The sequence below is a fragment of the Ptychodera flava genome, chromosome 17, assembly GCF_041260155.1.
Source record: "Ptychodera flava strain L36383 chromosome 17, AS_Pfla_20210202, whole genome shotgun sequence".
Taxonomy (NCBI): Eukaryota; Metazoa; Hemichordata; class Enteropneusta; family Ptychoderidae; genus Ptychodera; species Ptychodera flava.
The window spans coordinates 27,135,381-27,279,559 of NC_091944.1; the positions used below are offsets into that span (position 1 = coordinate 27,135,381).

The 144,179-nt window shown below is 38.4% G+C and overlaps 7 protein-coding genes across 7 annotated transcripts in view; 6 read left to right on the top strand and 1 right to left on the bottom strand.

Annotated features, from left to right (window-relative positions):
* Positions 1–18,609: 18,609 nt before the first annotated feature.
* LOC139115920 (trafficking protein particle complex subunit 9-like) lies at positions 18,610–49,808 on the bottom strand. Its single transcript, XM_070678345.1, has 23 exons — positions 49,634–49,808; positions 47,204–47,809; positions 43,818–43,963; positions 43,258–43,386; positions 41,279–41,394; positions 39,542–39,610; positions 38,592–38,792; positions 37,951–38,020; positions 36,283–36,376; positions 35,604–35,780; positions 34,960–35,120; positions 30,841–30,926; positions 30,305–30,431; positions 29,547–29,760; positions 28,927–29,012; positions 28,343–28,486; positions 27,541–27,659; positions 26,018–26,160; positions 25,372–25,482; positions 24,815–24,953; positions 23,927–24,119; positions 23,450–23,574; positions 18,610–22,871 (listed from the first exon to the last, which is right to left on the bottom strand). The coding sequence occupies exons 2-23, from the start codon at positions 47,800–47,802 to the stop codon at positions 22,656–22,658; spliced, it is 3,465 nt and encodes a 1,154-aa protein (XP_070534446.1). The 5' UTR covers positions 47,803–47,809; positions 49,634–49,808; the 3' UTR covers positions 18,610–22,655.
* Positions 49,809–50,020: 212 nt separating this feature from the next.
* LOC139115921 (chromatin accessibility complex protein 1-like) lies at positions 50,021–52,021 on the top strand. Its single transcript, XM_070678346.1, has 3 exons — positions 50,021–50,168; positions 50,527–50,650; positions 50,932–52,021. Exons 1-3 carry the CDS (start codon positions 50,043–50,045, stop codon positions 51,021–51,023), a joined length of 342 nt encoding a protein of 113 aa, XP_070534447.1. The 5' UTR covers positions 50,021–50,042; the 3' UTR covers positions 51,024–52,021.
* A 3,970-nt stretch (positions 52,022–55,991) lies between these two features.
* Positions 55,992–81,451, top strand: LOC139115922 (endoglucanase A-like). The gene is made up of 11 exons (XM_070678347.1): positions 55,992–56,107; positions 67,484–67,726; positions 68,894–69,061; positions 69,538–69,722; positions 70,588–70,750; positions 71,741–71,837; positions 72,524–72,686; positions 73,891–74,038; positions 77,477–77,645; positions 78,538–78,731; positions 79,979–81,451. Exons 1-11 carry the CDS (start codon positions 56,062–56,064, stop codon positions 80,047–80,049), a joined length of 1,647 nt encoding a protein of 548 aa, XP_070534448.1. The 5' UTR covers positions 55,992–56,061; the 3' UTR covers positions 80,050–81,451.
* Positions 81,452–90,313: 8,862 nt separating this feature from the next.
* LOC139116357 (endoglucanase F-like) lies at positions 90,314–97,782 on the top strand. The gene is made up of 7 exons (XM_070678993.1): positions 90,314–90,521; positions 92,086–92,253; positions 93,145–93,329; positions 94,047–94,209; positions 96,150–96,246; positions 96,371–96,533; positions 97,646–97,782. Exons 1-7 carry the CDS (start codon positions 90,314–90,316, stop codon positions 97,721–97,723), a joined length of 1,062 nt encoding a protein of 353 aa, XP_070535094.1. The 3' UTR covers positions 97,724–97,782.
* A 2,145-nt stretch (positions 97,783–99,927) lies between these two features.
* LOC139115923 (chromatin accessibility complex protein 1-like) lies at positions 99,928–103,633 on the top strand. Its single transcript, XM_070678349.1, has 3 exons — positions 99,928–100,049; positions 102,289–102,412; positions 102,695–103,633. The coding sequence occupies exons 1-3, from the start codon at positions 99,984–99,986 to the stop codon at positions 102,784–102,786; spliced, it is 282 nt and encodes a 93-aa protein (XP_070534450.1). The 5' UTR covers positions 99,928–99,983; the 3' UTR covers positions 102,787–103,633.
* A 5,414-nt stretch (positions 103,634–109,047) lies between these two features.
* Positions 109,048–131,254, top strand: LOC139115924 (endoglucanase F-like). The gene is made up of 11 exons (XM_070678350.1): positions 109,048–109,105; positions 118,438–118,680; positions 119,859–120,026; positions 120,494–120,678; positions 121,544–121,706; positions 122,595–122,691; positions 123,798–123,960; positions 125,152–125,299; positions 125,937–126,105; positions 128,530–128,723; positions 129,787–131,254. Exons 1-11 carry the CDS (start codon positions 109,060–109,062, stop codon positions 129,855–129,857), a joined length of 1,647 nt encoding a protein of 548 aa, XP_070534451.1. The 5' UTR covers positions 109,048–109,059; the 3' UTR covers positions 129,858–131,254.
* Positions 131,255–138,399: 7,145 nt separating this feature from the next.
* Positions 138,400–144,179, top strand: part of LOC139115925 (endoglucanase A-like) — a 10,559-nt gene continuing 4,779 nt past the window's right edge. The window contains exons 1-5 of the mRNA XM_070678351.1: positions 138,400–138,768; positions 140,362–140,529; positions 141,447–141,632; positions 141,906–142,068; positions 144,044–144,139. The gene's annotated coding sequence lies outside the window, so the exon portion shown is untranslated. The remainder of the gene's footprint in view (positions 138,769–140,361; positions 140,530–141,446; positions 141,633–141,905; positions 142,069–144,043; positions 144,140–144,179) is intronic.

The window sequence follows — 144,179 nt, forward strand, 5'->3', positions numbered from 1 at the left end:
CAGAGAACAGAGACAGACAGACAGACAGACAGACAGACAGACAGACAGACAGACAGACAGACAGACAGACAGACAGACAGACAGACAGAGACAGAGAGACAGAGGGAGGGAGAAAGGAGTGAGGGAGGGAGGGGAGGGAGGAAGGGAGGGAGAGAGAGTGAGACAGACAGACAGAGGCAGGCTTTCACCAAATATCTGTAAATTAGGTTTTACTGGGTATTCAAGACAATCCCATGATGCATCTATGCTCAGAAAAGTTTTCAATTTACCCACAACAGGGAATTCGTCATCGCTTAAGTATTTATTAAAACGTTTAGATAGGCCTACTCCTTTCCGACATTGCCAATTTGTAAACTGTGCCAAGAAAAGTCGTCGGTAAAGGTACCACAGTTCGTGAACCTGAAAGTGAGAGCGCGCTCCCGAATCTCGTGGCCTGCTCGGCACGCTCGAATTAGTCGGAATGAGAACGAAACTGACAACTTGTAAGTTCATGGATAATTGATAGAGCTTGTTTCCGTGTAATGTTTCACTTCCAATCCGATCAAACCCTGGTTCTGAATACAAATTCGGAGTTACGTGTATTCAACTTGAACGATGGCGTTTCCTCCCTTTGAACAGTTAGTCTGATTAGCCGTCATCAGCTTCGAAATTGATGTTTTGAAGCGGAAATAAATTGTGCAACCTTGGCACATGCCTTTCTTCTCGTCGTTGATAATCACAGCGATGATTCGCAATATGTTATCACCAATTCCTGTTTCACATCATGATTGAAATTCTTCGCATTAGTCTTACATTGTACTCTTTTTATCTTTTTTTAATGAATACATTCCTTCGTGATAGGTGAGGCTGATGAACGCTGCACGTAATTAAACCATTGAATTTAATTCTTAATTCGCGCAGTCGAGTAATAAACAACAGCTATTTTTGGAATGGTGGCGAAATTTATCGGGAAGGTCTTTGCGTTAATTATCGCTTATGCGCGCCTCGCTCTATGAACGCTGCTTCCAATCCGAGCCCTTTCTGCGTCCAGACTAATGAACGGTGTATTCAACGGCTGTAGATATGCAGACAACAAAATGTCACCTCTGTCGTCTAGTCCTTCGAAGACTCCAAAGTCATTGAATCGTAATGAACGTGACCGGTCAAGTGCGCTTATTTTTCTGAAATTTCCCGGAACTACACTTAATTTAGACGTGCGGCATTGTTTTCCTTTCCAGTATTTCTCAGAAATTAAGCGAAAGGACCGTCATTGATCATTGATCAGGCGAATCTGTTTTGTTCGAAGTCCAACTGACGAAACGTCCTCTGATTTCGACCTTTTCACGGCGAATTTGAAGCACCAAATGCGATGTTCCTTGCTTTGAAGGAAGTACGTGACTGGCTATAGTAGGGGGTGACGTCATTGTTTCTGCACATTCCTGCAGACCTAGGGCAGAGTCGTGTTTCATGGACGTTGGGATTGGCAATAACACGTTGAGTCCCAGGGACACGTAAAACGAATTCAAAAAAATCCCACACATATAATCCAAAAACAAGCACAAACAAAAACTCCAACTTAAAGAACTCACATGATTGACATATTGCTTTAAACTTGATGATGTTATTAATTTGATTCCACTTAAGGGGACATAATAGGACTAAAATATCAAAGGGACAATATAACTGTAACGCTGGATAATGTTTGCATTTTTTCCAAAAAGTACATTTTTATCTTCCTGTCCAAAAGACATGTTGTAAGTATAATTAGTCTAGCAAATACAATACATCTTGTAAATATACAACGTTGCTATTGATACACGAATTCGTCTCCGGACTAAAAGCCAGTTGCCAGTGAAATTAGACATTGTGCGCTGACTCAGTTATGCCTTGAGTCAACAAGTTGAACACTAAGCATTTGAACATGAATTTGAAGTAGGACAAGAGAATGTCTTGGAGGAGATTAAATACACTGGAAAAAAGTTCAGAAGTTACTGCTGATGGATGTGTAAATTATGTATGTAGAATTCATGTAATCGAATTTCAACATGCTGCTTTTGATGAGTTCAATAAAATTGCATTTCTTGCCGAAGGTTATCATAACTATAAAAGTCGTTGATATCAAATTTGTTTAAATGTTCATCATAAAATACCTAATTCTACATAACACAGACCTGCCTGGCATGTGAAATATTCGCACAGGTAACCAATTATATTATTAAGTGTTTTATATAAGTTTGAAATTGCCAGCTTGAATTACTGCTCTTGACAGATGAGAAGTCTTCGTGTGATGTGACGCATGATGACGTCACCACTCTCACTTAAATTCGATGACCTAGGTTCGGATGCGACGTGAAATCTGCACAAAAAGTTCCTTTCATATTGTGTGAGCGGTCTATGTTACCTTCCGTAACTAAGGAAACTTGTGCTGCATCCATCGACAATGTGGCAAATTGTACATGACGCTGTTCATCTCAAGGTGTAGGTCATTACGTAATCAACTCATAAATTTACTACCAATGACTTACAGGAATACAGTCACCTGTAATCTAAATATGCCCATATACAGTCAAAGGGGCGTTCCTTGGTATTCAAAATGCCCATGTGAGAGCGCTGTTTTTAAAAAGCGGCCACTCGCTTAAAATCTGTGATTGGTTAGATTTTCTCTTTCCATGGTAACTGTGGCAAAATTGGAACAAGTGACAGTATACCTTTAAGTTATCAATCAACTAATTAGATAGCTAATTGATTGAAAGCTAGGCAGTCACCTAAAACAAATAATTGATTGAAAGCTGGGCAGTCACCTAAAACAAATAAATAAATAAGTAAATAAACAAGAAAATAAACAAATGGTGACTCAATTAGTCAACAAACAAACGGACAAACAAACAAATAAATAAATAAACAAACAATCAAAACATTAACACACGAGCAAACCAGCCAGCCAGCTGAATTATAAATAGATGATAAATGAATAAATAAATAAATTAATTAATTGAATAAAGTCCGTTTCTGTTTACATAATGTTTTACAAACTATTCTTAGATCAAATGTCAACATCTTTATTTTAAAGGTCATGATTTTTTCGCCATACAGTGCTGAAACAGGACAAACCCGAAAAGTTTTGTTATTCGGAATATACAAATCGCCCTAAATGGCGAAATTCGTTTCAGCAAAGAGGAACCTGACAGCTTCAAGTTGGCTGTTTGCAGAGTATTTACTTTGCACGTACACAACACGATAGCTAGATCACTAGTACTGGACCGTTTTCACCTGTTTGATCATGTCACGCTACTCGTGAATACGTTGATTAAAACCGGTCACAGCGCATGTTTATCATTTCATTGTGTAAGGTGCATCACCTGACAACGTGACACCATCAATCTGGCCATACGAGCATGATGCCAATGTTTTCCATTTGCTATGAAACGAGCGCCAAAGGGGAAAAAAAACGAAAAAATTATCATAGTTGTTCATTTCAATATTGGAACAATATTTGTCATATCAGATTTTCGCGCGTCGGTCCATCGCGGCAACATCGTTTTGACTTGAACTTTGCCGTTGTCATAGAGATCCCTTCTCCTCGGACGTTTGAATTTTTGTGGCTGTCTTCCATCACGTTTTTTTTTCTCGGCATATGCGAGACAGTCAGCTAGATGTAACTTGACGTCTTCTTCTAGAATGGCTCATCGAAGTCGCTATCATCATGGGGCGTACATGAAATACACTCTCCTGAAATTGCAGCTGTAGAAACCGGTTTCAAGCTGTCCTGTGACGAGGACGAGCTTTCGGTTCGGCCCCCTAGGCGTTTCCTCAAATTTGTAAATTGAATGCATGAACGTGCTTGCTTGAGGACTTTTAACATTCACGACCAATATGAGGTCAACCATTAGATCTTGGGAGGCTGGTCAGGTAACCAAAGTGCACTTTTTGCGTTAAAAAGTTTGACAAACTATTTTTGCGGGATTTTTACGGCAAGCATTCATCTACCAAATTTATACACTTTTGCGGCGTCCTTTGTGCTAATATGCTTCTTTCCCGCCAAAAAATTAACATGGTTGCAAATACTGTTTTCGGCATGTTTTTTTTTTAGCCGAGCATAATTTTCTTTTCTTCACACCTTTGACGACCCAATGGTCGACCCCGAACACGAAACTTTTGCATGATTTACGGGTGATGTTACCTAATAGAAAAAACACCCCAACACATTCAAGTCTTTGCTCCCAACAACGAGATTTTTGTGAGAGTATTACTCACCTCAAAAATTAAAGAAAATGACAGAGCTTGCCTATTCGTGTAAACAAAAACTTGGTAAATTTATTCAAAATAACCATAATTCCTTTCACCCATACGCCATTTACAATGGCGAGTGTGGACCTGTTCAAATGGAATCGGGATGAACAGTTTAAGGTGGGATCAGAAGATGACTGCAACACACACCGCTGTAACAAGAAATATCACTATCAGCTCGGGTCAGTTCAAAAATGTTTTTTATTAAGTCTTAGCAAACAAGCAGTAGATTTGTTTTATGTACCTTTTTAGGGTCTTTCAATGGCCAAAACTTTTAAAGAACATCATGATGGACACAATGCAGGTTACTGGGTTTAACAGACTTGACCTAACGATTGCGACAGATGAAAGTGACCAAACCCCCAATACTATCATAGTACAGATTAAAACTCAGAGGCAAATGCGCTATAATTCGGTTGGGCAAGTAAAGTGTCTGGTTTGGCGTGATTTGAAAGTTAAAACAGAAAGTACCATTCCTTGTGATAACTTTTTGGAAAAACAAATCACATTTCCTTTTACACAAAAGCAAAAACGCGAAAGTTTTTGAGTTTCCTAAAGCTGTGAACAAGCTTACAAGATTCTGAAGATACGCCCTATTTAATAGTTATTCTGCCACTGGGCACGTAATTGTCCGATCTCAGTGATTAATCTCGCCTCTGTCTAATTTTCTTTCTTTTTGTGGCACATAGAGATTAATTGTCCTAGATTTACTTGGCTTGACATTGATGTATTAATTTGTCGGGTGGCTTCGAATGTTGTTTACGGTCAGCCTCCACGATGAAATCCATCACAATTGTAAGGGAGATGAATTGAATTCTTGGCGTATCTTCACTTGTCAACAATGACAAATGCATATTACATGTAAACAATGGCAGTGTTGACAAGCCAAAATTCTTCACGTTTCAGACATGCTGTAGGGATTAAGCGCTGCATAGGGAAGTATAACTTGTACACAAACACGTAACTACTCTTTGTGAAAAGGAAAAAAAAATATCACGCAGTTTTGACCGACTTACGCACGAGAAGATTGCAGCAAAGGGAGGGGCGTGAGGTTTTTAGAAATGTTTTGATTTTAATGGGCAGGTGATAGCGAAAAGACGGGTCGTTCTCAAATGAGGACAAAACACCGTTTATCTAGGCATAATATATGCAATAAGCCCGTTATCGTTCCTATCATTTTCCTTTCGGCGGTTTGAATTCTGTTTGACATCGTGCACTGTCTGCACCGAGAGATCAAAAGTATGTCGCAACTATGTCGTATACATACTTTTGGAATAAGGTCATGAGTTTTCTCCATCACGTGAGCTACTGTTAGTTCACCATGGGTTCAACAATTCCCACAGCTTTGGGGTTATTTTTCGACTGAATTCTGTCGAGTTCATTCAGGGGACAGTAGCTGTGATCTTTGATATTGCCTTCATTAGTCTTTGCCCTACATTGTACAGGCCTGTCCGCCAAAGTATGCTACAAAACAAATCCCGAGCTTTGCGAGCACAAGCCACTGTGTGCATGATAAGCTGCGCAATCGTTGACAATAAGGCAACACTGCATGAGTATTACCACAGAGAAACATATTAGACAGTCTATACTATTTGTCTGTGGTATAACACACGTACAGGATGCATTGACGAGTTCATCACTAGAGACTTGGGCAAGGATTTTGAAGTAAAACCCGACTCTCTATTTTTAAAACAGAACGAAAATACTGAACAATACATACATACAGAGATACCGATAAGGAGCTTTCATGTCAAAATTAACTAACCTGTTAAGTTTGCTCGTTTAAAAGCTCCCGAGTTCTTAATATACTTTATTCATATATTGAAAAGCTCCTGAAATTGTACAGTAACGAGAACAAAAAACGACACATTCTGTACAATATTCATGCAAAATTGCCCACAAGATTTGGAGACGCTTGGAAGGACAAATCTCTGATCCGTTGAGGCCTGACGCGTTTTTCCTGAAGTCGTAATTTTCTCTTTCGCGGAACAAAAGCTGCCGCGGTGGTGAATTATTAATGCAGGGTACCTGCAGATGAAACACTCATCTTTTTTTTTTTGAAGCCTGGGGGACATCTGTGATTGACTTCGGTCGCGGTGAGTCAGGACCGAGTGATAAGATCCGCGAATGTCATGCTCGTCTGCAATGAACCTGTTCTGCGCAGGCGTGTAAAGAGTCCAACTTAAAGGCTCGACCTTTCGATTTTATGAGAGGGTGGTCTAACTTTAATTTGCAAAAATAAAGGTCCGCCTACAGGCTAATTATTGTCAAAAATCTTCACCATTGCTGTAAGAAAATTATTCCGACCAGACATTGAAAACGCGTGGCATTCTGGGAAAAGTGGGCGTACACTGTCGACTTCGAAGACCAAATATCTAACTTTGGAATCTCAAACGAAAGGGAGAGATTGTCACTGTTTTTCTAACCACCCCTTCGAATGTCTAATGGTCCAGCCTTTAGGTATTAGAGGATGATATATCAGAGATATCTTGATCCTCTTCAATCCACTTTTTAATTCTCCAACCTATATGATACGATCGGGCTTTAATCATTTGAAATAAACTGTTGTCATGAGTTGTTTCACGGAGTTGGATTCAATTGATATTTAGACTACTAATATATATAGGCATCACAAGGGTTAGTAACAGTTGGATCCACGGCAAAACCCGACAAATACCCCAAACTATGATCTAGCCCACGTCACTCTGATAATGCGTAAGACAGACATGGCATGCCCGTAAACGAAAGACTCGTGCGCTACATGCGTCGGTCAAGACTCCGCCGCCGCCGTATGAATTTATGAATTGTTAATAACGCGAGAGAAAAAAATTGCGTCAGAATGACATCATTGCTGTAGTATTACCATGATTTAAGTGTGACGCGCGATCTCGATATAAATATTAATATCAATGAACTATTTCAACGAAGAGGTATTTTGTTTCAATATATATTTTGAAGACTGCTGTCTACATGCAAAGCCAATTTGTCAACCCCCATTGACGGCGAAACTGTTTGAGCATGATCGGCTCTCATACCAACCATGAAACTGGGTTTAAAATCGAGCTGAATAAATTTCAGTTAAATAAAATGTAGGGAGGTTTCAGTTCACCTCGTTTCATTTATATATATATCGCATCGAATATCTCTCATATTTCCATCATGCGAGTGATTCCACTCAAGTAATGTCGCTTCTGTCATCTTCAGATTCGGCTCTCATTCAGACTCCTCGGGTATGACGTCACGTGTGACGTCACAAGTGGTGCTGATTTACAATCGAATGAGTTCGTCGCCAGTCAACCTTTGCAAAAATCGTTGTATCTGCAGAGGCTCCTTGCATTATAAGCTCTCGTAGCTTGTAACTCTTGATACCTTTGCCGGTATTTTTGTCCTACAGTCGATAAAATGCGGTTTCAGGTCCAATTTCCAAAGTAATATCGAAACACTTTGAGTTCAAGCTGTCAGCACAGCCTTAATGTAAGCCTGTAATGTCATCATTGATAACTGAATATTACAAGAAAACTAGATGTCACATTTTCAACACTAACCACAGGCTAATAGTGTATAACACTGTGTAGTAACTTTCGCCATAGACTGAAGATGGGTAATTGTGTCGCTTGTATATTTTTGCATAGATTATGAACTAAATAAGGGTTCCCAGAGGGTTGTTAACGTAAGTATATGATTTCATTAAATAATGATAATCATAATTTATTAATAATCATAATTATAATAACAATGGGGTTTTCAAAAGATATTTACACAAAATGGACGAGATTGTTTGTAAAAAATAAGATTTTGTTATTCTTTAACATTCATGTTAATAATTTATCAATACTCATAATTAATTTTTGATCATAAATGGAAAAATCAACAAAAATAATGTCAAATTAGCCTGTGCACTAACGCTGCATATTGTACACAAGTTAATGTGTTGGCAAGGCTAATACCCCGTATTTCAACATACGTAAAGGAAACATAAACTTGTTCATTCCGAACAGAAATTATACAGTAACTGAAAACATCAAGGTTGCAGCTATTCCAGCGAGTAATTTACGACCTTCCACGAAAGCGATTTGTTTGCATTGAGTCAGAATGTGAAACTCTTTAGTCAAAATATAGACGAAATGTTAAGCTACGCAACTGAATCTTTAATTTTGAAGATGGTATTTTCTTGCGAAACGTCTCGAACGCAACTTATCATCGAGCCAGCTCTGTTCGGACTGGTGAACTCTAATTAACACGGGAACTCGTTGGATGTCGGGGGGTTGGTTACACAATTATATGGTAGGTTCCCTTTAGGGAAACGTCAATGCTTGCCAGGTTCCAGTATGCAAATCGAAGAATGACATTTTGACACGCTTGCAGCAGGCGCGGCGGAGTAAAGCTGAGCTCATAAATTTTCTCGATGTACATTAAAGACCGGGTGGTCTTTCCGTGTCAGGCGCGAGATGGGACGTTAATCACCGGCGCTTGTCACTATATCTGTCTCTCACTGTTCAAGACACAACACGGGAATTAAACTGCGATAAACGTAAAAGCTTGATCAGGCGAGCGGAACCAAGGACAACCTTCGTTTCTTTTCTCTGCCAACGTCCTGCCACTTGCTTCTTTGCTAAAATTTGAAGATGCAAATATCGCTAAACCCCGTTTCAAGACATCCTCTATCACTGAAGTTTTTACAGTCAATTAAGCGCTAACACACTGATTTCAATTGATTCTCATGTAGGTTCCTCCACCGCCCAGTGATTTAAGGACTGTGATTCTGTCAAACATTAGAAATCTACATAGATTTCACAAAATGTGCATTGTCACAGAGTTGAACTGAAGCCTTTGATCATACCGTACCAGACATGGCAGGAATTCGATGACATAAAATAGACGTGTACACTTACATGCACTTAAACATGTACATAGATACATACATGAAGAGTTTTATATATTTAAATATATATATATATATATATATATATATATATATATATATATATATATATATATATATATGTGTGTGTGTGTGTGGTGTGTGTGTATGTGTGTATGTGTGTACGAACATACATGTAGATGGATAGATAGATAGATAGATAGATAGATAGATAGATAGATAGATAGATAGATAGATAGATAGATAGATAGAAAGATACATAGATACATCCATACATACATAGATACATAGATACATACATACATACATACATACATACATACATACATACATACATACATACATACATACATACATACATACATACATACATACATACATACATAGGAGCACACTCGCGTACACAGAACGAGCGCACACAATGTCTCGTAAGGAGGGTCAGAGTTATTGCATTGCTGCCGTTCTGACGGTCGCGTAATCTGCAAAGCACCTAGATCTCCAAATCCACTTTGAAAGCAAAACGACTCGCAGCATGTCAACAAAGGCAAAATTGATGGAAATGATGATGAAATTGAAACGTCAAATAATCATAGTCGAATCAGCTGCCTGGTGAAAATTGATGGCTATGACAAAATTAGAAGCTTATATGATGTCAGCTGGACGACCACTCCACACAAGATTATTGACATTTCGATAAAAAAAAACCAACAGAGAAATCGCCCACTGACGGTTCATATTCAACGGCTGACGCTCAACACTGGCGTAGAGTTTAGTACGTTACAAAACGCTGTATGATCGGCGATTATGTTCAGACTGTGAAGTGAGCGAGCGGACAGTGCACGTCGACGGACCACGCACGGCTCAGGATATCCTGACTGTCGCTGTGACGGAAACAGACCGTCATTGCCGATCGTCAGCAGTGGATCTTGTGAATAACGCATGCGAGTCACTACCGACACGATTCGGGGCGTAAAAGTGCACTTTCTTCGTGCTCTTGTGACAATATTTACAAAATGATAATCCGACAGCTTCGGCTGTTTAAATTGACGAGTCACCGGTGCGCTTGCAACGTAAGATGATACGACGAACGCATTTGCAAAGGCAGTGCAAACAGCAACGATGAATATGTTGAAGTTTGCTCAGTCTTTTCCAGATAAGACTTTCAACTATTCCGGGCTTTCAAAGTAAAGATAAATATCAGGGGTCAACATGCAGTGTTCGCATCAAAGAGCGACATCAAATTTATCAATATTTGATATTAAAAAGCAACATTAAATCTCTCAATAATCCAGAGAGCCTTCGATCATTGATTTTTCTTATCACGGGATGGTGAACAATAATCCTCCATTTTAAAAACTCAAAACACATAACTGTTATATTATATATATATATATATATATATATATATATATATATATATATATATATATAATATTATATAATATAATATGTATATTTGTGTGTATGTAAAGATAGATGTGTGTATTTATGTATGAGTGTGTGCACGTGCATATGCATGTCTTTATGTATATATACGTATACATGTTTTAAGCAGTGTTTTATTCGTTGTTGTAGACGAAATGCAACACAGTGTATTATTAAACAAATGGGATGAGCATGTGGACCGGACAAAATCTGACAGTTCAGAATTGTGCCATGTTGAATGGCGGATGTGTTTCTTTCATATTTGAGTTTTAATCAGCTATCACGTCCTAAGCTATCGCGTTCAATTTGGAAGATTGAAAATGACCCGCACGATGCAAAGTCTTAGCTGACGTGCTCTGTTTCATCGCCTTGTTCCTTGCTTGTACGTGACATTGACGTTCACCTAGCACCTCGAGGCATGACCTTCGATCATCCATCTTCACAAGGTCAAAGCTGATCAAGTGAGATCTGCTCCAGCAAGAAGTCGAAGTGTATAGTCATTTAATCAGACAGTTTCCAAATGATAAACAATGGCGAATAGCTCAAAGACTGACAAGCTACTCGAGCGGTCGACCGGAGTCAGTGTGTCACTCTTCAAACATCTGAAGCAAAACAATGGACTGAACAACGGTACGTACAGTACAGTGCACTGCACTACACTGCACGGCACTGCACCACACTACACTACACTACACTACACTACACTACACTACACTACACTACACTACACTACACTACACTACACTACACTACACTACACTACACTACACTACACACTACACTACACTACACTACACTACAATACTCTACACTACACTACACTACACTACACTACACTGCACTACTTTAAACTACGCTACACTACACTACACTACACTACACTACACTACTCTACACTACACTACACTACACTACACTACACTACACTACACTATACTACACTACACTACAATACACTACACTACACTACACTACACTACTCTACACTACACTACACTACACTACACTACACTACACTACACTACTCTACACTACACAGCACTACTTTAAACTACGCCACACTACACTAAACTACACTACACTACACTACACTACACTACACGAAGAGTGCACAGACACATAGGTATTTCATAGGACATGAGAACTTTATGTTTACATCCCCGATTAACATAAGGAAATAATTTCCTATATTTGGTTTGCTGAGATCAGACGCAGGGTATACCTGGTATACAGTGTACACATAATTATTAGGGAGGGTACCATTTTCCTCGGGCAGAAAAAAACTCTAGTTTAAAACTACCTGCCCAAATGTTTGGTGGCTTTTCTACCAAATTTCCCACACTGCTACACAGCACCTATCCTGCTTGATCGCCTACCTGATACTCTCTACTATCTACCTAATCGCTTGGTAGCTTACTTGAATAAGCAAGACCTGCTTACACAGCTCACAACCTATTAACTGTTTTGTCGTGTACAGTTATGTACATACCTAGATATCTACAAAGCCATGGAAAGCCAGCTAGCCTCTAAATGTGGCCGACTTTCCGACCGACCCCCACATCATCACCGTTACAGATCACAAGATCACGTCGCACTGAGCCGTGCACTTTCCCATCGAAGCGATTCAAACCAGAGGGCATGGCCACGGGGCAGAAGTCATTAAGAAAATAAAGTGATTTTACAAAATGAAAAATGTGGAACCATGTGTGCCGACACTCGTCTGGGCTATACTTACCGTGGGTTGATTCCCCCACACGACGAGATGGACAACCAAATTTCACTCGCAAATAAACAAAGTAATCTTAACTGCCCCTTCTGATTCGGATTAAGCGCATTTTCCCCCAAATCTGCATAATCTCATTGTCAATTTTGTAATAACAAAGTCACACGAGAGAGCCCGGTGAAATTTCACAGAATAAGTAACCCGCGGTAAACACTAATGTCTGATCTAAGACAGAGTATTTTTCAGTCAATCGCCCTAATGCCTTTCCCCGAATTCTCTCGGCCCAAACAGCTTTGACTGGCATCTCCTTTCCCTTTATTATAAAACAAATCATGTGCTCAATCAATTACTTGCTCCAGAGAGATGCTTCAAAGGAAGGGTGTGTTAGAATTTGCCTCACAGCCTTGATTGTTCACCTGCGTTGTCGAGAAGGCTCAGTGAGAGGCGATGGCGCTTTCCGAGCACCATCAACGATTCTTGTGTTTCCATGTTTCCTGTCCCGCCGGGATGATATTTCTTCATATAATATTGGATCAGTGTGTAGCCATATGAGATTTGAAAGGTTTTGTTTTTCACATGTAATGAATTGCTAGGGCGATTAGCGGCGACTACGCTCTCTCTCTCTCTCTCTCTCTCTCTCTCTCTCTCTCTCTCTCTCTCTCTCTCTCTCTCTCTCTCTCTCTCTCTCTCTCTCTCTCTCTCTCTCTCTCTCTCTCTCTCTCTCTGGCCTTCACCAGAGTCAAAGATTTCGAAGCAGAGTACTGGACGCACTTTCCATCGACGCTACAGCAGTTACTGGTATATGAAGTTTCCTTTAACGGCAGATGTGCGGTGTTATGGTAATATATCACTCGCTTGGCAGATGTGTGCCTCAGAAGCACCTGACTTGTCGCAGCTGTTGCCATTGCTGCAACAGATCATCTAAGCTGATAAGCCAGCTATCACCTACATGTGTTTAAAGTGTCTACAAACTGTTCGTTGATAGATGGCGCTCTTGCTGTTCTGCTCCGACGTTGTTCCCCTGTGCTCCATCTGCGTCCTGGACAGGACTGCATAAACGCGGATGTAGGGTAAAATCAACGGGCAGGGTGATGGAGTTATAAATAAAAAAACGGCAATACTTACAGAAAAGAATATGTTTAATACGCAGACGCTCATCAAAATGAGAGACTTTCCCTGTTTGTGTGAAAATTGAGACAATGCCAGAGGTTTACTAATCACCCACAAAACAATCAATAGACGTTAAGGTGCGATACGCCCAAGGGACAGATATGTTGACTCTAACTTTTACAACACCTTTTGGTTCTACCACTTGTGGGGCTTGTTTAGAAGCTTATGGAGTAAACACAATCTTCACCCGGCAAATTTTTTTTGAAAATCGAAAATTTAATTTTTACTTGCGGTTGGTAGCCATTTTGAATTTCAAGTGTCGGTAAATATTGAATTACTTATTTCTCTAGCATCCAATCACAAAGGCTGCACAGTGACCCCTGATTTTGTTCTTGAAATCGACAGAGAATGGTTTGAAGTTTCCTCATATAAGGAAGTGCAAAAATCTGACTGCCTGGATTAAGTATACCATAACAACATGCGATGCATTGCTAAAGTGCTATTATAAGTACAATGCTCGCTAGTTGGCATCTTTGCCGGATGAGAAAACATCACGAGTCTTCGGTTGTAGCGTATTCAAAGTCTGAATACGCAGTGCATTTTGCAAGCAGACTTGATGAGTGTCAGGCGCTAATTGATTAATTCATGGCCATTGTCAGAAAGTGTCACGGTAAGCCAACCAACTTAAGTGATGCACTTACGCTGTAAACCGCTCGCTGATTTCATCGGCTTCGTTCGGAAACGCGGAGTTGCATTGAGAAGACCCAAGGTCAGATTAGCATTGAGAAACCTCACTGGTCGGAATAAATGCGTGAACTTCAAATTGACGGCAGTAAAAAGCTGCGCGAAGAAAAATGAGCGCGTTAACAAAAAGACCCGCGAATAATGATTTGTTAACTGTTTTTCAGCATTATCCTGAGAGGAACCATTAAAGCGGCGTGATTGAGCGTTTTCGTCTCGTTTCCCTCGAATAATAAAATTAGAGCGAAATGACAGATCTGTTAGTCAGCGCATTCTGTGCAGGAATGTCCAGCAGCGCTTTCACGGAAAGCCGACAATACCACCGGAATATTAACGCTGAACGCGACAAAGTAAAGAACGTGTGAGCTTTACGACGTACTAACTCCGAGCCTGTAAAAACCCTGCAATAGGGAAGTGTGCACGCCGCAATAAATTACTACGCCGCCCGCTAACAGCAGTAGGGTGTTGATTTGATTTCAACGCAGATACTGAGGACATTGCAACGAGTAAGCTTACTATCGAACTACAACTATGTCAAATATCTCTCGTTTTTCGCAATTTTGTGATTTGCTACTGATGAAGGCAAAGGTTAACATGAGCACAATATATTCCCGATATTTTATTGGCTGATATGTACATCAGCGTGGAATGTGTCAACCACTGTGAAAACAACACTATCATTATCGTTCTTGAAAACACGAGAGAGAAATGTTCAAGGCTGGCGTAATTGGAACAAGGACACTGTTTACCCTGAAGGTTTAGAAATCATAGCGTGCACAGTATTCTAAGAACCGTGATATGTAGGTCACAGAGTAAAGGTGTATGTATGTATGTATGTATGTATGTATGTATGTATGTATGTATGTATGTATGTATGTATGTATGTATGTATGTATGTATGTATGTATGTATGTATGTGTCGCTCACGTACGTTGTGTACATACGTATGGATATGTGTGTATGTGTTGTACGTAGACCGTTACACATGTACATTTATGCGATTCACATACAATACAGAAATCGTTTTTTTGGTGAGATTTCATCTGTAGATTACATTGAAGGAAGGAAATTATAAGTTTAGGTCTGAATGTTTATCAATCACGCATTTTGTCGGAAAATAATCATTGAAATCGTACAGTGTTTTCATTAAATAATGGAAACATCAGGGACTCCTTGAATTGTTGACACTGAATGGAAGGCCGTGACCACTTAGAAATGTGTAATCACTGTAATAGATTTCAAGACACGGTCGAGCAAAATGAGAACAGGAATTTCATTCTCGAAACATCCATTTTAATCACAGACAGCTCGATAAAGTTCACCCAATACGCAGCGCAAAGAATAACTTCTGTGAACTCAAAAAAGGTCAGTGTCCTCGAAGTCAGGAACGGCTTCGAATCGCTTGAGTGTCATGGTTGCTGTCATCGAGGGTTTCGTGGGGTGTGCAAGTATTCAGGAAGACATATACTTACGTTATTGGAATTAAACTGCTAAAATAAGAAGAAAGGAAAAACGAACTTGACAGTGTTCCTCGGTTCATTCGTTGCTAGGTGAATGCGAGACGGTACGCATGCGCTGATTATGCAACAAAAGAGCGACTCAACAGTATTCATTGCGTCTTGAGATTCGCCCCTTTTTAAACATTTAGAATTAATATCCAAGGCTATGGCACTCACGAACGTAGAAACACCGAACACCATGACATAACTGCTCAATGAAATCAATATATTCCCAATAGAGGTGCCAAGAAGGTAGGTGCATACCGGAACACAACCCGATGAAAGTTCTCATTTAAATTCGCAATCAACTGGTCAAAGTTTAGAAGATAGCTTACCTTCGAGTGATATCAAAATTTAACCATGTCCTGTCTGATAGGAGCAAGTCACGACTTTACAATACAAACACACAGGCCAAGATCTAACTAGAGTGAACATAATAAATAATACAGATATCTTATGTTGACACCGAGGGGGATGGGAAATTCTCAGAAACTCTTTATTCCTTCTCAGATAACTCTAGAGCATTCCAGCTTGAAATGGCTACTGGATCGTGCATGCACCAGAAGAAGATGTGAATTTGAGAGCTTGAGAAGTGATCAACATTTCCTGTGAATAACCGTTGCGAATCACTTAAGCAAGCACAAGTTTCAAGTACATTGTCATTTCTGTTGATTATCGGTCTTAAGGAATCGCTCTTTGATATGTTCTAAAAATTTCATTGAAGATATATATATATATATGTATATATATATATATATATATAATATATATATATATATATATATATATATATATATATTTGTTTAGACATATATATATATATATATATATATATATATATATATATATTTGTTTAGACATATATATGTGTGTATGTGAGTGTGTGTACATATGTGTGGTATCAGGTGTATCAGGTCCTATAGTTCCTGACATTTAAGGCCGTAAAGAGACAATATGTATACCTTGGACAATATTTTCGTTTATTTTTGTTCTGTAAAATAAGTAACTTTTCTTATCATTGTCCCAAAATTGCATGTAGACACGCAAAGCATCAGTGATGTCATTGTTGAAAAGTTGGAACCAGACCGGACTAAAATTCAATCGTCAACAACTTTCTGTATCGGACCTAACGAAGAGTGTACAGGGTATATTTACATGCATATGATTCGTGGAGGTGAAGAAGAATGTATTCTACAACCAGAACACATTATTTGAAATTATATCAAAAATTACAGTTCATGATACGTTGAGGGATGGATAAAAACGTTCAGTCAATATTTTTCGACACAGGGTTTTCTTAATGTTGAAAAATTAATTTTAGTCACACATACAAAAAAGCTTGCAAGCCCCTAAAATAAACAGAATTAAACATATTTTTGGAGGGAGTTATGTGCAAAGTGTCGTGAATTGATAATATTAGATCCGTTTTTTTTTCTCACAAGTCTCAGTGCAAACTTTCAGGAAGTTACATGTATGGCTGTTCTAGAGCATACAGGCATTTAAATAGACTTGGAAGACTGACCATGGGCGATGCAAATTGAATACAAATATTACTAGAATAATCCGTAAAATAATGAATCCGAGTCAGGTACACGGCCCTGGGAAATGTATAGATGCTTTATAGCAGCACATTCCAAGTATGTGCTAGGGATTCAAAATAACGATTCAGAGGGGGGGGGGGGTGTCAAAATGAGCTCCCATCCCCTCTTTTAATATCTTCAAAGATTTGCTGTTTATTCGGCTTTGGCCAGCCGGATCACAAATATCCCCCTAACAAAGTCCACATCTTTGCTGTCATGCAAATATATCTTCAAGTTGTAGAGTGTTTATTGATGACAGTTTTATCGCAATTTTTAACGATATCCCTCCCATGATGAAATGGAGCAGTCCAACCTTTTCAACCGGAGACTTCTTATCGACACGACTTCAACGGCATTTTCTGCACACAGGAGTAGGTTCTGTTCGTACTGCCGACAGGCGCCTAGACGTCTTTCATGAGGTCATCCAGGGAATTATTATATGAAGTTTTCCAGACCAGCTTAAGGTGGCTTTAAGTGAAGCTTACTGTTCTGTCCTTTTTTCGACAAAAAATACAAGTATTATCTGATATCAGACACCCAGAAGCAAATGAACTTCATGCCGTCTTGGGATTGGCGACCCGATGCACTTTGTTGAATTTAGGTTATTCGTACTAGCGCCACCTACGACCGAAACGTTTATATCGACAGCGCCTCCGCTTCACGCACTTTTGGACATTATGTCCATGGCACAAAGTTACCAGAAACTATCAACAGCTCCCATTTTTTTTAACATAGGAGATTATCTTTCTGATTATTTTTTCTGTTCCTAACTTTTAACTGAAAGTTGATGCATAAATGTTATTAGACCAAAACATCTTACAAAAATACGTTTATTGAAGTACAAGGCGCGAAAAAAGCTCTACTGATATACTATATTTTGAAGACGAATTGAGATGGCCTTCAATTTTGCACAGCTGGCTATCATGAAAACATTTGTTTCCTACGGCAAATATATCATTGGTTATGGCCGGTAACACTGTATTTGGAAAGTTTTGCAAAATTGCTATTGTATGGATTTCTAAATTATTAAAAAAGGCGGCAAGACAAAATAAACTGTGCTTTAAAGTGAGTTTTCAGAGTCCGGGAAAAACTGCATTGTGCTCAAAAGTGTGTTTTAAGAGTTCACCTAACTTCTCTAGGACTTTCTCTGACTGGTCTCACATATGCTTAAGGACAATATCTCTTGCTATAATGGGGCCAATCCCAATTTTCACCCGTAAATAGAGATTTAGTGAGCTGGAAGGGACACTGTGTGTACGCTCTGTTCACCGAACTTGACCTTTGTGATGTCATGATCATATGATGATTGAAGGCCAACAACAGAGGGGTAAGTGGAATATCAGAAAGAAAAAGTTTTGATAGAAAAACAAAACGCAGTTCTAATACTCTGTACTGAAATTTATTGATAATTTGCTTGAGAGTACTTCACCAAAAAAATTCTCTCTCAAAAAGAAATAGAACCAGCTGATAACAATATCTTACATCTACAAATTGAAAGTAAATTCAAAGGGCCTTTTACAGCAAATCTTTTAATTATTCTCAACTTCTCCATGTCCACATGCAAGGTTGAGTAATTCATCAATGTTGGGACAATCTAAAAAATCCCCGCAAAATGTAACAGGCACGTTGAAAGCAACCAGTAATATAACAGGCTTAAGTGTACAGCTGCACGTTCAGGAGCAATCTTTGGTTAGTCTATGATTAGCATAATATGATCTGATGCAATCTTTCCTATGTATAGTGTGAAAAAATTGGCTTCCCCCTAATACACGTTCATAACTTAACCTTTGAACTTAAAATTAGCATATGCAAATTGGGTAAACAACGACGTGAACTGGCATTGTTGACCTTCCTGCTAGTCAGCCTGTAGCTATTGTAGGGCAGCTATATACGATGAAAACAGCTGTTGTATTTGATAATATTTTCATTATTTTTGTTTTTGAACATTTTCTTTTTCTCCGTAGAGTATGTTGAAATGCAAAGTATAACCCTTGCCGACACAGAGTACTGTACAAATTACAATATGCCATGATATTATTAAGGTAGAATGTGCCTCGGGGACAGACATTCTGACTCACAAACTTTTACAATTCTTTTCTGATCTACCACTTGTGGGGGCTCATTTTAAAGCTCTTGGAATAAGAAAAATTGTCATTTTCTTAGTTTTTCAAAAATCTTATTTTCCTCCATAGAGTTAACACGGGGATGGCGGCCATTTTCAATTTCAAATATCGGTAAATCTTGGGTAATTTGTTTCTGTAGTACCAAAATTTGCACGGTGACCCCAACTTTTATTCATGATGTTGAAAGAGGATGGTTGAAAGAATCCTTGAGGAAAGTTTGAGCAAAAGTTTAAATCTCTCTCGTTCGAGGCGCATACTACCTTAACACATAAATTCAAGTCCAGACTCTGAAGTTCAGTCACCAACAATAACAATGGACAATGACATTGTTCACACACAATGGCTGTGCTAAACAAGTTGAACACTGGGCATTTTGACATGACTTTGGGAAAATGAAAAGAACTGTATTTTTAGAGTCAGGTCTAAAATATTTGAAAATAAATCCAAAGTTACAGCTAGTCTGCCTTTAGTCCAGTCTACCTTTGACCCCTTCACCACCATGGTTTGGTCCAGACATATTGTAATCAATGGTAAGTGTGGACCTGTTTACAGGGAATTGGGGGTTGCACAGGCTAACTCCTCTTAAAGACACCGTTGTAAATCAAACATAATGCATAAATTGAAATCTATGACAATCTGTTTCTCCTTGCAGAGGCCTGTGCCTTTGGTCGTCGACTATGAGAAAACGTCAAATCCTTATACAAACATCATGAGTCTAACAAATAGATGATCCTGCATCCGGGTAATGGAAGATGGACTTCAGGATAATGACATTTTATCGGTTCAGACGGTTTCTAATACATGTTGAAGTACTAGTATAAGTTCCTTGAAAGTGTTACATGAGGATGATTTGATAGTTCACACAAATTCATTGAGTTTCAGCCTGGATCTGCTGTGCACACAATCAAAAATTCACAGTTTTTAACCCTTTCACTACAATGGTTTAGCCCAACACTATTATTATCAATGGTGATTTCGGACCCGTTTACAGGGAAATCGGGGTGAACAGGTTCAACGTTTGCAATGACTGAATCTTGATATCAAGGGAAATGAACGGTTCATGTTAAGGTCTTCTTTAAATTCCTTGCTGTGATTTTGTTGGCATTTGTGGTTTTTTTTTAATTCTCTGTCACATATACAGAGTTGTCTACCACCGATTAATTTCTCGACAAATGACAAGAATGTTGCATGTGTAAAACAGCGGTCTTGAAAAACACCTTTTCAATGTTTCAGAAAACCCCTGAAATATCCATCATCACAAAGCAATGTTCAGATCAGCAGCAGCAAGACTGAATACTGGCCGTACCGATTCAAAGAGCAATATTCATTTTTCTGTGATGTTGTGATGAAAATTAAGCTTGTCAAGAGTACATCACTTCTATATGACTATTGCAATTGACCTAATTTTGTAAATTTTCATTTCTACTTCTTCCACGGCGGTGACAGAATTCACATTACTAATTACTCTATCTTCACATAAGATCTGTCTGTTTAGTCAGCCTCCTCTATAGCGATGTCCTGAATTGCCTTGTATGGAACAAACACAATGGAAGCCTATGACGTGAGACAAATAGTCTGTTTTAACCCTTTGAGTGCTAAAATTTTTTCCCATCAAAATTTTAGTGCAACATTTTACCAATTTTTATGAATTTTTCTATAATTTTTTGATAATTTTGGACCAAATGGACATCACATTTCATTGGCTATAGCTTTTTATCAAAATTTTGGCAAAAATCTGAAAAAATTGACTGGGTTATAAAGGAGACAAAAATTGACTTTGGCGCTCAAAGGGTTAAAGTATGAACCTGACTGTATTAATTTCAATACACTACTGTTCAGCCAATAAAAAAGTCCTGCCTTTTCATGTGACAATTAACCAAAATCTTAAAGTTGGCAAATTTCTACATTCAGAATGCTAAACAGATGGATGGAGTTGTACTTGACATTATATACTTCGCAAAGTTTGTTGACTCTACATGATGATAATATCAATCAGCTGGGAGGATCCTTGAAATCAGAAACAACCAATGTTTGTGTGCAAGTTTTACAACATGGTAGGCAAGCAGTGGCCAAAATGTTATGATAAAATGGTCATATGCAACATCATAACAGCTTTATTAGAGCGCCTCTAAATTTCCAAGAGCCGAACCAAACAGAACCTGACTTCACACATGGCGACCCCTTTTTTTATTCAAAGTTGATTGTAAACTTCATAGCACTTCTACTGTCATTCCGGTCAAAATCTTTAAAACTAATCTGAAAGTTCATAGATGCAGTACGATTTGGGACAACACGCGTTGTATTATACACAGTCTAATGAGGACATAATCTTCCAGGAGGTAGACACTATGGGATGCTTTTGAAAGCAAGATATTCAGATGGCCAAGTCTGCAGCAGCCATATTGAATGATGCATTATGGGAAATGCAAAAAAAATTTGACGTCAAAGATTTTACAGTCTATGTTTCTTGATCTTTCTTCGAATACCACAAAGCATATTTAGCTGTACTTAAATATTTGAAAACAAATTGCACGTATCTGAGTCTTTATTCTTGGACTTTTCTCATTGTAATGGGTAGATCATAAAATTTGTGTGTCTGTTGCAGGCAGGGTGGATTGTACCAAAAAACTCTACAACAAAAATATTTATATCTGGACAAAAAGGGGGGTTGAAAGGATTATATCATGTCTGCTGGGAGTATGCGACCTACAATATTTCCTACAAAACACGGTTATGTCAATGATTTTGCTGGCTGAATCTGCACCTAAATTTCATTGTGGGGTGTGCCCAAATTCAGCAACCCTTTGGCGACAGTCAAGAATCACCTGCAGGGACATGTACAGCGGATTTGCAGCTGGTGTGAGAATTGACCAATCAGAATTGACTTGCATGGTTTGCAAAGTTTAGCTATACCACATTATTTTTGTGATGATAAGGTTAAGCATATTTGATCAGTGCGCGGGAAGTCAAGTATGATTTTGACAGTTGATAAAATGATCAACTACCGGACACGAACACTCCTCCTTGGTGCCAATATTTGCTGAGCTGTGTCTGTGACTAAGCCTGCTGCAAAATGCTTTTGTAGTAACTGTAACAGCCCATACGTATGTATAATTTCGTTCAGAGTTCATTGTTCTATCAACATTTGTAATCACGATGCTGCAACTCTTCCCCTCATCCATCGAATGCAGGGTTCCCCTCTCCACTGTGAGATCCTCCCCATTTATCAAGTGCAATGGTTTCTTCCTATGCAAGGTAATCAGGCAAGACAGAATGCACCACTGCGAGGATAGGGGTGAGCACATACTAATCATCACATTGTTTATCAGTTATGTTAAGGTCCACTGTGGGCCTGTATCTCCATATCTGTCCAGAGTTCGGAGTTTCTATTGATGGGGCAGACTCAAGGTCAACTTTCAGGGTCTCCTCCACAATTTCCATACATGTTACGCCAAGTTTAAAGTTTCCGCAGCAGAGGAAGAGAAAACTACAGCTGTGTTGGGCCGATCCATCAACAGGGATCTGTGAAAATAGAAATAAAATGATGGTAAAATGCCCCTCCACTTACCCTGTGTTGGTAGAGTCAATGGTTGAACCCAAGTAAAAGCTACGGCCCCTATAGGTTGGTACCATACCATGTGAAATACGCAGGGTAAAGACATGGAAGATCTATAAGGCGGTATGATGTAAAGCCTGTCTAAGCTTATACAAACTCCTGACTTACATCAAGCCGTAACATGGTTTGTGGTGTGAAACATACTTAGTTATTAGTTGTCAAGACTCCACTCTCATCCTTTTGAGAGATGCCATGGATAAATTCCATGATGTAAATTCTTGGTCTATATGAGACGTAGCTTTACTGCACTGTGTGCATCCTATGAATATAGAACTGACGGTCTTGAAAAAGATATTTGATGGACAACCACATGTCATATGCAGCAATGATACATACTATCACTTAGTCTTAATGACAAACAGAAATAGTCCCAGCAATGAAGCAAAGTTGGCACAGCTCTTTACCTTTCGAAATTACCATCAGTTAGTGCACACAGAGGTACATTGTATGTCAACAACGATCTCACTGAAAGCCTTGAACTCACCTCAGCTACTTTGATAGATGTTTGTCCGATGCACAGCACACTGCTGTCAAGTTGTGTCTCATGTGTGCTGTTCTGTTGATCCAGGTACGGTTGGATTGTGAGGACACTGGGACCAACGGTCACACCTAGCAATGTGAACAGTAATTAAATTAACAATGTTGGGATTGAGGGCTATTGATTGTATTCAAATGAGAAAATTCTGATTATGTGATGAATGTTACATGAATATAATTTCAAAGAAATCTGTTTTTTCCGACTCACAGTACACTTTCTGTAGGTGGCTTTACTGTTAGCATATTCATCACCAATGGGTGTTTGGCTGTATGTCTCAAATCAGATATATGTTGAAATTTAAGATATACTACGATGACACGGTCCCATTCTTGAAATGAACATAATGGAAACAACGGAAATGTACCAAAGTTCGGTGGTGCGGGATCAAATGAGAAATAAACACAACAAAAAAACAAAACTCACCAGTGTCATTGGTGACTTTGACATTGACATTGATTGGTTCAGCGATGTTGAAATTGACAGGTTCATCCAATGCATGAAATGTACCGTTGAGGGTGACCTCCCATTGTACAGGGCATTGTCTCATGTGATGGACCATGTACTGAGATAGGTAAAGACCATCTATGGGGAGACAGCCAGACTTTTTATTTGATAGGTATGATAAGTTAAGGCAAGAAAACCAGCTGGTCATACCTAGAAGGCATGGAGGTGCTTTTCACTGGGTGGCCAGCTTGATCAATCGATTGCATACATGGTGCTCTGTGGTCTAACACACTCATCAAATCTATGAAATGGAATTAGGCTACCTACACGTGATCGGATTTTGGCTGTGTGCTCAAACATAATAATCTGCATCGCACTTTCTGCTAACTCTTGGATTGGAAATTTAACTATCTTTTCAAAAATCATGGGGATGAACAGATTGGTCGCACTGTTTTGAGGAAAGCAGTCATGTTTTGAGGTTCAATGTGGCGAAACAGTAGCTGATTGGCGATCGTACCACGGATAATGCAGTTTATCCAGATTGGTTAATCACGTTATATGAACAGTGCCTCTATCGACCATATTGATAGCAACTGATAGAAACATTCGATATTATGTTGTCATGGACATTTCTTCATCCAACTCACTGATCACATGTTAGGTGCATCTCACCCATGGTCAACACTAAACACCTTTTGTTCACACATTGGTGTTTCACCTCTGCAGAAGGATAAAGTAAATGCATTTACCAGAATAAAGATTCTATGAGCAACCACTATACAATACCCAAATTTAGCAGGGTTAGTCTTGGCTCGTTTCTACTTTGTATCTGTGGTATGAAATCACAATTTGCACATGAAAGGATATAATTTTCCATCTGATGTCGACCAGACTGGCTAGTTGTTGTGCATACAGTTTGATCAGATTGTCTTTTCCTCCGTCCCTTGCCAGCAAACCATCCTTCTTCTTTTCTACCAGGGAAAATCTCTCCACTAAGACACCAATTCTGAAAGATGAAATAACAATAGAATCATTAGTGATAAACTGAGCAAATATCTTACTTTCTCCTTACTTGTAAGCCAGTTTAGGAAAATGTTTTCATGTGTGCTCTTACTAAAGGCTGGGACAACACTCCAAGCTGCCATGATTCACTGACTTCTGTGAACAGCGCCCTCTACTGGTCAGATTCAGTTGTCTCAGCAGGTGAATATTGCCACTTTATGCAAGATTTATTACTGTTTACTGGTATTATCAAAGCATCTGTGTTTGTTTAGTGTATTCCAAGCCATAAAAGAAAAACATTATTCTGCAAGGCTTTCACTACGAAATAACAAGTCTAATGCACAAAATGTTGAACTTTTTGAAGATGTGTACTTCTGATCTCTAACACCAGAAATATTGACAATTTCTTTCCACACACTTACCTCCTTTTCTGTTTACTTTCCAAGGTGGTTTCTGTGTCATCTCCATATTGCACTATCATCTCATGGCCGCTTTGATTCACCATGTCAACAATGAGATGAAACTGACTTGGACTGTGGAAACGAATCACACACAGGAAATGGAAATTGTTTCACGGCTGATTAAAAGTTGCCGCAGACCAACAGCGTTCATAGCAATTTGAGCAGTACATACTCTGAACTTCTAATTTTGCAAATGCAATAATAGACATTGTTGAATACATGGGCAATTTTCATTTTCCTTTTTTTACATGAGATACTTTTGCCTCAACGGTTTATGAAACACAAAAATTACAAATGATCTCTCCTTTGACAATACTGTATATAGTCCTAAATGAACAGATAAAATGTAAAATTGCTCCTGCTGGGCACCAAAGTTGTGCAATGACAAATAAAAATGTGTGCCAAAAGTTCTCAAATGTGTCAATGTCTTTCAAAACACTGCATCGGGCAAAGAGCCCTGTGACAAATAAGATTCATAGATATGTACGTCAACGCTTTCACTACTATGTCTAATGCAAAGGTTAAATTTACCATGGAAAATAATAGGTTTATACCAAGATTTGGTAATGCGAGGGTTCAAACAAACTGACAGCAGAATCAATGTTACCTTTTGGCAGGTATCGTTGTCCATCTTGTCAGCATTACTGAGGGCTGTACTGTGAGTTTTATACCAACGGTGGCCACTCTCTGATAACTTGCCTTAAGACCGGGACCTCCACTATACTGAATACGTAACGTGGCATCTATGATCTATGGGAAAAAGCAGCCGATAAGTTTGTCAAAAATTTTGTGGAAGCGATTTTTAATTATACATATCAGTGAGAAGTACTGTTTTATTAGAGTGAGAGTATATCTCACTTGCGGGAAAAAAAAAATATATTTTACATTTCAATATCTTTTCTGCATATCATAGCATGGAATGTAAAGGCTGCTAATCTCCGTAATAAATCAGTATTACTCGTAGACATCAAATTTACAAATTTCCTTTCTGATGGTGATGTGAAATAAATAGCTGGTAAATATTTACTTCTTAAGAATTGTTGTTTTTCTTTTTTTCCTGTCATTTAATAATGTTATCTGAGTTCTGTTTGTATGTTGGGCCGATGACCTGGAATACAGAATAAAGACCACCACAAGTATATCTCACTTATTTTAGAGTTGATGGCAAACTAGGATACAGGTGAATTTTGGTCTGGCAAAGTATCTGCTTTATTGACACACTTTACCCTAAGGAAAGGGTAAACATCGTCATACATAGAGACTTCAAAGAAGCAATACAATAAGTAGCCAGAAAAGGTCAAAATCAGAAATAAATAAATAAATAAATAAAGGAACATACATAAATGGAACACAAACTGGAAAGAATATTTGTTTTTCATCGTACTTGTTTGTTATTGATCTCTCAGAAGTAGACACTTGTTAATGTACATTGCTATGGGAATGTATAATTCTTGTTATTCATCATGAATTCTAATTGACTGTTATGTGATAATGATTGGAATGTTGGGTGTACTGATTGAATAGTATTGTATAATGTATCTCGTTCTGATTTATAGTATTCACAAATAAATAGGAAATGAGTCTCATCTTCAATATTATTATGTGTACATCTTTTGCAGATAGTATAGTATAAAGAAAACACTATGTCACACTGTTGAACTTAAAAATGGAAATGACAGTAAAACTTTGATTACTTGTTTGAATATTTCTATAATGTGAACAAATAGTTTTTTAATCGGCAGCTGTGACCTTTAACCTAGGAATCTGCTTTTGTGCGTTTTGTTCATGAAAGCCGGTGGCCTATATTTGTGAAATAAAATTGAAATGTTACCTTTTCTCTTCCATAATGGGGAATTAAAACTACATCGGTAACAGAAAAGTTGTACAACAAATAATTGAACATGACACATGTATTACTTGTGATACAAATTTTTCTTGATGTACGCACAACTGGGACAGGACAAAACAGGGTTTTAATAAAATATACAGTTTGATTGCTGTACAGTGTACTAGAAAACCCTGTCAGATAGATTTAATTCTTTAGAGGGTATCTAGGTATAGGAAGTATAGGAATCAACTATTTACCAGAATCACAACACAAAGTCACACCAGCAATCTCTATCGCCATACCTTTTTATTGACATCCATTTCAGAGTTGCCTGCATCATGTGTTCCTTTGCTGTCAGGGTTGCCAGGTTTGCTGACCTTGGACTTGGCTTCTGGGTATGGCAAGGGTGAAGTTGGTGTCTCTGGTACAAGGAAACAGATATCAATGTCATAAACACTGTCATGTATTACATGTACCTTTTTCACATTCCTCATTCAATACAAAACCAAATACATTTACATCCTTGAAAGCTTGATACCGTGTACTGACTATTGATATCATGGTATCCTATTTTATAAAGATTTTCGACGCCTTAATATTTGTTAATCATGTGATAAAAGTCAAAATGAAAAATCTTAAAGATTGTACCAACAGATATTCAAAATGTGTCTTCTGAGATTTGTTGGAAAAAAAGTGTATATCCCTCATTGATGTGCCTCTGCTGACTCTGCAATTACAAGCTGACTGAAATGAGCCAGCGGAAGTATGGCGCCCTCTTACAGTGACAAGCAGAAACAGTGAAACTCTCATCTCGATCCTGATACAAACACAAATAAGTAAGTTCTTTGTGAGCTGAACATGAATCTGTCTATGGGTTAACCCTCTGAGTGCTGTAATTTTTCCCACCAAAAATTTAGTGCAACATTTTATGAATTCTCATGAATTCTTCTGTAGTTTTTTGGCAATTTTGGACCAAATGGACAACACATTTCACTTGCTACAGTTTTTTTATCAAAATTTTGATAAAATTCTGAAAAAAATCGACTTTTACACATCCTACGAAGGTGACAAAATTGACTTTGACGCTAAAACAGTTTTGCTCACCTTCTGGTAATATAGCATCTGCTGCTATGAAGTCACCAATAGCTTTGATGTAAACTGTAAATGTTAGACTACTTCCTGGCTGGACAGGAAGTTGTGTTTTAATGTTCTCCTCACTCCAACTGAACATACTGTCAATAGGTACATCTGTCAAGTAAACGAAAATACACAAATGTAAATGGGCCTACTACGGAATAAAATGTCACACTCAGACAACAATAGTGTCCAGAATCTGACGATGCTTATGAATACAGTGATGAAAACAAATACACCAAGATAATCATTCGCACAGGTTTACACATAATTCTAGTTACGTTTCAGCATGCGGTTTAGTTTGTACAATGGTCATTTCCATGTCTGGGTTTAACCAATTCCTTCCACTGGATAAGCAAAGCATTGTAAGACAGAACCCGTGATGTTTGACTGTCACTCACATGAATTAAAATTTTATTTTGTGTTGAAAACTATACAACATTTCACTTGACCAGAACAAATTTACACAAAATTTGCCTTCCTGTTATTTGATCAAACTCTATTTAACTGATTTTTTCAAGCATTTAAGAGAAAGTGCGCATGTCAAAGCTAACCTTTAGACTTGACCTTGTCCATGGCAATAGCGATGCTTTCCAAGGGTACTTTCCCACAGTTTTGCAGCGTAATTGCACACTCTTGACTGCAAGTAAGAGAAACAGGTTCATCATCATATTACCACAATATTCTCAAACTGTAATGATTCACACTATACCAGTAATTTTATCCCTCGGAATTTTTCCAGTTACAGCAAAATCTGCCAATAAAAACTTTCACATGGGAATATCTTTTCCTTCTTTTATTATCACATCAAGGCCCAAGTGTCTAAATCACTCTCCTTCTTGTGACTGGTTGAATTCACCCTCCAGTATTTTTAACCTGTTCATCCTAAACAGGTCCACAACCACTATCAATAACAATGGGTTTGGATCAAACCATGATGTTGCAGGCCTCAAACCAAACCCCTTCACCACAATGGAATCCTGGGATGGATACTGTAGTATATAACGCGTCACAACTTCTCTCTACTGGGCCCACTTTTCCTCATGCTTGCTGATGATTTTTCTAATTCTCATTCTACCCTCAAATTCTTTCTCATCCAATTCTCCTAATCTCCCTTTCTCCATCGCATCCCACTTCCTCTAATCTCCATAGCAACACTGATGTGTCCACTCACCTCTCTCCGGCCAGCAAGGTCAAGGCTACGCTAGACAGCATGGCGTCATTGATTGTGGACGATGCCTTCACGCTGGCATTCTGGGGCAGGGACGTGTTGATCTTCAACTGGGGCAGTGCCGGAACCACCTCCACTTCGTAGAATGACTCGGACACGGCCTGAATGTCCCTCAGCCGGCAGTGACTTTTGACCCCAAGGACGTGTGAGATGTAACCTGAAGTGGAAACAAAATTTGGAAGAAATTGATTACAGACTGTAACTGACATCAAAGTTCAATTTCAAGCACAGTCACTCAAAAGACACGGTCACTCCAGTAACCGTGTTTCAAGTAATATTCTGCCTTCAAGATAAAGTTCCTGAACCACAAAACTGCATACTTAAGCCCTTGAGCGCCAAAGTCAATTTTTGTCATGCTTATAAAATATACTTTAGTCAATTTTTGTCAGATTTTAGCAAAAATTTTGATAAAAAACTGTGGCCAATGAAATGTTTTGTTCATTTGGTCCAAAATTATCAGAAAAATTACAGAAAAGTTCACAGAAGGTAAAATGTTACACTGAAATTTTGATGGGGAAAAAATACAGCACTCAAAGGGTTAAGTGCAGTACAAATCTATTTGATGATATGGATTTGTGATTTTCATGTGTCTATCATCTGAAGTAGGGTAACTGTGCATAGGACCTTATGCCTAAAATGCATGTCTTCCTTCCTGCTTTACATGTCCTGCATAAACTTAGACGCGAGTTGACGACACTTACCAACTATCTTGAGGGTGCCTGACCCCTTAGGTGAGCCATGAATGGCAACTGGATAGGGCCCCGACTCAGCCGGCAGGGAAAATGACGCCGGTATTGGGTCAAACTCCAGACCCTCGGCCAGCAAACCCTAGATATGATAAACGGAAAAAAATGCAAACACACTTGTAAAGGAAAGAGAGAACAAGGCTAGCAAACACCAATGAAAGAGGAATCTGCAGCAAAACTGCATGTAGCATACAGACATGTCTATTGAGTAATTATGATTTATTATATTTGATTACTTTAATCCACTGTTGCCGCTTGTCTTCATATCAGGTCACTAACAGAGGTCAGATAATGATGGCCTCATTGTGACACATGTTGTATTATCGCCCTCTAGGTCAAAGGGCGCTGAGATACTGACTTCTGGTGAGCTAGCTGCACACACAAATCTGCTTAGAACCATCTGTATTCATTTCCATTATCTATACTCATTAGTGATTGTTAGGAGCTGAATGAAAAAAGCCAGTGTAGGACCATCCAAGCCGATAACTCACCATATTGTCCACCTTGAGTTCAAATGGCAGTGGGTTATTGACTTGTAACGCTATCTCACAGGTATCCCCTTCAACCCATTGGAACGCTAAAAAGAAACAAAATTGTGTGATCTAAATGTGAAGTCAAAGATTCACAATCTCCGATAAAACTTTATCCGAAAGGTGCAATATCTTTTACATCTTTTGACTGTTTGTCGAACTAACACAATATATAATTTGTTATGGTTTGTTTTGGTTTATGTGGTGTGTGTGTGTGTGTGTGTGTGTTGTGTGTGTGTGTGTGTGTGACATTATTATAATGTCAGACAAAGGTCTATCCAAATATTTTACAGCCTGTATTAGCTGACTTTGTACGATGAATAATCAAGGCAGTAGTTTGGCTTCAAGGGCAATACGGGTATCTATTGTTCATTGGCACTATACGGGGAATATGGCAGTGACATATTTGAATTCTCACAGAGACTGAAGTACATTTCAACGATGCATTCATTTCTGTTGTTTGTTTTTCATTATAAGTACACTCACAGTGCTTTTATATGAATTCCAAATGATGTCTAAATATGGTTGTTGAACAATGGAGCCAATGACATTGATTTATTTTCAGCTTTTGAGCTTTTAATAGACTAGGATTTGAATATTGATATTCTTGTTTTGATCTGACCCAATATGATTGAAAAAAAAATGAGCTAGAATGATTAGATTTCACACTGGCTAAATGTAGCCAAAGTACATGAACATGTAGTTTGGTTGAAGCTAGGGTTTCACTGCAACTACAGTACTACGGTCTATCTATTGTTACTTCAGTATGCTTCAGTCAGGTTTTTTTCACTACATTTTCAAGTTGCTCTTGGAAATTTACACAAATACCTTTGACTGCGAAACCGTAACTTATTCATTGAGAACTAATTTCACTATCATTTGCTGATAGATAAAATCTGCTAAATGAAATCGAAGTGAAAATGTTAAATTACAATACAGAGTTCAGAGTTCGCATTTATGCAAAAATCGTGCGTATTTACGCATTGAAATTGACTCTCTATGCATTTTTATCATTGTTATGCGTTTTCTATACGCAAAGGATAACACCAAAAGCACTCCCAGCAACTGAGCTTAGGCGACAACCAGACGAAATTTGTTGCAAAACATTTCTGTCAATCACTCATTTTGTGTGGAATGTTTCGGATTCTCTGGGCGTTGTCTGAAAAATCGGCATCGTAGTTCACACGTTATCACGTTATAGGCACGTTATCATGTCAGCTGTGCCTATGAATTACGTTGCTAATTTTCAGGCGAGCGATAGTTTCTGAAACTTATGACACAAAGTGAGTGATTGACAGAAATGTTGCGACAAATTATATAAATGCCAACCGTGCACGATCATCGCGTCTCGCTGTTCCCAAATTTTGATCAAGCACATATGCAGCATGGCGTCGAAGCAGACAAATGTTTTCTTTTGACTTTGCTCTACGAGTCCGTGAAAAACAAGTCATCGTTGATGACACAGTCCCCACTTGTTAATGGGTACTTTGATTACATGTCCTCAGAGAGGATAGAGTCCTCTCATTAGGTCTGTGATAAAAAATACTTTTGAATGAATTCGCTTGATACCTGTTTGAGTTATGGTTCAGGACATGAAAAAAATGTAACAAAATGGTCGCACAGTGGCCATATTGGATCGCATCACAAAACAAATTGATGTGCATAGCTATGACATTGGTCGATGTCCTTGTACCAACTTTGAATAAAATTGGTCGAAACATGCGGATATGCCTGAGAAATGGCTCTGTACATGAAAAAAATCATAATAGAATGCCGTCTGGCGGCCATATTGGATCGTATCACAAAACAGATTGACGTGCATATGTATGACATAGGTCAATGTCCTTGTACCAACTTTGAATAAAATCAGTTGAGATATGCCTGAGTTATGGCTCTGTACATGAAAAAATCGTAATAAAATGGCCGCCTGGCGGCCATATTGGATCGTATCACAAAACAAATTGCCGTGCACAGCTATGACATTTGTCAATAAGCTTGTACCAACTTTGAATAAAATCGGTTGAAACGTGCCTGAGTAATAGCTCTGTACATGAAAAAATCTTAATAAAATGGCCGCCTGGCGGCCATATTGGATCGTATCACAAAACAAATTGACGTGCATATCTATGACATTGGTCAATGTCCTTGTACCAACTCTGAATAAAATCGGTTGGAACATGCCTGAGTAATGGCTCTGTACATGAAAAAATCGTAATAAAATGGCCACCTGGCGGCCATATTGGATTGTATCACAAAACAAATTGATGTGCATATCTATGACATTGGTCAATGTCCTTGTACCAACTCTGAATAAAATCGGTCGAAACATGCCTGAGTTATGGCTCTGTACATGAAAAAATCGTAATAAAATGGCCGCCTGGCGGCCATATTGGATCGTATCACAAAACAAATTGATGTGCATATCTATGACATTGGTCGATGTCCTTGTACCAACTTTGAATAAAATCGGTTGGAACATGCCTGAGAAATGGCTCTGTACATGAAAAAATCGTAATAAAATGGCCGCCTGGCGGCCATATTGGATCGTATCACAAAACAGATTGACGTGCATATGTATGACATAGGTCAATGTCCTTGTACCAACTTTGAATAAAATCAGTTGAGATATGCCTGAGTTATGGCTCTGTACATGAAAAAAATCGTAATAAAATGGCCGCACAACGGCCATTTTGGATCGTATCACAAAACAAATTGCCGTGCACAGCTATGACATTTGTCAATAAGCTTGTACCAACTTTGAATAAAATCGGTTGAAACGTGCCTGAGTAATAGCTCTGTACATGAAAAAATCTTAATAAAATGGCCGCCTGGCGGCCATATTGGATCGTATCACAAAACAAATTGACGTGCATATCTATGACATTGGTCAATGTCCTTGTACCAACTTTGAATAAAATCGGTTGGAACATGCCTGAGTTATGGCTCTGTACATGAAAAAATCGTAATAAAATGGCCGCCTGGCGGCCATATTGGATCGTATCACAAAACAAATTGACGTGCATATCTATGACATTGGTCAATGTCCTTGTACCAACTTTGAATAAATCGGTTGGAACATGCCTGAGTTATGGCTCTGTACATGAAAAAATCGTAATAAAATGGCCGCCTGGCGGCCATATTGGATCGTATCACAAAACAAATCGACGTGCATCTGTATGACATATGAAGTAATCCTTGTACCAAGTTTGAATGAAATCGCTCCAGGCATCTCTGAGATATCTGCGTGAACGGACGGACGGACGGACGGACGGACGGACGGACGGACGCACGCACACACGCACGGACATGACCAAACCTATAAGTCCCCACGGACGACTAAAAAAAGATTCATCGGTAGAGCTCGTCGGAATCCTGATAAATTTTGAACACTGCAGAAGTGTCTGGATAAGCTGCCATAACCCTAACTTTTGGGTGCCCGATGTGTTTTGACGGTCGCATGTATACCCTTCGCTGTTACGTTTCAACATTGTTCAAGTTGTTCGTTAAACTGTTTTCATTAAAAAATGTTACATCGTACAATCCGAATATGTAGTGTAGGTTTATTCAACGGCACATTGTATTTTGCAGTCAGTTTTTCATCAATCGAGTGCGGAAGTGAAATTACGCACTCAAATCCAGCCATTACGCAATTTTAGCAGACTAATGCGTATGCAGTACGTGATGAGAAACAAGTTACCGCGAACACTGCTATAGATTCTGTCCATTTACTTGCATACTCTTTAGTTGAAGAATTCAAATCACAGTGAGAATATATCAAACATCAAAATAGTGATATATCTGTCAATGTAATGATTTTGCAGTATTCTACATACAAAGTCATTCGAGAACCTATCTCTCTACAATACGCTGTGTTGTTTACAGTAAACAGACACTATTTGATGCAAAGTCTATTTCAGGTTTTGCTGTAATTCTATTCACTGAGACAAACCAATGTGGGTGATAACTGGGATGTGACAAGAGACAATTTACATGCTTCATCACACAGAACATGTCTGTGTAAAAAAATATAATTACAAACACCATAATGGTAACTGCCCCTCAATGAAACAATTGACTTACCCATTTTGGTTTTGGACTTGGCCTTTCCATCTACTTTAGTCTGTGGCTGAATTGGGGAGTAGATGAATGGACTATTTGTTATAGGGGGTGTCTTGATGGCGCCGCTGCTACCAGATTCATGAGGTTGGAGGTGGGACGAAAGAGGAGACAGTTTGAAAGACCTATGAAAGATAAGAACACAGGGATGGATGGTGAAATGTTTGTGGTTGTTTTGGTTACAAGGACAGTAGCTGTAACTATTGATGATCAACTATTGATATGGCTATGCACTGAGTACGTTTACGGGATTGACTTGGCAATGGTGAAAACATCTCCAAAGGCTTCATCTCTGTGACTGAAAATGTAAAATATATACCCTGTTCAATTTTGAGCTCTTTCACCCCCATGTCCCTGTACGTGGCTTCACCTATTCTATTGAAAATGATGGGACAGAACCAAAGTCTGCTGGTGAAAGGGTTATGGTACTTCTGTGAGTCTTTATGAAATGGATCCCTCTCTCAGCTCATTTGTTGTAACCTGTTCACCCCTATTTCCTGTAGAGAGTTCCAAAATCACCATTGACAACAATGAGTTTGGGCCACACCATGGTACTGAAAGGGTTCAGTGTCCACTTCAAGTTTAATTTTATATAAAATCACACTTACTTGACAGTAGGGAATCTGTTCAGGGGAACACCTGGTATAATTGTGCCGTTTTCCAGAGCCAGCGGTGTCGGAGTGCCCGGGCATTTTGCTGTGTAACTCTCTAACACTGTACACATTTCCTTTCGCTCATTCTGGGTCATGTGATCAAATAACGTGTGGAGCATAAAACACATGTGTCTGAAATAAAACACAGATCAGACAGTTGGTGTCTAGTGAAGGCAAATTTTTTACAATAATAACCAAATTAAACATTCATGAAAGTGACGAGTCACTTGCCTGTGGGTTCCATACATGTCACAAACACTTTGGGCGCCAAAGTCAATTTTTTTTGCCTTTACCAAATGTACCCCAGTCAATTTTTTCCTGAATTTTGCCAAAATTAAGATAAAAAACGATAGCCAATGAGATGTGATATCCTTTTAGTCCACAATTATCAAAGAATTTACGGAAAAATTCATAAAATTTCAGAAAATGTTGCACTAAAATTTTGGTGGGAAAAATTACAGCACTCAAAAGGTTAACCTGTTCACCCCTAATTCCCTGTAAACAGGTCCACAGGCACCTTTGATAACAATAGGTTTGGACCAAACCATGGTGGTGAAAGGGTTAAACAATCACTGACCAGTCAGAAATCTCAATTGTTGGAAGGCACACACTGAACTGTCCACTTGATACCTACCTGACAGCCAGTGCCGGGTTACCCATTCGTTTTGCAGTGTACACCAATTCATGCAAGACTCGTAGCTGGACCACAGGCCATCCGCTCACATAGGCTGTCAATGACAAAGGAAAACCATTATTGCAAAAACTACTGGCAAATTTGAACTGTATTGTTAAAAAGTGATACACATTCAAAACTCTTCTCTGATGAAAGGTGTATGTCTTTGATTTGAAGATCTACCAAGGAAAGGAAGGATCTCTCCAATGCCATGAACTTGGATTTGTTGCAATGCCAGGCTTATTCAGTTTATTCCTGTGTTTATGTTTATCATTTCAACTCATTTCCATCCACCTGCGCGTTGAACATTTTCAACAACGTTGTCTATTAATTTTTCATCTATTTTAATCATTTGGAATCTTCATAGTTCTCATTAAAACAAACTTCACATAATGACTGAATCCAAGCCAAGGTTCAGACTGAAGCAATGTAAAAACTTTCCTAAGATGCCAACCCTTGCCTGAGATGAGCGGTTCAGATGATGAATAATGACAGAGAAATTTCTGCTTCTGTGGAGAGGGGCAAGGTTAAAATTTTGACCTAACCTTTCAAGAATTATCAGAAAAGTGGAACTACAGGCACTGAAAGTTTTTCTGCTGCATAAAGCACATACTCCCATTTTCTTTGCTATTGTAAAGATGTGTTTCATAAAAAAATTGAATGCTGGAACACGACTTACTTGTATCGTGACTATAACAGTTACTCTGAAGATGGCATTGGGAATGCATGGATGCTGGATAAAACTGGCATTCAAATCTCAACGGTATGTGCATATGAATGATAATCAGTGAGAATTGACTCCATGCTGTGGGCATCACCAAAAAATAGCACATGCATTCCTAACCGTGAACTTTTGTATGTCTCTTGTATTAATATTTATTATCAACTCAATTGCCTGCAGAGATTTTTAATTGTGTTCTCTGACTGTCAATTTCTGCACGGCACTACAATATAGTGTAGTTGCCTGGAAATGACAAGGTCCAAGGTCTGATCACAAAGATAAAAATAATGCCTAGAATTCAGTAAAACAGCTACATGTGCTCTATCTTAACCCTCACCCTGCCAGGCTTATCACTTCCCCATCTTCCAAGTCAATAAAAAGCGGCATTGAGCCAGAACTGTAGGTATTTTCACCCACTTAGCTTAGTATGTTATAGCAGCTTTAGTAAAAATCATACTGACAGTATGTTTTCAGGGACTTTTAAATGTTCAACATTTGTTAAAATACACCTTAAGGGACATGTTTTGCTTCACTAGTTTTAACCCACTTGACCTTATGGTGAAATATGAACTTGGCAGGATAAGCGTTAGAATCATCTAAAGAGTCCCTAAAAGGTGTTTGCAAATATAAAAAAAATTTACATTACCCTCAGTGAGTGTTTATGACATAAGTACCTTTTCTATTTGAACATAAAGACACACTTCTGCTTATTAGCAGTAAATAATCATGTGCAATCTCTGTTTCATAGGAAACACAAAACATTTTCCTGTTGTGAATTTCCTTCCACTATGTAGACTTAGCAAGAACAAGATCGAGTGGATGTTTACACAATGATCGGGCTATCTACATGTACGTCCCAGACATCTTTAGAAAATGAAGGTCATTGTTTTATTTTGTGTTGTACTTACTAGTTGGGTTTTCTCTGGGATCCAGTGGTAATTTGTATCCTTCCAGAGATTGTAGAAGTAAATTATGACACTGAAATGAGAATCAGAAAAGTAATGCACCACACTGAAATGTCTCTGGTGTGTACTTTGTTAATGTTTATATAATGCATTGCTGTCGATGTGTTGTGGGCGAATATTACCGACACTTTGGCTAGTATAATGACAATGCGTACTGAAAATTTTGGAATCCAGTAAAATGCAATCATTCTGGTATCATAAGGGTTATCCCGGTCCATTTATCACAATGTCTCACTTACAGTTTTGGGGTCACATTTACAGAGAGGGGTAAGAGATTGTCTGATGGGTACAAGCATTGAACCAGATAGATAATTACTGTTTAAACTTAGTATTCACCGATGAAAACACTGCTCAGAAAAAGTAAACAAATTGTTGATGTCATCTAAATACCGTATTTTTCACTTGCATCAACCATGGAAAGTACAGCACAATATACTGCCCATGGAACATAACTTTGCTTTCACACTCCTGTTCAATGAAAGATCCACTGTGTATACTTGCAAATATGGGAGTGAGCACATTGATTTTCAGCCCTTTGGGGCTGCACTCAATTGACAGAATAGCTCAGCTGTTGCAACACTCACCGGCACCCATCCTGGGTGTGGATTCTGAGGTGAAACGCACTGCATTGCAGCAACTCTCTTGTAAAAGGAAGCTTTCCTGTGAAACCCTATCTGTGAGTACAACACCGACAGCGTACTGTATCTCTGTATCTTCTCTTCATCAGACAACGACAAGTTGATGTAAACGACATTCTGGAGGAAATCTGAGGCTTCTAAATATTTCTGTCAAAACAAATCAAAGAGTTCAAACTGAATAATGGACATACAAAATTATTATTTTCCGTACTGTAAGTTACCAGTTTCTTTCTGTAATATATAGATATATATATCATTGTATTTTACTTTGAAATACAGGTCAAACCTGCATTTTTAGAAAAAGATAATTGAACAATCCTGAAATGTTGTCAGCTGGCTCAGCTTTAGCAAACTACATAAAATGTATAAAATGCTACACAATTGATGATATATAGCAATGTGAATCTGTACACTGATTTACAGACAATTTTGAATAAAGTATTTAGCTGTGTATGTATGTGGACAAGAGGTGCTGCAACGTCAGTACAGTACTGGTAGTATTTTGAAATTTAGCATTTGAAATTTGGCTAATCTGGAGACAGAGGTCTAAACTAAACTCAATTTTTACTTGAATTATGTGATTTGGCAAGCAGCTATAGAAAAACTGGGATACATGAAGCCATACTGTATCCCACTCTATGTGTAACCAATGGCTGGACATGAGAAAAGTTAAATTTTGCAGAATGCTTGAATGAAATACGACATACAGACTTAGTTTTGGGCCAATTGACTTTCATGATGTGGTTGAATTCATGTATGAGGGAACAGATACATGTATACAGTGTATATTATGATTATTGTTGACCATGAATGAAATTTGAAAGCCACTGGTTATAAAGCTGACCTGAGGCATACTGGGGAGGACGTTTTCTTGTGAAAAGCAATGTAGTACTTACATTTTGTTGGATGAGTACCCTGGTAGCTTTTATACTTGCTTCCATTTCAACAATACCTGCATTCTTGTACTGAAAAGTGATAAAAAACACAATATTAAAATGAGAATGTGGAACCAACTTGCAATTTTACTGATGAAATTTCTTAGAGATTAAATTTAAGAATTTCTTGATCTTACCCTGAGTCAGCTCTGTACCACAGTTTTAAATGTGATATGTGAAAATTTTCTTTAGTCAGACAACACTGTCTTAGGTATGTGGCGCATCAATTTGGCCTAGGAAGCTCACTCTATAAAAGACCAGTGAGGACACATGACTGAGTGGAACAGTATCTCTGTATGATGATCTTCTCTGTACAGTGCAACAGGCCAGGGTTGGATCAAAATACTGACCCAGACAGAGAGACATTACACTATACTAGTATTTATTTGTCATTTTCTGAAAATTGAAAGTCTACATAGCATACTGTTTATTAATTGTGACAGGGATCTAATTTCACTATTCTAATGTGTGACACATTTCACAGAGATTTGAATTCACTGATTTGCCAGTAAAAAAATAGAATCTACCGACAGTATTTTTATTTAACATTTTCATTAAGATTTTACGTTACCGGGGGTAGTGGATTTTACCTATCAGCTAAGATAGTGAAATTAAATTCTGTGAATAATTAATATTATTACAGTATGTTGATAAATAAACTACTTCGATGTGTACTAGTAACGTCCGCCACAATCAAATGTTATCAGAGCATTTGCATAGCGCATGTAACAGTTCATACAGTACTGTTGAAGATATATCAATGCTGTACATGAATACACGACATCCATTTCCATCCTATGTTTTAACATAGCGGCGCAACAGATATCTTGATAAAATTTTACTTTCTGCCAATATTTACAGTTCAAGGGTACGTCATGTACACTGCAAGTTCATGAACTCCACTTATCATTTTCAATCAAAGAAACATTACGTGGCCATTAGGACACTGAAATGAACTGATCATTGTGAAAAGACCATAATTTTCAAAAGTGAAATTGAAAACCCACACATCCTTGTACTCCCACTTACACCATTGTTAATTGCATGATTGCACGTTAACCTTGTCCTTTAACGAGACCACACACTCAGTGCCCTTGAATTACACCTGTGTAAATAGTATCTTCATTCACATGGCAAAACCAAGGTCAAAGCATGAAATTGACTGAACCAAAGGCACAATGTGTAATTTTCAACTCTCCGGGTTACAAGTCCAAGTTCATCATTTCTTAACAAAGGCATCAAGCATTTAGCGTATTCTATGCAAGCTACTGTGGTCTAAACCATTGTCACACATGCCAGGTGATAAATTTCAAATTCAAAGACAGGTTTTTCAAACCTTCAATGCTGAGCACTTTATTCTTGATTTTGAACTAGCTCCATCAGAAAAGAGTTTCTGACTGAGTATATTGTATTTAGGAATACAGGAGAGAGAGGCGTGTGACAACCGATTCATATGTTAATGGGAGACAAACGATTGGATCTGTGGAGCAATACAATATGCAAATTAACAATTATAAATTCATATGCTAACAAGTGACATACCTGAAATTTGAAGCAATGAAGAGCACTGAAGGTCAATCATTAATAACATGCTACTATTATGGATTTATCATTCAAAAACACTTCATAAATTACTTCAAAGACACAGCAGGTAGCCAATGTATGAACAGAGACCATTCATTGCTCTGAGTTATTTACCTTGCTATATTGGACGATTGCATCTCTGTACTTTTCAATGATTTCTTCGCCTGCTAGGCAGTTCTTGGGAGGTTTGGTTTCAAAAGTGTCCGAGAAACCATTGGCTGTGTACGTACCTGTATGCAGAAAAGCAGGATGGGGGTGTTAGATCGTTTTGGTGTTTGAGACCCATTCACGGTGTATCTGTTGGATTTAGGGGTTGAATGAAAAAAAACATCCGTGGCTTGTAAGCAATGGATTTCATTGACTAAATCTTGCTGCACAACCTCGTTTTGATAGAAATTGGTCATTGCCTGAGGGTGTCCTTCATGCTGAAAACATACAAACATACCCCCCAGGATAATGTTGAATTGCACTTCAGCTTTTCATAGGCCCAGGATTTTTCAGTCTTGTGAAACTAGAATACATGATTTTTCTGATATTTATTAAAAGTAAATTAGTGTTGCAAAGGAAAGATATTATTTTAAACAAATGGCGCTACCCATAGTAGTTTATGACTTGTCCTCGTAATTGCAAGATTTTAAATTTGATATAATTTTACAATATTCTGATCTATTTGAAATATTTGAGTTTGAGTTCATTGAACTATTCTGGGTTTCTTTACGCAATGTAGCGATACAAAAAAATTTGACCTGAGAAGTGAGGGACAATTCAATATTGGCATGGCAACCTGGGATGAGTCACAGGTTGCTGACCTTGACTGCATTATTCAGAGGTTGCAAGAGCTGTAGCTTGTCTGACATTTTCATCAAAAGCACTAAGCATAACGGAGATTATGCCGCGGTCAAAACGTGCTTTTCACATTGATTTTGAGAAGAAACCACCAATGACCTGAGGGTGAACAAATAGTTGCAAAGAAACGATTTGTGATCTATGCCCATGACAGTGCACTCAGCTAATATGTCCTTCAGTAAACCCACTCTAAATTTCCAATGTTCACATGATCTTTGCCCTTTCTGTAAATATTAACTATCATTTCAAACTTTCCGTTAAATGCACGAATTAATGAGCTGAAGTCTCAAGATGCATCTACTGTTGGATGTTCAAATTCTATCCACGTCATTACTTGAGTTACTGATCAGACAGTGGTACAGTATGTTCAGCGAACTTGCCTCACCCACAGTAAAATGACAATAGCCTAACAGTTACATATAACTCTTTTTCTTCCAGGGTAGGCACGCACAAACAGCAGACTTAGCTTAGTTGACAGTGTACTTAATATTGGATAAACTTGCAAAGCGATCATTCTTGCCCGCTTTCATTTGATAAGATACAGTACAGTTCAATGCTCACAAATAGTCTCCAGGTTGATGTTTATTTTTTGAAATATTGAAACAATAAAAGCTATTGGTTGCTCTTCTGAACTCGAATTTCTCTTACTTTTGGAGATGTCACAAGTACAAAGGGCACATTCCACCATACTCAGTTCGGTATAAAAAACGATTGATGTTAACGAAAACCGATGATGCGTTGACATTCAATCAATGAACACTGCCAGTATTTGTTTATCACTGACTAATGGTTTTAATCATAAATTGAATGCGCCTCCAGGACACATTCAGACTCTCAAATTTTTACAATGCTTTTCTTGCCTACATCTTGTGCAGACTCATTTTCAAGCTCCTGGTGTAAAGAATATTTTGACTCTCTCTTTTCTTTCCGAAAATGGAAAATTTATTTTCCCCTTTTGGAGTTAACACAAGGATAGCCATTTTATATTGCAAATGTTGCTAAATGTTATGGTAGGTATGTAGTTTCTCTGTTACCAAAATTTGCAGAGCAGCTCCAAATTTTTATCACTGATTTTGAAAGTTTGAACAAAAGTTCAAAAATTTAACTTTTGAGGCACATACTACCTTAAAACTGGCTAAGTAAATAACTGCATCAAATTTGAAATCACAGTGACACTGAGGATGTGGACCACAACACAAAAAACATTTGGCATGTGCAATGTGAGAAGCATGAGTATTTCACATTACTTGTTTTAAGTCGGATGTTTTGAACTCTGGCTGGACTGCCATGAAAGGTGAGATTTCTTGAAAACGCTGGTTTTGTCGTCTCCGGATAAAGTGTAATCACAGATGCCGAACACATTCCTTCATACGCCCCTGAAATACAGTACGAAAAACACGTCATAAATTTTCATTCTATGAATAAACTATTATTTGTATCTTCTTTGTGTAGGCATTACTGTTGATAATCCTATGATTTCTCACATAACAAAATACTTTACAAAATTCTAAAATATCACGCCCACAATAGATGTACTACTGGGTAATATAGAATTGTATCATTTATATCTATATATGTACATGTATATCTACATCTATTTATTCTTCTATCTATCAGTGTGTCTGTCTATATACATATCGATGTACATGTACATATAGATGAATGGATAGATAGATAGATAGATAGATAGGTAGATAGATAGATAGATATTACGGGTATAACATTTGCTTCATTACTTTTTCAATGTGACCTTGCCTGTTACACATAGCCAATCACTGTCTTTGTTACATTTGTAATATTGCCTCACCTGCAAGCCAGAGCCAATCATTGGCCGATTTCAATGTATCAGCAGCTGCCTGATAGTGAATGAATGCGTCTTGAGTCATCCCAGCTTGCAGACATAGATCACCGACGTGTTTTCTCATCCGACCTTGGATTCTCTTCTTGTAATTCCTACAATGAAGAAAAACATTTTTTTTTGTTAAATACATATTATTTATACAGGTTCTGCGAATAAAAAATGTTTCTATATATAAACATCAGAAAGATCTGTTATTCACATAACCTGTATTCATTAAAAACACCAATTCACAGAGGATATGCTGGTAGACAGCTTTAAATGCATACATATGTGAATTGCTGATAAAATCAATTAGACATATTTTTCCACATGCATAGTAAATTGTCTATTCCCTATACATAATCTATAGTCACTTGCTATACAGTGTACTGGATGGCTAAGCAGCATGGCTAAGCAGCATTTATAAAATATGTCTGATATCTGAATTTTTAATGTACATCTAGGCTGTAGTATTTGTGCTCGTCTTTTTTTCACCTCTTCACCCCTAATTCCCTGTAAACAGGTCCCCACTCATCATTGATAACAATGGGTTTGGGCCAAACCATGGTGGTGAGAGGGTAAGATATTAAATCTGGGGAAAAGTAGTTCTCTGCTGTCCATGATTTGGCCAATACTGTTATTTGCTGTTACCTAAGAATACCAGCTAATATGACATAAACTATTTTTGTTCATTTGCTCACGAAATGATATAATATTTACTCTCATGCTGTTCTATAGGATGGACAGGAAGGATGTTTGGTAAAAATACGGCAAGAATTGTGCATGTGCCACACTTTTGAATCAGAAAAGTGGCTCATGGTAATAATTCAGAACAAGTGTCTAATTTTCTCAGATGTAGAGAAAACTGTTTAGTGCAGTATCTGTCCTGAGAATCAAGTGAAATAAAAACAACAGTCTTTGGGTCCAAAATAAACATTTCAATACGCATTGACAGATTTCCTTGTTTACTGTCACAAAATTGTCCAGTTTCATGTAACGGAGTTGTCACTCTTACTTTTCTTTTGTGAGATTCTGGAGACTAGTCGGAAAGTACAGATAGTGACTGAAGAAGGACAAGTGGTCTGAAATGACCAAATCACTGACCGATGAAGGACAAGATAAGATGGTGGCAGTTGACCGAGGAAGGACAAGTGGTAGGAAGGTGAATTGTTGAAGAAAAATAAGGTCTTAGTGATGAATGATATTCTCAACAAAGACAGATTAAAATTCTTTCTTCACGGGAAAGCATAGTTATGGCTATAGGAGTGAAGCATGCAAAGCTTGTACAAACAATGACTACCAAGTAATCAATACTGCAATTTCAGTATCGATACATGTACTGATAGGGGTACAGTATATCCTAAGTACAAAGTTCCAACTATGAATAAAATTCTGTTGTACAGTGTATATTATATATTATTATACATCTACCATCGAGAACAATAGAATTTTGCGTGCGCTAAAAAGCCGTACGGAACGCCCGTTCCGTAACACGTACGGTTTCAAGGCGCCTCATCCCCTGCGGCTGTATCTGCGCATTCACTGTTGAACGGTTTCAAGGGACTCATTGGACGAGTGCCCGAACATGTCTCGCGCGCGCTCTGTACGTACGTGTGTAGTGCACACACACTATCCAGAACTTGCAGTTAAGCGCATCCGAGATAGCGTTGTACACTTGCGCTATAAATCGGAAGAAAAATTGTTGACATTGCACGAAAATGGTCATTACTCTGACAATTTGATGCCCCAGTCAAGAATATAAGATGTATAATAATAAGGTTATTATGAAAATACCGCAAAGGATGCACTCGGACATTGGCGCCACGCACCGCCCTCTGCTTCGCGTCGGGCGATACGCTGCGCCAATGTCCTCGTGCATCCCTTGCGGTATTTTCGTAATAACCTCATATTATAGCCCAAACATGGGACTATGTGCCCGAGGGCAGGTGACCATTTGCCCGACGTAAGGAGGGCAAATGGTCTCCTACCCCGAGGGTACATAGTCCCATGTTTGGGCTATAATGTCTTTATTACATGCCTCTCTTACACATCTGTCATTCAAAATATTTAGATTTATTGGCAAATGATAATCCAATGCTTCATTTCCATGTTAGACAAAAATCCGTTAAAAAATGGAATGATTTTCATTATCGAATGGCGCAATGATATATTTAACTACTGTTATGCGGTTTATCAATTTTTTTTCTGCAAAATTTTCCAAAACTGGATTTCCTGTGCAAAACATGAAATTTCGACATTTTTACATACATGTAACAAGTTGTCAATCTAAAAAAAATAGTTCCGGTTCACTTTCAGTCCACTGATGACTATGCGGCCCAGGACGTCATCGACGAGTTACCATTCAATCCTATGGAGTGCGCGACGTTCTATATACGAGGCATGTAATAAAAGGTAGAATGCGCCTCAGCGACAGGTATCAGGACTAAATGTTTACTTTTCATTTCTGATCAACCACTTATGGGCTTTCATTTTTAGGCTCCTGCAGTGAGAAGAATTTTCGCTGTATTACTTTTTCAAAAATTGAAAATTTTGTTTTTCCCGATTGAATTTACTTTGAATTTCAACTATCGGTAAATAATACAATGGAGGTACTGTAATTTGTTTCTCTAGTTCTGAACTTTAAATGGTGACCCCTGATTTTTTATTCTTGATTTGGTAAGAGAATGGTTGAAAGTTTCATTGAGGAAAGTTTGAGCAAAAGTTTAAGTCTTTCACTTTCAAGGCACATACTATCTTAATGCTAATTGAAAGAACAGAAAAATTTACATGGACAAGCAATAAAATAATTTTAACTGTTCAGACAAAGATATGGTATGGGTGAAGGGTGTAGAGAGGTGCTTTCTTTTACAATTTCACACACCAATACAATAACCATCAATACAGCTAGTTTCCTTTGTATGCAGTATCTTCCCTCACTCTAATACAGCTGTGTGACATTGTATAACAATCATGCTTGAACAGCTACTTGTGCTCAGCTTAATGAAAAACATATGTGTACGCTACATTAAAGGCAACTTTCTTTTAAAAATAATACTTCTTGCAGACTTCATTCATCAAGAGACATACCATCCTGAATGTACATGTACAGTAGGTACAAGAAGGTTAACAACATGGTCTTGCAGGGTATGTCACTGACAGTTTGCTTGCTTTTAAGAAGCAATCTTGTTTACAGTCTGACTGGACAAAGGATCTCAATAACACTACGGAAGTTGATAAAGTTACATGTTCCTGACCCCCTGGGGAGATGCATAAGTTTCCCCTGAATCAACAGCACAGTAGCTACGATAAAGCATAGACCCCTTAGGTCTATGGATAAAGATGGGAAGATTTACCTGCTTTCGGTATCGATGCCAACAAAGTCCCTCTTCTCGAATGGAGCCATAAGTAGAGGTGCCCTATCCCCCTTATCGCTAGACTTGTCCAGTCGCTTGGATTCCAACACCCAGAAAAGAGAGGCTGCAAACTCCCTGACCTGATCCTCCAGTTTCACACAGTCTTCGAAACTCTGGTAAAACACAAAGTCCGGCCGGCCCTGCTGCGGCTGCGATTGCTCGTTGGTCCCTCCGCCGGTGTTTCCGAACACCATGCATCGGGAGTTATACAAAGTGTTTTTGTAGCCTTCCTTGAGCGAGTCAAAGTTGGCCTCGATGTTTGCCAGGTCACCATCAGAGGTGCACTTGCCGATACAGAGCAGTCCCAGCACTTTGCGGTGGCACTGGAACTCCCCCCAGTCGCTATTCGCCTGCGGAACGTTCCTCTTGTAACGAAGACAGACTCTTCTCTTCCCGTCCGACAGGCGCACATGAGTTTCCCGGGATATTCGGTCAAATATTTTGTTGTATGCCTTGGTCTTGTGAGGCCCTACTGCTTTGAGTAGGACAAGCAAAGCTTGATGGTCTTCAACTCGTTGACTGTAATCAGCATAACTCATCTTGACTCTAGAAAAAGTAAGGACCAATAATTAAATCAGATAATTCCAATAAACCTTGGTAAAAGTGCAAAACCAGATTTCTGCAAGCTATTATCCAAGTTATTGACTCACTGTGGGCAAAGAGTCACTGTTTGATAGCTAGGGTATAGTATAAAGGTATAATATTTTTGAAGACACTTTGTCCATGTTTGTCCTGGTAGTAAAAAATATTCAAAACATTTCTTGCAGTCATCAACGCTTTTCTCATTTTATGGAAAAGCTGTTTTAAAAAATTAAATATGAAAAATATCAAAAGTTTTTCCCCTTTTACGGTAGACAGCAATTACAATGTCAGGGATGTACAAAATAGCTGGCAGCCGGCAAAAATCAACCGGCTGTCAGCTAAAATTTGCCAGCTGTAAAAATTTAGTTTTAATAAAAAATTAGGACATTTTTCACCAACTTAATGTGCATATACACTACTTGTAACCACCTGTACTTTTATTTTTGCCACCTGTAACCAAAATTTTCAACATCCTAGCACGTATGCAAGTGTGTTCACTTAATCCTTTTCCTGCCATGTCCATATTTCACCACCAGGTCAAGATGGTTAAAATTAATGAAACACAACGTATTCCATATGATGTATTTTAAAATAATACTGTATATTTGAAGGCTGTTGAAAACATAATACTGTAAAGTTGATTTTTTTGGACAAAAGATGCTATAACATACCAAGCCAAGTGGGTGAAAATATGTCATGTTTTGGCTTAATACCGCTTTTTACTGACTTGGCTGATGGGGAAGTGATACAGTTATTACTGTCTGGCAGGAAAAGGGATAAAGTTGACAAAATTCAATATCAGTGTCCCACATCAAAATGTAAATCTCAAAGCATGCTTTCAAGAGGAGTCATATACATAAGTCAGATATACAATAGAAAATGTTTCATTTATGTGTAGGTATAATGCTGGCAAATCATTTAGCAGTAACATCTGGCAGTTGAGAAATTGAATCACATTATTGTACTGAGAAATCACGTACACAGTCCACAAACAAAAGCAAATATTACCAGGGGCCAATTTCCATGTCTCTTGTCTTCCATACAAATCACAAACAAGGGGAGGTCTTTCTATGTCATACAGTTCAGTTCAAAATCCATTGCCTAAATGCCTGCCACCTCTGTGGGACCTGATTTAAAATCTGTCCTACTAAGAACTAAACAATTTTAGGTGATGAACGATCATGGTTTTACATGTAGACTGGTATTTAGTCTAGGTCTCTGGCTTATATATACATTGGACAGTGTTCCTATACGAAAGACTCCAAAAGAACCTAAAGTGAACTCGAGGGATTCTCCGCGAGAGTGTATGGCTCAATGGGACATTCAAACTTTTTTGGTTTTTGAAAGGTGATGTATTTGAAAATCTTTCAATCGAATCAGAGATGAACAACATACACTCAGAACGGTCATGAAAACATACAGTTTTTCGTGATATACATCAAAACATGACTTCTGCTTCTAAATTCAGTAATGTCACTGTGCGGTTACTTAAACAGGGTAACCATGGTCAAATTGAGCAGTGAAAACGCCGACATGACTATATATGCCAGCCAGCGACTGACGACAATCTGAGGGTTCGAAATATAATAGAACAGTGAGATTTCACAAAACAGGGACCACATTTTGTATGACGTATCATGATATGTGTGGTTCTTCGGCAGTACTGGTTGTCAGAAATTATTTTCCACCACCGCCATCTGCGATCGCGGTCCTTGCGAGTCGCTGCGTAATTCGATCGTGTCGTCGAAAATCGAAGGGGCGTTGTACGGACCCCGCGCCGGTACTTACCCGTTTCAAAACTACCACACGGTACCTCCTGAAGATTGATTACATCATGTTATACGAAGAGGTAGAAAATCTTACATGAAAACCCTGAAATACTGAAATATTGTCTAAACTACGAAAAAACACTCGATTCCAGCGAAAACAGATCGCCATGTTGGATTATTATGACTGATTAGGCGAAGAGAAGATGAGGTTAGCACATAATAATCAGTTCAGTTTTTCCCTACAATTTAATTTCGTTGTTGTCATCATAACACGGTAAAAATATACAAAAAGAAACTCGATCCATAATATTTAATTTTTACTTACTTTGAGTATAAAAATAGCAGAGTATCTACGAAAAATCAATGTTTTTTCTTAACAGCTGCAATTTTCGAACACACAGACTACTTATGTTACCAGCAAAACAATCATGGCGGAAAGGGACAGTAGCAGACTTACGAGCTTGCCGATATCTCGTATAAAAACCATTATGAAGACCTCGCCGGAGGTTTCGTCGATAGGCCAGGAAGCTATCATAGTAGTTGCTAAAGCAACGGTAAGGAAAGTTGCAAACATTAGTCCCCATAATTTCCAAACAAAACCAGCATTACCTTTTCACCGATACAATAGAATTCGGCATGTGCCAAACGCCATGCGATGATGCTGACAACAGTGTATTGATCTCGCCTCTACTGTTTACGATCAAACCGAGAAACAGTCCGTCCTTTTCCCTTTACTGTTGCTTAACGTCTTCTGATCATTTGTGCTAGGTGCAAAGACATAGATGTATGCGTAGCCATTAGGGTAGCGATGCGTCAATATTGTCAATTTTGTGTAAAATGGTCGTGAAATTGGTACAGATTTATCGTGCTTGCTTCACAATAACGTGACATGCCTGTTCCTTGTTTCTCCAGGAACTGTTCATCGCAGACCTTGCGCAGAAAGCATATACCAAGCAATCAGAAGGTGAAAAGAAGCTAACATACAGAGATCTGTCGATGGTTGTCAAGGAAACAGAGTCAATGGAGTTTTTAGAAGGTAGGTATAGTCATTTACACAACTTCGATATACATACTCTCTCCCACCCTCCCTACCCCCTCTCTTTCTTTCTCTCTCATGCATACAGACATACACTGATTATACATATATAAACTATCTGCTAAGTATGTCACCCAATGCACCATTCCTATTTTCTTTTGCCCAGTGCTTCTTGTTTTCTAAAGTCCTGTTCATGTCTTTTTCATAATAAATCAAACTTGGGAGATTATTCTGATTCTTCCAATGTGTATCTGACTTTGACTTGTTCTGTTTGTTTGTAGACATACTGCCTCCAAAGATCGTCGGACGAGACTACATCAGAATGCGAAAAGCCAAGGAGGAAGCAGCAAAAGCAGCAGCTAGTGAAAGTTGATCAGCTCAGCAGAAAAAAATGTCAAAAAATGTGGGATGGGGAGAGGGGTGTACAAGATATCACACAAAATGGCCCCAAAATTGTGTGACCCATAAATATTACACTCTGTCATCACCATTGTGTTGAATTGAATTGACTTGAATACTGAATTGAATTGAATTGAATTGAATTAAATTGAATGAAATTCCTTCCCTAGGGCAATGCAGTCATGTACTGTGTACATCTGCTTTGTGTGAATATTGCACAGCCTCAATATGAGGGTGAAGATTTTGTATGATATCAAACATCATATGTGTATAGTGGTTAGCAAACATTTACAAGACCACACATGCAGCACAAAATGATGTGCACACACCTGTACATATTTTGCGTCATGTGAAAAAAAATGTAGATCATTGTTCAATGCAGAGTACATTCCACTCCCTCTTTACAAACTCTCAGCCACTCTCACCAATTCATTTCTGAGATTTTATGGGCATGTTAAGGACACAAGGTCAAGTTGAAGAAACCTCAGTCACATGACTGAAATGGCTTTAAACAAGCAAATGCAAGTAATTCACATTAAAACATGTTTTGCAGTTCAAATTATGGAAGGTTTTCTCATGGGACAAACCCCATGCCAAGTAACCCTCATAGGGGTAGTCTAACCTCAGGGGACAAAGGACTTTAGAATTGCTGCATTGTGACGTGAAAGTTTATCACATTATGTAAGACATCTGATATTTTAAAGACTGGATACCTTGGACTGACATTTTGAATGATTGTGATCAAAAAACCAAAATATATCAGAATATAGATGTGTAAGTACATTCTAACATCAAGAAGTGATAGCTACTTGCTATGTATGTACTTTCATTTTTGACCTCTCAAAGATTTATCATTTTGTGTTTTACTTTTTTTCAGGAACATATTTTGTAGAAAACAAACATACTGTCTTTTTTCTGACAATGTGAGACATTATTTTCTCAATAAAAGTTGAAAATGAGAAAAAAAACTGATACTCTTAGCTTTCAATGGTTCTACTCTTGAATCAATACTACGCAATATGTTTTACAGACTCAGCACTCCCAAGAGATCATGTGACAGTGCTACAAACCAACCCATGTGTACAACCACATATGAAAACACACGTATTTCTGTGCGCGTTTGTGCGCATGGTTTTCTTTGTACCATGGTCCATTTGTATTCCGGGTTTAACCTATTGACTTGTGTGACACGAGAGTTTCTCGTTTTGTACAAAGTTGAATTTTGCTAAACATCTCTTTCATACCAATAAAACGTTTTATATCTATTAGAAATTCAAGTTTAAAACAACGATCAAAGTCTAACTATTCATGGGCACATAAGAGATGACTTTTACATAAAACAAAATGGGATCTTGTGAGAGGTAGTTTGATCTCAAGGTCATCGAAAATGTGCAAATTTTTGATGAAAAGTTCGTGTGAGCAGAAACTCTGCGAGAAAAGGGGTGAAGAGTTTTGCTAAACAATGTCGCATAAGCTCTCCTTTGAAAACTATATCACTGCCATCATTACTAACACTAGCTTCAAGTTGAATACTCATTTATGCCACTATAGGTGTCATTCTCCAGGTGATATTTCATATTATCAGTTATCATGCTGTTTGTAATGGAGCAATTTACTAACAATAATATGTGCAGTAGTTTACAAAGGAGACCATCGTGATATTTACCCCTTAACTAAAATTGCCAATGTTCTATTCCAAACACATGAACACATCAAGGATCTCGCCAGAATTTCCGGCACTGACAGTCAGTTGCGTAGGGAGCGGGGGTGGGGTGGGGTTGGGGACAGCTACATTTCGGCTGCAAATGTATGAGGTTGCAAGTATTGAAGTATGTACAGGGCAGCCGATGAAGCTGAAAACGCTGTTCGTGCGTGATTTCTTGGTAGACAAGTAGATCAACTTTCATTTTCTCGCTCGGCGAGCGACCAGTGATTGGGACTCCAGTTTGTTGCGGGCATTGGAACGTCAGCACGCCAACACATCAGCACGCCTAAGAATATGACTGGCAATGCTGTTTTCACAGCCAGCCCAACCTCCTCGTGTGTGATAGTGAACGGGCAGACTTATTGGAGTGAAATACGCAGGGAAGTTCTGTATCAGGTTGAATGAAAGCTGACCCTGTAACTATCATATACATTCTGAAGTAGCCAAGAAATAAATAAACACAAAATGAAAACAACGTAAAAGGACGCGTTACTGCTTGACATGTTACATCGACATTTAGTTCAATCTGAGGTCCTGTCGTATTTTTTATGATAATTTTCTTATCACATGTTGTCATGCGTTTTGTGATAAAGCTATTCTTAGATCAGAAATAAACACGAAAACTCGACATCAAAAGCATAGTTTCTATTTTCTTTGTAACCATAAACTAAAGCTGCAAGGCTCTGCCGTCAGATATTCAAGGTTTGTTTTTTTTCCGGAAATTTTGAATTGGTAACGTATTTTCATATCAAACAACAACCAGAATATGTAACAAATGAGATCTGTGTTACGCACGCACCTTATGATAGTTAATCACTTCACGGACATTAACAATTGTTATTACTAAATTTGAAATAACATGCATGTATTTGTTGATTTCCCTATTATGTAAATATCTCGAGTACAATATTCTTTTTATTGAACATACAAGCAAATTGCTATAGATGCAGTATCGTACACTTTAATGGTATGTAATATATACGCAGAGTATGTAAATTTATGCAAATTATCATGCTTTTATACAAACTGGAGTTTTTCCCCACCCCTTTTGATTTGCTTTCTACGCACTTTTTGTGAGAATGTACTTATCACATTTCATGCATTTTGTGATAAAAGCTATTTAGATCAGAAATAAACACGAAAACTCGACATCAAAAGTATAGTTTTTATTTTCTTTTAACCTAAACAAAAGGGGCAAGACTCTGTTTTTAGATTTTCAAGGTTTGCTTTTTTCGGAAAATTTGAATTAGTAACGTTTTTTCATATCAAACAACAACCAGAATATGTAACAAATGAGATCTGTGTTACCCACGCAACTTATGATAATTAATCATTTCACAGACATTAAAAATTGTTATCACTAAATTTGAAATAACATTCATGTATTTGTTGATTTCTATTATGTAAATATCTCGACTACAATATTCTTTTTATGATGAGTCAGACGTGTACCGGACACATATCTCAACAACATACAAGCAAATTGTTAGCTACAGTATCGTGCACTTCAATATATTATGTAATATATACGCAAACTATGTATTTTTATGCAAATTATCATACATAAGTTGCCCTCGGCCTCTTTTGATTTGCTTCTACGCATTTTTTTGTGAGAATTTACTTATTACAAGTCGTGCGTTTTGTGATAAAAGCTATTCTTATATCAGAAATAAACAAGAAAACTCGACATCAAAAGTACAGTGTTTATTTTCATTCATGATAACCATTAACAAAAGCGGCCAGACTGTGCTTTTGAATTTCCCAAAGTATGTTTGTTTGTTTTCGGAAAATTTGAATTAGTAACAATTTGTCACATCAAGCAACAACCAGAATATGCAACAAATGAGATCTGTGTAGCCACGTAACTTGTGACAGTGAATCACTTCACAGACTGATTAAAAATTGTTATTACTAAATTTGAAATAACATTCATGTATTTGTTGATTTCTCTATTGTGTAAATATCTCGACTACAATATTCTTTTTATGGTGAGTCGGACAATGCGTGTACCTGACACATATCACAACACAATACAAGCAAATTGCTAGATGCAGTATTGTGCAGTTTAATGGTATGTAATTTATACGCAAAGTAGGTATATTTATGCTAATTATCATAATTTTACACAAAACAGCCGTTGTCCTCTTGGTTTGTTTGTTTTGTTTTTGTCGGAAAATTTAAAATAGTAACGTTTTGTCACATCAAACAACAACAAGAATATGCAACAAATGAGATCTGTGTTCCCACGCAACTTATGACAGTGAATCACTCCATCCACAGACTGATTAAAAAAATTGTTATTACTAAATTTGAATTAAATAAGAACATGTGACAGTGACGATTTGTAGCCTGCCCAAGGGATGGTGATCCTGACCGAGATATTGATTATGCCCTAGACACAGGCGAGAATATCATCAATATTTCAGTCAGGAGCACTAGCCCGAGGTCAGGCCACAAATCGTGATATTGCCCTCACTGTCATGTGTTATCAAATTTTATTACACCGAACATTTGAAATCATCACAAAATCCTAAATTTGTACTGTGCGTATCGAACTACAGGTTGAAATAACGCATTTTGAATGTCTCATGCAAGAGTCCTAGCGCCTGTACACCACAATGCGTGTGCGCGCTTCGAAGTTACGTTCGAACGGTTAGCGGGCAAGAGTCGAGGGCAATATAGCAAATCGAACAATGTTATATCACTTCTTTTGAGTGCCACGTGGCGGAGTGTTAGCCAATCACGAGATCAGTACTATAGATGAGGTGTAATAAATAATATCTCGAGTACAACATTCTTTTTATTAAGTCGGACGTGTACCCGACATATATCTCAACACCATAGAAGCAAATTGCTAGATGCAATATCATGCACTGTAATGGAATGTAATATATACGCAAAGTATGTAAATTTGTGCAAATTATCCTACTTTTCTTCAATACTGAAGTTGCCCCTCACTTTTGATTTGCTTCCGACGCATTTGAGGGTGTGTATTAATTTATTTAGGCGATGGAAATTTCCCGCAATCAAGGGTAGTCAAGTATTAAAGGTACGTGCTTCAATCTCGAGGTCTAAGTACGGTTGAAATTTCCGGCATTCAAAGGTGATCAAGGGTTAAAGGCGCGCGTGCTTCAATCTCGTAGTCCAATTATACTACCGTGAAATTCCTCTGCTATTGTTTCGGTGGTTACAAAATTAAAAAGATACTGCCAGAGGGCTCATTCTGAAGTGGGCCGAGATAGTGTGATGTTCGTGAAATCGTCACCTCTGAAAGATCTAGTTGTGCACTCAAGCTCTGTTGGCAACAATGGTACCTTTGAAGTCTGAAAATGCAGCGAGGTTCAACATGATTGGTAGGTACCCTTTTAAGGTAGAATGCACCTCGGGGACAGATATTCGGACTCTCAAACTATTTCAATTCTTTTCTGACCTACCTTTTGTGGGGCTTCATTTCAAAGCTGTTGGTGATGAGAAAACTTTTCACCGTCTTAGTTTTCCGGAAATCGAAAATTTTAGTTTTCTGCATAATAGATTTAACATAAGGATGGTGGCCATTTTGAATTTCAAGTATCGGTAAATCTCGGGTGATTTGTTACTCTAGTACAAAAATTTGCATGTTCATCCCCGATTTTTATTCTTGATTTTGAATGAGAATAGTTGAAATATTCCCTGAGGAAAGTTTGAGCAAAAGTTCAAGTCTTTGACTTTCTAGGCGCATACTACCTTCACTTCCACATGCCACATGCTCGTGAAATCCTATCACTCCAGACTGTTAGACGCCATGCTTTCATGAATTGAAAGGGGCAGTCATTTAAGGTAGTTCGCGCCTCGAAAATGAAAGACTTAACTTTCTGATCAAATGTTCATCAAGCAAACTTTCAACCATCCTCTTTCAAAATCGAGAAAATAAATCAGGGATCACGCTGCATATTTTGGAACGAAAGAAATATTATCCAAATTATATTTACCGATATTTGACATTCAAACTGGCTGCCATTTCTGAATTATCTCTATGGGGAAAATATAATTCCCTATTTTCAATGTAACTAAGCCGGTGAACATTTTTTGCGACTTCATAAGCTTCAAAATGAGGCTCCACAACTGGTAAATCAAAACGATATCGTAAAAGTTTGATAGTCTGAATATCTGTCCTCGAGGCATATTCTATACCTTCAATATTTGTAATTCTGCCCTGACGGCCTGAAATGCATGGAATTCAGACTGCGCAATAACCTCCACGATCGTTCGTTACTATCTTCCCTAAACAGCAAGGTGTATTATTATAGTGTGTCCAAATATTTGTACGAAGCACATACCCAGAGAAAAACGGCGGCGTCCAATCACACCAATTTAAAGAGTAACTGTGGCAAACCACTGATTCGAGCTTTCAGTATGACATGTACAGTTTGACACGCTGCATTGCTGTGGTTGTATCAAACACCGTGTACACACTCAAAACAACAAAAGCATACTGATGTTGTACAACGGTTTATTATACAAGAATTACACAAATTTGCAATACTAAAAATGTCTCGTGTATTTTGTTCCTATCAGCGATTACAATATAGGCCAGGGTGACCTGCCACTGTGCTCGTATACCCTACGGCTAAAAGGTTCTGTGAGTAACGTATGTTTTGCATACCCTAGCGCACTGCATCATGGAACCAGTAAATGAACAATTGAACGCACTCTTGTAGGACTTTGGGCAAATTCCTCGGTCCAATTTTCGGTTCTGGTATTTGTTATTTCATTCTCTCCCTCTATCACCCTACTCTACAATCATACAACACCAGGACGTACAATAGAGAGATAATGGGCCGTCTAGCAGTTTGGTCATGCTCTTGGCACGACCTCTGTTGGTTGTCTCTTTTCGATGAACCTGGAATGGGCTTGAGCTTCCGTGTGTTAGATTTGTGACAACTTGACTGTCGTATATTATCAGTAGCCGGACGTTATTGGTGGTACACGATAGAATCTGTAGAATTAACATTTCACTTGTCAGCTTGTCACAGTCTGTCACAAATAACGTTTCACAATCACCTCTTCACTTGTATGGTTTGTGACAAATTGACTGTCACATATATGTCTATGACTTGTCTACTTATTCAAAAGTGATTTTACGTTAAGGCGGTTTGTCTGATAAGGTCACGCTGCTTGGTTTATCCCCGCCATTGGTCCTCGTATATTTTCTTTTCATCTTTATTTCCACAATTTCTTTCAGTTGTTCATCGATGTACGCTCTGAATTTCCTCTCTCTTTCACATTTACGGCAGAGTCTTCGTTGGGTTGCTGCGTTTTCGTTTCCGTTTTGCGACGTTGTGCTGTGAATATCACCCTTCTGTTTCGTCGTCGGGGCGCCCAGGTTTATCAAGTCACATGTTGAGCAAGGCTTCTTCCGTGGAGATTTCGGATGACCCACTGATCCTGTCACCTTTGTTTTAACACCTGTACGTTTATTTTCGTGCTTTGGTTGCTCCTTCATCGTTATTTTTGTTGTCACTGCATGAGCCCTTCGTACTGTCTCTGTCAAATCCTTCTGTCTTGGCCCAGCAATAGTCTTCGACTCTGCGTCCAGAGCGTCCTCAATCATGATCAGCGCATCTTTCTCGTTAGCTTTCACGGAGCCCCTTTGACCACTCTGTACACTTCTGGTGCAGACACTGCAGTTTTCATAAATTTTCTTGGTCTTCCCAACTGGTCCACGAGGAGCAAGCTTGCCTGGTGCAAATGTTTTCAAAATATCAAGATCTCTGTCTGTCTGTCGTGGAATCTGTACAAGTGTTCGTTGAAGATCTATTACATCTGAACTGCAAGCTAGTGCCGTTTCTTCCTCAAAATCATCAATAATTCCACCAACAGAATCACTATTTTCCTCTGGGACATCATCAATTGCTATTTTCCTACGTAAGACAGGGTCTCCAGACGAAAATGTTTTCAATAAATCCGAATTCCTTGACTCCTGTAATGGTCGGTATATATGTTGCTGTCTTTGACTTTGTGTTTGGCAAGCATGGTTTGAACCTGGCGCGGGCTGGAGAGCAGATTCGGGCTCGGTTGTTCCAAGTTCACCGTCTGCTAGTTCGATTTCTTCGTCCACATACTCACATTCATAACTTGGTACAGCAATTGGCCTGCGAAAGACTAATTCCCCCTTGGCAAAGGTTTTCAAAATGTCCAGATTTCTGGAAACTTCCTCAGGGAGGGACATCTGAGGCTTGGCACCTCTGAGTTGGCGCTGCTTTATCATTAATTGCAAATCTTCCGAAATCGGACCAGCCTCTAGATAAATGTCCGGGGTTTCATCATCGTAACTTGGGATTCTGACAGGCTTGAGCAAGACTAGTCTACCTGACGAAAATGTTTTCAAGATGTCTAAATTTCTGGACACTTCCTCCGGCAAACACGGGTGTTCTGGTATCTGCACCGGCGTCCTGCACATGTCCCTTGGATCAAGGTAGACTATGGCACTGTCAGTAGGTCTTTCATCAGCTGTGTCATCAACTTTGAAGAGATAGTGAACGCTCTTAGTCTGAGCTTCGGATTGTGGAACACCAGAAGTTCTTGTCTTCCCGGCAGCAGCAGTTTGCTCTATAAGTTCATTGCTGTTTTGTCCACTCATGTTGGTGTAGTGTTGACGATCCATGTTTTCCAGTCCATCAACACCAAGATCCGATATAACAGGAATATTTGGCCACAGATGTTGTTGCATCCAAGAAGTATCGACCCAGAGCCTTTTTCTTCACTGATGCAAATTTACCTGTGCCAGACTTTATGGATGACCGGACTTTCAATTTGTACTCGTTCAATTCGAGTATTCCAGATGACCACATCCAGTACAGTCAAATCCACAATGAAGTCATAGGCTACAAACCCTTCAACTATCCGACGTCGAATAGAAAACAAGTTTTTCATCCTCTGAGAAATATAATATTTCTCACACTTAAATTTTGGTTACTGCGAGATAAATATCAATAGCAAGTTGGTCTGATGCTCTCAGTGCCGCGGAAATTCTGTGATTGACAACGGATAAACAAACCAAAGAAAAATAGAACTTTGGAAGATCGCGACGCAGTTTTAAGAATGTAGAACGCGTTAAGCCAATCAGCGAGACAGGACTCGTTTAACGCAAGTTCGAATTTCGATGCCTGACAACCAGAAAAGCGAACTTGGTCGCCGCATTTCATCATCATCATCATCTTCCCACCACCACCAGCATCATCATAAAACGTAAACCACCTGTTAATTTATTTTACATATTCGCAACATGGGCGGCTGGGAGCGAGAGTATATACTAACAGATTGGATCAAAGATGAGATATATAAATATTTGGAAACCATTTCTTTGTTTATGCCACTGGTTTGAATCGAAGTTATTTATGTAAAGAGGTAACGTTGCTCAGAAATCTGTCATCAAAATCGTATGATATAGATCATTTGTCTCTATAGAAAGACTGATTTATTTGAAAGCTGTCGAAATAGAATAGCTATGACATGACGTTTGTGGTGTTTATTCAACAGAAAAAAATATTTTAGTTTTGCAACCACATGCATTTCTTCTTCTGAAATTATATCTGTTGCTCTATTTCATGTTTTCAGAGCACAGGCACACTGCGCTGCTTGTGTCAGCTGCAATAATTGTTGCCTTGGTTGGTGGGGCTAGGGCTTCTGTCGTGCGGCAAGGCGCGAGCCGCACGATAGAAGCCCAAGCCCCACCAACCAAGGCAACAATTATTGCAGCTATGCTTGTGTCTATACATTTTCCTTCCCATTTTGTACAATTTAATGCGTATATTATGTTCACTTTGGCAATTGTGAGAGTGTACGATCAAATGAGTTTCGAGCAGGGAAGTTAATGACTGCAAGTTGAGAATCGTTAGTGGTAGAATAAACTATTTCATATAGATGAAAAATAAATACTCCCGGTTACTGAAATTGTCGGTTTTTTTGGAATTTTCGTCTTCTTTTTTTCGGAAGTATTCTTTTAAAATTAAGGAGAAAACCGTAACGTTGTGTAAGCGTTTTCACAAAATACTATAAGTTTCAATACTTTGGTCGTTGGCAATATTTTCGTACGCATTGTTGTACCGCTTTCATTGAGTTCAATGATCTGATCGTTTCTTTCGCCCCAGTAACATTTATCTTGTATTGATTGTATTTCAAGTCGCTTTAGACTTTGATGTAGATAGAAATCAAAGGACCATTTCATCCTATACAACTTTTCTTTAATTTGAGCATTGTCTTTCGACCGTAAGACCAACTTTCCCGGTTGCAGGAAAACTTGTATACATAGTTCTACCTTGAGAGCCAGGTAGGCTTTCGGCTCAGTTTTCAGAACGCTCGACAAAAGTGTTTATCAATATTCACGGTAAGTTTGATTCTACGTTCATGCTGTCGTCAAGACACTGACTAGCAACCGACAAACAAACTACAGAACATAGAACTTATCAAAACTCTGGGACTGAGTTCCATCAATGGAACGTATTCGACCAATTAGTAACTAGGTGTGTGCTGAGCGCGACTTCGATACTCTCGCGAGCGGCAGTGTTCTCATCCACGTATATGCCGAGATTTAGGTTGTGGCGGAGAATCATTTGATTCGGTAACGCTACATTGCACCTTGCAAGTTTAACCCTCCCAAAACTACGGTCTTGGAATCTTGATTTTTTGCATATTTCATATACGACTATGAAAAATCATTCAAATATATCCTATAATCCCATTATTGTGTCTAATAAGATATTGCGTGGTTCTGATTATCAACAAAACAGCTGTTTAGGTTTTAGCTCATAATAAGTTTGATCTAAAATCTAAATGGCGATATCATTGAATAAAAGGAGCGACACCTCCCTAATTCTAAACTATACGGAGGGATCGAGGTCTGGGTATGTGCAATTTCTGCATGGCGCCATTGCAGTTAGGCGCCCCTGCAGTTAGGCTGTTATATATGATGTGGTCAACAATATTTGGAATGATCCCGACTTGTATCTTGATAAATACGAATTTTTTAACGGTTTAGCTTGATTAATTGAAAGTTTTCAAAAGCAGTTGCTCTTCAGAACAAAGCAATATTCACTTGTCAATAGTAATGTGTATTGCGCGATCACCGAGGAAAATAATTCTATTCTAGTCATTTTCCTCCTCCTTTTCCTCTTTCTCATCAACATCATCATCATTATCATCATCATCATCATCATCGTCGTCTCTTAACTGTTAGTATCAAAATGTCACACGTAAAAAATCTTGACGAAAGATGTAAATTTAATTCGGCCACTGATTGGACCGTTTCATCGAAAATTTTTTTCGAGAAGGTAGACGTACGGCCCGGTCACATCTGTGGATTGCCGGTTCGCTGATAGTAATAGGCAGCGCCAGGAAATTATTTTAACAGTGCACTTGAATTAACTTATAATGAAAGAGTGCTTCCTGTTTCGTAAACTCTACATCGCATCATAGCGTGTAATTAATAATGATAGACAGCAGGGCATGATTTCAAAATCGGTACAACGTGAACTCTGGTGAGATGTACGAAAACAGCAGTTGGTGAACGCCAATTTATTTAATTATATAGTTGACACTGTGTTTGAAAGTAATATTGTAAAGGACTTAGAAAATCATGACTTGGAATGTGAAATGTGTCGAGATGATATTCCTATGTCAGTAAATAGAGAGATAAGTCTGGAAGAAGTGAGAAATTGTGTCCATCATTTGAAAAATAACAAGTCACCAGGTCCAGACGGCCTTGTTAATGAAATGTTCAAGTATAGTAATGAATTTATTATCAATTGTTTGTGTGATTTATTTAATCTCATTTTGTCAAATGGAAATTTCCCCGAAATCTGGTGTAAAGGGATAATATATCCTTTGCATAAAACAGGTTCTTTTGACGATGTTAATAATTTTAGAGGCATTTCTTTATTGTCAACTATGAGCAAAATATTTACTAAAATTTTAAATGACAGACTTGTAAAATGGGCAGATGCATCAGATATTATCGTTGAAGCTCAAGCTGGTTTTCGCAAAAAGTACAGTGCCATTGATAATATATTTTCTCTACAGTCTTTGGTTCAGAAATACTTATCTCAGCGAAAAGGTCGTTTGTATTGTGTTTTCATTGATTTTTCGAAGGCCTTTGACAGAGTTAACCCACACATATTTATGGCATAGGCTTATTACCTATGGATTGCATGGTAGAATTTTAATGTCCTTCGTTCAATGTATAAAAATTTAAAGTCATGTGTACTGTGCAATGGTGGTTTAACTGATTATTTTGACTGTACTGTAGGTACTAGACAGGGCTGCATGTTGAGCCCCTTATTGTTTAGTTTATTTGTCAATGAACTTTCGTCATACATGGATATGCATGAAAACAGTGGTGTTTTTGTCAACAATGATTTTCCGAATATGGGTATATTTATGTATGCTGACGATGTGGCTGATGTGGCCGATTTACCTATTGTGTTACAAAGAAAGCTGAATCAGCTTGAAGTTTTTTGTAAACAATGGTGTATGTCAGTTAATCTCAAGAAAACCAAATTGTTGTTTTCAGAAATGGGGGCATTTTAAAACGTTATGAGCGATGGTTTTATGGCGGAGAAATGGTGAAAACTGTAAAGCATTATAATTATCTTGGAATGTTATTTTCATCCAGGTTATCCTGGACACCAGCAAAACATCAATTAGCAACAAAAGGGAAAAAGGCATTACATCAGATTGAAATAGTTATTAAGAAGTTGGGAGGTTTACCCATAAAAGAAGCGTTTAAGCTTTTTGACTCGTCAGTTGTGCCCGTAATCTGTTACGGTGCTGAAGTCTGGGGATTTGATTATTGTTTGGATATTGAGAGAGTTCAGTTTAGTTTTTGTCGTTTTCTACTAGGTATAAATTCAAGTGTGAATTCTGCAGTCCTTTTAGGTGAATGTGGAGGTTCCTTTGTCATGTATATATATGAAGCGTTGTGTTTCTTATTGGTTAAAACTTTTAGAAATGAACACCACTCGCTATCCGAGAGCTTGCTATGATATGTTAAAAAGATTAGATTCTGTTGGGAGGATTACCTGGGTATCAAAAATAAAAGACTTATTGTTTAAATACGGGTTTGGGATAGTTTGGATCGAACAGCAGGTTGGAATAGGAAGGCTTTTTTAAGTTTATTTCAAATGAGGCTACAAGACTGTTACAGACAAGAATGGTCAGCTAGTTTAAATGATTCACAGAGACTTCGCACATATAGACATTTCAAGTCTTTATTGGAACCAGAGCTGTATTTATCTTCAATCAGAATTGCAAAATTTAAATTTGACTTGGCTAAACTCCGCTCATCAAGTCATAGATTAGCTATTGAAGTTGGCAGGCATTCAAAACCCATTATTCCAGTTGAACAAAGAGTATGTTGCTTTTGTTTAAGTAAAAATTTGTCAGTTGTAGAAGACGAATGTCACTTTGTACTGTTCTGTCCTTTATACGAGCATTGTAGAATGGATTTAATTCCAGAAAGATTTCGACTTTATCCTACTTATGATAAGTTTTGTGCTCTCTTGGCATCTGAAAATCAGTGTACTCTATATAAGCTGTCTATTTTTATACACAAAGCATTTAAACTTCGAGACGAGTTTCTTTTGCAGTTAAATAGTTAAAAAAGTCGGTATTGTAAATTCTGTTTTCTCCTTTCTTTTTCTTCACATCTCTGTATCATGTACGTATTTTGTTTGCGATGGGCTGAGGCCCAAGCATTTGAATAAACGCATTTCATTTCATTTCAATTTATTTAATTTTGTGATCGTATATTCTCGCCACAAGGTTCATATGTGTTAATTTCCTTCTCAGCGTCAATGTCCGTTCATCAACTTACCGTTGACACGTATCTCGTTTCGCTAAATTTAAAGAAAAAGCAAATTTGTTACAAATTTTCCATTATCCTGTACTGCATGGGGTTGATAGCAGGGCAGTCACCGTCTTCCATATGCCGCCACTATTTAGTGTTAATGTGATCCACAAATCATTGATCCATACATATGCTGGGTTAACGGCTTTGGGCGATTTATATAAAACATCTATAATAATCCCCCATTCATCTTAGCATGGACTCCATGGACTCGCGTGACTTTTGTAAGTTTTCATAAACAAATATGCGGCGTCCATGATGAAAGTTTAGAGTTGTTTTGTTAAGGTAGTATGTGCCTCAAAAGTGAAAGACTTAAACTTTTGCTCAAACTTTCCTTAAGGAATCTTTCAACCATTCAATTTCAAAATCAAGAAAAAAATCGGGGGTCCCGTGCAAATTTTGGTACTAGAGAAACAAATAACTCAAGATTTACCGATATTTAAAATTCAAAATGGCTGCCATCCCTGTGTTAACTCTATGGAGAAAATAAAATTTTCGAATTTCGAAAAACTAAGCCGATGAAAAGTTTTTATACATTAAGAGCTTCAAAATGAACAAGTGGTATATCATAAAAGAATTGTGAAAATTTGAGAGTTCGCATATCTGTCCCCGAGGCGCGTTCTACCTTAATACTTGTGATGAAAATCACGAATACTTACATTTTTGTCACCCATGTGTAACTCAAGTCAGAGAATAAGAAGGATGCAACGTTTGTCATACAAGTTATAGAGAGTTGTACTTTCTTCATCTAACAGTGGAAAATGTTTTGCTATGCCGAGCTGCATTTAAAGCAGAGGGGTACGATATTGCGACTTTCCGACGGTCTTTGAAATCCAATTTTATCTGTACACGAAACGTATAACCATTGTTAGGTGTAGTCATGAAGGTTTCAATCCCTTCCCGGTTGCCTTTGCTAGTAAGCATCCTCAGATTCTGAACTTCGAAAATCACGTTTTTGTTTTAATTTTGCACTTTCTAAATAAAGCTCGGTTGTTCATTTAATGTGTTTCTCTGAGGAAGGACACCGCACGCCCATGATGAACTACTGATTTTATGTAGGGAGGGCCTAAAGGAAGCCTTATCTAAAATACGTTAAAAATGGAGATGAAGAATCATATTTAGAAGTGAGGTCCAAAGCATCCATTAATGATCACATATTCATTAAAGCGCAATCTTTACATTATTTCTCTGTTCCGGGATGTGCAAAGAGACACCGAATGGGTTTGTGTGATTTTCAAACACGACCATTGTCGTTAAAACTGATAGCTTTTGCAGCACTCACAGACTATTAAACTTTGATTTATTGTGCTATCCTGGTGTAGAGAGTCAAATTTTTCGGTTCTAATTTTCAAATCCCTCAATGTTTACAGTTCGTCGCAGGGGTGCAGCATTGTTCACAGTTTGCATCAAGGCTAGTGTCAAATTTATCGAGAGATATATGAATACCGATCTGTCTTGACCTCAGAGAGAGAGAGAGAGAGAGAGAGAGAGAGAGAGAGAGAGAGAGAGAGAGAGAGAGAGAGAGAGAGAGAGAGAGAGAGAGAGAGAGAGAGTGTGTGTGTGTGTGTGCGTGTGTGTGTGTGTGTGTGTGTGTGTGTGGAGAGAGAGAGAGAGAGAGAGAGAGAGAGAGAGAGAGAGAGAGAGAGAGAGAGAGAGAGGAGGGGGGGTACAGTCACGAATGTCATTGCCATTGGTACATATGTATCGCTGGAAGACCTTCAAACCTGAAATGTTAATGACCATGTCATTCAGGTTAACCTGTATTTAGAAATTTCTCGATTGATACGAGCCCGTTTCTTGTTGATGTCTTCCCGGTCTGTTTGTCTACAATCGAAAATGTCATCGTGTTATGTGCTAAGGAATTGCCTCTACCTGAACTGTTTGTAGCCGACACCTTTTTATTCTCGTTGACATTGTCAAGATAGTTCATCTTAAAGCAGACGTTAAGCTTACAGTAACTGAGATCAGCTAGCTCCTTGTACACATGCCCATCGTACGCCTATGAACACAAAATGTTAATAGATACGTGTGCTACCTCGAACGTCGCTTATCGGAAATAGGATAGCTCTTTCGGGACACAGTATCTTTTTGTTCCACGTTCTCTGCAAAAGTTAAATTTTTCTTGGTTTGCAAGAATCTGTCTGTGCATATACGAAGGTATTGGAATATCTGCAGAATTTGAATGGGGTGGGTTTGAGTACCGGCCAACATAAATATTGTTTACCCGTCTACATTTGGTGTTGATTGTTTTCTTAAAAGAATGGAGCTAATGTCGTCAGCTTCGTTACAAAAATCACTGAAAGTGTATACTAGAATTGCAGTTCACATTTTAACTTCCATATTCAATGTACATTTTAAGCCAGGAAAAAAGGCGTGTTTGCTTTATGTTGAATAATATAAATTAAATTACTCACACCCTACCATGCAGTTGATGTCAAAACACCACCCGCAAAGGTTCGATCCCCGCTGCACACAACTCATCAGCAATACTAAAATGGCCCATTTTTCTCTCATTGTAATGACATTGGAGTTTGATATTTCTGCTGTGTTCATTTCACGCGAGTTGTTAATTACATCTTTGTGATGGGTACAGAACTCCCCGCTTCGTTCAAGGGTTGCGATAATAGAGCCAGCAGTGGACATTTATAGCATGTTAATTGAAAAAAAGATGGTCAATAATTAGTGTAATCTGCTGTACATGGCAGGTGTATATAAAGGAGTGAGTTGTCGCCAGAAACTTGACTGCTACCGAACGTGACCGATAGCATAGAAAATCAGTAGATGTATTTCAGGGGCTAGCCACTGCCTTGGTATACCGAAAGACTAAACATGAGTTGGTTCTCTTTAGTTTTGTTCGCACTGATGATAGCATCGGTGCGTACGATGTGCAGGACTACGCCGGAGCCGCCCGAGGAGAATCTGGTGAACTGCTACGTGTACGAGTCTAGCGATCCGGTGTTGTGGCAAGAAGACGATCAAATATGCGACGGCGATGACGAAGACGATGGCGAAGAAGAGGTTGAAGGCCACAGCGTCAAAAAACGAAGTCTGGGAGATTTTGATGACTACATGATAAAAGAAAGGCCAAACAGTGAGTTTTTTCTAAATAATCAGCGAGTTTCTCAAAGCTGTAACTTTTGATTACTCTATACAGTATCTTTGTAAGGCCTAACTTCATGTTCTAACCCCAATATCATGCCTATACAACAATTTGCCAGCTAAATATACATATACGCAATATCCAATGTATTTATTCACAAATGAATTTTAGTGTGGACTAGAATTGTTTTGTCGAAAAAACATTACATGCTTTTTTGCACAGTTCGAAAGCCTAATATTTTATATTGCATTGTACTGTCGGGAAATGACTTTGAAAATAGGTTGGCTTAATTTACACAAAAAGTAGTGAAAAATACTATCAAAAGTAACAGCTAATTGCTTCAACTTGACCAAACTAACATTTCTACGTTTTTTGAAATACATGCGAATATGTTATAACCTCTACCGATTTCTCATGACTTTGGTCACAGTCAAAAGCTTGTTCAAGGTAGCCTGGCTAGTATTAGGTCTCTCTTTGTTTACGTAGTTATTCAGGGCGCTTTTCGCGGGATAGTGAGAAAGCCAATTTTCAAAACTTTGTTCTCGGCAATGGAAACTTGGCGTGCGCGCCTTTCTCTGATGTAAGTCTGATAGGCTCAGCTATGTTTTACAAATCTTTCCTTCGCGTTATTGCTGTATATCCAGTTACAATCCCTTAGTGCACTGCATGTACACCAAATCACGACACACTACAGAATAATGACTTTGGCAGTGAGATATGTCTTCAAAAATTAGCAATATTCGCAATGCCAAGTTCTGGCATACTGCAGGCATAGCGGCACCCATGATTGCTGATTTGGCAAGTTTCTTCAAACTTTGAACAATGACGATACTCGTTTTGTGTATGGCATATTATTTTATTTGACTTTTCATATAGCCATTGCATTAATTGAGATCTTGATATAACCTTGGTTAGGCAAGTAACATTGGATCTGTTGTAGTCAAATTTCAACGGTACTTTAAAACTGAAACATAAATACTCTGCATGTACATCACCACAGCTATATGTGTTTCGAAAGGATAGAACTCTTCTGGTAAAAAAGTGGCGCTCAGATCAACCTTTACTCTTAACCTTGACTCTCTTTATTGTTGACTGGATTGTGGCCATATGTCCTCTTACATCCATGAACTAAACGACAATACTGTCCCTGTCTCACAGAACTTCACCATCGGTTCAACGTCCTGCTCAACAACTCCATACTCTTCTTCGAAGCGCAAAAGTCTGGCAAGATTTTCAAGTCGCATCAAAAGCTGTACTGGAGGACTTCTTCGTGCCTGGACGATGAAGGATTTCAACACGAGGACCTGACTGGTGGATGGTACGACGGTAAGCCAGTTTGAACTCCAGAATCAAGACTTTGGCGAATGGAAGTCAAGGCAAAAACAGTCATTGAAGTACTCTGTGACATACAGCACTTTTGTTTTACAAAAGACACCGCAATCGCAGCACCGTAGCAATAAAGTCCCATACCTCCGTACCCAGTGATCCTGAAACAGATTTGTGAATGGCGCCGCAATATTAGAGCAATGGCGAAAATCTAGCCACCACGCTACAAACTGTCTCATTCTAAATCGAAGAGATAGGCGGCAGTATATACTGTTATACAGGACTAACTGAAACTGATGCAAATGTTTAGCATAAATTTCAGTGTACTTGTCATTTTGGTGAAAATCTCGTTCTCTGTTTGGCCCTACACTCTTTATAATCTAACGCCTAAATGGTTTATGACATTTACCACCCATTTCAATTTATCGCACACACCTTAATTTTCTGCCTCGTTTCCACCACGTGCACCGTTGCAGCCGGAGACAACGTGAAGTTCAACTTTCCGATGGCGTTTTCCACGGCGGTGTTGGCATGGAGCCTCATCGAGTTCCCGGATGCATACAGGGAAGCAGGCGCCTACGACGACATGCTTGATACTATTAAGTGGACGTGCGACTATTTCATCAAGTGCCATACCAGGCCAAATGAATATTACTACCAGGTATAGTTACTAATTTTTATCAAACAACCTATGAAGAAGGAATTTCAGTAGCCGTAGGGATGGTCAAGTAACTAAGTTCAAAGCCATTTCTTTATTCATTTTTTTTGCTATCTTCAATTTGTGACCGTTTCAAAATATGAACAGTAACCAGATTAAGTTTGCGCTCAGAACAATACTTGCATAAAAAAGGAAAAAAAATAAGACAGCAGAAATTCTTCCCTACGCGTTGTCCAAGATAACAATGCTAACTTTCAACTTTTCCCTATTTCGGGAGAGAAACAAATCCCGTTTCTATAATTGGTGAGATACAATACTTAAATTCCTACATTAATTTTCCAGTTTGTTCAAGTATGAAGTTCATGTTAACATTCAAATTATTCGACATTGATTCCTCTAAATTAATACTACAACGGAAACATTGTTGTATGAAAACAGGATGCTAGCAGATCTTTAGTTTCATCTTGACCGGAATTGTCGAGTACCAAGTCACGTGGTCATCCTTTGAAACCCCAATCTTTGAATAAATGTTCCTTTCAGACATACAAAGTCATTATCAAGAACTTTTCATTATTTCGAAACTGGAACATCACCTTACCGCAGCCTTCGATATAATGAAGAGTTTTATTGTTCAAAAAACACTTGAAGACAACGGTTTCTACATTCTTACTTTTAAAGCAATATAAGTTAAGACGGACGCGAACAGACAAGGCGTGAAGAACTGCTAAGAACATGCGATAATTATATTTGAAAAGCACTCAACTGAACTTTTTGCGGCGCCCTGTTTGAGACGCCCCATTCAAAACGAGGGCCCAGCTGAGTGGCTCAAAGTTGATCATGATGCAAAGTGTGTTTCATGTTCTGGCAGGTGGCTGACGCCAACGTTGATCACTCGAACTGGCAACGCCCAGAGGACATTTACTATCACAGAGACCCTTTCAGGATACAGTATGACGGGACAGGTTCTGACGTCATTGGTTCGACTGCAGCGGCTCTAGCAACCTGTGCAGTTGCCTATTCAGATGCTGGCAGTGAGTATCATGTTCATTGGGTTTACCTTACCTTATGTGGAAACTTGTATATTTTTTCCAATAAGTGATACGTCAAGCTTTCTCTTTGTAGTGGTAAATACCAGCAGAGACATTGTAAACAACAACGTAATTGACTGTACAAGAACAATGACAGCGGCAGATGATGAATGATAATGAATAATGATGAAGACAATGATGATTATTATTATTTTAATAGCGATGATAATGATGATAATATGATGATTTTGATGATGATAATAACGACGACAATGATGATAATGATGAGGGCGATAATGATGATGATGATGATGATGATGATGATGATATTGATGATGATTTTGATGATGATGATGATGATGATGATGATGATGATGATGATGATGATGATGATGATGATGATGATGATGATGATGATGATGATGATGATGATGATGATGATGATGATGATGATGGTGATGATGATGATGATGATGATTTTGATGATGGTGATGTTGATGATAATGATGATGATGGTGGTGGTGGTGATGGTGGTGGTGATGGTGATTTACTTGTGTATCACTTGCTGGTAATGCTCTCACCAAACAAATGGGTGTGACCATTCATATTTAATGGGAAAGACGACAAAAGTGATTGTTATGAACGCACAAGCTTCGGAGCCAGTATGCGATTTGTATAAACATAACAACTTTGAAATGCAAGAAATAACCCTCTCCCCCCAAAAGAACTTTTACATTTTTAAAATTTTATTTGGCCTGAAAAAAGGTCACCTATGTAAGTCGAAATATAAGGGAAGTTCGTACACACAGTTTTTCATTTGCTCCTAAGTGTTGGATCAAGGAACGTACCAAAATGCCTTCCTGGCGAGCGGAATTAAAATAAAGGGATTCAGTAACTTATTGTAAATTTAGATAACTTTCCTTGCACCAGAATTTATGCAGGGACAAGGGGGTCCCCAAATCTTATTATATATATTCAATGCTGTCTTTCCAGTGGGTGGTCGAGCCAGGGTTTATAGAGAAGAGGCGGTCGACTTGTACAGACTTGCTACGAACAACATTGGCAAATATCCCGATAACGGGTACTACATGTAAGTATATGATACTGCAGAAATAAATGACATTGCAAAAAGTGTCAGTGACACCCCGATTACCCTAAACTAGACTAGACTGGCAGCTGGTATAACAACGTCTTCAAAATCAGACCTTACATATATTACAGTGTCAATTGTGGACTCTAATACAGATCAGAATAAAGTACCGAAACATAAACAATAATTTATACACAGTGTACGTAAGCCAACCAGTGAAGGGTGTTTCTGTATGGCGGCGTCCAGTCCAGATCCAGGTTGCACTTATCGATAATTATAACAGTTGCTATTTCCAAATAAACTTTCAGCAATTCCACGTTAATATTGAAACTTCCAATAATTTCTGCGATAATAAAGTTGCTCACATCAGTAAAAATGCTAGCAACTATCTATGAAGTTAAGATGGATCTGTAAATCGTCGGATATCTAGCTGTAAAATGCACTTTAAGAATATATCTACTCGATTTTTCAGGCATGAAGCAGTCTTTGACCATGGACAGTATTGCAATGATTAGATTTAAGGGTTGTAAGTAACTGCATCATAGTCTGTGCTTGCACAATGTCCAATATTGAGAGTTTCCGCCATTGGTCAACATATATTCGTATTTTTCGTACTTTCGTAAATTTCCGTGATGCAAAACATGGCCGCTCTGTCATTAAGATAGCATAGCACTTTTTCTTCGTAGCAACAATAACATTGGAGACGAACTTGTCTGGGCGGCAACGTGGCTACACATTGCCACGGGCGAAGAGCAGTATCTCCAAGACGCGGAGGCATACTTTGAAGAGTACAAACTCAGAGGACGTTCCTATTCCTTCGGATGGGGAGACACCAGAGAGGGGTCAAAGGTGAGAAACTGTCCGAGTTACAGGACACAACCTAACTGTAGAAGCAAGACAGTAACTCAGTACGTTAAGAAATCTCGCAGGGAATGACTGCCACATTTAGCGATACCTGACGTCACTTTCCATCCCGACGGTTATAGTTTGTCACGTGGCACTAGCATACTTTGCTAAGGACCCTAGGGTGCCTATGTCATCGTCAGATGTCCGTATGTCTCTATGTACGTTTGTAGGTCAGACCTGTTTGCACATAGGATATCTTGGGTCGCGTGTAACCCGGACAGTACACAGGTGTTTGATATAAGGTTGCATACACATATTTATTATTTTACGGATACTACAAAGCATTTGGGTGATCATTTGGCAATTATAACGGAAATTTGGATGATTACAATTTGTGTAAAAGCACGCTGTGCATTTAGTACCTTTCACTTTGCACCGAGCGGTGAAGGCTGATGGCACAGAAGCCACAGCGTTACCTTCGCAAAATACACGCGTGTTCCTGAAAGGCCCTGAAATTAGCCGATATTTGAAATTCAAAATGTCCGCCATCCCTGTATTAACTCAATGGGTTAAAATCAAAATTTTGGATTTTTTCAAAAATCTATGAAACTGATTTTTTTTTATTCTAAGGGCTCACAAGTGGGAGATTAAAAAAGTACTATTATAGTATAAAAGTTTGAGATTCCGAATATCTGTCCCCAAGTAGCTTTCTATCTTTAAAAAAGAGGAACTCTTTTAAGACACAAGCTCCTGCACAGCATATCAAAATTCTGTCTGTGGCTTTGACAATTAACACCCTTGTTAAGGTAGTGCGCGCCTCGAAAGTGAAAGACTTAATTTTTTTCTCAAACTTTCCTCAAGGAATATTTCAACCATTGTCTTTCAAAATCAAGAATAAAAATTCGGGATCACCGTGCAAATTTTGGAACTAGAGAAACAAATTACTCAAGATTTACCGATATTTGAGATTCAAAATAGCCACCATCATTGCGTTAACTCTATAGAAAAAAGTTAGATATTCGATTTTGGAATAACTGAGACGGTGAAAAATTTTCTTACACCGAGAGCTTTAACATGAACCCCCACAAGTGGTAGATCAGCAAAATATTGTAAGAGTTTGAGAGTCTGAATACCTTTGTCCGAGGCGCATTCTACCTTGACACAGTACAACCGCCAACTTTTATACCCCTTTGTTCATTCGTTTCAGTTACTGCTGTATAAAATCACCAACAAGGCGACATACAAGGATGCATTCATGAACTACATGGACACTTTGTTACCTTTCAACAGTCCCCACTTGTACACGCCCAAGGGATTGTTCATGCGAAACGAGTGGGGATCCTTGCGATACGCAGGTGAGAACAACTTACCTTTCTATCGAATGCGTACATGATTTGCGAATCGTTGAATCCAAATCAATCAACAGTTTTCAATCATATTTCGATCAGCCGAACTTGAAAAATCAAACTATCACATGAGGTTAAATAGCTCCTGGTCTCGAGCTGTGTGAACATGTTGTAGTGCTTCTCAGTCTGCTTTGGAACGTACCATTAGATGTAAAGGGAGGGAGATGGGGACAATAGAAAGAAAAAACCTGCAGAAGAAAAAATGGTTATTTTTTGCCGCCATGCTGATTTGAACAAATATTCAGATGAAGGTTGACTAATGTACACGCGTGTAAATTTTAGAATAAATTTGTTTAGCATGCATCCATGAGAGTTCGGAATGTGAAGAAAATTTGCATGTCAGCCCTGATCACCCCTCCCAAGATCTAATGGTTCATCCCTTCAGTTCTTCTTTCGTTTTTTGCTCACGTGTGTACACACGTGGGCATATGTCGCAGCGATGTCTGTCTGTCTGTCCGTCTGTGTGTCTGTCTGTCTGTCTGTCTGTCTGTCTGTCTGTCTGTTGGTCCATTTTCTCAAAAACGGCTGAACGTATTTCAGTCAAATTTGGTGGACATCTTCAGAATTCAAATGGCTAGAACTGAAAAGGTTTTGGTGGGCGTGGCTTGCATATTAATGAAGTTATCACAGTTTTAATTTTTCTGATACATGGTAGTCTATGGGAAGCCGGTATCAGTGGTTTGAGGGCGCTATCCCCACGTTACACTCTGGCTAGACGATGCTGAAATTAGACTCGGTTTCGGATTCGGTTTCGGATTCGGTTTCGGATTCTAGAGACTGAAAGAAATTTTATATTTTCAGCCAATTGTTACACTGTGGAATACTGGATTTTCCTTACTTTCCCTGGACCCTTTTTGCAGCTAAAATAATATCTAATCACACTAAACAAAGTGAAAATAAGTATATAGGGATAACTTAGCAATACAATTTTTTTGACAAAATGTCACGTGACCTCGGTGACCTTTGACCTCCAATATACATATTTGTCCATAACTCAGTAACCACAAGTGCTACAGCCTTCATGTATGGTATGATGGGACAGCTTATGACGCCACATATTGTACCTCATTAATTATGCGCATATCTCATTCTGAGCGAGCCAATAGAGCTAGAGGTCTGATTTTTGGTATATAGGGATAACTTAGCAATACAATTTTTTTGACAAAATGTCACGTGACCTCGGTGACCTTTGACCTCCAATATACATATTTGTCCATAACTCAGTAACCACAAGTGCTACAGCCTTCATGTATGGTATGATGAAACACCTTATGACGCCACATATTGTACCTCATTAATTATGCGCATATCAAATTTTGAGCGAGCCAATAGAGCTAGAGGTCTGATTTTTGGTATATAGGGATAACTTAGCAATACAATTTTTTTTGACAAAATGTCACGTGACCTCGGTGACCTTTGACCTCCAATATATATATTTTTCCATAACTCGGTAACCACAAGTGCTACACCCTTCATGTTTGGTATGATGGGACACGTTATGACGTCACATACTGTACCTCAATAATTATGCGCATATCTCATTCTGAGCGAGCCAATAGAGCTGGATGTCTGATTTTTGGTATATAGGGATAACTATAGGAGAGAAATTTTTTGACCAAATGTCATGTGACCTCGATGACCTTTTACCTAAAATATATGTTTATGTCAATAAATAAGTAACCACAAGTGCTATGTCCTTTGTATTTAGTAGGATGGGAGACCTTATGACAACACACGCTTTACCTCATTAATTATGTACACATCTAATTCTGGGCAAGCGAATAGAGCTAGAGATCTGATTTTTTGGCATATAGGGATTAATTAGGAATATAATTTTTTTTGAAAATGTCATGTGACCTTGATGACCTTTGACCTTGATTATACATATATATGCATATTTCAGTAACCACAAGTTCTATACCCTCCAATTTTGATAGGATATTAGACCTTGAGATGTCACATCTTGTACCTCATTTATAATGAGTACCTAATATGTATTTCTTGGCTGGCCAATACTGCTAGAGGTCTGATCTTTTTTCCCGATTTAGAACCGTAACTTAGACATACCTCATGTGTTTCAAATTGGGAACAACGACATAGACCTATGTGCCCATAGATCTCAACATATACACTCCAATGATACTTCTTAATGACCACATTTTCCTGCCCCATCAAGACTAGTACTCCTATTACAAGTGGGGACTATGTCATTGTAAATGACTTGTTGAGTTGATGGTTGTATCACAGTATTCGATATATCTAATTCTGTATTTTTTCCATTTTATATTCTGAATAATTACATTAAACATATTTCACTGTCTCCAGTACATTTCATTTAAGTATTTTCACTTCATGCACTTTATCCCTTTCACACATGTTCAAATATCTGACCAGAGAACAAACACTAAATAGTCTAGGATGGGAGCTACAATGTCATTGACGCTATTTTTACTTCAGCCAATTCCTAATTTGCATATTAAATGAATTTTCATACTTAGGGATATTCATCTGAATTGACTTGATCAAAATTGATGTAACTTGCTATGTACATTTCAGACACTGTAATACAATATTATTGAAAGTCATTAATCATTTTCTCTTCAGCAAATTCCTAATTTGCATGTTTAATGAACTTTCCTAATTAGAGATATATATCTGAATTGACTTGACCAAAGTTGACAAAACTTGCTACATATATTGCAGATACCATGATACAACATTATTGACAATCATTAAGCATTTTTACTTAAGTCAATTCCTAATTTACATATTTTATGAACTTTGCTTATTGGGGATATATACTGGGATTTACTTGATCAAAGTTGGCAAAACATGACAACATTGATGATTATACCTGGTTAAAACAATATCGAAAGTCATTTCACATTTTCATGTCAGCTAATTTACAATTTGCATATCTAATGAGCTTTCACAGCTCGGCATATATGGCTTGAAGGACTTGGCCAACGGTAATTACACTTGCTATATAAATGACAGCAGTCAAAGAACTTTAATATTTTTATTTCAGCTAATTACATATTTGTATACTTCATGACCTTTGAGAATTAATCAGCGGTGATTATTGTTCATTATGTTGATCATAATACTTTCAATGAAGTTGCAAACATGTGGCAAAGGTTCAAATTTACACATAACTGTATGAAACACGTGAGCATTTTCAGTTCATATCTGGTTTCATATGTGAACTTAGCAGAAGTAGAAATTCTATGTTTTAAAAGAAAAACGACAAAATTCACTTGAAAGTCTGACGAGTAGTGACGTCAACTGTTAGATAATTATCAAGTTTTTTTGTTTTGTAACGTGACTTCTTCAATTGCTACATGTAAAACAGGCACACCGACAAGTCTTGTATGTGATTTCTTGCAGCCGGGGCCACATTTGTTGGTTTGGTTGGCGCCAAATTAGGACTTAGGCCAAAGGTCTACCGGGAATTCGCTTGCAACCAAACAAACTACATGCTGGGCGACAACATCAGACGAAGCTTCGTCATCGGTTACGGTGTAGATCCGCCTTGTAGACCCCACCACCGAGCTAGGTATGCCTATGCATATGTTCTTTACACATGTTACCAAGTTAGTATAGCTGGGCCAACAAGATAAGGGACGAACCATTAGATCTTGGGAGGTGGGGATGGTCACAATCAGATTTGATTTTTTTTTCCAATCGTAAATTTTTACATTTTTGTTTTGCAAGTGAGTCATGATGTTCTTACGTTTTTTTTCTAAGTAAACTATCCGATTTATAATTTTTTTGTGTGCTGATTTTTTTTTTATTTTGCAAACTAGTCTGAAGATTTCCCAACTTTCTGCTTTGAAACTTTTCTCCTGTTTTTGACCACCCCTCCCAAATCTAATGGTCCGTCCCTAAGATGGGGTACCTTTATTCTGGTTATTCTTGTTCACAACTCACCTAGAGGCTGTAAAACTACTGCAGAGGTGAAATTATTATTTTTGCTTCTGTCAAACTCGTTAGAATGATTTAGATAGACACTTATTATGAAAGTATCTGACAATGTGTTTCACGGCTTTGGCTCTTTGTTTACAGGAGAAAAAGAATATAAATGTTAGGATGATTATACGTTTTTATAGTAACAGTAAAGTTTACGCCATATTAGGACTCCGGGAAAGGTATTTTCCCTCCTAAAGAACTAGGTCAGTGTAATATTTGTGAACGCTGGTTCTCTTTTTTGACGGAATAACGATGAGAACATATTTAGCCAAACTTCGCTTGTAACTCAACGTCCTTTTATTATCACATTTATTTGTTTTCGGACAACGCCCTCGGCGGCTGTCAGAAAAAAAAACCGGTACGGGTGTTAACGTGTACAAAATGGCGGGAAATGTGTATCGTATTTGTAGTTTGCAATTGGTGGTTTGCAATTTGAGAACGAATTTCAATAATATTCGATGGTTTTCTTTTTCTTTCAGTTCCTGTCCAGACCTTGACACCCCTTGTACTAACCAAAACAGCTGGAACAATCCTGGCTGCAACCATCACCAGCTAGTCGGAGCGATGGTCGGCGGACCGGATGCTAACGACGAGTGGACTGATAACCGCAAAGACTACATTCACAACGAGGTGGCTTGTGACTACAATGCTGTATTCCAGGCAACAATAGCGGGTAGGTACACGTCGTTGCCTCGGACTAAGTTTCAGTGTTCCTCAAGTGAAAGTTGTCCGACGGGTTTTGAATAAAATGCGTGGGGATTCTTTTAAAACCCTATATTGCCAAGTTCAAGTACTACCAACAGATTAAGTTGGTTCAAACCAGTGAGGCATGCAAAGCCCCACACCGTGCATTTTAACGCAGACTTGACTGTACGAAGGTCTCTGAAAATATACATGCTTTAAACATTATTTTTACGAACTAAACCTACTATAACACACCATGTCAAGTAGGTGAAAATACGTTTAGGCTTTCTCTCGATACCTCTTTTACTGACTTGGTAGATGGGCAAGTGATAGGTCCAGCAGGATAAGGGTTAACCCTTTGAGTGTTGTAATTTTTCCCACCAAAATTTTAGTGCAACATTTTACCAATTTTTGTAAATTTTTCTGCAATTTTTCTGATAATTTTGGACCAAACGGACATCACATTTCATTGGTTACAGTTTTCATAAAACTTTTGGCAAAAATCTGAAAAAAATTGATTGGAGTAAATTTTAGAAAGGTAACAAAAATTGACTTTGGCGCTCAAAGGGTTATAGGAACAGCACAGCTATATCGTTTAACGTATGGCGTCGACATTCAAGACCACTGCAGCTAAGAGGGCGCCACTTCATATACATGTACACGTATGCAGCTTCTGTTATACTCTAAATTTCTACGGCAACCATAAACTTGAATTGACCATAGTTTGATATACCTCACCCTCACAATACAATAAATTTACTAAATTTTATTTGAGAGAAAGATGTTAAAATACCATACGTCTGTTTCGAAATGATCTTAAAATACTCTCAGAAGAGTGGCATGCGGTGACTTTCTAGAAAATTCGTGATACTGTCAAAAGTTAGCTATGAAAACGATAATATTAACAGTGCTTGGTTGGATTCTTTGGTTGGTGTTAGACAATGCAGAACAACATATGTTCACGGGCAAGGTCCATCACATGGATTGACAGTTTCCCCTTTAACCCTTTGAGTGCTGAAATTTTTCCCACCAAAATTTTAGTGCAACATTTTACCAATTTTTATGAATTTTTCTGTATTTGTTTTGATAATTTTTGAGCACATGCATATCATATTTAATTAGCTACATTTTTTAATCAAAATTTTGGCAAAGCTCTAAAAAAAAATTTGACTTTGGCGCTCAAAGGGTTAACTCAAAGGGTTAACTCTTAATTTTTACGTTCACACATCTTCACAGGTCTGGCACAGGCAGACACCGAGAGGGAACTTCCACCTGCCTGTTTCATCCTCAGCCGCAGAGTAGGGTGAATTCCGAAAACACAACGTCGAAGTGCACCCTCACAGTCAAGACATTATGACGTCAGTAATGTTAAACCAATGGCTTCATTGACTAAAATATTACCTCTGATTTTTTTACATCATAATATTTCTCAGAATCTGGAAAACGTTTGTACAAGACATGAAATGTTTATCAAATATATTAATTTTTTCAGTTATATGCTCGGTATATTATTTTAATCAAAATCAAAATAACAAAGTCACCAATTTTGAAAAAAAAATATGTACTTACAATAATTGAACGATTTTGACTGTACTTTATTCTTGTATATTTAATGGATTATTCATATGTGTGTTAATGACAACTTACGCCGCTGCATTGGAAATCATCCGCGAATGTGTCATTTTACTAATAATAGAGATAAATGAGCACTAGTTTTGTCGAATACTTGCAATAGAACCGAAGCTGCCCAAGATATGTTCTACCAAATACTGAAAATGTATAGTATTGAAGCTCCGACACAGAACAGTCACTCGGCCAACCCTTTATTAACATGTCAGACCAGCTCAAATACGAATACACCTCACAAAGACAGGATGGCGAACCTCCAACTCAAAACGAGGCCAGACATTTTAAACTCCTGACACAGAGGGCGCCAATCAATGAATAAATGATTGTCCCAGTATGTTGGACAAAAATGTAAACTCTAGGGCAAGGCTGAAGAATTACTGGGCCCGTGTTAAACTTTTCTGCAATTTAATATTATTTTCTGCAATTTAATATTATCTTAGAGGTATTTTGTGTGTAGTCATCATTTATCATTAAAAGTGCTCTTAGACAAGCAATAATTTTGATGTCAGGAGAATATGGCCCAGTTTTTTTCCAGGTGTGTCCACTACATCATTAATGTCTTGATATAACTCCAAGCACAGATGAACGAGTGCACTGTAATGGCAAAAATTATATTTCTCTACCGTGAGACTTTGTAAAAGTGTAAAGCTACATACCTTTAGGTAAGTGGATAAAACAACTCGCGTTTCATCGAAATTCCAACATACCGATGGAGAAATATTCTACTTTTCGTTCAAAACTTTACAGTTTTGGTCACCAGAGGTTATCGAGAAAAACACATGGCTACCTGTTCAACTCTTATCGGTACCACATACGTTGCGAAAGAATTGTTTAGAATCGGTCACGTTTTGCTTACTGTTGCAAGTTTTTATTCAAAAAATTAAAAAAAATACATGATTGATACAATTGGATTGCTTATTTGGAAAGCAATGCATGCACCAGATCTAGAGTGATTATTAAGATGCCGAGATTGGATTTACCTCGTGTTTGTCCTTATACCTTTTCTGACAGTACAGCAGAATGGTATCTTTCACTTTATACTTGATATTTGATGATTTAATAAAGCATCTGTTGAAACAATACAGTTTCAGTTTAATTTATTTCAAGATGTCCAGATGTCCATTCTCATTATGTTTAATGTTTGAAAATCTAGCGATGATCTATTTCAAAGATTAATTACTGAATGACAACGTAGTGACGCTGACTGACAGAAAAAATTCCAAGTTGTTTTCGCAGTGCCTTTCATTTGCAGAGCCTACAAGTTTCTATCTCAGTGTTCCCGTTTGGTAACGTTTCCGGCAAATGGTACACGTTTTTGTCGGAGTAAATTTGATAGGGTAATGTATTATCTCACGTAAAGTTCATCCAATAATGAATGAGAGTCATCGCCTGGCCCACTGCATCTTCAACAGCTTTCAGAGCAAAGAAATGAAATCAAAATGGTTTTTCCTCAATCAAAACGTTAGTTTTCGGAGAAGCTGGTTCCGATAAAACCGCAAAACAGATGTTGTAATAATGTTTTAGGATGCCCCCGCCAGATGTGCAGAACTGTGAATGAAAATTGCATAAAAATTGCAAGGTTTTGTAAATTAGTGGCGAGACGTTTACGCGTACGTCTTAAAATACAAATCCTGAATGTGCTTTGGAGGAAACGGTTTCTAAATCGACATCAAAGATAAGTTTGAAGTTGTCAATGCGGTAAATGACAGACGATACCCATGATGCAATGCCCGTCAGCGTATTAGGGACCGACCATAAGATCTTGGGAGGTAGAAGTGGTCACAATCAGATTGTGAATATTTTTTACAATTGTAAAAATTTTGAAAATTTTTCCCAAGTGAGTCATGATGTGCTAATGTTTTTCAAAGTAAACTGCCAGATTTATCAGTTTTTTGCGTTCAGATTTTTTTAATTTTGCAAATTAGTTTGAAGATCTTTTCCCCTATTTTTTTTTGCTTTTATTTCTGTTTTTCACCACCCACAAGATCTAATGGTTCGTCCCTTGAAAATAAACAGAAGCCAACGCCCTTGTTCATTTCGGCTATAAATAACGAACCGCATGCATTTTGACTTTGGAAATAATTATAAAAAGGAATAATTATAAATGTCTTTACTTTCACGTTCGTGATGTATGTTCACGTTTTATGACCCAGAGAAATGGAATCATAATTACATTTTCAATCAATGTCAAAAAGTTTTCACGGTGTTGTGAATCTCGCCGAATCACGATGTTGTGAATCTCGTCGGTCAGAAATAGCTACATCAATTTTGATCTTTTTTCTCTGTTTGTAATAATACTTCACTTTCCCATTTCTTCTGTTTTCATCTCTGAGGGTTGTCGATTTCGTATTGATTCTCTCAGATATGAACGCAAAAAACGTGACATTCTGTTCCAAGTGTTTCACTTCTGTTTAAGGATGGCAATAATCGAACCAGCGGGGGCACTTATGTTCGTGTAAGAATGACATCCCTAATTGTCAGTCTCGACTTTTTAAATCAACTTTAGGCATGATTGAGTATGTAATCCATCTGAACGTCGTCGAATTGCAAACCCACTCTTGAAACTCTTCTGAAAATTCGAAGTATTACTTTAGTGGTTGTAGCGTTTGAATGTTTTCTGGTACAATGCTCAAAGCTTGCAATTGAAAAAAAAACAAAAAAAAAAAGTCATTTCTATTGAGACTTAAATTAGGAAACACATCAGCTGTGCCTATGTAGTACTATGGTCACCGTTGATTTGAGTGTGTGTGTGTAGAGAGAGAGAGAGAGAGAGAGAGAGAGAGAGAGAGAGAGAGAGAGAGCCGCATGCAAATCCATAACGAGCGTACCTGCAAATCGTTAATGTGATGTATGCGCTGTGTGAACGTGTATGTTATTCACTTGAAACAAATGAATGTATAAAAAATCCATAGTCATCGAACACTCAAACGAAAACTGACAACGATAAATCTGTGCAACTAAAACACTGATCTGTTATAAGATATGCTTTCTTAAAAGTAGCAAAACTAATATCCAGAAATTTTGATCCTGCAGGAAACTTTCCTTTACAGGTAAACGCGCCTAGGGGACATATATTCGAAGTCTCAAACTTTTACAATTCTTTTCTGGTCTACCACTTGTGGGGGTTCATTTAAAGATCTTAGTGTAGGAATTTTTTTACCGGCTTAACTTTTTAAATTCGAAAATTTATTTTTCTCCACAGGGTTAACACAGGGATGCATGGCCGCAATTTTGAATTATAAATATCGGTAAATCTTTGGTTATTTGTTTCTCTAGTACCAGAATTTGCACGGTAACCCCTGATTTTTGTTCTTGATTTTGAAAGAGAATCGTTGAGAGATTCCTCAAGGAAAATTTGATCAAAGTTCAATGTCTTTCCCTTTCGAAGGCGCATACTATACCTTAAACGGCAACTGTGTGGTTAATTTCATATGAGGATGATTTAGACGAAGATGGCACGAAGGAAGTATTTAGATAGTGCTAGTTGTTTTACTATTTTTAAGGTAACAGTTTAATCACATTCATCTCGAGAACTGCTTGCTCCCCGTACAGCTTTGACAAGAATTACCATGATACCGATTTCGCCTACTGATTGAAATGCTTTTAATCTTATCAGCTTTATAGTATCAGTTCAAGTCATCAGATATGAATTCACGGTTTCTTTCTTTCAGCTATGTCTAATTTAAAATATTTTTTGAAAGATCAGTACTTTTAAAATCGGAAGCATAAACATGGCCTCCCTTAAAACATTTTAATACTTGCACCCCGGGGACAGTCTACAATCAAATTGTCATAATATTTTATAGTCTGCTTCTTATTTTGACTCATTTAGAAAAAAAAATGTAAAGAAAATGATCTTTTCACCGTCCGATTTTGTGCAAATCGAATGTTTAAGCGGCCATTTTGAATTTCCAGAGTCGGTAAATTTGCCTGATGATCTCTGGTGTTTACATTCTTTACTTTGAAAGGGGATGGATTAGAGCCAAATTAGGTTTCGAGGCCTGTATAACTTTAAAGTTTCTGATGAGAATAGCTTCCCAACGTGTCATCTCGTTTAGGGACTTGTCAGTTCTTCGGCCTGGGGGGGGGGGGGGGCGGTGGATTATTTTTTGCCGACGTCAAAAAGTGGCTGACCCCCCTATTCCAAATTTTGAAAACAGGGTGACCCCCCTATTCCAAATTTCGAAAACAGGGTGACCCCCCCCCCGGCGCGCGACATAGGTAAAAGAAAAGGTGGACATAAATTTTATATATATATATATATATATATATATATATATATATATATATATATATATATATATATATATCATTTTACATTTTACATATATATTTATATTTTAAATAGTCATTCTATGTTTTAATGAAATTGTTAACATGTCAGTTGTAAGATAGGAATTTCAAAGTGTCAATCTTAAAGTTTGAATACAGTACATTTTGAATGAGCTGTGAATGTATTTCACACTTTCTATGCTTAACCAGATGTCCTGAACTGTTGTACAGAAATGGATGTCAATCATTAATATCAAAGAGGAAAAAGCAGTGAATCAAAAACTTTGATGGGTGTTAAGACTTGAGGAGCCATAGAGAGCTTTTTTAGCCAAATCTGATGTGTACAGTGTCTCAGAGGACCTTTTCTTGTAACATTGAAACCATAAAAGCACAGCTAATAATGACAAAAACTGCCTTCTTTAACTGTTATTTTGTTCATAAAAAAGCATTTTTCTACAGAAAACCTGTGACACAAAGGAAAATAATTGCATCAATGAGAAGGAAAGATATCTTGTCATTTTTCTATCTCTAAAATAAGTCACTGTATCAAATATATATAGTGAAATATTTGTGCATGTTGCTTTCTCATACTGAATTCTCATAGAGAGAACAGAAAAGTATCAGGAATTTGTCATCCTTGTCATATGAAATGCAGATTTCATAATGTACACTTTCACTTTGCAAACATCAAGATATCTCTGATTTATTAAAGTATGGCGCCCGAAGGGCGCGCCGAAAAATATGAAACATCCTGATATCTCTGATATATATGCCTCATATATTAAAGTCATGCACCAGGGCATGCTGAAAAATGTCTGATATATTAAAGTAATGAGCTTGAAGAGCACGCTGAAAAATATTGAACATACAGATATCTCTGATGTATGTATGCTTGATATGTTAAAGTTGGGCGTGCTGAAAAATATGACTGATTATTAAAGTTACGCGCCCGAAGGGCGCGCCGAAAAATACAACTGAATGATGAAATTTGTGGCTGACACTAGCATTTTAGGCAATGATGAGCATGTGTCAAAATTCAAAAACACACTGACCCCCCCTATTGGGTATTTCAAAAACATGGTGACCCCCCCCCCCTATCACCAAAGTCAAAAACAGGGTGACCCCCCCCCCCATGAATCCACCGGCCCCCCCAGGCTGAAGAAACTGACCAGTCCCTTATATCCTTTGCTCAACGTGGACGGGTGAATATCTTTACTGCAGAAATGATACTTGGTCTTTTGTAGCAACAGATTCGACATTGACAAGTTAACATCAAGGAGTTTTATTACAAGGCCGCCCTTGTGCACGGGTAAAATTAGTCTGGCAGAGACCCTGCGATTCGCGTTCTCCCCTGTTGGAACACGCGCGCCCTTCAGAGACGCGACGCGAATCCCAGGGTCTGGACGTTCTTGCAAGCGACCGGTCGGATTTCTGCCTGATCCGGGTACTTTATAGAACTCCACACACCCGTTAATCAAAACAAAAATGACAAGTAGCATAGCCAAATAAAATGAAAATGAAAAATAAAAACATACTGCGTATATAGGTCTACCGGCTACTAGTATATATCCTCTCCGCCCAGTTAGATAGCTGTTTCTTTTGACGTCACTACCCTTGTGAATATTCATACCCTTGCAAGAACTGACAGTCGCTGTGTCTGGCAGCGCGTGCTCACAGCTGCACAGCCTTCGAATGCAGGCCCATCGTGGGCGCGCAAAAAAACAAGGCACAGCAACTGTGGAGAGTCTCGGGTAAAATGTGTGTGGTTACAAAGAGCTATCAAGCACAGACTACCGAAGAGGTACAATGACATTAGAATTTATTTTAAAGCAGTCAATGACATAGAGACATGCACTTACCATTTCAATTTGAAACGCCTTGTGAATATGTTGATTTCCACGGATGAAAAGAAGCACGTTTAGGCCAAAGTAATTAAATTCTTTGTTTTGCGTCCACTCTAGATGGGAAAAGGTACGCGTCAAAGCGGCTGAAAAACACACACAACAAAATTAAGACAATGTAATTTGATAGCAGCAAATAAAAAATTGTAACAAAATTTTAGTTCAGAAAAGCTAAGCGGTCATGTCCTAAAATTTCATATTCAAATACATTGTGAGTGTTTTTCATGAAAAAAACCTAAGCTGGTGGGGACGCAAAACAAAGAATTTAATTACTTTGGCCTTATTATCTTTAGTTACGAATCTGTTGTACATTTTATCTTCACGCACCAACCTGGTGTTCAGTCAGTGTAGATAAATGCGATTTCCATTCGTCGTTCACAGATTATTGACGTTGCAATAATGTGTATTTTATGAAACAAATTATACACAAATATTAGGAATATGTAAAATTGTCATTTTAATTCATTTGCACAATATGTAAATATTATATTAATATATTAAGTATCCTAAAAACACAGTAATAAAAAATAATTCCCTCAACCGGACAAAGCGTTGTAAATTCTTACAAGCTTAAATCTTATCATAAATGTTATACCGCTGTGGTCTGACATATGTGTAGAATATGTACATGCAAAAATCTCTCTGTTTATTGTTTTGCTGTGTTTACAATTTACACTTTTTGTTTCAACTATAGACTAACATTATATGATTTTCCTTTTATACCATAAATCCATATCAGTGCGAGCAAAATTAACAAATAAAATATCAATCTATACATGTTGCAGGCATTGAATACGCTCGAAAATTCTTTTCAACACATGTGCTTTTTCATTTGTAAAGCTACAAGCAAATTGACAACAATGTGTTAGCTGTTCGGTTTGGATTCGGTTCCATTAATTTGAAACCCGTTTCCGATCGAAGTTTTAGACAATAGAGGTCAATTTTTACTTGAATTTAAAGTTGTTGCCTTATGTATATTTCCGCTCACTGCGCCAAAGTGCGAAACAACTGCAACTATGGATGTTATTTTTTAAAGAAAGGGCTGTGTGATCAGTGGTCACTGTACCTATAGGCTGGACTTTTAGAAACTCAGGTCACGACTGTTCTGTTCGCCGTGAAGGCTACTCTGGTGACCCACCACTCAGTATTTTGAAGAACTGAATATTCAGTTAACAGAATTAGCGAAATTCCGTGGCGGATAATTATATATTAATAAAATATCTGTTTTGAAGGAATAAAATTGAAAGCAAACATCATTTCCTATCACAGAATAATTTATTTCATAAATCCGTCCATAAATATATTTTATGTGTACGCATATATTACTACTATATGTAAATTATCGATTGATGACAAGCAGCAATCGCCTGGATTTCCGCTGAATGGGCCCTAGGCTAAACTCGAATATCTAGTAAGGCACAAAACAAAACAAAACAAAACAAAAATAATTCGCAGATGTTAGCGGAAGGACAGCAGAGGTGTTTTTCATCAAGCACAGGTGTAATCTGATTTGATTTCATATTTAACATATTCACTAGATTTTTTCCACGAAAATGATAAATTCTTGCCTTACCATGCAGAAATTCTGTCCACGCGAATTATATAGACCGTTATTTACAATAAGCTGTCATTTTGTGCATCTCTGTTTTAACTATTGACTTCTTCAGCTGTTGGTAACAAAATAATAGATTAACAAGTTGAACGCATTATAAAGTGAGACGCACAATTTTACGCAACGTCCCATTACAGAAAGATATTAAGGGGGAGGAATATAAAACGATTGACTCCATGATTGTGAGAGAGCCCCTCATAAGTTTCACATTTGCGTCAACTCTGTAAGATGTAAGCCATAGATAGTTCGCGCCCCGCAATTGAAAGACTGAAACTTTTACTCAAACTTTCCGTAGGAAAACCTTCAACCATTCTCTGTTTCAATTTAAGAACATAAATCAGAGGTCACTGTGCAAAAGTTGGTACTAAAGAACAAAGTACCCAATATTTCTCGACATTTGCAAATTCACAATGGCCGCCATCCCTGCCTTAACTCTATGCAGAATATTAAACTTTTGATTTTCACAAAAATAATCCGACGAAAACTTAATTTCCTCCACGAGCTTCAAAATGAATCATCACAAGTGGTAGAGCAAATATATATCATGAAAGTTCGAGTGTTCAAATATCTGTTCCCAAGGCATGATGATTGAACAGAAACTCAATCAAAACCATATTGGAATATTAAATATTCGTCCAATCCATCAATTTTATCACTATAATTCAACTCAAAGTTATGGTATGAAACAGCATTTCAACCAGTAGCACTTTTCGCGTTCCAAATTTTGCTTTCTGATTTCGCATTGCATACTCTTTTCCCGAACGCTTTCACACTTTTTCTGGCCGACCTTCTCATTAATGTTTTTATCTTTAAACATTAACATGGCTGAAAATTATTTAGCATTTTTCTTTCTGTAGTGTAGATGTTTTCGTTTACAAAATTTGACCACTAATGGATGAGCCAAAATCGGGTGCATTGCAAGCATTAGGGTAACTATCGCAATGATTTCCAAAATTTCAGTGCTTGCACTGTCAAACCATTGCTTTGATTCGAAAAAGCAATCGTGTTCTGGTTCTATGTTTTAAAATCGTTAGAACTTTGTGATGTATATTTCCCGCCCAGCTTGATTTCTCTCACTTTGCTAATTTCGCGATCAGAGATTCATTAGCTCATTCGCTGTTTTCTGAACGTGTGATAATTCCATAATATTAGTGTAAATCGGCCATCAGAATCGTTGATCACAATTGCACAGTATTTTACGTGTTTTCTTTAATTTAGTGTCATAGGTTGAGATTGACACCGAGCAGGTAACACCGACGAAAACGAAAAACATGCGGTGCAAATCGCAAGCATATTTCAAGTTTTCTAGGCACGGCCAAAGTTTTTTTTAAAAATTATAAAAGAAAAATATTAATGATACACAGACACACACATATTCATATTTCAGAAATAAAAACGGCAAGCTTTAACTTAACATTTCACATCAAGATAAAATAAATAAATAAATAAATAAATAAATAAATAAATAAATAAATAAAACTGAACTCTACAGCTCTGGACTTTTTCTTGCGTAAAGGTGTCCAATTTCCCATGTGAATTCAAATGTTACATGTAATTTGCATTCTTTGTCTCGGGGACTCGCCTACAGCGATCACTCAATACCATGTGGACGCTATCCACATCATCGAGTGTTTGATTGATGGAGCTGGGGCTGGTAGATTCTTGAAAACATAAATATTCACGAAATGTCTTCAATTTTCTCTGTATTTGTATTAAATTCTAATTTTACTTCCTAAAGTGACAATGATTTCCATATGTTTTATTTACCCTTTCAATCGATGTCAAAATGCGCCCATGACGGTACGGATCCCGCTGCGCAATACGCGACACTCTTATTTTATGATGTCTCTTAAGTTGTCCGTTATTCAGTTTTTGTTTGTTGTTAATTCGATTTTTACGAAATGATTTGATATGCAAATTTTGAATGCCTGCTAGAGTTCGAGGGTGGTGGTAATAAAACCAGCGGTATATCAGAAGTCACGACATATTAATTGAAAGAAAAAAGCGCCCATTTATAAATGCGGTGGTTGACGTACAGTAAAGTATAAAGGGAGAAGAGTTATCACCAGAAAGTGAACAGAAACCAAACTTGGTTAACACTACTGACAGAGAGCCAGCTTCTCACTGGACAGTGGTTGGTATACAAGCAACAGGATCATGAATTGGATCTTCCTCGCATTGCTCGCTTTGATGGTAGCATTGGCGAGTTCGGTCTTCACAGAGTCCGACGAATTATACGAGTCTAGGACTCGCATGGAATGGGGTGATGAGGAGAGAGACGACAATGACGAAGGTGACAGTTACAGTCCCGTAAAACGAGACCTGGGAAATTGTGATGAGTACACGATACAAACAAGGCCAAAAAGTGAGTTTTTAATTTTTTTTCAATTTGCTGCATCAACTTCGCATCATGTAAAGTCTGCTTCATTTGTTTAGTAAAACTGTGAGACGTGTATCCCTAGTTTCAGATTCAAAAGCTCTAAGGCGAATATTTTGTCTTTTTCTTCCATGGGGATAACTGCCCTGAAAAGTATCCATTTAAGGTAGAACGCGCCTCGGGGACAGATATTTGGACTCTCAAACCTCTACAATTTTTTTCTGATATACCACATGTGGGGGCTCATTTCAAAGCTCTTGGAGAAAGAAAAACTTTCACCGTCTTAGTTTTTCGAAAATCTTAAATTTTATTTTTCCCCATAGAGTTAACACAGGGATGGCGGCCATTTTGAATTTCAAAAATCGTTAAATCGTGGGTTATTTGTTTCTCTAGTTCCACAATTTGCACGGTGACCCCCTACTTTTATTCTTGATTTTGTAAGAGAATGGTTGAAACATTTTTAGAGGAAAGCTTAAACAAAAGTTTGTCTTTCACTTTCGAGGCGCATACTACCTTACAGGGGCTCTATTTGGCTCTGTCTCTAAATCATGATATGACAACCTTTTCTTGAACACCATTGACTCAAAATGGAGGCGTAAAGCGTATGTGATTAAATTAAGCAGCTCGTACCGTACGCCAAATCTTGCACAGTGGTCGTACTACCTTTAGCTAATCAGCATATATTAGCATACATAAATTTTAAGTTGTTGGTTGATGGAAGAACTAGTTATTTTATTTATCTGTTGATTGAACTGTATCTTTGTCGACAAGCCCTCCGCAATGTGACTTCTAAAAAATCTACAAAATTCAACATACCACAACATTCTATAGAGAGCGAGCAACAGCGACAGGTCGGTATATAGTTGTATTATACTTTCACAGTATTCCAAGAAATGTACATAAATTCAAATTCCACCGAAGGCTCAATAATAACAGAAATAAATTCGACTGTGCGTTCTCGCTGTTTGGATTTTCTCTTTGGTTGTTTGACTTCCATGTGTCACAGATGTGAAAAACGAGAATTGCAATGCTCGACTTTATATAGCGAAGTCTGTAAAACCTTACGTACGAGAATGAAAATCTTTTCTTTATGCAGAATGTGGGAGTTCTATCCCTAGAATGTATGACCTATTAATGACCCTATTAATTGCAACCATTCTCTTTTGAGAGTTGTGTCGCCATCGTTCAGCAACAAGCGTATGATGAAAACACTGAACCCCAAAACGAATACTTGTCGATGTTGTTCCGCAAGCTGCAAGTACATCGCTAGTTTGCTGACAATGGCCCCCAAATGGTACATATCACGTACGAGGCAGGATATATACGTCAGAAATTGGTCATTTCACGTTTTTTTTTGATTATGTGGGATTTACTGACGAGCATGCAGATAGAAAACGGTGCGCATGCGGACTGAATTACTGACACGTTCTTACTTAGGCAGGGAATGAGGAATATGTACAGTCGATTGTTGCCCATGGCTAGAGAAGGTCACCATCCGTCGACAGTTACAAACCCAACGACAATGACAATCATGTTTCCATTCTGTCAACAGAATTCCACCACAACTTCGGTGAGCTCCTCAATTACTCGTTACTGTTCTTTGAAGCGCAAAAGTCGGGCAAGATTACCAAGTCGAAACAAAAGCTTCCATGGAGAGCCAGTTCGTGTCTGTCAGACAGCGGATTAGAAGGCGAGGATCTGACCGGCGGGTGGTACGACGGTAGGCAAGGTTTAACTATAAACGTGTGGCAAACCGTCAAAACGATGTTGTGGCGAAATATGGGATATAGCAATTCGAAATCAATTGATATATCATACCTCTTTATATGCAAACGTTCTATCAATCAATCAATCGATCGATCAATCAATCAATCAAATCATAAATAAAATCCAAAAAAGTTTATTATAAGAACAGATCTATTTGTAGTTACATTTGCACTATGAGGGAAGATATATTTCAGATAGTTCTGTTCAGTGACCGTAGAGTGCGCTTCATTGCAGGACAATATTCTTATGATTGTGTGATCTAACTTGCCGTTTTCTGCATAGACTTGTGACCCACAACAACACAAAGTATCGATGGAAATTTGATGATCATTGTCCATCGAATTTTGTTCCATGCCTTTTTTATAACATTGTTTTTTTGCTCTGTTGGTTTAACTTTTTTAACGTTTGCTATTGTCGCAGTGTGCTACATTTCGAAAGTCCTACACTCGTTGCTTAAAGCCCTATTAGGTGTATCTTTTTGCACTTTGCTTACCAAAACATCACCCAATCTCCAGAAAAACGTTTTGGATTCCCGTTATTAAGCAGTAGTGTCTTTGAAAATGTCACTATTCCAATCCTTTGTTCTGGATTTAATTTAATTAAATTCAGGCGCCTAACACGCGTACGGCGTGTACATATTGGAATTGCAACTCGCGAATAATATTTATTTGTTAAAATTTAAGTTGTGCGTTGGATCGCAAATGTTCGTCACTACTTTTACATAACTTGAATTTGACATCAAACAATCTTATCGAAAAATGATGGAAAAATATGATACAGCTAATGGGGCCTTAATGACTTAATCTTTATGCCAATTGCCTGCCTCTTTTCTTCACCGTTCCAGCCGGAGACAACGTGAAGTTCAACTTTCCGATGGCATTTTCTTCATCGGTGTTGGCATGGAGCCTCATCGAGTTCCCGGATGCATACAAAGACGCGGGCGTGTACAACGACATGCTCAGCGCCCTCAAGGGAGTCTGTGAATATTTCACGAAATGTCACACCGGCCCAAATGAATATTACTACCAGGTAAAAACTTCGTCTTAATGTTCAGGAGAGCTGACAACTTTATCGAGTGAGAGACAGTCATGTTATTGAAAACCCTTTAGCAGAAAATGACGCGGATTTTCAGATTGTCGGTGTGGTGGCTATAAAAAGATATTTTTTTTGCTTATACAACACAAGCAATATTGACTGCTAAGTGCACCAAAGAAAAATATTGGAGCCTTGCAATCTTGGTAGTATTTGGAGACTAGTCGAAACTTTATCAGGAAAAAAGCTGAGAATTATAAAACTTTAATTCATAAATAGCTTGTATGGTAAAAGGATGTGTGCTGCGATTATTTCCTGAAATTATAGCCATCTGTGTACATATCTAAAGTACTCTTTACAAACCCAAGTTTGTTTTCCTCTGAAAACATTGCTTTGCTGCCCCATTAAATTCCATCTGAAATATTACCTTTAGGATCATGCAAGATATGCAAAAGAGGAAACCTCTTCTTTGAATCGTGAAGAAAAATCGTTGTCCCACCAACACATTGAAGGTTCGTTCTGAAGATCAAGCTCAATGCCATCATGTTGAATAAGTAACACCTGAGATTTCGGTAGACACGAGAAGACTGAAATTTCTTCTTATCTTTTAAGAATGTAAGCTTCTTTTTTGGATCCCCCTCTTGGGACACAGCTCTGAATTGATAATGTTGCCAAAATGCGTAATCCTAGCAGAACAATGTGGTAATTTTGTAGGTAGCAGACGCCGGTCTTGATCACCGCTCCTGGCAACGACCAGAAGACATCGTGTACAACAGAGAGCCGTTCCGAGTCAACGATACCGTGCCGGGTTCTGATGTCGTTTCTCTCGCTGCAGCGGCCCTCGCGACGTGCTCCGTCGCCTACAAAGACGCTAGAAGTAAGTTAACCATGCGATCCTAGTAGAGGCTGTATCTCTCTGCCCCCTTGCGCCGCAGGGAAAGTTTCCTCATTTACACATCAGTTGATCTTTCCAATCGCGTGTGCCGAAAATGCAAAGGGAAGGAAAAATGAAGCAGAGAAGATTTTATGTCATGGTAGAACGCGCCTCGGGGACACAAATATGGACTCTCAAGCTTTTTCAATTCTTTTCTGATCTACCTCTTGTTGGGGTTCATTTTAAAGCTCTTTGTATAAGAAAACTTTTCCTCATTTTTCTCCATAGAGGTAACACTGGATTGCGGCCATTTTGAATTTAAATATCGGTAAATATTGACTTGTTTCATAGTACCAAAATTTGCACGGTGACCCCCAATTTTCATTCTTGATTTTGGAAGACAATGGTTGAAAGATTCCTCAAGGAAAGTTTGAGCAAAAGTTCTTTCACTTTCGAGGCTCGACCTACCTTAAATATAAATTTAAGACGATTCGCAGAAACAAGGTTTTTTGTCGATGTCTAAAAGAAAATTATGCTATAGAGTTGCAAAGACGAACTTGAAGATGAAAAGTTCACAGTGACTACCCATACTCTGCTAAACAAACATCAAAACACCTCAAAACTCTACCAAAAGCCTATACTTCAGGTTCTGAACACTGTCTAGGGAATTGCACAATACACACGTTTATGTTACTACAGCCAGTCTAACCTATACAAAATCTTCCTATCTAATGAATGAACCTGTTTTTTTTCTAGATAAACTAATCATGCCGACAAAATATCGTGTTTTTTAAGGAAGCGAACATTTCGAACTTGTTAAATGTTTCTCGGTATCATCCATCTGGCATTTTGATACCGTACAGTGTGCGACAACAATTTGGAACACTTCCATTGGTCGATTAAGTCAACGTGACTGACCATTTATACGCGTTAAAGGTATACAGCCACCTGTAATCTAAATATGCCCATATATGGTCAAAGGGCTTTCTTTGGTATTCAAAATGCCCATGTGAGGGCGCTGTTTTTAAAAAGCGGCCACCCGCTTAAAATCTGTGATTGGTTAGATTTTCTCTTTCCATGGTAACTGTGGCAAAATTGGAACAGGTGACAGTATACCTTTAATGGTGCGCGTGTCGCCCTTTATTCCTTCAGTCACAGACAAATAGAGGACAGACTAGCAACGCAGCATGCCTTTTGTTTCATGGACGTCTCGGTGGACTATTGCCTTTTCATATTAAAAAGAGTTTCAAAGATGTTAGACTTTTTGGAGACGTTGTTTATGGTTGATAATTGCACGAAATTATGCAAAAAGTACGACGAGATGGCATTTTGCTGCAAGTCGCGTAGCAACCATACCTACTTTGTGAGCTCTCAGGGCAGAAACACTGCTTCACGCGAATCGAAACATAACACGCCACCAGTTTCATAAACACGTTCTTCCATGACCAACTTGTAAAAGACGATATGTCTGACCGTAAAACATTGACCGTAACCAGAGAGTATCGATTAAAGACTTTCAAATTTTGTTCAAACACGTGCACACACATTATGTATTCATAAAAATGTGAGAGGAAATTTTAAAATGGTAAAACACATCTCCCTGAAGCTTAAAACTTTCCTGTTTTCGCCAGCACGCCAATTCCGCTTAGCACCAGTCGACAACAACAACACGAAATTTGCCGAACATAATTCCGCTTAAAAATTTGCGAAAATACGGAAACTACCGAAGGATGCATGGTCGGCACTCTTCGGAAAAGAGAGGCGAGAGCTACTTGAGGCGAGGCGTACATGGAGGGCTTACGTAACCGCTCCAAACCTTGAACAATACCCGTTGCAAGTCTGTCTCTCTATTTGTCTGTGCTTCAGTGCATCCCCTGGATACGTGTCCAGAGGGCGGTGTTTCTTTAAAATATTAAAAGGTGTTTGTTTTCATTTTTTTGCAGAAGGAAATCGAGCGCGGATCTTCAGGGAAGAGGCAGTGGATTTGTACAGATTTGCGACGACCAATATCGGCACATATCCTCCTAACGGGTACTATATGTAAGTATTGCGCCTCCGGAGCGGATATTCGGACTCGCAAACTTTTACGATGCTTTTTTGGCTAACCACTTGTGGGGACTCGTTTTTTAAGCTTGAAACCTCTGATAATTTGATTTCTCCATAGCAACAACAAGATTGGCGACGAACTTTTGTGGGCGGCAACGTGGTTACACCTCGCGACAGGCGAAGAGCAGTATCTCCAAGACGCGGAGGAATACTTTGAAGAGTACAAACTCAGGGGAAGTGCCTATTCCTTCGGATGGGCAGACACCAGAGAGGGGTCAAAGGTGAGACAACGACATCTAAGTATATTCACAGGATCAAATTGAAATGGGCATCATATTCAAGATTATAGAATTACTTCCAACGATTCTAAAGCAGTGAAAAAGATATCTCTGAGTTAACAATGGCAGAGATGAGGTGATTTTTCACGTGCTCATTGAATGACTTGAGCTAAGTGTTCTTAATCACTCTCAATCTTTCGGCCCTTTTAAGGCTTTGTGCGCCTCGAAAGCGAAAGATGTAAAGTTTTGGTCAAATTTTCCTCAAAGAATATTTCAATGATTAGGGGGGGCCTATCCTTCAAAATCAAGAATAAAAATCGGGGGTCACCGTGCAAACTTTTGAACTAGAGAAACAAATTACTCAAGATTTACTGATATTTGAAATTCAAGATGGCCGCCATCCCTGTGTTAACTCTATGGAGAGAAAAATAAAATTTTCGAATTTCGAAAAACTAAGCCGGTGAAGTTTTCTTACACCAAGAGCTTTAAAATGAACCCCCACAAGTGGTAGATCAGAAAAGAATTGTAAAAGTTTGAGAATCCGAATATCTGTCCCCGAGGTGCGTTCTACATTTTAGTCACGGTGGTAACAGAGCTCATACTTAGCTACGTTGCAGAATCACAAGAGATTACTGTCATAGAATGCAGAAACATGTTCTGTTGCTTACGCCAAATAAAATATATTATGTATTTCTGGTAACCGGGCCTACTCTTTTTAAAACCCTCCGACCCTGAACTGTTTTCGCATTTGCAAAAGTCAGTAATAATTTTGCCGAATTTATGCGGTTTTGTCATAGGTCACAATCATATGAAAATACAAAATAAAAACAATACCGACCTTTACCGACCTTTATAGTATCTTATTTCCCTAGGGCTTGTTAACGGAAACCGCTATTTATTTTGTTACGCATTATTGCGCTAGGATCGGTCATGGTATAATACCAATATATTGTGTATGTCCCGGTAAGAAGGCAGGCCGTTGGCAACTCCATCTTTTTAGGACGATTAAAGCCCAACGAAAAATCGGGCGTTGATTTGGCAAAATGTCTAAATTTAACGGGACTTTAATGTAAAAAACCATTAAGTTGTGAACTATTTACTCTATTTTGCCTCAGTTACTGCTGTATAAAATTACGGGAAAGACGACATACAGGGATTCATTCACGAAATACATGGACACTTGTTACCTATGAACAGCCCTGACATGTACACAGACGGAGGTTTGTACTTCAGGAATGAGTGGGGATCCTTACGATACGCAGGTGAGGGCGCTAACGTTGTTGTCAACGTCGCAAAACCGCATTTAAAGGTATACAGTCACCTGTAATCTTAATATGCCCATATATGGTCAAAGGGGCGTTCCTTGGTATTGATAATGCCCATGTGAGGGCAATGCTTTAAAAAGTGGCCACCCGCTTAAAATCTGTGATTGGTTAGATTTTCTCTTTTCATGGTAACTGTGGCAAAATTGGAATAAGTGACAGTGCTGGCACTATACAATATCGTCGGCGCGATATTTTTGCTTTTCCAATAAACCTTAGTAAAAGTGCAACACCAGATTTATGCAAACTATTAGCCAAGTTATTGACTCACTGTAGGCAAAGACTCACTGTTTGATAGCTAGGGCATAGTAAAAGGTATAATATTCAAAACATTTCTTGCAGTCATCAACGCTTTTCTCATTTTATGGAAAAGCTGTTTTAAAAAATTAAATATGAAAAATATCAAAAGCTTTTCCCCTTTTACAGTAGACAGCAATTACATGTCAGGGATGTAGAAAATAGCCGGCAGCCAGCAAAAAACAACCGGCTGTCAGCTAACATTTGCCAGCTGTAAAAAGTTAGTTTTAATAAAAAATTAGGACATTTTTCACCAACTTAATGTGCACATACACTACTTGTAACCGCCCATGCTTTTATTTCTGCCACCTGTAACCAAAATTTTCTACATCCCAGCACGTATGCAAGTGTGTTGACATAAAGTTGACAAAATTCAATATCAGTGTCCCACATCAAAACGTAAATCTCAAAGCATGCTTTCAAGAGGATTCATATATAAGTCAGATATACAATAGAAAATGTGTCATCTACGTGTAGGTATAATGCTGGCAAATCATTTAGTAGTAACATCTGGCAGTTGAGAAATTGAGTCACATTATTGTACTGAGAAATCACGTACACAGTCCACAAACAAAAGCAAATATTACCAGGGGCCATTTGCCATGTCTCTTGTCTTCCATACAAATCACAAACAAGGGAGGGTCTTTCTATGACATACCGTTCAGTTCAAAATCCATTGCCTAAATGCCTGCCACCTCTGTGGGACCTGATTTAAAATCTGTCCGACTAAGAACTAAACAAAAGGTGATGAATGATCATGTGTTTTACATGTAGACTGGTATTTAGTCTAGGTCTGCGGCTTATATATACAGTGGGCAGTGTTCCTATACGAAAGACTCCAAAAGAACCTAAAATAAACTCGAGGGATCCTCCGCGATAAGTATATGGCTCAATGGGACAGTTCAAACATTTTTTTGGTTTTTGAAAGGTGATGTATTGAAAACCTTTCAATCGAGAGATGAACAACATACATTCAGAACAGTCATGAAAACACACTTTTTCGTGATATACATCAAAACATGACTTCTGCTTCTAAATTCAGTAATGTCACTGTGCGGTTACTTAAAAAAAGGTAACCATGGTCAAATTGAGCATTGAAAACGCCGACATGACTATTTATGCCAGCCAGCGACTGACGACAATCTGAGGGTTCGAAATATAGTAGAACAGTGAGATTTCGCAAGACAGGGACCACATTTTGTATGACGTATCATGATATGTGTGGTTTTTCGGCAGTGTTGCTCGCCAGAAATTATTTTCCACCACCGCCATCTGCGATCGCGGTCCTTGCGAGTCGCTGCGTAATTCGATCGTGTCGTCGAAAATCGAAGGGGCGTTGTACGGACCCCGCGCCGGTACTTACCCGTTTCAAAACTACCACACGGTACCTCCTGAAGGTTGATTACATCATGCTATACGAAGAGGTAGAAAATCTTACATGAAAACCCTGAAATACTGAAACATTGTCTAAACTACGAAAAAACACTCGATTCCAGCGAAAACAGATCGCCATGTTGGATTATTATGACTGATTAGGCGAAGAGAAGATGAGGTTAGCACATAATAATCAGTTCACTTTTTCCCTACAATTTAATTTCGTTATTGTCATCATGACACGATAAAAATATACAAAAAGAAACTGAACCCATAACATTTAATTTTTACTTGCTTTAAGGATAAAAATAGTAGAGTATCTATGAATTAATCAATGTTTTTTTCTCAACATCTGCAATTTTCGAACACACAGACTACTTATGTTACTAGCAAAACAATCATGGCGGAAAAGGACAGTAGCAGACTTACGAGCTTGCCGATATCTCGTATAAAAACCATAATGAAGACCTCGCCAGAGGTTTCGTCGATAGGCCAGGAAGTTATCATAGTAGTCGCTAAAGCAACGGTAATGAAAGTTGTCAATATTATTCCCCATAATTCCCATACAAACCAGTATTACCTTTTCACCAATACAATAGAATTCGCCATGTGCCAACAACAAACGCCTAGCTCTGCATGGCAGGGCTGTGTGTTACCGGCGTTCGCCGTATAACGCCGGTTACACACAGCCCTGCCATGCAGAGCTAACACAAACGCCATACGATGATGGTGACAACAGTGTATTGATCTCGCCTCTACTGTTTACGATCAAACCGAGAAACAAACCGTCTTTACCCAAGCTGCAAAATTGTAGCTCTACGGTGAGGCGGTCGGTGAGTTTTGGTTTTTGCGACCTCGCTCACCAGTAGAGCTACAATGCCGCAGGCCCTGAAGCATAGAAAATAAGCACGCTGCACATGGCACGGCATTTTGATGTAAAATCTCATACTGCGCAGTTCACCGAAGTGTTCAATGGGTGAAAAGATAAGCATCCCCGTCAGCGCGTCTGACTGCAACTTTTTATGAGCTGTCAGACAACTTGTCACATGAAAAGTTTAACGCGCCAAACTCAAAACATTGTGGCGCGAAACCAAAAACATCCACTCGCCAAAACAATTTTTTAAAACCACGCCTCCAAATGTATCATTTTTTTTCCAGCAATGTGGTCTTTGTTGTACTCAAGACTGACCATCAAATGCAAAGTTACTGCAGGAGATCTCATATACCGCTGTATTTCAACTGCTCTTTCGCCATGCAAAGCGTGACTATATCTGGGGTTAAGATCTTGGGTCAATTTTACACCAGCCTCATCAAAGAACTGGATTTTGTTTGGGTCTTGTTCGTGCAGAAAGTTCATGAATTCATTGCAGTAGGCAATATTCGCATTAGTGAATTTCTCATGAGCAACTGGCGTCAATTTTTTGAACGTCCAGGGCCCACCCGATAGACGTGTTCTCACAGCTCGTCCAATCGTACTGATGGAGATATCACCATACTCTGCTATCTTTTCTTGAATAGCCCTGTACGTCATAGATGCATGGCCAAGAGAGTTTTAATGTTTCAACCAGTTCAATGTCAGCATCTTTAAGCTTCGGGTACGATCCCTTGTTTCCCTTTATTAGTTTACATGATACAAAGCGGCGCCATAATTTTCGTACCCCTTGATCACTAAAACGAAACTTTTCAGCGACCTCGCGAAATGGAGAAAAGTTACCAGTAACTGGATCTCCAAGCAGCAGTATTTCCTGTACAATACAGTTCTGCAAATCTCGGGAGGTCGTTTTCCTTCTTTTCAATCTCCATCCAGTTAAACTTACAAAATTATATTCTGCCATGTCGCTAAATATGCCGGTCTGCTAACGTAAATATGGCCGTCGAAGCTGTTTGTAAGCCTTGAAAGCGGGGTTAAGCGTGCAAAAGAATATTATCATGGTGGGCGTGTCTTTGACTTTGCGGTTTGGCGAGTGGATGTTTTTGGTTTCTCGCCACAATGTTTTGGGTTTGGCGCGTTAAACTTTTCATGTGACAAGTTGCCTGACAGCTCATAAAAAGTTGCAGTCAGACGCGCTGACGGGGATGCTTATCTTTTCACGCATTGAACACTTCGGTGAACTGCGCAGTATATATACTGCATTTGGTCATACTGATTTATCACTACTGAAGATTAAACACTATACTACACTAACCTTGTCGTATATGGGGTTTGGTATTTGTTCAAATACGTCGATCGCGTTCCAAAAACATTTCTTGGAGCCGCCATTTCCAACTTCCGGTAATGGCGGCTCCCAGAAACACGCTCAATGTTTATGGAACGCGATCGACGTGTCTGTGCTAATACCAAACCCCATAAACGACAAGGTTAGTGTAGTATAGTGTTTAGTCTTCAGTAGTGATAAATCGGTACGACCAAATGCAGTAAATATGTGGGATTTTACATGAAAATACCGCGCCATACGTGGCGCGCTTATTTTGTATGCTACAGGGCCTTCGGCATTGTAGCTCTACTGGTGAGCGATGTCGCAAAAACCAAAACTCACCGACCGCCTCACCGTAGAGCTACACTTTTGCAGCTATCTTTACCCCTTTACTGTTGCTCAATGTCTTCTGAGTATTTGTGCTAGGTGCAAAGACATAGATGTATACGTAGCCATTAGGGTAGCGATGCGTCAATATTGTCAATGTTGTGTAAAATGGTCGTGGAATTGTACAGATTTATCGCTCTTGCTTTAAAATAACGGTGACATGCCTGTTCTTTGTTTCTCCAGGAACTGTTCATCGCAGACCTTGCGCAGAAAGCATATACCAAGCAATCAGAAGGTGAAAAGAAGCTAACATACAGAGATCTGTCGATGGTTGTCAAGGAAACAGAGTCAATGGAGTTTTTAGAAGGTAGGTATAGTCATTTACACAACTTAGATATACATACTCGCTCCCTCCCTCCCTACCCCTACTGTTTTTCTTTCTCTCTCATGCATTAGACATACACTGATTATACATATATAAACTATCTGCTAAGTATTTCACCCAATGCACCATTCCTATTATCTTTTGCCCAGTGCTTCTTGTTTTCTAAAGTCATGTTCATTTCTTTTTCATAATAAATCAAACTTGGGAGATTATTCTGATTCTTTCTATGTGTATCTGACTTTGACTTGTTCTGTTTGTTTGTAGACATACTGCCTCCAAAGATCGTCGGACGAGACTACATCAGAATGCGAAAAGCCAAGGAGGAAGCAGCAAAAGCAGCAGCTAGTGAAAGTTGATCAGCTCAGCAGAAAAAAATGTCAAAAAATGTGGGATGGGGAGAGGGGTGTACAAGATATCACACAAAATGGCCCCCCCAAAAACCCGTAAATATTACACTCTCCGTCATCACCATTGTGTTGAATTGAATTGACTTGAATACTGAATTGAATTGAATTGAATTGAATTGAATGAAATTCCTTCCCTAGGGCAATGCAGTCATGTACTGTGTACATGTGCTTTGTGTGAATATTGCACAGCCTCAATATGAGGGTGAGATTTTGTATGATATCAAACATCATATGTGTATTTTGGTTAGCAAACATTTACAAGACCACACATGCAGCACACAAAGATGTGCATACACCTGTACATATTTTGCGTCATGTGAAAAAATATAGATCATTTTTCAACGCAGAGTACATTCCACTCCCTCTTTACAAACTCTCAGCCACTCTCACCCATTCATTTCTGAGATTTTATGTGCATGTTAACACAAGGTCAAGTTGAAGAAACCGTCTTAGTCACATGACTGAAATGACTTTAAACGAGCAAATACAAGTAATTCACATTAAAACATGTTTTGCTGTTCAAATTATGGAAGGTTTTCTCATGGGAGAAAACCCCATGCCAAGTAACTCTCATAGGGGTAGTCTAACCTCAGGGGACAAAGGACTTTGGAATTGCTGCATTGTGACGTGAAAGTTTATCACATTATGTAAAAGATCTGATATTTTAAAGACTGGATACCTTGGACTGACATTTTGAATGATTGTGATCAAAAAACCAAAAATATGACAAAATATAGAGGTGTAAGTACATTCTAACATCAAAAAAGTGATAGCTACTTACTATGTGTGTACTTTCATTTTTGACCTCTCAAAGATTTATCATTTTGTGTTTTACTTTCGTTTTAAGGAACATATTTTGTAGAAAACAAACATACTGTCTTTTTTTCTGACAATGTGAGACATTATTTTCTCAATAAAAGTTGAAAATGAGAAAAAAAAATGATACTCATAGCTTTCAATGGTTCTACTCTTGAATCAATACGACGCAATATATTCTACAGACTCAGCACTCCCAAGAGATCATGTGACAGTGCTACAAACCAACCCATGTGTACAACCACATGTGAAAACACACATATTTCTGTGCACGTTTGTGCACATGGTTTTCTTTGTATCATGGTCCATTTGTATTCCGGGTTTAACCTATTGACTTGTGTGACACAAGAGAGTTTCTCGTTTTGTACAAAGTTGAATTTTGCTAAAAATCTCCTTTATACCAATAACACGTGTGAGAAATTCAAGTTCAAAACAACGATCAAAGTCTAACTATTCATTGGCACATAAGAGATGACTTTTACATAAAACAAAATTGGATCATGTGAGATGTAGTTTGATCTCAAGGTCATCGAAAATGTACAAATTTTTGATGAAAAGTTCATGTGAGCAGACTATGCGAGAAAAGGGATGAAGAGTTTTGCTAAACAATGTAGCATAAGCTCTCCTTTGAAATCTATATCACTGCCATCATTGCCAACATTAGCTTGAATAATCGATGCCACTAGGTGTCAGGTGATATTACCAGTTTCATTACTGTTTGTAATGGAGCAATTTACTAACAATAATATGTGCAGTAGTTTACAATGGAGACCATCGCGATATTTACCCCTTGACTAAAATTGACAATGTTCTATTCCAAACACATGAACATATCAAGGATCTCGCCAGAATTTCCGGCACTGAAAGTCAGTTGCGTAGGGAGTGGGGGGGGGGGGGGGGGACAGCTACATTTCGGCTGCAAATATATGAGGTTGCAAGTATAGGAGTATGTACAGGGGTAGCCAATGAAGCTGAAAACGCTGTTCGTGCGTGATTTCTTGGCAGGCGGATAGATCAATTTTAATTTTCTCACTCAGCGAGCGACCAGTGAGTACGATTCCAGTGTGTTGCGGACATTGAAACGTCAGCACACCGGAGAGGATATGACTGGCAATGCTGTTTTCACAGTCCCTCCGCGTGTGATGGTGAACGAACATACTTATCGGAGTGAAATACGCAGAGAAGTTCTGTATCAGGTTGAATGAAAGCTGACCCTCTAACTATCACATACATTCTGAAGTAGCCAAGAAAGAAAAAAAACCAAAAACCAAATAAAAACGTTGTCAGAGAACGCATTACTGGACGTGTTACATCGACATTTAGTTCAATCTGAGATCCTGTCGTACTTTTTATGAGAATTTACATATCAAATGACTGTCATGAGTTTTGTGATAAAAGCTATTCTTATATCAGAAATAAACACGAAAACTCGACATCAAAAGTATTGTTTTTATTTTCTTTGTAACCATAAACTAAAGCTGCAAGGCTCCGCTTTTAGATTTTCCAAGGTTTGCTTCTTTCGAAAAATTTGAATAAGTAATGTTTGTTCTATCAAACAACAGCCGAAATATGTAACATATGAAATCAGCGTACCTACGCAACGTATGACAGTGAATCACTTCACAGACTGATTAAAAAAATTGTTATTACTAAATTTGAAATAACATTCATGTATTTGTTGATTTCTATTATGTAAATATCTCGACTACAATATTCTTTATATGATGAGTCGGACGTGTACATGACACATATCTCAACAACACACAAGCCAATTGCTAAAGATGCAGTATCGTACACTTTAGTGGTATGTAATATATACGCAGAGTATGTAAATTTATGCAAATTACCATGCTTTTATACAAACTGGAGTTTGCCTCATCTCACTTTGGATTTGCTTCCTACGCATTTTTCAGGAGAATGTACTTATCACATTTCATGCATTTTGTGATTAAAGCTGTTTGGATCAGAAATAAACATGAAAACTCGACATCAAAAGTATTGTTTTTATTTTCTTTTAACCTTAAACAAAAGCGGCAAGACTCTGTTTTTAGATTTTTCAAGGTTTGCTTTTTTCGGAAAATTTGAATTAGTAACGTTTTTCATAGCAAACAACAACCAGAATATGTAATAAATGAGATCTGTGTTACCCACGCAACTTATGACAGTTAATCGCTTCACAGACATTAACAATTGTTATCACTAAATTTGAAATAAAATGCATGTATTTGTTGATTTCTGTATTATGTAAATATCTCGACTACAATATTCTTTATATGATGAGTCGGAGGTGTACCTGACACATATCTCAACAACATACAAGTAAATTGTTAGATACATTAGAGAGGTTCGGCTACACGTTTTACGTGAACGTGAACGCGTAGAATCCACGTTGGCGTTGGCGTACACGTTCGCGCGCAAAAGTCCGTTTGGCTACGCATTACGCCAGCCGTTCTTGTGGCACGCGCAAGAAATGATTCGGCCCGGCTTGGGTCCGCGTAGTTTGTTTCCGCATCACAGGGGTAGCTCAATGGTTTGCCCGTATGCCGCAAATCGACGAAGAAATTGCACATAAAAATAACGAAAATACATGAATATCTTGAGGATGTCACTATCATATATCCAACTAACAACTGCATGAATGATTCACAGTTTTTTACCATGTTTTGATACCTAAAGATGAGAATAAATTTAGACGTTTACAAATTACGTGAAAACAGCTGTCTCCACGTAAATACGCGACGCCGGCTCCGTGTACGTGAAGAACGTACGCACAAGTCGATGACATCATCGCAGAAATTCGTGACGTTACGCGTTCACGTTCGCGTAAAACGTGTAGCCGAACATATATACGCAGAGTATGTATATTTATGCAAATTATCATACTTAAGGTAAAGGGCGACGAATTCGGACGCGCACACGCTTTAGAACGTTTCTGCGCAGATTTAACTCCAGCCTGCCGCAAATGGGTTATTTTGTAGTGCATATATTTAACATCACCTGTCATTGTTGAAATTGCGCTTTTACCTAATTTTTTGACCCAGTGTCTTAGAAATACATGTGACCTATAACCTTGTCATATTTTGACCCCCTAGGAAGCTGTTTTTTATTCAATATGAGCGAAAACTTAACATTTCTCTCCCATTTATATGGCGCAAATTACCCATTCACCTGGAGATATTGTAAAAAGTAGCATGGTGACACCCTTTTATTAAAAGTGTAAACTAAATGGTATTATGTCAGGAGTTTATTCGCCAAGTTTGGTCAAAATGACACCATTCAAAGCGACAGGAAGAAAGTTCGAAAATTATGTAGTGATATAATTTCGATATCGTCATTTTGTAATCGATACTTATGTTAAAATTTCTTCACAAACATCATGAAAACTATACATTCGATAGATATGGATCTTAAGTCTTGGTATTTATTAAAATTAACTCATTTGCTAAGCGTTTTATAATTGCTTTCTTTAGTTTAAGTGAATTATATCATTTTTATTTATTTCTAACGACGCCATTTTAACGTCCGTTTCCATGGAAACGAGCGTGGTGACCCCATTTTTTATTTCATTTTTGCACTTGCACAACTTCCAAGAATATTTGTGCAAAGTTTCAAGAAAATGACACCACAACTTAATTTTGACGTAATTCGTAGTACTTCACCTTAAGTTGCCCCCCCCCCTTTTGATTCGCTTCCTACGCATTATTTTGTGAGAATTTACTTATCACAAGTCGTGCGTTTTGTGATAAATGCTATTCTTAGATCAGAAATAAACAAGAAAACTCGACATCAAAAGTACAGTGTTTATTTTCATTATAACCATAAACAAAAGCGGCAAGACTGTGCTTTTAAATTTCCCAAAGTTTGTTTGTTTGTTTGTTTTACAGAAAACTTGAATTAGTAACATTTTGTCACATCAAGCAACAACCAGAATATGCAACAAATGAGATCTGTGTACCCACGCAACTTATGACATTGAATTACTTCACAGACTGATTAAAAATCACAGACTGATTAAAAATTGTTATTACTAAATTTGAAATAACATTCACGTTCTTGTTGATTTCTCTGTTGTGTAAATATATCTCGACTACAATATTCTTTTTATGATGAGTCGGACGAGTACCTGACACACATCTCAACAACATACAAGCAAATTGCTAGCTGCAGTATCGTGCACTTTAATGGGTATGTAATTTATACGCAAAGTATGTATATTTATGCTAATTATGATAATTTTATACAAAACTGGAGTTGTCCTCTGGGTTTGTTTGTTTTTGTTTTTTTTTCGGAAAATTTGAACTAGTAACGTTTTGTCATATCAAACAACAACTAGAATATGCAACAAATGAGATCAGTTTTTCCACGCAACTTATGATAATGAATCACTCCACAGACTGATTAAAAATTGTTATTACTGAATTTGAATTAAATAAGAACATATGACAGTGAGGGTAATGTGACGATTTGTAGCCTGCCCGAGGGATGGTGATCCTGACCGAGATACTGATTATGCCCGAGACGCAGGCGAGAATATCATCTATATTTCAGTAAGGAGCACCAGCCCGAGGTCAGGCCACAAATCGTGATATTGCCCTCACTGTCATGTGTTATTAATTTTATTACACCGAACATTTGAAATCATCGCAAAATCCTGTATTTGTACTGTGCGCATCGAACTACACGTTGAAATGACGCGCAAATTTTCGAATAAAGCATTTTGAATGTCTCGTGCAAGAGTCTAAGCGCCTGTACATCACAATGCGTATCACTATTTTGAATGTCTCGTGGCGGAGTTTTAGCCAATCACGATATCAGTACTATAGGTGAGGTGTAATAAATAACATTCATGTATTTGTTAATTTCTCTATCATGTAAATATCTCGAGTACAACATTCTTTTTATTGAAGTCGGACGTGTACCTGACACATATCTCAACACCATAGAAGCAAATTACTAGATGCAATATCATGCACCTTAATGGAATGTAATATATACGCAAAGTTGTAAAATTATGCAAATTATCATACTTTTCTACAATACTGAAGTTGCCCATCACTTTTGTTTTGCTTCCTACGCATTTGAAGGTATGTATTAATTTATTTAGGCTATGGAAATTTCCCGCATTCAAGGGGAATTCAAGTATTAAGGTACGCGCTTCAATCTTGACGTCTAATTACGGTTGAAATTTCCGGCATTCAAAGGTGATCAAGGGTTAAAGGCACGCGTGCTTCAATCTCGTGGTTCAATTATACTACCGTGAAATTCCTCGGCTATTGTTTCGATGGTTAAAAAATTAAAGAGATACTTCCAAGGGGGTTCATTCTGAAGTGGGCCGAGATAGTGTGATATTCGTGAAATCGTCACCTCTGAAAGATCTAGTTGTGCACCCAACCTCTTCTGGCAAAAATGGTACCTTTGAAGTCTGAAAATGCAGCGAGGTTCAACATGATTGGTAGGTACCCTTTTAAGGTAGAATGCGCCTCAGGGACAGATATTCGGACTCTCAAACTTTTACAATTCTTTTCTGACCTACCTTTTGTAGGGGTTCATTTTAAAGCTGTTGGGTGAGAAAACTTTTCACCGTCTTAGTTTCCAGAAATCGAAAATTTTATTTTTCTGCATAGATTTAACATTTTGAATTTCAAGTATCGGTAAATCTCGGGTGATTTGTTACTCTAGTACAAAAATTTGCATGTTCATCCCCGATTTTTATTCTTGATTTTGAATGAGAATAGTTGAAATATTCCCTGAGGAAAGTTTGAGCAAAAGTTCAAGTCTTTGACTTTCTAGGCGCATACTACCTTAACTTACACATGCCAGTGACTGATTCGAAACACACTCGTGAAATCCTATCACTCCAGACTGTTTGCACGCCATGCTTTCATGAATTGGAAGGGGCAGTCATTTAAGGTAGTTCGCGCCTCGAAAATGAAAGACTTAACTTTCTGATCAAATGTTCATCAAGCAAACTTTCTACCATTCTCTTTCAAAATCGAGAAAATAAATCGGGGATCACATTGCATATTTAAGAACGAAAGAAATATTATCCGAATTATATTTAAGCAATAAAGCACACCCAACGATGGTATACCACGAGATTTTGACCAGTTCACAACATATATGCATGAGCGATAGCGAGTGCATATATGCTGTGAACTGGTCAAAACCGAGTGGTATGTACCGTCGCTGGGTGTGATTTATTGCTATTATATCATAACAGTATACTGAAATCCTGGCGTGGAAGTTGGAACGTCAAAAACGGATTTTTGCTCAAGCTGAGAGCTCGCGCGTATGCCAGCCGTGGTATATCGCCAATGCACGGTTCTTTTCGCGTCTCGACCAATCAGATCGCTGTATTTGCGCCATCAATATACTAGTATGATATTTGATATTTGACATTCAAACTGACTGCCATTTCTGGGTTGTGTCTATGGGGAAAATACAATTCCCTATTTTTAAAATAACTAAGCCGGTGACATTTTTTTTCGACTTCATAAGCTTCAAAATGAGTCCCCACAACTGGTAGGGCAAAAGGATATCGTAAAAGTTTGATAGTCCGAATATCTGTCCCCGCTGCACATTCTATGCCTTCAATATTTGTAACTTTGCCCTGACGGCCTGCAATGCATGGCATTCAGACTGCGCAGTAACCCCCACGATCGTTCGTTACTGCCTTCCCTAAACAGCAAGGTGTATTATAGTGTGTCCAAAAATTTGTATGAAGCACAAACCCAGAGAAAAACGGCGGCGTCCAATCACACCAATTTAAAAGAGTAATTGTAGTACACCACGAATTCGAGCTTTCAGGATAACATGTACGACGTTTTACAGTGACTGAGGTAACTCTTGTGTCCGAAAAAGTATGTGAAGTCAGTTTTGACTTTTTCCCAGTTATCCCACGCTGCATTTCTGGGGTTGTATCAAACACATTCTACAAAAGCATACTGATTTTGTGTTGTACAACGATTTATTATACAAGAATTACACAAATTTGCTATACTAAAAATGTCTCGTGTATTTTGTATCTATCAGCGACTTTAATATAGGCCAGGGTGACCTGCCACTGTGCTCGTATACCCTACGGCTAAAAGGTTCTGTGAGTAACGTATGTTTTGTATACCCTAGCGCACTGCATCATGGAACCGGTAAAAGAACAATTGAAAGCACTCTTGTAGGACTTGGGGCAAATTCCTCGGTCCAATTTTCGGTTCTGGTATCTGTTACGGAGGCGTTTTTTTTTAAATGCTTGCTTTTACAATTTCATTCTCTCCCTCTATCACCCTACTCTACAATCATACAACACCAGGACGTACAATAGAGAGATAATGGGTCGTCTAGCAGTTTGGTCATGCTCTTGGCACGACCTCTGTTGGTTGTCTCTTTTCGATGAACCTGGAATGGGCTTGAGCTTCCGTGTGTTAGATTTGTGACAACTTGACTGTCGTATATTATCAGTAGCCGGACGTTATTGGTGGTACACGATAGAATTAACATTTCACTTGTCAGCTTGTCACAGTGTGTCACAAATAACTTTTCACAATCACCACTTCACTTGTAAGGTTTGTGACAAATTGACTGTCACATATATGTCCATGATTTGTCTACTTATTCAAAAGTGATTTTACGTTAAGACGGTTTGTCTGATAAGGTCATGCTGCTTGGTATATCCCCACCATTGGTCCTCATATATTTTCCTTTCATCTTTATTTCCACAATTTCTTTCAGTTGTTCATCTATGTACGCTCTGAATTTCTTCTCTCTTTCACATTTACAGCAGAGTCTTCGTGGGGTTGCTTCGTTTTCGTTTCCGTTTTGCGACCTTGTGCTGTGAATATCACCCTTCTGTTCCCTCGTCAGGGCGCCCAGGTTTATCAAGTCACATGTTGAGCAAAGCTTCTTCTGCGGAGATTTCAAATGACACACTGGTCCTGTCACCTGTGTTTTTACACTTGTACGTTTATTTTCGTGCTTCGGTTGTTCCTTTATCGTCGTTCTTTTTGTCACCGCATGAGCCCTTCCTACTGTCTCTGTCAAATCCTTCTGTCTTGGCCCAGCAATAGTCCTCGACTCTGCGTCCTCAATCAGTGCATCTTTCTCGTTAGTTTTCACGTAGCCCCTTTCGCCACTCTGTCCAGCTCTGGTACAGACACTATCGTTTTCATAGATTTTCTTGGTCTTCCCGGCTGGTCCACGAGGAGCAAGCTTGCCTGGTGCAAACGTGTTCAAAATATCAAGATCTCTGTCGCTCTGTCGCGGAATCTGTACAGGTGTTTGTTGAAGATCTATTACATCTGAACTGCAAGCTAGTGCCGTTTCTTCCTGAATATCAGCAATAATTCCACCAACAGAATCACCATTTTCCTCGGCGACATCATCAATTGCTATTTCCCTACGTAAGACAGTGTCTCCAGACGAAAATGTTTTCAATAAATCCGAATTCCTTGACTCCTGTAATGGTCGGTGTATATGTTGCTGTCTTTGACTTTGTGTTTGGCAAGCATAGTTTGAACCTTGCGCGGGCTGGAGAGCAGATTCGGGCTCTGTTGTATCAAGTTCACCGTTTGCTAGTTCGATTTCTTCGTCCACATACTCACATTCATAACTTGGTATAGCAATTGGCCTGCGGAAGACTAGTTCCCCTTTGGCAAAGGTTTTCAGAATATCCAGATTTCTTGAAACTTCTTCAGGGAGAGACATCTGAGGTTTGGCATCTCTGAGTTGGCGCTGCTTTATCATTAATTGCAAATCTTCCGAAATCGGGCCAGCCTCTAGATAAATGTCCGGGGTTTCATCGTCGTAACTTGGGATTCTGACAGGTCTGAGCAGGACTAGTCTGCCTGACGAAAATGTTTTCAAGATGTCTAAATTTCTGGACACTTCCTCCGGCAAACACGGGTGTTCTGGTAGTTGCACCGGCGACCTGCACATGTCCCTTGGATCAAGGTAGACTATGGCACTGTCAGTAGGTCTGTCGTCAGCTTTGTCATCAACTTTGAAGGGATAGTGGACGCTCTTAGTCTGAGCTTTGGATGGTGAAACACCAGAGGTTCTTGTCTTCCTGGCAGCAGCATTTTGCTCTATAAGTTCATTGCTGTTTTGTCCACTCATGTTGGTGTGGTGTTGACGATCCATGTTTTCAACACCAAGATGCAATATAACTGGAATATTTGGCCACAGATGTTGTTGCATCCAAGAAGTATCTACCCAGAGCCTTTTTCTTCACTGATGCAAATTTACCTGTGCCAGACTCTATGGATGACCGGTCTTTCAATTTGTACTCGTTCAATTCGAGTATTCCAGATGACCACATCCAGTACAGTCAAATCCACAATGAAGTCATAAGGCTACAAACCCCTCAACTATCCGATCTCGAATAGAAAAACAAGTTTTTCATCCTCTGAGAAATATTAAATTTTGGTTACTGCGAGATAAATATCAATAGCAAGTTGGTCTGATGCTCTCAGTGCCGCGGAAATTCTGTGATTGACAACGGATAAACAAACCAAAGAAAAATAGAACTTTGGAAGATCGCGACGCAGTTTTAATAATGTAGAACGCGTTAAGCCAATCAGCGAGACAGGACTCGTTTAACGCAAGTTCGAATTTCGATGCCTGACGACCAGAAAAGCGAACTTGGTCGCCGCATTCCATCATCATCATCATCTTCCCACCACCACCACCATAAAACGTAAACCACCTGTTAATTTAACTTACATATTCGCAACATGGGCGGCTGGGAGCGAGAGCATATACTAACAGATTGTATCAAAGATGAGATATATAAATATTTGGAAACCACTTCTTTGTTTCTGCCACTGGTTTAAATCGAAGTTATTTATATACAGAGGTAACGTAGCACAGAAATCTGTCATCAAAATCGTATGATATAGATCATTTGTCTCTAAAGGCTGATTTATTTGAAAGCTGTCAAAATAGAACAGCTATGACATGACGTTTGTGGTATTTATTCAACTGAAAAAAATATTAGTTTTGCAACCACATGCATTTCTCAAATAGCACTGATCGCAAATGACGTCACTGTTCTATCTCATTAATATGCATAAGTAAACATTTCTCCGCATTTTCCGCATAAACGACGAAAATAAAACCTGCGAGTCTTAGAATGGATATTTAGCGTCACACTTATTCGTATGAACTGATGACTGAGACTACAAGCTGCAACAGCAGCCGCGCATGCAACAACAAAATTTGTCCGAATTTCAGCATATTTGTCCGAAAGTCGCGCGCGTGCAGCTATATTTAGTAACAAACCCGAAATCGTGATCAACGCTATTATATCTGTTGCTCTATTTCGTCACGGTGTTTTCAGAGCAAAGGAACACTGCACTGATTGGTTTACATTCCTTCCAATTTTGTAAAATTCAATGCGAATGTTATGTATACTTTGGCAATGGTGAGAGTGTACGATCAAAGTAATGGCTTCATAAGTTTCGAGCAGGGAAGTTAATGACTGCAAGTTGAGAATTGTTAGTGGCAGAACAAACTATTTCATATAGATGAAAAATAAATACTCCCGGTTACTGAAATTGTCGGGTTTTTTTTTCAATTTTCGTAATTTTTTTCGGAAGTATTCCTTTTAGAATTAAGCAGAAAACCGTAACGTTGTGTAAGCGGTTTAACAAAATAGTATAAGTTTCAATACTTTGGTCATTGGCAATATTTTTGGGCTCATTGTTGTACTGCTTTCATTGAGTTCAATGATCTGATCGTTTCTTTCGCCTCAGTAACGTTTATCATGTATTGATTGTATTTCAAGTCGCTTCAGACTTTGATTTAGATAGAAATCAAATGACCGTTTCATCCGATACAACTTTTCTTTAATTTGAGCATTGTCTTTCGACCGTAAGACCAACTTTCTCGGTTGCAGGAAAACTTGTATACATAGTTCTACCTTGCGAGCCAGGTAGGCTTTCGGCTCAGTTTTCAGAATGTTCGACAACAGTATTTATCAAATATTCACAGTACGTTTGACTCTACGTTCATGCTGTCATGAAGACACTGACTAGCAACCGACAAACAAACTACAGAACATAGAACAAATCGAAACTCTGGGACAGAGTTCCATCAATGGAACGTATTCGACCAATCAGGTATGTGCTGAGCGCGACTTCGATACTCTCGCTAGCGGCAGTGTTCTCATCCACGTATATGCCGAGATTTAGGTTGTGGCGTAGAATCGTTTGATTCGGTAACGCTACATTGCATATTGCAGGTTTAACACTCCCAAAACTACGGTCTGGGAATCTTTCTTTTTTGCTTAATTCATATACGACCATGAAAAAATCATTGAAATATATCCTAAAATCCCGTTATTGTGTCTAATAAGATACTGCGTTGTTCTGATTATCAACAAAACAGCTGTTTAGGGTTTTAGCATATAATAAGTTTGATATAAAATCTAAATGGCGATATCATCGAATAAAAGGAGCGACCCCCTCCCCAATTCTAAACTATACGGAGGGATCGAGGTCAGGGTATGTGCAATTTCTGCATGGCGCCATTGCAGTTAGGCGCCACTGCAGTTGGGCTGTTATGATGTGGTCAATAATATTTAGAATAATCGCGACTTGTATCTTGATAAATACGAATTCTTTAACGGTTCAGCTTGATTAATTGAAAGTCTGCAAAAGCAGTTGCTCTTCAGAACAAAACAATATTACACTTGTCAAAAGTAATGTGTATTGCGCGATCACCGAGGAAAACAGTTCTATTCTAGTCATTCTCCTCCTCTTCTTCTTTCTCTTCATCATCATCATCATCATCATCATCATCATCATCATCATCATCATCATCATCTCTTAATTGTTAGTATCAAAATGTCACATGTAAAAAATCTTGACAAAAGATGTAAATTCAATTCGGCCACTGATTGGACCGTTTCATCGAAAACTTTTTTCGAGGAGGTATAGACGTACAGCTCGGTCACATCTGTGGGTTGCCTTTAATAGTGTTTGCTGAGAGTAATAGGCAGCGCCAGGAAATTATTTTAACAATACACTGGAATTAACTAATAACGATAGAGTGTTTCCTGTTTCGTAAACTCTACACCGCATCATAGCGTGTAATTAATAATTATAGTCAGCAGGGCATGATTTGCACAATCGGTACGACGTGAACTCTGATGAGGTGTACGAATACAGGAGTTGGTGAACCCCAATTTATTTAATTTTGTGATCGTATATTCTCGCCACAAGGTTCATATGTGTTAATTTCCTTCCCAGCGTCGATGTCCGTTCATCAACTTACCGTTGACACGTATCGCGTTTCGCTAAATTTTCAGGAAAAATTGTTACAAATTTTCCATTATCCTGTACTGCATGGGGTTGATAGCAGGGCAGTCACCGTGTTCAACGCTGCCACTATGTAGCGTTAATGCGAGCCATAAATCATTGATCCATACATATGCTAGGTTAACGTCTTTTGACGATTATTATAAAACATCTATAATAATCTATCATTTATCTTAGCATGGGCTCCATGGCCTCGCCTGACTTTTGAAAGTTTTCATAAACAAATATGCGGCGTCCATGATGAAAGTTTAGAGTTGTTTTGTTAAGGTAGTATGCGCCTCAAAAGTGAAAGATTTAAACTTATGCTCAGACTTTCCTTAAAGAATCTTTCAACCATTCAATCTCAAAATCAAGGATAAAAATTGGGGGGGGGGAGGGGGGGTCACTTCGCCGATATTTAAAATTCAAAATGGCTGCCATCCTTGTGCTAACTCTATAGAGAAAAATAAAATTTTCTTATTTCGAAAAACTAAGCCGGTGAAAAGTTTTTATACATAAAGAGCTTAAAAATGAACCCCCACAAGTGGTAGATCAGAAAAGAATTGTAAAAGTTCGAGAGTTCGAATATCTGTTCCCGAAGCGCATTTTACCTTAATACTAGCACAGAGTAACATAAACAGTGTATGTTACTCTGTGATACTAGTAATCAGAGACAAGAATACTTATAATTTTGTCATCCATGTGTATCTCAAGTCAGAGAATAAGAAGGATGCAACATTTGTCATACAAGTTATAGAGAGTTGTACTTTCTTCATCTAACAGTGGAAAATGTTATGCTATGCCGAACTGCATTTAAAGCAGAGAGGTATATTATTGCGACTTTCCGAAGTCTTTGAAATCCAACTTTATCTTTACAGGAAACGTATAACCATTGTTAGCTGTAGTCATGGAGACAGTTTCGATCCCTTCCAGATTGCCTTTGCTAGTAAGCATCCTCGGATTCTGAACTTCGAAAAACACGTTTTTGTTTTAATTTTGCGCGCCCTTACTACAGTTCAGCTGTTCAGTTGATGTGTTTTCTCTGAGGAAGGCTAGTGCAAGCCCATAATGAACTGATTTCATGTAGGGAGGGCCTAAAGAAAGCCTTATCTAAAATACGTTAAAAAATCAAGATGAAGAATCTAGTTAGAGGTGAGGTGAGGTCCAAAGCATCCATTCATGATCACATATTCATTAAAGCACAATATTTAGATTGTTTCTCTGTTCCGGGATGTGCAAAGAGACACCAAATGGATTAGTGTGATTTTCAAACGGGACCATTGTCCTTAAAACTGATAGCTTTTGCAGCATTCACAGACTATTAAACTTTGATTTATTGTGCTATCCTGGTGTAGAGAGTCAAATTTTTCGGTTCTAATTTCCAAATCCCTCAATGTTTACAATTCGTCGCATGGGTGCAGCATTGTTCACAGTTAGCATCAAGGCTAAATGTTAATGACCATGTCATTCAGAGAAATTTCTCGATTGATACGAGCCCGTTTCTTGTCGATGTCTTCCAGTTCTGGTTGTCTACAATCGAGAATGTCATCGTGTTTATGTGTTAAGGACTTGCTTCTACCTGAACTGTTTCTGGCTGACATGTTTTTTTAATCTCATTTAAATTGTCAGGATATTTAATCATAAAACAAACGTTAAGCTTATAGTAACTGAGATCAGCTGGCTCATTGTACACATGCCCATCGCACGCTCATGAACACAAAATGTTAATAGATGCGTGTATTACCTCGAACGTCGCTTATCGCTTGTCTTGGTTTGCAAGAATCTGTCTGTGCATATGCAGGGATTGGTGTATCTGCAGACTTTGAATGGGGTGGGTTTGAATACCGGCCAACATAAATATCGTTTACCCGTCCACATTTTGTGTTGATTGTTTTCTTAAAAGAAAATGGAGCTAATGCCGTCAGCTTCGTTACAAAAATCACTGAAAGTGTAAACTAGAATTGCTGATCACATTTTTACTTCCATATTCAATGTACATTTTAAGCCAGGAAAAAAGGCGTGTTTGATTTATGTTGAATAATATAAATTACTCACACCCTACCATGCAGTCGATGCCAAAAAAACACCCGCAAAGGTTCGATCCCCGCTGCACGAAACTCATCAGCAATACTAAAATGGCCCATTTTTCTCTCATTGTAATCACATTAGAGTTTGATATTTCTGCTGTGTTCATTTCACGCGAGTTGTTAATTACATCTTTGTAATGGGTACAGAACTCCCCGCTTCGTTCAAGGGTTGCGATAATAGAGCCAGCAGTGGACATTTATAGTATGTTAATTGAAAAAAAAAGATGGTCAATAATTAGTATAATCTGCTGTACATGGCAGTGTATATAAAGGAGTGAGTTGTCGCCAGAAACTAGACTGCTACCGAACGTGACCGGTAGCATAGGAAATCAGTAGATTTATTTCAGGGGCTAGCCATTGCCTTGGTATACCGAAAGACTAACTAATCATGAGTTGGTTCTCTTTAGTTTTGTTCGCACTGATGATAGCATCGGTGCGTACGATGTGCAGGACTACGCCGGAGCCGCCCGAGGAGAATCGGGTGAACTGCTACATGTACGAGTCTAGCGATCCGGTGTTGTGGCAAGAAGACGATCAAATATGCGACGGCGATGACGAAGACGATGGCGAAGAAGAGGTTGAAGGCCACAGCGTCACAAAACGAAGTCTGGGAGATTTTGATGACTACATGATACAGGAAAGGCCAAACAGTGAGTTTTTTTCTAAATAATCAGCGAGTTTCTCAAAGCTCCATCAGCTGTAACTTTGATTACTCTACTCTCTTGTAAAGCCCAACTTCTTGTTCTAACTCCAATATCATGCCTAGTATACAAAATCTTGTCAGCTAAGCATGCATGTACGAAATATCCAATGTGTTTATTCACAAATGAATTTTAGTGCGAACTTCGGACTAGAATTGTTTTGTCGACACAAAATTGCATGCTTCTTCACATAGTTCGAAAGCCTAATATTTTATATTGCATTGTACTGTAGGGAGATGACTTTGAACATAGGCTGGTTTAAGCAAAAGTAATGAAAATACTATCAAAGGTCACAGCTAGTTGCCTCAAATTGACCAAACTAATATTTCTACGTTTTTGAAATAAATATAAATGTGTTACGACTTCTACCGATTGCTAGTGATTTTGTTCACAGTTAAAACCTTTGTTCAAGGTACCCTGGCTATTAGGTCTTTCGTTGTTTATGTTTAAGCTTGGCGCTTCTCGAGGAATACTGAGAAAGCCAATATTCACAAGTGTGTTCTTGGCAGTAGAAATTTGGGAGGCACGCTTTTTTTGATGTAAGTCTGAAAAGGGCTCAAATATGTTATAAAAAATCTTTCCCTCGGCGTTATAGCTGTATATCCAGTCACAATCCCTCAGTGCACTGCTTGTCACCAAACCGTGACATACTCCATGGTAATGACTTTGGCAATGAGATATGTCTTCAAATTAGCCGAATTCGCAATGCTAACTTCTTGCATCATACTGCTGGCAGGGCGGCACCTATTGTTGATACACTATTGGTAATTTCTTTCAATCTTTGAAAAATTACGATATTCGTTATGTGTATCGCATATTATTTTATTTTGACTTTCCATAAAGCCATTGCATTAATTGAGATCTTTCGGTGGTAGAAATCTTGGTTAGGCGACTAACTTTTGATCTCTTTTAGCCAAATTTCTACGACACTTTAAAACTGAAACATATATACTCTGCATGTATTACCACAGCTATGTGTTTCGAAAGGATAGTACTCTCCTGGTAAAAGAGCGGCGCTCAGACCAACCTTTCCTCTTAACCTTGACTCTCTTTATTTTTGACTGGATTGTGGCCATATGTCCTCTGACATCCATGAACTAAACGACCATACTGTTCCTGTCTTATAGGACTTCACCATCGGTTCAACGTCCTGCTAAACAACTCCATACTCTTCTTCGAAGCGCAAAAGTCGGGCAAGATTTTCAGGTCGCACCAAAAGCTGTACTGGAGGACTTCTTCGTGCCTGGGGGATAGAGGATTTAAGGAGGAGGACCTGACTGGTGGATGGTACGACGGTAAGCCAGTTTGAACTCTAGAATCAAGACTTTGGCGAATGGAAGTCAAGGCAAAATAAGTCATCGAAGTACTCTGTGATATACAGCAATTTTGTTTCACAAAAGACACCGCAATCGCAGTACCGTAGCAATAAAGTCCCATACCTCCGTACCCAGTGATCCTGAAACAGATTTGTGAATGACGCCGCAATATTAGAGCAATGGCGGAAATGTAGTCGCCACGCTACAAAGTGTCTCATGCAAAATCGAAGTGATAGACGGCAGTATATACAGGACTAACTGAAACTGATGCAAATGTTTAGCATAAATTTCAGTTTAATTCTCATTTTGGTGAAAATGTTGTTCTCTGTTTGGCCATACACTCTTTATAATCTAACGCCTAAATGGTTTATGACATTTACCACCCATTTCAATTTATCATACACATCTTAATTTCTACCCCCTTTCCACCACATGCACCGTTGCAGCCGGAGACAACGTGAAGTTCAACTTTCCGATGGCGTTTTCCACGGCGGTGTTGGCATGGAGCCTCATCGAGTTCCCGGATGCATACAGGGAAGCAGGCGCCTACGACGACATGCTTGATACTATTAAGTGGACGTGCGACTATTTCATCAAGTGCCATACCAGGCCAAATGAATATTATTACCAGGTATACTTACCAATTTTTATCAAACAACTTTTGAAGAAGGAATTTCAATTGCCGTAAGGACGGTCGAGTAACTAAGTTCAAAGCCATTTCTCTATTCAATTTTTTGCTATCTTGAATTCGTGACCGTTTCAAAATATGAGCTGTTACCAGATTAAGTTTGCGCTCAGAAGAATACTTGCACAAGAAAGAAAAAAATAAGACAGCAGAAATTCTTCTCTATGCGTTGTCCAAGATAACAATGTTAACTTTAAATTTTTCCCTATTTCGGGAGAGAAACTTACAAATCCCTTTTCTATAATTGGTGAGATACAATACTTAAATTCCTACATTAATTTTCCAGTTTGTTCAAGTATGAAGTTCATGTTAACATTCAAATTATTCGACATCGATTCCTCTAAATAAATACTACAACGGAAACAATGTTGTATGAAAACAGGATGCTAGCAGATCTTTAGTTTCATCTTGACCGGAATTGTCGAGTACCAAGTCACGTGGTCATCCTTTGAACCCTCAATCTTTGAATAAATGTTCTCTCCAGATCTACAAAGTCATTATCAAGAACTGTTTATTATTTCGAAACTGGAACATCACCTTACCGCAGCCTTCGATATAATGAACAGTTTTTATTGTTCAAAAACTCTTGAAGACAACGGTTTCTACATTCTAACTTTTAAAATAATATAAGTTAAGACGGACGCGAACAGACAAGGCCTGAAGAACTGCTAAGGACATGCGATAATTATATTTAAAAAGCACTCAACTGAACTTTGGCGGCGCCCTGTTTGAGACGCCCCATTCAAAACGAGGGCCCAGCTGAGTGGCTCAAAGTTGACCATGATGCAAAGTGTGTTTCATGTTCTGGCAGGTGGCTGACGCCAACGTTGATCACTCGAACTGGCAACGTCCAGAAGATATTTACTATTACAGAGACCCTTTCAGAATACAGCATAACGGGACGGGTTCTGACGTCATTGGTTCGACTGCCGCGGCTCTAGCAACCTGTGCAGTTGCCTATTCAGAAGCTGGCAGTGAGTATCATGTTCATTGGGTTTACCTTACCTTGTGCGGAAACTTGTATATTTTTTTCCAATAGGTTATACGTCAAGCTTTCTCTTTGTAGTGATCAATACCAGCTGAGACATTGTAAACAACAGCGTGATTGACTGTACAAGAACAATGACAGCGGCAGATGATGAATGATAAATGATGAAGACAATGATGATTATTATTATTTTAATGGCGATGATAATGATGATAATATGATGATTTTGATGATGATAATGACGACGACGGCGACGATGATGATAATATGAGGGCGATGAAGATGAAGATGATGATGATGATGATGATGATGATGATGATGATGATGATTTGATGATGATGATGGTGGTGATGATGATGATGATGATTGATGATGGTAATGGTGATAATAATGATGATGATGATGGTGGTGATGGTGTTGGTGGTGATGGTGATTTACTTGTGTATCACTTACTGGTAATGCTCTCACCAAACAAATGGGTGTGACCATTCATATGTAATGGGAAAGCCGACAAAAGTGATTTTTTTGAACGCACAAGCTTCAGAGCCAAGATGCGATTTATATAAATATAACAACTTTGAAATGCAAGAAATAACCCACTCCTCTTTACATTTTTTTTACTTTTATTTGGCCTAAAAAGAAAGGTCACCTATGTAAGTCGAAATATAAGGGAAGTTCGTACACAGAGATTTTCATTTGCTGCCAAGTGTTGGATCAAGGAAGGCACCAAAATGCCTTCCTGGCGAGCGAAATTAAAATAAAGGGATTTAGTAACTTATTGTGAATTTAGATCACTTTCCTTGCACCAGAATTTATGCAGGAACAGGGAGGTTCCTCAATCTTATTATATATATATTCAATGCTGTCTTTCCAGTGGGTGGTCGAGCCACGGTTTATAGAAAAAAGGCGGTCGACTTGTACAGAGTTGCTACGAACAACATAGGCAAATATCCCGATAACGGGTACTATATGTAAGTACGATACTACAGAAATTAATGACATTGCACAAAGTATAAGTGACACCCCGATTACCCTAAACTAGTCTAGACTGGCATCTGGTATAACAACTTCTTCAAAATCAGACCTTACATATATTACCTTGTGTGAACACGATTGGAACTAATTTGAGATAATTGGATGGTGAAGTTATGTCTGTTTCATCTGCAAATGTAAGCTCACCTGCTTTTCTTTTAAAGTTACACACTTGTTTTTATGAGTAATTTGTAATATTGCAACATTCACCTATAGGGCACCTGACACTTTTGAGAAATTTGAAAAATATGGAATCCAATTATCCCAAATTAGTTTTTAATCTTGTTTGTGTCAATTGTACGCTCAAATACTTACAGATCAGAATAAAGTACCGAAACATACAAATAATAATTTATATACAGTGTACGTAAGCCAACCCGTGAAGGGTGTTTCTGTATGGCGGCGTCCAGTCTAGATCCAGGTTGCACTTAACTTATCGATAATTATAACAGTTGCCATTTCCAAGTACACTTTCAGCAGTTCCACGTTAATACTGAAACTTCCAATAATGTCTACATTAATAAAATTGCTCACATCAGTAAAAATGCTAGCAACTATCTATGAAGTTAAGATGGATCTATAAATTGTCGGATATCTAGCTGTAAAATGTACTTTAAGAATATATGTGCTCGATTTTCCCGGCATGAAGCAGTCTTCGACCATGGGCAGTATTGCAATGATTAGATTAAAGGTATACAGTCACCAGTAATCTAAATATGCCCATATATGGTCAAAGGGGCGTTCCTTGGTATTCAAAATGCCCATTATGTGAGGGTGCTATTTTTTAAAAAGCGGCCACCCGCTTAAATCTGTGAGTGGTTAGATTTTCTCTTTCCATGGTAACTGTGGCAAAACTGGAACAGGTGACAGTATACCTTTAAGGGTTGTGAGTAACTGCATCATAGTCTGTGCTTGCACAATGTCCAATATTGAGAGTTTCCGCTATTGGTCAACATATATTCGTATTTTTCATACTTTCGTAAATTTCCGTGATGCAAAACATGGCCTCTGTCATTAAGATAGCATAGCACTTTTTTCTTCACAGCAACAATAACCTTGGAGACGAACTTGTCTGGGCGGCAACGTGGCTACACATTGCCACGGGCGAATTGCAGTATCTCGAAGACGCGGAGGCATACTTTGCAGAGTACAAACTCAGAGGGCGTTCCTATTGCTTTGGATGGGGAGACACCAGAGAGGGGTCAAAGGTGAGAAAACGGTCCGAGTTACAGGACACAAGCTACTGTAGAAGCAAGACAGCAATTCTGTACTTTAGGAAATCTCACAGGGAATGACTGCCACATTTAGCGATACCTGACGTCACTTTCCATCCCGCAGGTTATAGTTTGTCATGTGGCACTAGGATACTTTGCAAAGGACCCTAGGGTGCCTATGTCATTGTCAGATGTCCGTATGTCTCTATGTACGTTTGTAGGTCAGACCTGTGTGCACATAGGATATCTTGTAACCCGGACAGTATACAGGTGTTTGATATAAGATTGCATACACATATTTTATTACATTATTTTACGGATACTGCAAAGCATTTGGGTGATCATTTGGCAATAACGGAAATTTGGATGATTACAATTTGTGTAAAAGCTCGCTGTGCAGTTACCTCTCACTTTGCAGCGAGCGGTGAAGGCTCATGGCACAGAAGCCACAGCGTTACCTTCGAAAAATGCACGCGTGTTCCTGAAAGACCCTGAAATTAGCCGATATTTGAAATTCAAAATGTCCCCCATCCCTGTATTAACTCAATGGGTTAAAATCAAATTTTGGATTTTTTCAAAAATCTATGGAGCTGATTTTTTTTATTCTGAGGGCTCCAAAATGAGCCACACAAGTGGGAGATTAGAAAAGGACTATAAAAGTTTGAGAGTCCGAATATCTGTCCCAAGACGCATTTCATCTTTAAAAAAAGGAACTCTTTTAAGACACAAGCTCCTGCACAGCATATCAAAATTCTGTCTGTGGCTGTGACAATTAACACCTTTAAGGTAGTATGCGTCTCGAAAGTGAAAGACTTCATTTTTTGCTCAAACTTTCCTCAAGGAATATTTCAACCATTGTCTTTCAAAATCAAGAATAAAAATCCGGGATCACCGTGCAACTTTTGGTTCTAGAGAAACAAATTACTCAAGATATACCGATATTTGAAATTCAAAATGGTCGCCATCATTGCGTTAACTCTATAGAAAAAAATTGGATTTTCGATTTACGAAAAACTGAGACGGTGAAAAGTTTTCTTACACCAAGAGCTTCAACATGAACCCCCATAAGTGGTAGATCAGTAAAATATTGTAAGAGTTTGAGAGTCTGAATACCTGTGTCCGAGGCGCATTCTACCTTGACAGTACAACCGCCAACTTTTAAACCACTTTGTTCATTCGTTTCAGTTACTGCTGTATAAAATCACCAACAAGGCGACATACAAGGATGCATTCATGAACTACATGGACACTTTGTTACCTTTTAACAGCCCTCACTTGTACACGCCCAAGGGATTGTTCATGCGAAACGAGTGGGGATCCTTGCGATACGCAGGTGAGAACAACTTACCTTTCTATCGAATGCGTACATGATTTGCGAATCGTAAAATCCCAATCAATCAACAGTTTTCAATCATATTTCGATCAGCCGAACTTGGGAAAAATCAAATTATCGCATGTGGTTAAATAGCTCTCCTAAGTCTCGAGCTATGTGAACATGTTGTAGCGCTTCTCACTCTGCTTTGGAACGTACCATTAGATCTAAAGGGAGGGAGATGGGGACAATAGAAAGACAAATCCTGCAGAAGGAAAAAATGGTTATTTTTTGCCGCCATGCTGATTTGAACAAATATTCAGATGAAGGTTGACTAATGAAAACGTGTGTAAATTTAAGAATAAAATTGTTTAGCATGCATCATGAGTGTTCGGAATGTGAAGTCAGCACCCTGATCACCCCTCCCAAGATCTAATGGTTCATCCCTTCAGTTCTTCTTTCGTTTTCGTGCGTGAACTTTGCAGAAGTAGAAATTCTATGTTTTAAAAGAAAAAACGACAAAATTCACTTGAAAGTCTGACGGGTAGTGACGTCAACTGTTAGATAATATCAAGCTCTTTTGTTATGCAACGTGACTTCCTCAAGTGTTACATGTATAACAGATACACGGACAAGTTTTGTATGTGATTTCTTGCAGCCGGGGCCACATTTGTTGGTTTGGTTGGCGCCAAATTAGGACTTAGGCCAAAGGTCTACAGGGAATTCGCTTGCAACCAAACAAACTACATGTTGGGCGACAACATCAGACGAAGCTTCGTCATCGGTTACGGTGTAGATCCGCCTTGTCGACCCCACCACCGAGCTAGGTAACCTATGCATATGTTCTTTACATATACTACCGAGTTAGTATGGCAAAAGTTGGGCCAGTAAGATAAGGGACGGACCATTAGATCTTGCGAGGTGGGGGTGGTCACAATTAGATTTGAATATTTTTTTTTTTCAAATTGTAAATTTTTACATTTTTGTTTTTCAAGTGAGTCATGATGTGCTTACGTTTTTTTTCTAAGTAAACTATCCGATTTATAATTTTTTTGGAATCTGATTTTTTTATTTTGCAAACTAGTCTGAAGATTCCCCCAAACCTTCTGCTTTGAAAATTTTCTTCTGTTTTTGACCACCCCTCCCAAGATGTAATGGTCCGTCCTTAAAGCGCAGTGGTCGTCGCGCTGCGCATCCTCCTAAGGGGGTCCCCCTCTGTTGTAAACAAATCCAAGAACGCCGCACATGTTACGGGTTGATTGTAATGTTTGCGATATTGCCGCTTGTTAAAATGGCGGCTGATCTGTCACAAGTATACCAACTAACCAAATGTAACACGCGATAAAAGGTCAATTAATCTAAGTTAAATATCTGCTGAATATTGAACAATAATTGCACGCTGGATTGAGATCACATTTGCTCATGATTTTCTTGAATCAGTTGAATTGGGCTCGGCTACTGTTATCGCTCGAGCCATAGAGCTAGACGTACGCATGTACGCATGTATACGCCAACAGACTATCAACGACCGGGCTCTAGTTTTCGACATCGCTAGCAAGGACGAGAGCTTTCATTTCAAGAGGCCCGACAGGAGTACAAAGACAACAACCGAAACTACAGAAATCTACAACTCGCAGAGCAATGCCCGCTGCAGCAAGAAGCATCACTGCATCTGTTCCGTTCCGTGGTCTGTATGAACGTCCGTGTCAAACGGGTATATGGCGCGCTTCACTCAGCTGTGGAGAATCCAACTCAACTACAAAGTTTACCCCGTTTGGGGGTGCAAACGAGAATTCCGAGTACAGGTATCAAGTCAAGTGAAGGACCTTTCATTGGTCTTCTTCGTTATGTGGGGGTTATCTCACTTGAAAGAGGATTCAGACCTACCCGGCAATCAGGAGGTACAACAACGACGTTTGCCCATCACCGGTAGGCTACACCAGCTAGCGGTTGGAGCACTGCCATGCATATGACCGTGCAGGACCGGGGCACAGGATCTCTCGATACGTCTATGCACGGTGTAGCCGTGCAATTTTCCGCCAAATGCAGCGAAAACCCGCTCGTTTTGTCTATTGTTTCCTGTCATTGTACTATTTCTTACCACGTAATACTAGGAGAAGTAAGACATGGTGATCAACAGTTGGTTGTGGGCCAAGTCGTCGCGGGCCGGTACGTTGTGGGACCGGATTCTCTATATCCGTGTACGTCAACGCGGTGACCGTCTCCCAACAACATCTCTGTGTCCTGCTCTGGCTTGCCGATCATGGTCTTGAGTGTAGTTTTGTGTTAGGCATTGTGCTTGTTGCTGGTCTACATATATAGGCAATGTTGATCATTTTAGTTATGTATTTTCACTGTACTGTACATAGCATTGTGTACAACCAGCGTAATCGCGCGCGATCAAACCTTTTTGTTCACTGTGTCTGCGTGCAGTAAACTCAGCGACATTATTTGCTGAGTGTAGTGTCCCAATGTTCGTAGCTCTACACGAGTTATAGATAGAAATACACTACTGAAGTTCGTTTCCGATCTTAATATTTTACTATTGCATGATGTTGAGTCTTACAAAGGCCTTAACAAAGTGGGGGACTGCTCTCATCTCACTCCTATTGAAGTTGAGAAGACTTATGTTTACAAAAATTTATGTTTATCAACAAAAAAATCACGCACGCGCAGCGCGACGACCACTGCGCTTTAAGATGGGGTACCGTTATTCTTGTTCACGACTCACCTAGAGGCTGTAAAACTACTGCAGAGGTGAAATTAATATTTTTGCTTTTCTCAAACTCGTTAGAATGATTAGATAGACACTCTTACTATGAAAGTATCTGACAATGTGCTGCACGGCTTTGGGTCTTTGTTTGCAGGAGAAAACGAATGTAAATGTTAGGATGGTTATACGTTTTTATAGTAACAGTAAAGTTTACGCCATATTAGGACTCCGGGAAAGGTATTTTCCCTCCTAAAGAACTAGGTCAGTGTAATATTTGTGAACGCTCGTTCTCTTTTTTGACGGAATAACGATGAGAACATATTTAGCCAAACTTCGCTTGTAACTCAACGTCCTTTTATTATCACATTTATTTGTTTTCGGACAACGCCCTCGGCGGCTGTCAGAAAAAAAAAACGGTACGAGTGTTAACGTGTACAAATTGGCGGGAAATGTGTATCGTATTTGTAGTTTGCAATTGGTGTTTTGCAGTTTGAGAACGAAATTTCAATAATATTCGATGGTTTTCTTTTTCTTTCAGTTCCTGTCCAGACCTTGACACCCCTTGTACGAACCAAAACAGCTGGAACAATCCTGGCTGCAACCATCACCAGCTAGTCGGAGCGATGGTCGGCGGACCGGATGCTAACGACGAGTGGACGGATAACCGCAAAGACTACATTCACAACGAGGTGGCCTGTGACTATAATGCTGTCTTCCAGGCAACAATAGCTGGTAGGTACACGTCATTGCCTCGGGCTAAGTTTCAGTGTTCCTAAAGTGAAAGTTGTCCGACGGGTTTTGAATAAAATGCGTGGGGAATCTTTTAAAACCCTATGCCAAGTTTATCTGCTACTATAATATCAAGTTGGTTAAAACCAGTGAGGCAGGCGATGTCCAATGTACCGTGCATTTTAACGCAGACTTGACTGTATGAAGGCCTCTGAAAACCCGGGCTGAAAACATACATGCTGTAAACATTATTTTTACCAACTAAACCTACTATAACACACCATGTCAAGTAGGTGAAAATACGTTTAGGCTTCTCTCGATACTTCTTTTCCTGACTTGGTAGATGGGCAAGTGATAGGTCCAGCAGGATAAGGGTAAATTAAAGGAACAGCACAGCTATATCGTTTAACGTATGGCGTCGACAGTTAACGAAACTGCAGCTAAGAGGGCGCCATTTCATATACATGTACACGTATGCAACTCCTGTTATACTCTAAATTTCTACGGCAAATATGAACTTGAATTGACCATAGTTTGATATACCTCGCCCTCACAATACAATAAATTTACTAAATTTTGTTTGAGAGAAAGATGTTAAAACACCATACTTCTGTTTCGAAATGATCTTAAAATACTCTCAGAAGAGTGGCATGCGGTGACTTTCTAGAAAATTCGTGGTACTGTCAAAAGTTAGCTATGAAAACGATAATATTAAAAGGGCTTGGTTGGTTTTTTTGGTTGGTGTTAGACAATGCAGAACAACATATGTTCACGGGCAAGGTCCATCACATGGATCGACAGTTTCCCCTTTAACCCTTTTAATGCTGAAATTTTTCCCACCAAAATTTTAGTGCAACATTATACCAATTTTTATGAATTTTTCTGTATTTGTTTTGATAATTTTGGAGCACATGCACATCACATTTTATTAGCTACATTTTTTAATTAAAATTTTGGCAAAGCTCTGAAAAAAATTTGACTGGGGAATATTTTGAAAAGGCGACAAAAATTGACTTTGGCGCTCAAAGGATTAACTCTTAATTTTTACGTTCACACATTTTCACAGGTTTAGCACAGGCAGACACCGAGAGGGAACTCCCACCTGCCTGTTTCATCCTCAGCCGCAGAGTAGGGTGAATTCCGAAAACACAACGTCGAAGTGCACCGTCACGGTCAAGACATTATGACGTCAGTAATGTTAAACCAATGGCTTCATTGACTAAAATATTACCTCTGATTTGTTTTTACATCGCAATATTTCTCAGAATCTGGAAAACGTTTGCACCAGGCATGAAATGTTTATCAAATATATTGTAATTTTTTCAGTTATATGCTCGGTATATTATTTTAATCAAAATTTAATCAAAATCAAAATAACAAAGTCACCAATTTTGAAAAAAAAAATGTACTTACAATAATTGAACGATTTTGACTGTACTTTATTCTTGTATATTTAATGGATTATTCATATGTGTGTTAATGACAACTTACGCGCTGCATTGGAAATCATCCGCGAATATGCCATTTTACTAATAATAGAGCTAAATGAGCACTAGTTTTGTCGAATACTTGCAATAGAACCGAAGCTGCCCAAGATATGTTCTACCAAATACTGAAAATGTATAGTATTGAAGCTCCGACACAGAACAGTCTCTCGATCAGACCAGCTCAAATACGAACACACATCACAAAGACAGGATGGCGAACCTCCAACTCAAAACGAGGCCAGACATTTTAAACTCCTGACACAGAGGGCGCCAATCAATGAATAAATGATTGTCCCAGTATGTTGGACAAAAATGTAAACTCTAGGGCAAGGCTGAAGAATTACTGGGCCCGTGTTAAACTGTTCTGCAATTTAATATTATTTTCTGCAATTTAATATTATCTTAGAGGTATTTTGTGTGTAGTCATCATTTATCATTAAAAGTGCTCTTAGACAAGCAATAATTTTGATGTCAGGAGAATATGGCCCAGTTTTTTCCAGGTGTGTCCACTCCATTATTAATGTCTTGATATAACTCCAAGCACAGATGAACAAGTGCACTGTAATGGCAAAAATTATATTTCTCTACCGTGGGACTTTGTAAAAGTGTAATGCTACATACCTTTAGGTAAGTGGATAAAACAACCCGTGTTTCATCGAAATTCCAACATACCGATGGAGAAATATTCTACTTTTCGTTCAAACTTTACAGTTTTGGTCACCAGAGGTTATCGAGAAAAACACATGGCTACCTATTCAACTCTTATCGGTACCACATACGTTGCGAAAGAATTGTGTAGAATCGGTCACGTTTTGCTTACTGTTGCAAGTTTTTATTCAAAAAATTTAAAAAAATACATGATTGATACAATTTGATTGCTTATTTTGAAAGCAAATGCATGCACCAGATCTAGAGTGATTATTAAGATGCCGAGATTGGTTTTACCTCGTGTTTGTCCTTATACCTTCTCTGACAGTACACCAGAATGGTATCTTTCACTTTATACTTGATACTTGGTGATTTAATAAAGCATCTGTTGAAACAATACAGTTTCAGTTTAACTTATTTCAAGATGTCCATTCTCACTATATTTAATGTTTGAAAATCTAATGATGATCTATTTCAAAGATTAATTACTGGATGACAACGTAGTGACGCTGACTGACAGAAAATTTCCAAGTTGTTTCGCAGTGCCTTTCATTTGCAGAGCCTACAAGTTTCTATCAGCGTTCCCGTTTGGTAACGTTTCCGGCAAATGGTACACATTTTTGTCTGAGTAAATTTGATAGGGTAATGTATATCTCACGTAAAGTTCATCCAATAATGAATGTGAGTCATCGCCTGGCCCACTGCATCTTCAACAGCGTTCAGAGCAAAGAAATGAAATCAAAATGGTTTTTCCTCAATCAAAACGTTAGTTTTCGGAGAAGCTGGTTCCGATAAAACCGCAAAACAGATGTTGTAATAATGTTTTAGGATGCCCCCGCCAAATGTGCAGAACTGTGAATGAAAATTACATAAAAAATTGCAAGGTTTTGTAAATGAGTGGCGAGACGTTTAGTTACACTTAATTACGCGTACGTCTTAACTACAAATCCTGAATGTGCTTTGGAGGAAACGGATTCTAAATCGACATCGAAGATAAGTTTGAAGTTGTCGATGCGGTAAATGACAGAGGACACAATGATGCAATGCCTGTCAGCGTATTAGGGACGGACCATAAGATCTTGGGAGGTAGGAGTGGTCACAATCAGATTGTGAATATTTTTTACAATTGTAAAAATTTTAAATTTTTTTTCTTAGTGAGTCATGATGTGCTATTTTTTTCAAAGTAAACTGTCAGATTTATCAGTTTTTTGCGTTCAGATTTTTTTAATTTGCAAAGTAGTCTGAAGATATTTCCCCTATTTTCTTGCTTTAATTTTTTTTTTGTTTTTGACCACCCCAAGATCTAATGGTTCGTCCCTTAAAAATAAATAGAAGCCAACGCTCTTGTTCATTTCAGCTATAAATAACGAGCCGAATGCATTTTGAATTTGGAAATAATTATAAAAACGAATAATTATAAATGTCTTTACTTTCACGTTGGTGATGTATGTTCACGTTTTATGACAGAGAGAAATGGAATCATAATTACATTTTCAATCATTGTCAAAAAACTTTTCACGGTGTTGTGAATCCCGCCGAGGAACATCGATCAGAAATAGCTACATCAATTTTGATCTTTTTTTTCTCTGTTTGTAATAATACTTCAGTTTCCCATTTCTTCTGTTTTCATTTCTGAAAGTTGTCGATTTCGTATTGATTCTGTCTGATATGAACGCAAAAAACGTGACATTCTGTTCCAAGTGTTTCACTTCTGTTTAACAGTGGCGATAATCGAACCAGCGGGGGCACATGTTCGTGTAAGAATGACATTCAGTCTCGACTTTTTAAATCAACTTTAGGCATGATTGAGTATGTAATCCATCTGAACGTCGTCGAATTGCAAACCCACTCTTGAAACTCTTCTGAAAATTCGAAGTATTACTTTAGTGGTTGTAGCGTTTGAATGTTTTCAGGTACAATGCTCAAAGCTTGCAATTGAAAAATCAAACAAACAAAAGACAAAAAAACCCAAAAAATAAAAACTGGGATGATGCCTTGACAGTGAGAAATTCCAAATTTCAATTTCGTACGAATTTGCCATATGTTTAATCCATATGGATACCTTAGAACTGCACTCCTCGTGATGACATTAAAACTACTCTTCCGTTTGTGCTAAAAATCACCAATGTAAGAAGTAGAAACGGATATTTTTGATAATTTCACAACAAAGCGTAACAAAAGGAATTGATACATTTCAAAGTCTTTCACAACAACGATGACTCTACCTGGATGATGTTTCAGATATTTTGCTCTTAATATCACAGATCAATGAACTTTACAGAAATCAATGACAACTTGATAATTTCTTTGGGAAAGTCATTTCTATTGAGACTTAAATTAGGAAATATATCAGCTGTGCCTGTGTAGTACTATATAGTCGCCGTTGATTTGTGTGGAGAGAGAGAGAGAGAGAGAGAGAGAGAGAGAGAGAAGAGAGAGAGAGAGAGAGAGAGAGAGGAGAGAGAGAGAGAGAGAGAGAGAGAGAGAGAGAGAGAGAGAGAGAGAGAGAGCCAGCCCCGTATGCAAATCCATAGCGAGCGTACCTGCAAATCGTTAAAGTGATGTATGCGCTGTGTGAACGTGTCTGTTATTCACTTGAAACAAATGAATCAAATGAATGTATAAAAAAGCCTTGGTCATCTAACACTCAAACGAAAACTGACAACGATAAATCTTTGCAACTAAAACACTGATCTGTTAAGATATGCTTTCTTAAAAGGAGCAAAACTAAGATCCAGAAATTTTGATCCTGCAGGAAACTTTCCTTTAAGGTAAACGCGCCTAGGGGACATATATTCGAACTCTCAAACTTTTACAATTATTTCCTGATCTACCACTTGTGGGGGTTCATTTTAAAGATCTTGGTGTAAGAAAATTTTTTACCGGCTTAGTTTTTTGAAATTTGAAAATTTTATTTTTCTCCTCAGGGTTAACACAGGGATGGCCACCATTTTGAATTTTAAATATCTGTAAATCTTTGGTTATTTGTTTCTCTAGTACCATAATTTGCTCAGTGACCCCTGATTTTTATTCTTGATTTTGAAAGAGAATCGTTGAGAGATTCCTTAAGGAACATTTGAGCAAAAGTTTAAAGTCTTTCACTTTCGAGGCGCATACTACCTTAAACGGCAACTGTGTGGTTGATTTCTTGTGAGAAGGATGATTTAGACGAAGATGGCACGAAGGAAGTATCAGCTTCATAGTATCAGTTCAAGTCATCAAATATGAATTCACGGTTTCTTTCTTTCAACTGTGTCTAATTGATTGCTTTAAAATATTTTTAGAAAGATCACTACTTTTAAAATCGGGAGCATAAACATGGCCTTCAAACATCTTAAAGGGAAGTGGTCGTCGGAACTGCGCATGTGCAACTTTCTTGTTACAAACAATGTATTTCATGCACTATATATAGATGCATCGTGTTAAAATAGCTGCGACATTTAAATTTTACGGTGTACATTATAAGACAAACATGTTTTAACTTTCATCAATCGCCAACGTAGCTTGGATACAGTGTTTATATCGGTCGTGGGGGTCCCTAGCGACCTTTGAGCGCCATTCCGACGACCACTGCCCTTTAATACATGTACAATTAAGGTTGAATGCACCCGGGGACAGTTTTTCGGATAACCAATTGTCATAATATTTTAGAGTCTTCTGCTCATTTAGACTCATTTCGAAAAAAAAAATTAAAGAAAATGTTCTTTTCACCGTCCGATTTTGTGCAAATCGAATGTTTAATATTTCTCAACGGAGGCAATGCAGGAGATGGTGGCCATTTTGGATTTCCAGCGTCGGTGAATTTGCCTGATGATCTCTGGTGTTTATATTCTTTACTTTGAAAGGGGATGGGTTAGAGCCAAACTAGGTTTCGAGGCCTGTATAACTTTAAAGTTTCTGATGAGAATAGCTTCCCAACGTGTCAACGTGTCTCGTTTATATCCTTTGCTTAATGTGGACGGTGAATATTTTTACTGCAGAAATGACACTTGGTCTTTTGTAGCGACAGATTCGACATTGGCAAGTTAACATCAAGGAGTTTTATTACAAGGCCGCCCTTGTGCACGGGTAAAATGTGTGTGGTTACAAAGAGCTATCAAGCACAGACTACCGAAGAGGTACAATGACATTAGAATTCATTTTAAAACAGTCACTGACATAGAGACATGGCACTAACCATTTCAATTTGAAACGCCTTGTGAATATGTTCATTTCCACGGATGAAAAGAAGCACGTTTACTGTCTTCAGTTACGAATCTGTTGTACATTTTAGCTTCACGCACCAACCTGGTGTTCAGTCAGTGTAGATAAATGCGATTTCCATTCGTCGTTCACAGATTATTGACGTTGCCATAATGTGTATTTTATGAAACAAATTATACACAAATATCAAGAATATGTAAAATTGTCATTTTAATTCATTTGCACAATATGTAAATATTATATTAATATATTAAGTATCCTAAAACACAGTAATAAAAAATAATTCCCTCAACCGGACAAAGCGTTGTAAATTCTTACAAGCTTAAAATCATATCATAAATGTTATACCTCTGTGGTCTGACCTAAATATGTGTAGAATATGTACATGCAAAAATCTCTCTGTTTATTGTTTTGCTGTGTTTACAATTTACACTTTTTGTTTCAACTATAGACTAACATTATATGATTTTCCTTTTATACCATAAATCCATATCAGTGCGAGCAATATAAAATATGAATCTATACATGTTGCAGGCATTGAATACGCTCGAAAATTCTTTTCAACACATGTGCTTTTTCATTTGTAAAGCTACAAGCAAATTGACAACAATGTGTTAGCTGTTCGGTTTGGATTCGGTTCCATTAATTTGAAACCCGTTTCCGATCGAAGTTTTAGACAATAGAGGTCAATTTTTACTTAAATTTAAAGTGTTTGCCTTATGTATATTTCCGCTCACTGCGCCAAAGTGCGAAACAACTGCAACTATGGATGTTATTTTTTAAAGAAAGGGCTATGTGATCAGTGGTCACTGTACCTATAGGCTGGACTTTAGAAACTCAGGTCACGACTGTTCTGTTCGCCGTGAAGGCTACTCTGGTGACCCGCCACCCAGTATTGTGAAGAACATTACTGAATATTGATCAGTTAACAGAATTAGCGAAATTCTGAAGCGGATACTTATACATTAATAAAATATCTGTTTTGAAGGAATAAAATTGAAAGCAAACATCATTTCCTATCATAGAATCATTTATTTCATAAATCTGTCCATAAATATATTTTATGTGTACGCATATATATTACTACTATGTAAATTATCGATCAATGACAAGCAGCAATCGCCTGGATTTCCGCTGAATGGGCCCTAAGCTAAACTCGAATATCTAGTAAGGCACAAAACAAAACAAAACAAAACAAAACAAAAATAATGCGCAGATGTTACGGAAGGACAGCAGACGTGTTTTTCATCAAGCACAGGTGTAATCTGATTTGATTTCATATTTAAAATATTCACTAGATTTATCCCACGAAATGATGAATTCTTGCCTTACCATGCAGAAATTCTGTCCATGCGATTATATAGACCGTTTTATTTACAATACACTGTCATTTTGTTCATCTCTGTTATAACTATTGACTTCTTCAACTATTGGTAACAAAATAATAGATTACCGCATTATAAAGTGAGACGCACAATTTTACGCAACGTCCCATTACAGAAAGATATTAAGTGGGAGGAATATAAAACGATTGACTCCATGATTGTGAGAGAGCCCCTCATAAGTTTCACATTTGCGTCAACTCTGTAAGATGTAAGCCATAGATAGTTCGCGCCCCGCAAATGAATGTCTGAAACTTTTACTCAAACTTTCCGTAGGAAAACCTTCAACCATTCTCTGTTTCAATTTAAGAACATAAATCAGAGGTCACTGTGCAAAAGTTGGTACTAAAGAACAAAGTACCCAATATTTCTCGACATTTGCAAATTCACAATGGCCGCCATCCCTGCCTTAACTCTATGCAGAATATTAACTTTTGATTTTCACAAAAATAATCCGACGAAAACTTAATTTCCTTTATGAGCTTCAAAATGAATCATCACAAGTGGTAGAACAAATATGTATCATGAAAGTTCGAGTGTCCAAATATCTGTCCCCCAAGGCGTGATGGGTGAACAGAAACCAAATCAAAACCATATTGGAATATTACGTATTCGTCCAATCCATCAATTTTATCACTGTAATTCAACTCAAAGTTATGGTATGAAACAGCATTTCAACCAGTAGCACTTTTCGCGTTCCAAATTTTGCTTTCTGATTTCGCATTGCATACTCTTTTCCCGAACGCTTTCACACTTTTTCTGGCCGACCTTCTCATTAATGTTTTTATCTTTAAACATTAACATGGCTGAAAATTATTTAGCATTTTTCTTTCTGTAGTGTAGATGTTTTCGTTTACAAAATTTGACCACTATCTCGAAAGATCTAATGGATGAGCCAAAATCGGGTACATTGCAAGCATTAGGTTAACTATCGCAATGATTTCCAAAATTTCAGTGCTAGCACTGTCAAACCATTGCTTTGATTCGAAAAAGCAATCATGTTCTGTTCTATGTTTTAAAATCGTTAGAACTTTGCGATGTATATATCCCGCCCAGTTTGAGTTCCCTCACTTTGCTAATTTCGCGATCAGAGATTCATTAGCTTATTCGCTGTTTTCTCAGTGAACGTGTGATAATTCCAAAATATTAGTGTAAATCGGCCATCAGAATCGTTGATCACAATTGCACAGTATTTTACGTGTTTTCTTTAATTTAGTGTCATAGGTTGAGATTGACACCGAGCAGGTAACACCGACGAAAACGAAAAACATGCGGTGCAAATCGCAAGCATATTTCAAGTTTTCTAGGCACGGCCAAAGTTTTTTTTAAAAATTATAAAAGAAAAATATTAATGATACACAGACACACACATATTCATATTTCAGAAATAAAAACGGCAAGCTTTAACTTAACATTTCACATCAAGATAAAATAAATAAATAAATAAATTAATTAATTAATCTGAACTCTACAGCTTTGGACTTTTTCTTGCGTAAAGGTGTCCAATTTCCCATGTGAATTCAAATGTTACATGTAATTTGCATTCTTTGTCTGGGGACTCGCCCACAGCGATCACTCAATACCATCTGGACGCTATCCACATCATCGAGTGTTTGATTGATGGAGCTGGGGCTGGTAGATTCTTGAAAACATGAATATTCACGAAATGTCTTCAATTTTCTCTAATTTTACTTCCTAAAGTGACAATGATTTCCATATGTTTTATTTACCCTTTCAATCGATGTCAAAATGCGCCCATGACGGTACGGATCCCGCTGCGCAATACGCGACACTCTTATTTTATGATGTCTCTTAAGTTGTCCGTTATTCAGTTTTTGTTTGTTGTTAATTCGATTTTTACGAAATGATTTGATATGCAAATTTTGAATGCCTGCTAGAGTTCGAGGGTGGTGGTAATAAAACCAGCGGTATATCAGAAGTCACGACATATTAATTGAAAGAAAACAGCGCCCATTTATAAATGCGGTGGTTGACGTACAGTGAAGTATAAAAGGAGAAGAGTTATCACCAGAAAGTGAACAGAGACCAAACTTGGTTAACACTACTGACTGAGAGCCAGCTTCTCACTGGACAGTGGTTGGTATACAAGCAGCAGGATCATGAATTGGATCTTCCTCGCATTGCTCGCTTTGATGGTAGCATTGGCGAGTTCGGTCTTCACAGAGTCCGACGAATTATACGAGGCTAGGACTCGCATGGAATGGGGTGATGAGGAGAGAGACGACGATGGCGAAGATGACAGTTACAGTCCCGTAAAACGAGACCTGGGAAATTGTGATGAGTACACGATACAAACAAGGCCAAAAAGTGAGTTTTTAATTTTTTTTCAATTTGCTGCATCAACTTCGCATCATGTAAAGTCTGCTTCATTTGTTTAGTAAAACTGTGAGACGTGTATCCCTAGTTTCAGATTCTAAAGCTCTAAGGCGAATATTTTGTATTTTTCTTCCACGAGGATAACTGCCCTGAAAAGTATCCATTTAAGGTAGAACGCGCCTCGGGGACAGATATTTGAACTCTCAAACCTCTACAATTTTTTTCTGATATACCACATGTGGGGGCTCATTTCAAAGCTCTTGGAGAAAGAAAAACTTTCACCGTCTTAGTTTTTCGAAAATCTAAAATTTTATTTTTCCCCATAGAGTTAACACAGGGATGGCGGCCATTTTGAATTTCAAAAATCGTTAAATCGTGGGTTATTTGTTTCTCTAGTTCCACAATTTGCACGGTGACCCCCTACTTTTATTCTTGATTTTGTAAGAGAATGGTTGAAACATTTTTAGAGGAAAGCTTAAACAAAAGTTTGTCTTTCACTTTCGAGACGCATACTACCTTAAAGGGGCTCTATTTGGCTGTCTCTAAATCATGATGTGACAACATTGACTCAAAATGGAGGCGTAAGGCGTATGTGATTAAATTAAGCAGCTCGTACCGTACGCTAAATCTTGCACAGTGGTCGTAGTACCTTTAGCTAATCAGCATATATTAGCATACATAAATCTAAGTTGTTGGTTGATGGAAGAACTTATCTCATTTATCTGTTGATTGAACTGTACCTTTGTCGACAAGCCCTCCGAAATGTGACTTCTACAAAATCTACAAAATTCAACATACCACATCATTCTATAGAGAGCGAGCAACAGCGACAGGTCGGTGAATAGTTGTATTATACTTCCACAGTATTCCAAGAAATGTACATAAATTCAAATTCCACCGAAGGCTCAATAATAACAGAAATAAATTCGACTGTGCGTTCTCGCTGTTTGGATTTTCTCTTTGGTTGTTTGACTTCCATGTGTCACAGATGTGAAAAACGAGAATTGCAATGCTCGACTTTATATAGCGAAGTCTGTAAAACCTTACGTACGAGAATGAAAACCTTTTCTTTACGCAGAATGTGGGAGTTCTATCCCTAGAATGTATGACCTATATATGATCAGTATAATGTGCAGTACTTGAACTTTCCACTGTTCTGTTTTTATTTGCCCCTATTAATTGCAACCATTCTCTTTTGAGAGTTGTGTCGCCATCGTTCAGCAACAAGCGTATGATGAAAACACTGAACCCCAAAACGAATACTTGTCGATGTTGTTCCGCAAGCTGCAAGTACATCGCTAGTTTGCTGACAATGGCCCCCAAATGGTACATATCACGTACGAGGCAGGATATATATGTCAGAAATTGGTCATTTCACGTTTTTTCTTGATTATGTGGGATTTACTGACGAGCATGCAGATAGAAAACGGTGCGCATGCGGACTGAATTACTGACACGTTCTTACTTAGGCAGGGAATGAGGAATATGTACAGTCGATTGTGGGCCATGGCTAGAGAAGGTCACCATCCGTCGACAGTTACAAACCCAACGACAATGACAATTATGTTTCCATTCTGTCAACAGAATTCCACCACAACTTCGGTGAGCTCCTCAATTACTCGCTACTGTTCTTTGAAGCGCAAAAGTCGGGCAAGATTACCAAGTCGAAACAAAAGCTTCCATGGAGAGCCAGTTCGTGTCTGTCAGACAGCGGATTAGAAGGCGAGGATCTGACCGGCGGGTGGTACGACGGTAGGCAAGGTTTAACTATAAACGTGTGGCAAACCGTCAAAACGATGTTGTGGCGAAATATGGGATATAGCAATTCGAAATCAATTGATATATCATACCTCTTTATATGCAAACGTTCTATCAATCAATCAATCGATCGATCAATCAATCAATCAAATCATAAATAAAATCCAAAAAAGTTTATTATAAGAACAGATCTATTTGTAGTTACATTTGCACTATGAGGGAAGATATATTTCAGATAGTTCTGTTCAGTGACCGTAGAGTGCGCTTCATTGCAGGAAAATATACTTATGATTGTGTGATCTAACTTACCGTTTTCTGCATAGACTTGTGACCCACAACAACACAAAGTATCGATGGAAATTTGATGATAATTGTCCTTCGAATTTCGTTCCATGCCTTTTTTATAATATTGGTCCTTTGCCCTGTTGGTTTAACTTTTTTAGCCGTTTGCTATTGTCGCAGTGTGCTACATTTCGAAAGTCCAACGCTCGTTGCTGAAAGCCCTATTAGGTGTATCTTTTGCACTTTGCTTACCAAAACATCACCCAATCTCCAGAAAAACGTTTTGGATTCCCGTTATTAAGCAGTAGTGTCTTTGAAAATGTCACTTTTCCAATCCTTTGTTCTGGATTTAATTTAATTAAATTCAGGCGCCTAACACGCGTACGGCGTGTACATATTGGAAATGCAACTCGCGAATAATATTTATTTGTTAAAATTTAAGTTGTGCGTCGGATCGCCAATGTTCGTAAAACGTTCTGTGGTCCCACCTAGGTCACTACTTTTACATAACTTGAATTTGACATCAAAGAATCTTATCGAAAAATGATGGAAAAATATGATACAGCTAATGGGGCCTTAATGACTTAATCTTTATGCCAATTGCCTGCCTCTTTTCTTCACCGTTCCAGCCGGAGACAACGTGAAGTTCAACTTTCCGATGGCATTTTCTTCATCGGTGTTGGCATGGAGCCTCATCGAGTTCCCAGGATGCATACAAAGACGCGGGCGTGTACAACGACATGCTCAGCGCCCTCAAGGGAGTCTGTGAATATTTCACGAAATGTCACACCGGCCCAAATGAATATTACTACCAGGTAAAAACTTCGTCTTAATGTTCAGGAGAGCTGACAACTTTATCGAGTGAGAGACAGTCATGTTATTGAAAACCCTTTAGCAGAAAATGACGCGGTTTTTCAGATTGTCGGTGTGGTGGCTATAAAAAGATATTTTTTTTGCTGAACTGAAATTTCTTCTTATCTTTTAAGAATGTAAGCTTCTTTTTTGGATCCCCCTCTTGGGACACAGCTCTGAATTGATAATGTTGCCAAAATGCGTAATCCTAGCAGAACAATGTGGTAATTTTGTAGGTAGCAGACGCCGGTCTTGATCACCGCTCCTGGCAACGACCAGAAGACATCGTGTACAACAGAGAGCCGTTCCGAGTCAACGATACCGTGCCGGGTTCTGATGTCGTTTCTCTCGCTGCAGCGGCCCTCGCGACGTGCTCCGTCGCCTACAAAGACGCTAGAAGTAAGTTAACCATGCGATCCTAGTAGAGGCTGTATCTCTCTGCCCCCTTGCGCCGCAGGGAAAGTTTCCTCATTTACACATCAGTTGATCTTTCCAATCGCGTGTGCCGAAAATGCAAAGGGAAGGAAAAATGAAGCAGAGAAGATTTTATGTCATGGTAGAACGCGCCTCGGGGACACAAATATGGACTCTCAAGCTTTTTCAATTCTTTTCTGATCTACCTCTTGTTGGGGTTTATTTTAAAGCTCTTTGTATGAGAAAACTTTTCACCGGCTTAGTTTTTCGAAATTCGAAAATTTCATTTTTCTCCATAGAGTTAACACAGGATGGCGGCCATTTTGAATTTTAAATATCGGTAAATATTGACTTGTATCATAGTACCAAAATTTGCACGGTAACCCCCAATTTTCATTCTTGATTTTGGAAGACAATGGTTGAAGGATTCCTCAAGGAAAGTTTGAGCAAAAGTTTAAGTCTTTCACTTTCGAGGCTCGACCTACCTTAAATATAAATTTAAGACGATTCACAGAAACGAGGTTTTTTTGTCGATATCTAAAAGAAAATTATGCTGTAGAGTTGTAAAGAAGAATTTGAAGATGAAAAAGTTCACAGTGACTACCCATACTCTGCTAAACAAACATCAAAACACCTCAAAACTATACCAAAAGCCTATACTTCAGGTTCTGAACACTGTCTAGGGAATTGCACAATACACACGTTTACGTTACTACAGCCAGTCTAACCTATACAAAATCTTCCCTATCTAATGAATGAACCTGTTTTTTTTCTAGATAAACTAATCATGCCGACAAAATATCGTGTTTTTTATGGAAGCGAACATTTCGAACTTGTTAAATGTTTCTCGGTATCATCCATCTGGCATTTTGATACCGTACAGTGTGCGACAACAATTTGGAACACTTCCATTGGTCGATTAAGTCAACGTGACTGACCATTTATACGCGTTAAAGGTATACAGCCACCTGTAATCTAAATATGCCCACATATGGTCAAAGGGGCTTTCCTTGGTATTCAAAATGCCCATGTGAGGGCGCTGTTTTTAAAAAGCGGCCACCCGCTTAAAATTTGTGATTGGTTAGATTTTCTCTTTCCATGGTAACTGTAGCAAAATAGGAACAGGTGACAGTATACCTTTAATGGTGCACGTGTCGCCCTTTATTCCTTCAGTCACAGACAAATAGAGGACAGACTAGCAACGCAGCATGCCTTTTGTTTCATGGTCGTCTCGGTGGACTATTGCCTTTTCATATTAAAAAGAGTTTCAAAGATGTTAGACTTTTTGGAGACTTGTTTATGGTTGATAATTGCACGAAATTATGCAAAAAGTACGACGAGATGGCATTTTGCTGCAAGTCGCGTAGCAACCATACCTACTTTGTGAGCTCTCAGGGCAGAAACACTGCTTCACGCGAATCGAAACATAACACGCCACCAGTTTCATAAACACGTTCTTCCATGACCAACTTGTAAAAGACGATATGTCTGACCGTAAAACATTGACCGTAACCAGAGAGTATCGATTAAAGACTTTCAAATTTTGTTCAAACACGTGCACACACATTATGTATTCATAAAAATGTGAGAGGAAATTTTAAAATGGTAAAACACATCTCCCTGAAGCTTAAAACTTTCCTGTTTCGCCAGCACGCCAATTCCGCTTAGCACCAGACGACAACAACAACACGAAATTTGCCGAACATAATTCCGCTTCAAAATTTGCGAAAATACGGAAACTACCGAAGGATGCATGGTCGGCACTCTTCGGAAAAGAGAGGCGAGAGCTACTTGAGGCGAGGCGTACATGGAGGGCTTACGTAACCGCTCCAAACCTTGAACAATACCCGTTGCAAGTCTGTCTCTTATTTGTCTGTGCTTCAGTGCATCCCCTGGATACGTGTCCAGAGGGCGGTGTTTCTTTAAAATATTAAAAGGTGTTTGTTTTCATTTTTTGCAGAAGGAAATCGAGCGCGGATCTTCAGGGAAGAGGCAGTGGATTTGTACAGATTTGCGACGACCAATATCGGCACATATCCTCTAACGGGTACTATATGTAAGTATTGCGCCTCCGGAGCGGATATTCGGACTCGCAA

What these genes read in the sequence shown, in the direction of transcription:
- LOC139115920 (XM_070678345.1), bottom strand. Translation starts at nt 47,802, where the DNA reads ATGAGTTATGCTGATTACAGTCAACGAGTTGAAGACCATCAAGCTTTG. An exon ending in CAATCGTCCAATATAGCAAG is followed by an intron (nt 39,611 to 41,278) that starts GTAAATAACTCA and finishes ATCACTTTTCAG; the next exon opens with TACAAGAATGCAGGTATTGT. An exon ending in AGGCACCCTCAAGATAGTTG is followed by an intron (nt 29,761 to 30,304) that starts GTAAGTGTCGTC and finishes TTTCCACTTCAG; the next exon opens with GTTACATCTCACACGTCCTT.
- LOC139115921 (XM_070678346.1), top strand. Translation starts at nt 50,043, where the DNA reads ATGGCGGAAAGGGACAGTAGCAGACTTACGAGCTTGCCGATATCTCGT. An exon ending in TAGTAGTTGCTAAAGCAACG is followed by an intron (nt 50,169 to 50,526) that starts GTAAGGAAAGTT and finishes TTGTTTCTCCAG; the next exon opens with GAACTGTTCATCGCAGACCT. An exon ending in GTCAATGGAGTTTTTAGAAG is followed by an intron (nt 50,651 to 50,931) that starts GTAGGTATAGTC and finishes GTTTGTTTGTAG; the next exon opens with ACATACTGCCTCCAAAGATC.
- LOC139115922 (XM_070678347.1), top strand. Translation starts at nt 56,062, where the DNA reads ATGGTACCTTTGAAGTCTGAAAATGCAGCGAGGTTCAACATGATTG. An exon ending in GACTGGTGGATGGTACGACG is followed by an intron (nt 69,062 to 69,537) that starts GTAAGCCAGTTT and finishes GCACCGTTGCAG; the next exon opens with CCGGAGACAACGTGAAGTTC. An exon ending in ACACCAGAGAGGGGTCAAAG is followed by an intron (nt 72,687 to 73,890) that starts GTGAGAAACTGT and finishes CATTCGTTTCAG; the next exon opens with TTACTGCTGTATAAAATCAC.
- LOC139116357 (XM_070678993.1), top strand. Translation starts at nt 90,314, where the DNA reads ATGAATTGGATCTTCCTCGCATTGCTCGCTTTGATGGTAGCATTGGCG. An exon ending in CAAATGAATATTACTACCAG is followed by an intron (nt 93,330 to 94,046) that starts GTAAAAACTTCG and finishes GTAATTTTGTAG; the next exon opens with GTAGCAGACGCCGGTCTTGA. An exon ending in CCTCCTAACGGGTACTATAT is followed by an intron (nt 96,247 to 96,370) that starts GTAAGTATTGCG and finishes ATTTCTCCATAG; the next exon opens with CAACAACAAGATTGGCGACG.
- LOC139115923 (XM_070678349.1), top strand. Translation starts at nt 99,984, where the DNA reads ATGAAGACCTCGCCAGAGGTTTCGTCGATAGGCCAGGAAGTTATCATA. An exon ending in TAGTAGTCGCTAAAGCAACG is followed by an intron (nt 100,050 to 102,288) that starts GTAATGAAAGTT and finishes TTGTTTCTCCAG; the next exon opens with GAACTGTTCATCGCAGACCT. An exon ending in GTCAATGGAGTTTTTAGAAG is followed by an intron (nt 102,413 to 102,694) that starts GTAGGTATAGTC and finishes GTTTGTTTGTAG; the next exon opens with ACATACTGCCTCCAAAGATC.
- LOC139115924 (XM_070678350.1), top strand. Translation starts at nt 109,060, where the DNA reads ATGGTACCTTTGAAGTCTGAAAATGCAGCGAGGTTCAACATGATTG. An exon ending in GATACAGGAAAGGCCAAACA is followed by an intron (nt 118,681 to 119,858) that starts GTGAGTTTTTTT and finishes CCTGTCTTATAG; the next exon opens with GACTTCACCATCGGTTCAAC. An exon ending in GACTGGTGGATGGTACGACG is followed by an intron (nt 120,027 to 120,493) that starts GTAAGCCAGTTT and finishes GCACCGTTGCAG; the next exon opens with CCGGAGACAACGTGAAGTTC.